This window comes from Mercurialis annua, linkage group LG3, assembly GCF_937616625.2.
Source record: "Mercurialis annua linkage group LG3, ddMerAnnu1.2, whole genome shotgun sequence".
Taxonomy (NCBI): Eukaryota; Viridiplantae; Streptophyta; class Magnoliopsida; order Malpighiales; family Euphorbiaceae; genus Mercurialis; species Mercurialis annua.
In genome coordinates, this window is record NC_065572.1 from 68,295,020 (window position 1) to 68,415,466 (window position 120,447).

The 120,447-nt window shown below is 33.0% G+C and overlaps 13 protein-coding genes and 1 pseudogene across 19 annotated transcripts; 1 reads left to right on the forward strand and 13 right to left on the reverse strand.

The window, feature by feature from the left end:
• Window positions 1-11,063: 11,063 nt before the first annotated feature.
• LOC126675268 (LRR receptor-like serine/threonine-protein kinase GSO1) lies at window positions 11,064-14,357 on the reverse strand. The gene has a single exon (XM_050369880.1). The coding sequence runs from the start codon at window positions 14,165-14,167 to the stop codon at window positions 11,216-11,218; it is 2,952 nt and encodes a 983-aa protein (XP_050225837.1). The 5' UTR covers window positions 14,168-14,357; the 3' UTR covers window positions 11,064-11,215.
• Window positions 14,358-17,710: 3,353 nt separating this feature from the next.
• Window positions 17,711-23,256, reverse strand: LOC126672114 (uncharacterized). Its single transcript, XM_050366044.2, has 5 exons — window positions 22,793-23,256; window positions 21,883-21,946; window positions 19,686-20,072; window positions 18,453-18,796; window positions 17,711-18,234 (listed from the first exon to the last, which is right to left on the reverse strand). The coding sequence occupies exons 1-5, from the start codon at window positions 22,883-22,885 to the stop codon at window positions 18,019-18,021; spliced, it is 1,104 nt and encodes a 367-aa protein (XP_050222001.1). The 5' UTR covers window positions 22,886-23,256; the 3' UTR covers window positions 17,711-18,018.
• Window positions 23,257-23,521: 265 nt separating this feature from the next.
• On the reverse strand, window positions 23,522-27,254 carry LOC126672115 (uncharacterized). Of its 2 annotated transcripts, XM_050366045.2 has the most exons (5): window positions 27,066-27,253; window positions 26,639-26,704; window positions 25,638-25,771; window positions 24,834-25,298; window positions 23,522-24,253 (listed from the first exon to the last, which is right to left on the reverse strand). In XM_050366045.2, exons 2-5 carry the CDS (start codon window positions 26,663-26,665, stop codon window positions 23,839-23,841), a joined length of 1,041 nt encoding a protein of 346 aa, XP_050222002.1. In that variant the 5' UTR covers window positions 26,666-26,704; window positions 27,066-27,253; the 3' UTR covers window positions 23,522-23,838. The 2 variants fall into 2 exon arrangements, with proteins under 2 accessions (XP_050222002.1, XP_050222003.1); XM_050366046.2 differs by lacking the exon at window positions 26,639-26,704 and having other exon boundaries at window positions 27,066-27,254.
• Window positions 27,255-32,396: 5,142 nt separating this feature from the next.
• Window positions 32,397-34,472, reverse strand: LOC126675455 (RING-H2 finger protein ATL43). Its single transcript, XM_050370095.2, has one exon. The coding sequence runs from the start codon at window positions 34,128-34,130 to the stop codon at window positions 32,553-32,555; it is 1,578 nt and encodes a 525-aa protein (XP_050226052.1). The 5' UTR covers window positions 34,131-34,472; the 3' UTR covers window positions 32,397-32,552.
• Window positions 34,473-35,580: 1,108 nt separating this feature from the next.
• Window positions 35,581-37,162, reverse strand: LOC126671324 (DNA-directed RNA polymerase I subunit RPA12-like). Its single transcript, XM_050365088.2, has 6 exons — window positions 37,057-37,162; window positions 36,727-36,864; window positions 36,577-36,617; window positions 36,067-36,129; window positions 35,907-35,963; window positions 35,581-35,808 (listed from the first exon to the last, which is right to left on the reverse strand). Exons 2-6 carry the CDS (start codon window positions 36,851-36,853, stop codon window positions 35,734-35,736), a joined length of 363 nt encoding a protein of 120 aa, XP_050221045.1. The 5' UTR covers window positions 36,854-36,864; window positions 37,057-37,162; the 3' UTR covers window positions 35,581-35,733.
• Window positions 37,163-38,352: 1,190 nt separating this feature from the next.
• LOC130015323 (protein MODIFIER OF SNC1 1) lies at window positions 38,353-47,389 on the reverse strand. 2 transcript variants are annotated; one of them, XM_056105167.1, is made up of 11 exons: window positions 47,123-47,389; window positions 45,701-45,777; window positions 45,200-45,280; window positions 45,080-45,124; window positions 44,560-44,923; window positions 43,696-43,798; window positions 43,146-43,220; window positions 41,756-43,061; window positions 41,413-41,674; window positions 38,721-41,340; window positions 38,353-38,634 (listed from the first exon to the last, which is right to left on the reverse strand). In XM_056105167.1, the coding sequence occupies exons 2-10, from the start codon at window positions 45,730-45,732 to the stop codon at window positions 38,797-38,799; spliced, it is 4,812 nt and encodes a 1,603-aa protein (XP_055961142.1). In that variant the 5' UTR covers window positions 45,733-45,777; window positions 47,123-47,389; the 3' UTR covers window positions 38,353-38,634; window positions 38,721-38,796. The 2 variants fall into 2 exon arrangements, with proteins under 2 accessions (XP_055961142.1, XP_055961143.1); XM_056105168.1 differs by having other exon boundaries at window positions 47,119-47,389.
• Window positions 47,390-48,731: 1,342 nt separating this feature from the next.
• Window positions 48,732-65,535, reverse strand: LOC126671227 (uncharacterized). 4 transcript variants are annotated; one of them, XM_056105299.1, is made up of 26 exons: window positions 65,304-65,534; window positions 63,569-63,623; window positions 63,058-63,138; window positions 62,936-62,980; window positions 62,423-62,786; window positions 61,736-61,838; window positions 61,161-61,211; window positions 59,857-61,045; window positions 59,551-59,775; window positions 59,211-59,291; window positions 59,087-59,131; window positions 58,563-58,926; window positions 57,637-57,739; window positions 57,077-57,151; window positions 56,080-56,961; window positions 55,746-55,968; window positions 55,443-55,664; window positions 55,103-55,183; window positions 54,980-55,024; window positions 54,439-54,817; window positions 53,800-53,902; window positions 53,228-53,302; window positions 51,897-53,112; window positions 51,573-51,816; window positions 49,116-51,497; window positions 48,732-49,030 (listed from the first exon to the last, which is right to left on the reverse strand). In XM_056105299.1, the coding sequence occupies exons 2-25, from the start codon at window positions 63,601-63,603 to the stop codon at window positions 49,218-49,220; spliced, it is 8,511 nt and encodes a 2,836-aa protein (XP_055961274.1). In that variant the 5' UTR covers window positions 63,604-63,623; window positions 65,304-65,534; the 3' UTR covers window positions 48,732-49,030; window positions 49,116-49,217. The 4 variants fall into 4 exon arrangements, with proteins under 4 accessions (XP_055961274.1, XP_055961273.1, XP_050220934.1 ...); XM_056105298.1 differs by having other exon boundaries at window positions 53,228-53,278; window positions 55,746-56,961; window positions 65,304-65,535; XM_050364977.2 differs by having other exon boundaries at window positions 54,454-54,817; window positions 55,746-56,961.
• A 1,451-nt stretch (window positions 65,536-66,986) lies between these two features.
• On the reverse strand, window positions 66,987-69,226 carry LOC126671366 (uncharacterized). The gene is made up of 2 exons (XM_050365137.2): window positions 68,986-69,226; window positions 66,987-67,551 (listed from the first exon to the last, which is right to left on the reverse strand). Exons 1-2 carry the CDS (start codon window positions 69,183-69,185, stop codon window positions 67,098-67,100), a joined length of 654 nt encoding a protein of 217 aa, XP_050221094.1. The 5' UTR covers window positions 69,186-69,226; the 3' UTR covers window positions 66,987-67,097.
• Window positions 69,227-72,560: 3,334 nt separating this feature from the next.
• On the reverse strand, window positions 72,561-73,423 carry LOC126672905 (uncharacterized). The gene is given in 2 exon segments (XM_050366856.2): window positions 72,561-73,249; window positions 73,362-73,423. Coding segments are annotated over 2 exon segments (504 nt in total). The 3' UTR covers window positions 72,561-72,807.
• A 1,746-nt stretch (window positions 73,424-75,169) lies between these two features.
• Window positions 75,170-78,254, reverse strand: LOC126675533 (CRAL-TRIO domain-containing protein C365.01). Its single transcript, XM_050370186.2, has 6 exons — window positions 77,975-78,254; window positions 77,644-77,796; window positions 77,397-77,543; window positions 76,639-76,791; window positions 76,143-76,265; window positions 75,170-75,546 (listed from the first exon to the last, which is right to left on the reverse strand). The coding sequence occupies exons 1-6, from the start codon at window positions 78,101-78,103 to the stop codon at window positions 75,469-75,471; spliced, it is 783 nt and encodes a 260-aa protein (XP_050226143.1). The 5' UTR covers window positions 78,104-78,254; the 3' UTR covers window positions 75,170-75,468.
• Window positions 78,255-87,947: 9,693 nt separating this feature from the next.
• LOC126674311 (uncharacterized) lies at window positions 87,948-91,306 on the forward strand. Its single transcript, XM_050368745.2, has 7 exons — window positions 87,948-88,535; window positions 88,671-88,757; window positions 88,860-89,075; window positions 89,232-89,396; window positions 89,490-89,543; window positions 89,630-89,776; window positions 90,679-91,306. Exons 1-7 carry the CDS (start codon window positions 88,299-88,301, stop codon window positions 91,054-91,056), a joined length of 1,284 nt encoding a protein of 427 aa, XP_050224702.1. The 5' UTR covers window positions 87,948-88,298; the 3' UTR covers window positions 91,057-91,306.
• Window positions 91,307-91,533: 227 nt separating this feature from the next.
• On the reverse strand, window positions 91,534-94,079 carry LOC126672906 (pre-mRNA-splicing factor cwf23-like; annotated as a pseudogene).
• A 6,459-nt stretch (window positions 94,080-100,538) lies between these two features.
• LOC126675265 (arginine-specific demethylase JMJ20) lies at window positions 100,539-103,822 on the reverse strand. 2 transcript variants are annotated; one of them, XM_050369876.2, is made up of 9 exons: window positions 103,519-103,822; window positions 103,275-103,430; window positions 102,559-102,721; window positions 102,292-102,409; window positions 102,049-102,118; window positions 101,883-101,963; window positions 101,483-101,539; window positions 101,244-101,355; window positions 100,539-101,059 (listed from the first exon to the last, which is right to left on the reverse strand). In XM_050369876.2, the coding sequence occupies exons 1-9, from the start codon at window positions 103,726-103,728 to the stop codon at window positions 100,626-100,628; spliced, it is 1,401 nt and encodes a 466-aa protein (XP_050225833.1). In that variant the 5' UTR covers window positions 103,729-103,822; the 3' UTR covers window positions 100,539-100,625. The 2 variants fall into 2 exon arrangements, with proteins under 2 accessions (XP_050225833.1, XP_050225834.1); XM_050369877.2 differs by lacking the exon at window positions 103,275-103,430.
• Window positions 103,823-104,852: 1,030 nt separating this feature from the next.
• On the reverse strand, window positions 104,853-108,797 carry LOC126673330 (leucine-rich repeat receptor-like serine/threonine-protein kinase RGI4). Its single transcript, XM_050367428.2, has 2 exons — window positions 105,654-108,797; window positions 104,853-105,509 (listed from the first exon to the last, which is right to left on the reverse strand). Exons 1-2 carry the CDS (start codon window positions 108,490-108,492, stop codon window positions 105,013-105,015), a joined length of 3,336 nt encoding a protein of 1,111 aa, XP_050223385.1. The 5' UTR covers window positions 108,493-108,797; the 3' UTR covers window positions 104,853-105,012.
• Window positions 108,798-120,447: the final 11,650 nt, after the last annotated feature.

The window sequence follows — 120,447 nt, forward strand, 5'->3', positions numbered from 1 at the left end:
TTGTATTTTTCATTATTTAGCCATGTTTTATGTGAAACTAGTCATAAGCCTGCGCATTTGCGTAGAATCAAATTAATATATAATTTCAAAAATTAATACATACAGAAAATATAATTTACAAACTGATATTTTCTTCTAATATTTTAGCAATAAATTATTTAAAATATTGATATTTGTGATATATTTTATAGTATATTTTTCGTGTTGGAATTTAGTTTTTTCGTCTCCCTTAACTTTTTTATATTTTCTCACAAATTTGTATGAAGTTTTTTATTTTAATTTAATGAAATATGAATCGAATGTCATAATATTTTATATCTCGAGGTATTCATAAAATACTTGTGTGAAATGATTATTTTGCAATTGTTAATAAATTTGATGTTCTTTTTCTATTATAAATGTGCGTAATAGTTCTATTTTCTATTGTACATATTTTTTAATTTTTGTTGTTCCAAATAAATTTTAAATTTCATTCCAGCCTATAATTTTATGTATTTTTTATTTAACTGTTACATAATTTAAATTTTTATTTGCAATTATAATTTGATGTTTTAAGTAAAATAAAATATTTTGTTTTTTATTTTTTATTTTCCTTTCTAGTTGTTTCTTTTATTCTTTTAATTTAGCTTTTTTCGTGTATAATATTTTATTCGACCATTATCAAGTCATATGAGATTATGAGTTATATATTCATAGTAATTCTTTTGTGGTGAAGAGGTGGATTGAACACTCAAAAATAAATCAAATAATATATATTTTGAGAATTTTAAAATTGATTAAGAATGGCTTGAAAATTATGCAGATGCAAGTTTTTCTATCATTAAAATCAAGAAAATAAATATAAATATCCATTGCTTACATTATATTAATAAAAAACGATATTTGATAAAATTTGATACAAAGTAGATAACTACTTCATAAAATGTAATTATATTGTAGTACATAATAATTTAACAATAAAAAATAATAAGTAATTATATAAAACGTATATTAAAAAGTTACAAATACCACTTTTTTTAAAAAAAATCAACTTTCTGTATGATATTGAAAAACTAAAAATGAAATGAGAATTTACCTGAAAAAGGCATACTTATAATGAGCAAAGAAAGTTCTTCCATAGGAAAGCTTCTCATCGTCGCAAACGAAACACAATATCTGGATTATTTGATTCTAACGGGATTTGGCGTGAAGAAGACTCTGACTTCGACACTATTTCCAGAGACTACTTCCAAAATCTCTTCGAATCCTCGCACCCCACTAATATCGAAGCAGCCTTGAAAGGTATTCGCACCTCTTTAACTGATGATTTGATTGAGCAATTGTCCAGGCGATACACCAGAGATGAAGTCCTTAAAGCTGTTAATAATATGCATCCTCACAAATCCCCGGGCCCAGACGGTATGTCTCCTCTCTTTTTTCAAAAATTTTGGCACATCATTGGCGGAGATATCTGCAATTTTGTTCTTAAACTTCTGAATGGGGATCCCTTCCCAGAACACTTGAACCACACGCATATAGTCTTAATCCCAAAGGTTAAAAATCCGGAAACCATGAAAGACTACCGCCCCATTAGCCTCTGCAATGTCCTGTACAAGATTGTTGCCAAGGTCATTGCTAATAGGCTAAAGAACATTCTACCGCGCATCATCTCTCCCACTCAAAGCGCTTTTGTCAAAGACCGACTCATAACAGACAATATCCTGGTCGCTTTTGAATGTTTCCACAAGATGCATCAAAAGAGAAAGGGTAAAAAAGGTTATATGGCAATGAAGCTTGACATGAGCAAGGCTTTCGACCGAGTAGAATGGAGTTTCATCGGGGCTGTTTTGGAGAAAATGAAATTCCCGGCTCAATTTCGCTCTCTGATTATGACTTGTATCTCGACGGTCTCTTTTGCTGTTATGATCAATGGTAACCCGCAGAGCAAATTTTTCCCCAGCCGTGGTCTCCGTCAAGGCGACCCCCTTTCGCCTTTTTTGTTCATTTTATGTTCTGAAGCATTTTCAGGTCTTCTCACCGCAGCCACTGAGGAAGGCAGAATTCATGGTCTCCAAGTCGCTAGAACAGCCCCAGTAATTTCCCATCTCTTTTTCGCTGACGATTCGATAATTTTCAGCCGTGCCTCTGAGAGTGAAGCTTCCGAGATTCATAAGATTATTCGCTGTTACGAACAAGCCTCAGGTCAGCTTATTAACTTCGACAAAACAGCCATCTCTTTCAGTCGTAATATCGGAGCTGCAAACAAGAGGAATATTACTAGTTTTCTAAAAGTTCGCACAGTGGTTCATCATGACAAATACCTTGGGCTCCCGACTTTTGTTGGTAGATCTAAGCGTGAGATTTTTAATATTCTTCTTGAAAGAGTTTGGAAAAAGCTTAATGGATGGAAAGAAAAGCTCTTATCGAAAGCCGCAAAAGAAATCCTTCTCAAATCCGTTATTCAAGCAATCCCCACATATGCTATGGGCGTATTCAGATTGCCTGTAAATTTCTGCCAACAATTTCAAAGTCTTATGGCTAACTTCTGGTGGAAAAATAACTCCAAAGACAAGGGTATGCACTGGATAGGATGGGAGAAGATGTGTCGAGCCAAATCAAGCGGAGGTCTCGGATTTCGGAATATTTCTGCATTCAACTCTGCCATGCTAGCTAAGCAAGGTTGGCGAATCATGCACGAGGAAAATTCATTGGTCTCGCAAGTCCTAAAAGCTAGATACTTTCCTAGACACTCTCTTCTTGAAGCTAAGTTATCTCCGGGGTCGAGTTTTACTTGGCGGAGTATCCATGGAGCTATCCCTCTGCTGTCGCGTGGTACAAGATGGAATGTGGGCAACGGTAGTTCAATTAGAATTTTCAAGGACCCGTGGCTTCCAAGAGAAGGCAGATTTCGTGTCTTCCCAGCCACAGGGGACGTTGATACTGATCTTACAGTGAACGAATTATTGAACCATCATCTTGGAGAGTGGGACGAGAACCGAATTGATAATCTGTGTAACCCAGAAGATGCTCAATTCATTAAAAGCATGCCTAGAAGACCATCTACTGCTCATGATAGAATTTGCTGGCACTACTCCAAAAACGGTTTTTTTTCGGTCAAATCTGCCTATCATCTGGAAATGGGAAGCAGGAACTATCCAGAACCTTCAAGTAATAACCATTCCAGTTTAAGCAAATCTTGGAAATCTCTTTGGAAGCTGTCGATTCCGCCAAAAATTAAACACTTTGCTTGGAGGGTGTTAACCAACAGTCTCTCTACGAAAGACGCCTTGAAACATCGTACCAATATCGGAGATGGTTTATGTACCAGATGCGGCGAAGTTGAAAACATTAACCATGTCTTCAAAGATTGTGAATGGGTTAGAGGAGTTTGGTTTGCTTGCAACCTTTGTCTCGACACCAGAAGATATCCGCAGGATGATTTTATCCATTGGGCAGATCTCCATTGGAAAGACTTTGATAATGAAGCTTTGGAACTTTTCTGGGTTGTTTGTTGGAGCATTTGGTACGCCCGTAATCAACTTTGTTTCAATAACAACACCATTCCATATTCGGTTATCCTCAACATTATTGATAAAACTCTGACTGAGTTTAAATCAATTCATAATGATGTGTCTAGAGTCACTGTTCAGAATGAGATTAAATGGCAACCACCGATGCATGGACGTATCAAAATTAATTCTGATGCAGGCATCACCACTGAAGGCAACTGGGGCATAGGTATCGCTGGGAGAAATGAGAATGGAGATATAATGGTGATAGGCAACGCTCAACGGAAATCAGGTCTGGACATTGTCATTGCGGAAGCTGAGGCTCTTTTATGGGGCTTGGAAATTGCAAAGGACTGCTCTTTTACCAAGGTCGAAATGGAGAGCGACAACGTCCAACTCATTTCTGCCCTCAAAGGTGATCATGAGTATCTTACAGACCTTGGTGCTATTTTAAGTGATATCAGATCCCTAGCAAATGAGTTTGTGCAGGTTATTTGGAACTGGGTGCCGAGGAAAGCCAATAGACTGGCCCATTCCATTGCAGCAGCAGCCACCGCAGGTGAAGCGAAAATCTGGATTGAAGATATTCCTCCTCAATGGTGTCAGCTGTGGGAAGATGATAATGCAGTTCACGTAGATGTAGTTGATAGCTGTAGCTAAGTTCTTGTTTTTTAGTTTCTTTTGTCTTGCTTTGCAAGTTTTGTTTTACCTCAAAAAAAAAAAAAATATAATGAGCAAAGAAAAGTTATATTTTCAACAGATTCAATTAGTTGTGCGATTTAAGAGCTACAAACCTGTTTTAATGAACAAAAAAGAATTTTACTTTCAACAAATTCAATTCTCTATTTGATTTGTTTCTATACCACATCTCCGAGCATGTATGTCCCATCTATAGTAAGAACAAATCAGTTTACTCAAAAAGGTGTTCTATTTCAATAGTTTGGTTATATTTCTAGTTATAAGTGAATAATGCATGTGATATATATTAATACCTCAAACATGGTGGAGCATAAAACAATTCATATGAGCTATGAATGGCAATTGTGAGCATCAAAACAATTCATATGACAATTGTTTTTAATAAAAATAATCACACTGATAATACACATAGTCAAAATTATGTATTATATAAGTAGAACTGTAGAAGCTTGGGTCATTGTTTTATGGCCAAATGTCGTAAAAAGGCCAAATCTTTCATACAAGTTTCACAAAAATTCTGACCTTTCAATTTTGTCGATTTTGGCCAAAAACAAATTATTTGGTTTCAATTGTGGCCAACTCTCCATTTTATTTCAATTTTGCCTATGTAGCACCTACGTGGCATACACATATATTAAAAGGTCAGGACTTTTGTGAAACTAAATAATCCATTTTTGGCCAAAATCGACAAAATTAAAAGGCCAGGACTTTTTTCAAACTTTTGTGAAAGGTTTGACCTTTTTACGACATTTGACCTTGTTTTATCGGTAGTTGATGTTGGTATAAAGTTATAACATAATAAAATTGTTAAATAATGATTAAGTAATTTATTAAAAACGGAATATTGTTAGTAAATATTAGGTTATTTGGGGAAAATTAATGAGAACGCTCTGTTGGTCCTCTCAATTATATAATATATAGATATAGATATAGATTCATACTCAAACAGTACTCAAAAAATAAAGGCCTAATACTTAAAAAACCCTGACCTTTTAGCCCCTTTTCAATTATATCTTGACGTTGAAAACTGGTCAATTTTACCCTATTTTGCATTTTCTCGTTTCAATTGTACCTTAATTTTTTAATTTTTTAATTTTTTTATTTAAATGATAAAATCATTTAATTAACTAAGTTAAAAGATAAAATTAAATTTATTTCCATTCAAAAAAGTACAAAAAAATCTTTTATTTTTAAAAATTAACTATAAACCATAATCAAATTAAAAATAATTTAACTTCTTAATTAATTTAACTAAATCTAAATAAATTTTCAACATACACAATTAATATATGCTAGACATGGAAAACGTTTTTTAATTTTTTTCCAAACAAAAAAACGTCATTTTAATATTTCAGGGTACAATTGAAACACAAAAATACAAAATAGGATAAAATTGACCAGTTTTCAACATCAAGGTGGGATTGAAAAGGGGCTAAAAGATCGGAAGTTTTTGAGGCATTAGGCCAAAAATAAATCATTGAAGTAAAAGCTAGATAAGCAATAAGGTTTGATTAAAGACTAGTTAAATAAATCTATATCTATACTATATACAAAAGCACGGATGGAGGGGACATGCAAATTTACTAAATAATCCTTTTCAGTTTACTATTAAATAAAGGTTTTATAATCATTAACTAATTAGTTATTTAATTAATTATTATTGGAATTAAAGTCCTAATTAGAATAGATAGTTAAACTATCTCCAATTTAGTTTTTAGTATGTAAAAAATAACTAAATTGTCTCCAAATTAGTAGGAATACCTATCTTTTAGTTTGATTTAACTACAAAATTAAAATATTGTGTTTGGTCAATATAATATTATTTAAATTTCTATCTTATTATTTTTAAAAATATTATTAATAAATTTAAGTTTATTATTTAATTATGGTTATTATAAAACCAATAAAAGAATAAATTCAATATGGAAAAAAATTTAATAACCGAATATATTATATTTACTTTTAAAAAAATTCTTAACTAATTTAATATTAATTATAAATAAAAAATTAATATAATTATAATAAATTTACTAATATGTTCATTGACGAGTTACGTTACGAGCCACGTGCATAGCACGTGATGCGAAACTAGTAGTTATAAACACATAAATTTCTAAGCAGAATTCATAATTTAATTACAAATATATTTAAATTTTTATAATGTCATATATATAAATTTTTATTTTTCGTAGTTTCACTCAACTAATTGCTACATAATATACTCCATCCGTTCCAAAACAATGTCCACTTTTCCCTTTTCACACAGTTTAAAAAATACAGTTAATGCTTTAACTTTTCACAAATTTATCTTCATTTTTCCTATCATACCTTATTAAATGTTACGACTATAGGCTAATAGCAATAAATGATACATTTTAAATAAAAATAATATGAAAAATAAACACTTTAAATTGTGATTTGTAAGGACAGTGGACTATTATTTGGGACAAAAAAATAAGAAAAGTGAACTATTGTTTGGGATGGAAGGAGTAGTATATATTTAGTGGGTGTTTGGTTCAGCTTTTTGGTGAAGCGTTTAACTTTTGTTTTTGAAAAAGCTCAAGTAAAGTGTTTGGTGATAATTTTCTAAAAGCTTTTTGGAGCTTTTTGATCATCCAACAGCTGCTTTTTGAAAAGCTCCATTTTGGAGCTTTTTGCCAACAGCTGATAGCTTTTTCAATATTTTTAATTATTTAGAAAAAACTACCCCTGTTAGGATATATTGTTTTTTAATATATATATATAGTTATTTAAATTATTTTTAAATACTCTAATTATTTTTAAATTATCTAATATTATTTATTTATATTAACAAAACTATAACTTAATTATTTTTTAAAATAAATCATAAATTTATCAAAAAAAATATTGAAATAAATTTAAACTAAACGTTCCTTTTTATAAAAAATAATTTTTAATATTTTTATTGAATATTATATAATATAATATATTTATAAATTAATAAATAAAGATAAAAAAATATGCCCTTTACGGTTATTTTATATATAAACAGTAACAGCTAATTAAATCTCAACAAACACGTATGGTCTATCAGCTATCAGATACCAGCCAACAGCTAACAGATATCAGCTATAAGAAACAGCTGAACCAAACAGGCCCTAGTCTCTTTCAATTAGAGACTAAATATCGATTCTTTTATTGGTAGTCCATCAATAATAATTAAATTTGTTTTTCGAACCTTATAATTTAATAAACAATTATATAAAGTTTAAATAAATAATTAAATTTATTTTAGCGGTCAATTAAATAAAAATGAAAAGTATAAGAATTTTTATTTAGTAATAGTATATGGGCAATGAAGCCTCTAAATTTCTTTAATGTCGACCCAAACATTTGTATAGATGATCACCAGCCGCCGCTGGCTGCTTGTAAACCCTAGCACAAGGTTTGCCCTACCTATAACCTTTCTCTATATAAATACTCTTATACCAATATATTTTCCACCATTGCCGCATCTTTAAATATTTTTTCTTGTTGTTGTATTTAGTTTAAATTTTATTTCTTTGATGCTCTTTTTTAGTTTGTTAATTGCTTGTTAAATTAGATTATGAAAGATTGAATGTGCAAATTACTTCCATCCGCATGTGCCAGTTTATACTGATGGACATGACGGCCATGTTTTGCACAGATTAACTGATAAAAAAGAAGCAATTCTTTAGCACTTTCTAAGAACAGTTGGTGTGCTTTTTTCTAGCATCAACCTTCATTAGATTTGCATACATTTTCTCAACTTTTAAATTTTGCCCTCATGTTTAGTGAGATCAATAATTGAGTTTGACTTTACCATTGCATCCAGTGGCGGATCGAGAATTTTTTTATAAAGTGGACAAAATTGTATCGAAAATTTATAAAATAATATAAGAAATTTAAGGTGATCAATTTTATAAATTTTAAGATCGAAAAACTATATTACTAATGTATATACTCATATTCTTTAAAAGATTCGTGGTCAATTGCCCACCCTAAACTTAAACTTTAACTCAGCCCCTAAATGCATCTAATTTTAAGTGATTCAGTTGAGTGAAAATAGTTTTTTAAACCGAGCTGAAGGTGATGGTGGAGTTTAGTCAATCCTAATTGGCTGGTGGGTTTTTTTTTTGGACACAATCACCTGGATAAATATTGTTGGAGTAAATAAACAAGTTCATGAACAGAGCTTAAGTTTGATAATTTGGACAAAAACAAAAAGTGCAAACCTTCTCCTGGGGATTATATTTTGAAAAGGTAAAAACCAATAAATACATGGCCACCGTGAAAATTCCTGGATTTAAAGAGAAATTACATTACAAACTTTTAAAAAATTGATTTTGAAACAAGTACTCAAAGAAGCAATCAACAAAGGTTTATTTTGGGCCCCATCAAAATAGGTGTTTTATCACTAATTTTATTCTTTCAACGTTCAGTAAATTATTTTTATCAATAACTAGAATATTATTAATAATCCAAAGTATTTACACACACCTGATGACCGGAAAAAATAATTGTGCTGCCTGATTTGTGCAACGCTTTACAACATAAAATGAAAATTACATAATTATTTTTTAAACTCAAACAATCCTCCATTAGAAGTCAACAAGATTTGGGTTTTTAATTTCCAAGATCACCTCTATGGAGAAATTCTTAGGTGGACTCAGTCCACCACGTCATCTGTGACTAATCATATAATGACACGTCATTAAAATGATGACAATCTTGTAATATTACTATTCAAAAGTGTAAATAAGTAATAAACGAATTTATAAGATTGTCATCATTTTAATAACGTGTCATTATATGATAGGCTTAATCCACAGATGACGTGGTGGACTGAGTCTACCTAAGAATCTCTCCACCTCTATGATATTTGATTCAATTGTCACTTTATTATATCCTTTAAACCAATTTAATGCTTCAGTAATGCCCATCACCACAATGCGAAAAAAACAGGTAATCAGCTCTATCAAATCTTGCGGCACAAACTGGACTCTGATCGTTGATTAAGACACTCCTTATTAAACTGTCTGAAGTTGGAAGATAGCCGGAACAAACCAAATAAAATTTCCAATATAAAGTAACACTAACAATACCCGAATCTGGTTCCACAAGACATTAGGCTGCACCTCAAGCTATCCGCAAATAGCTCTATAACAACTATATACCGAAAATTTTCCTTTCGAATCAAAAATCGATATTAAGAATATTTTCCGTATCACTATTAGAAAATACATCTTTCACCAAACCTACATCCCATTACCCTCCAGGGCCTCCACCTCAAATAAACTACTCACATTTGCATTGACTAAACTCTTTGGCCTAGGTGTGTTAAAAAAATTGTTGCTCCCGTTCAGCCATGGGCAACCCTATACTCCAGTGTTTTTACCATTTTCAATCCTCACACCAGCTCATTTTAACACAGTTTAGTTTCAAAATACTAGGCTAAACATAATTAGAATTCGAACCCAACTTTGCCTACAGAAAAAGATATTTTGGAAAATATTTTGGCTTAAATATCTTCGCCATCAAATTATTTTTCACACTAATAAATCTCCAAACATGTCTAGCATAGCTAAATTGAACTTTCAATCTTCTTAAAATCCTTTCCTCAAATTTTGTTTGAAATGCAAAGTTTCTCCCATCTTGTCCAATTGATATTTTTTTACCCGTATGATCTCCGCCCCACCAAAATGAATTGTGTATTCTCTCTAATTCTTCACAAAGTCTAAAAAAATAATCAAAAAAACGTTATAATTAGACATAGATTAAACTACCGTTTTGATTAAAATCTCGTTACCACCTTTAGATAAAAATTTGGAATTCTCTTTTAGTTTTGTTATGAACTTTTTCTTTGATAAACTAAAAATTAGGGGTGGGCAAAAAAACCGGTCAAACCGATAACCGAACCAAAACCGGAAAACCGAACCGAACAATATGGTTAACCGGTCCAACGGTTTAGATTTAGGTTTTGATTTTTAATTTTCATGGTTAATGGTTTAGGTTTAGGTTTTGGATTTTTAAAAACCATGGTTAACCGGTTAACCAGTTTATATAATATATATTCATATATTTTTAATAATTAATAAAATATATTTTATGATCTATAAAAATAATATGGATTTTATAATATACACACAATGAAATCTAAATATAAAAATATATGATAGATTTTTTATTTAGAAATATTTATATATTTTAGGAGAATTTATATATGAAAATATTTTAAAAAAATTGTTTTCCTTATTAAAATAATTATTTAACATAAATGGACGTGAACAACATCACAAACAATTCAAAAAATATAAACCTAGCTTTAATATTACTCATAAATTATTAGTAAATAATAATAGTTTTAAATATTTGCATTGACTTACCTATTCATAAGATAGTTTAGATTTATATTTTTTTAATATAATTTGAATTTCTATAGTTTTTTTTGTTTGCTAAGAAAATCAAATAGAATTAAAATTTTATCTTTTTTTGTCTTTAATTTTTTTAATGGTTATATGGTTAAAAACCGCAAAACCGAAAAACAAAACCGTTTTTTATGGTTAACCGATTTACCGGTTAACCGTTTAAAATTTTAGGTTTAGGTTTTTAATTTTAAAAACCGTATTACAATGGACCGGTTTACAAATTACCCTCATGGACCGGTTAACCGGTCCATGCCCACCCCTACTAAAAATTATGGTTCTTTTTAGGCCTGTCAAAAAAGGGAGCCCCAAATACTTGCCACACCCATCACCAACCATGGATTTTTTATTTATAAATAATTAAATATAGATTTGTATATTTTATGCCAAATTGAAGGGGAAAATGTACTTTTATTGAAAAATTAATGCATGGACCATGGAGAGGTGAAGGAAAAAAAAAAGCCACCTATTTACATGAAATTGTCTTTTAAATTTTTGAACAGTTAAGATTACAAAGTTAAGCCATATACTAGCAGAGCAATAAGGTATTTTTCTACATTATACAAACATAATTCCTCTAAAAATTGGAATAAAACAAACCAAAAAATATGTATCTTCTCATCAAGCCATTGTATTCCCTGCAGATTCTGTATCTTTGATATGAAAAATGCAAGTTCTTGAAATTTGCTTATCGTGTGGAGTCACTATAGCCATAGAGTTCACTTTCCAATATTCACCATTCCTCCTCTTCTTCTCTTCTCCACAACCCCATTTGATCTCTCCTTCACTTCTTTTCTGTTCAAATCCGAAACCGTAACCGTTATCCAAGCTCGATATCGACACTCTTCTTCGCCAGTTACTCCAGATTCTCACCATCAAATAGATCATCAGTAAGCAAATTAGTGTGGAAGTAAAGACAATGGCCACTATAATACCAACAACAGCAGTATTTGAAAGGCTATTTTTTTCTTGATCCCTTGATTCCAGGCAAGATACTAATGGTGGGCCACATAATTTGCTATTACCCATGAATGAACTCAGCGGGAATCCTGAAAAAGTTGGAGGAATCTTGCCCTGGAAGTTATTGTTCGACAGGTTTAGTCTGTGGAGGCTTGTCAGCTTTCCTAGTGAAAAGGGTATTTCTCCTTGGAAGTGATTGAAAGAGAGGTTTAATCTCTCTAGTTTCACTAAATTTCCGAGTGAAAATGGAATTTCGCCAGAGAGAGAGTTCTTGCTGAGATCCATGATTACTTGTAATTCCGTCAGCTTTCCGAGCTCCGACGGTATTGAACCTGTCAGGAAATTTTCTGAAAGCCTCAGTTCGAAGAGCTTTTTGCAGTCCTGAATTGTTGAAGGGATCGAGCCAGAAAAGCTGTTTCTATGAAGGTTCAGGACATTGAGAGAAGTGAGGTTTCCGATTTCGTCAGGAATCTTCCCTGAAAGATTGTTGCTATGAAGAGAAAGCTTGAGTAATCTCGAACAGTTTCCGAGTTCTGCAGGTATTTCTCCATGGAAGTTATTGGATGAAAAATCCAACTCTCCAAGTTGTTCTAAACTTCCTAACCAAGAAGGCATAGTTCCTGTAAGATGGTTATTACTTAGTAGAAAATGTTCAAGTTTTCGACAATTTGAAAGTTGAGGCACCACATCTCCACTCATATTGTTGAATGATAAATCCAGAAACCTTATCTGGTTGAGCTGGCCAAAATCTTCCGGAATGTTGCCTGTAAGGTGATTATGTGCTAGACGAAGACGCGTTAAATTTCTTGACAAAGCTAATCTATCAGGAATGGTGCCTGAGAAACTATTGTTGGTTAAGTCTAAGGCTGTCAAAGAATTAGAACCCAAGAGAGGCGAAATGCTTCCGCTAAATCTATTATGCGAAAAATTGATAATTTGCAGGTTTTTAAGATGGGAGAGAGACGAAGGAAGAGGGCCTTCAAAGGAGTTGTTGTAAAGAGTAATTTTGTACAATTCTGAAAGGAACCTAAATGTTGGTGGCAATGAACCAGAAAATTTGTTATCTGCCAATGCTACTACCTGAAGTTTTCTGCAGTAGCCTAGACTCGGAGGCAACGGACCTGACAAGTCATTCTGCCGCAGCTGAAGAACAATCAGATTCTTAAGTTTCCCGATAGTTGGAGGAATGGAGCCGTTGAAATGGTTTCCGAAAAAATCAAGTTGTGTTAAACTTGTGCAGTTCGTTAGCTCCCTTGGAATTTTCCCTGAAAACATGTTATCATAAAGATAAATAGAAGTTAATCTCTGTAACTTGCCAATTTCTGCTGGAAGTTTCCCTGTAAACATATTATCAAACAGGTAAAGATTCACCAGGTTACTCATGTTCCCAATTTGAGGAGGCAATTTGCTGTGAAAACTGTTATTGTTGAGCTTAAGATCTGTGAGATTTTCAAGTTCGTCGAGGCTGGATGGCAATTCTCCTTCGAAGTTGTTATCAGAGAGGTCTAGCTGCTGCAGAGATGAACAATTTAATAGCTCTAAAGGAAATTTTCCAGACAAAATGTTTCCATTCAGGAAAAGTTGCTGCAGACTGGAATTTTTGAAGCAGAAATTGCTTGGAATTCTACCGACGAACTTATTATTGGACAGAGCTAGCGTTTGAAGATTCGTTAGTCTGGAACTGAAAAAATGTACTGGTCCTGAGAGATTATTTACCGATAAATCGAGCTTTTCGAGCTGAATCAACTGGTTAAGCTCCAATGGAATCTGACCACTCATTCTGTTTCGAAGCAAATTTAAGTATTTCAAGTTTGAGAGATGACTTAATTCAGCAGGAATAAAACCTGAAAGACTGTTATTAGCCAAATTCAATATCTGAAGAGCTTTAAGCTTCCCAATTGAAGCAGGAATTTCCCCTTCAAGCCTGTTGTTTGCTGCTGCAAAATTCTGAAGCTTTATGCAGCCATGAATCTCCGCCGGTATAGGGCCACTAAGGCTGTTCTTCTGCAAGTCAAGAGACACCAGATTCTTCAGTTTACCAATTTCACCAGGAATGCTTCCATTAAATTGGCAAAAAGCAACAGCCAAAATTCTCAGCTCAGTCAAATTTCCAATACCTGGTGCAATTTCACCAAACAACATGTTATCTCCAACTCTCAGAACTTGCAGTTTCCTCAAAGAGTACAAATCTTCAGGAATTCCGCCGGAGATATAATTTGAATACAAAAGCAGCATCCTCAAATTCTGAAGCTTTTCAAGTCCAGTAGGGATTACACCAGTGAGAAAATTCAAAGACAAATCGAGAATTTCAAGCGATGAAAGATTCGAAAGCTCGTCCGAAACAGAACCTGAAAGTCCTGAGTTGGTTAGATTCAGCCCCACAACTTGAGTTTGATCAACTGAACATAAAATTCCAGTCCAGCTGCACACTTCAGTTTCTTCAGACCAGTTTTTCAGAACACCTAAAGGATCAACAAACCCTGATTTGATCCTCAGAAGCCAAAGTGAGTCAGTTGAGTTATTTTTTCCACTACTAGCAGCATCAGCAGCAGCAAGAAATGAGAAAACTAATGCTAAAAACAGCATCAAATAAGAAATTTGAATGCCACCCATTTGAAGTTACATCAAAAAGATTAGAACTTTATAGAAATATTTTGACAGATTTGCTTCTGCTATTAAGTTCCATACTGAAAAAAAAAAGATGAAGATGAAGATGAGCAGAATCAAATGAGACAAGAACAGAATAAAAGAAAAAAGTTGAGTGTTTGGATGAAAGATTGTACTAAAAAGGTTAAAATTGGTGAGATGATGAAAGATTTGAAGTTTATATATATAGTGCACTTGGAGATGGCATGTCTAATCAATCATTCTTTGTAGAAAGGTAATAATAATGCTTTTAACAGTAATTAATCTCTTGACTAAAGGTTGGAGATTTTTTTCTTTGTTTTATATTTTCAGATTTTCTAGCTTCTTTTCAATAAGATAATTATTTAACGTTTTACTATATTGGTTTTGGATGCCTCTAAATTTAGATGTATATCATTTTAATTGGTTAATTTCAAATTTTGTAGTTAAAAAAATTAAATTAGATAGTTTTTCGATAATAATGTTTATTCTATATTATTCTCGAATCGAGTCCAGCTTGAGTGATTCGAATATCGTTCGAACTCGACTAGGTAGGATGTTGTTTGGAACTCGAGTTTAGCTGGTAGAATTTAAACTATTCGGGCTTGATTTTGTATGAGACATTCAAAGTCGAGCTTAATTTTAGCATAACTTGGACTCGACTCGGCTCGTCTATACCCCTATTTCCACTTGCCTAAGAGAATGATGAAATGGTGAGTAGCACCATGAATAGTAATATCTTGTGAAATGGGGAAGTGAATAGAGATAAGGTAGAGTGACTCTGATAGGTATTGCTGTATGGACAACACCAAGGTTTGGGCACAACCCACTTGCGCCTACCAACAAAAAAATTACTCACTAAATTAAAATGGGTGTATATATCTCTCTAGTCATTTTATGTTTTTCATATCATTTTGCAAAAATACATAAAAAATATTCCAAAAGTTTTTTTTGGAATTTTGACTTTGCAGAAGATACAATCTACTATACATCAGCAATTGTCAACTTAAATTGGTATTTATCCATTATTTTAATGGAGTATTTTCGCTTTGATTTGCTTAGAGTGCAATAGATACATAATTGGCTTGAGAACGATTATTTTGTTTGAGTTCACCATAATTTTACTAAATAAATAAAGCAAAGTAGCATAGATGGTGACCAATTATCTATCTTTGAACTTTTAAATAATATTATTAATTTACAATTTAAATATGTGGTTTTATGCACCTTATAGTTTTTATTTTTTTATCTTAATTTTTTTATTTACACTTTTATAAAATTATTAATAAAAAATACATTACTTTATATTATTATATACTAAAACAATTATGGCTTTCGATAATATTCTCAACTTTTTACTTGTGCTAATTTTTTTTCTATGCACATGTATGTGTGTGGGTGGATAAATTGGTGCATATTGTATTCAAAGCATCCCAAAATTTGAGTGATAATGTATGTTATTGATTGAATTTTGGTTGTGTAAAAGAGTCAAAGTATCAAATATCATTTTCCTCCACCTAAAATCACCTAATACCCAATTAAATACAAGAAGAAAACATAAGAGCTAAACAACCCTAGTCGAGCTAATAATAGAAAACATATTATAAATGATATGATATCTAAACCAACACTAGAGCCAAAATCATGTGCTCTTGGTGTTACAAATTCAAAGGTCCAATTAATTAAACCTTATTAGATTCTTCTTATAAAAGGACTCAAATGCATAATGCCAAGAAATTGCATATTTCATCTATGTTAGGAAATAGGCTTTCAATTTTGCTTAGCTTCAGAAGCTCTAAAGCATAGACAAGCAAGTCCAAATGAAATTCCAACTTGCTTTGTCCCATCAAAAGTTTGTACTCTTTTTTTGTGGTACAGGGTACATGGGGTGTCCTGAACGGGTCTCAACTATGAGACGGCACCTTTAAGCCTTCCACATTCAGATTAATCCCCACTCGAGCCGGGTAGGTCCCTTTCGGGAGACAAAGCTCTGGCCCCAAATTTTAAACGGCTGCATACATGAGTACGGTTCGAACCCGCGACCTCACTTAAGCTAGAAGAGTGCCTTACCAACTCATCTACGCCTTGGGGTTTCAAAAGTTTGTACTCTAGGCATGGAAGCAAAGTACTTGTCCACATGGACCATTTTTGCAAACCAAGTGCTTACACATTCATCTTTTGCTTTTTGGGATAACCAAATAATGCCCTAAGTTTGATATTTTAATTGAAAAAATATCGATTTCGGTCCGCAAATATATATATAATAATTAAATTCAATTAATTTGATCATGCGAAATTAATTTGTAGACTGAAATGATCCTCTTCTCGTATTTAATTTCATTTTTTTACCTTCCTTCTCCTCTAGATATGCAATACATCAATCACAAAGTCAAAAACATTCTCATTTGGTTCATATCTATTTGGTCAAGCGGTTTGTACTTTGTACCATATACTATTAAAACCTTCTTTATATCTATTACCTAATAACAATAACAAAAAGTCATACAAAATGACATTTTATAAGACAAAGGAGATATAAATTAATGGCCAATTTTATAAACAAATAGATCATTCCAAGAGAATTTGCTAAACTCCTACCTAATCATAGCCTTTTTGAACTAATCTATAGCTAGAAAGAATAAGAAGGTTGTCAATGAAAAGTAGGGATACTTTTGTTTAAAATATTACTCTTTTTAGAGACAAAAGGCAACAAAACAGGAGGATATGGCTGAAAGAGAAGGTAGAATTATTGGAGAATGGAATGAAGAAGATTGATATTATAATAACATTTTAAAAAAACTAAAGAAAAGGTTGCATTTTTTTTAAGATTTTTAAGAACAGAAAACCAGACTATATTTAAGATCATTGGTCCATACTTGAACCATAAAGTTGTTGGTCCATACCAGACAAGACAGAGCTAGAAAAGTTCTACCGGGCCAAATCGCAATGTAAGTGACCAGGCCCGGGCGACTGGTCACGGCGAGACCAGCCGTTTATCTTTATGATTGGTGTCAAGTGGAAGTGTAATGATATATGCAGCTGAGACATCCTAACAGACCGATAGACTTTATGAAGAGGCAACTTATAAAAGTTGGAAGGCAAAATTGTAATGTAGTCTAATTTCTCATACTAATTTAAACAATTTTGGAAAGTTGAAGGGGCCAAGGCCATCCAATGCCCCCTTCCTGTCATTGGTCCATACCCGGTTCCTTCGATGAATTAAGTCAACAAGGGTGGTGCAAAAACCAAATCAATCCAATCTGATATCATAAGCTCATAAACCTAAGAAGAAACAACAAAAATATATACATCTTAAAGCTTGCATATGGTTAACCATGAGAGAAAAATACTTTATTTGTTAAAAAAAATCAGTAATTTTTTTATTTCAACACATCAGGAGCAGTATCTTCCAGCCTGGGTGAAATCAGTAACCATTTCAGAAATATAAGCAATCTAAAGAAGTGTACACATGTAAATACAGTGGATGACAAAAGGAAAGTGCTGTTTAGCGTCATGATTAAAGATCAGAAATTCTAAAGAAAGATGAGCAGAATTTGGATAAAAGCAGCTTCCAAAAATGGTGCTTCTTCCTAATAATATACATATATATTACTTGAGATATTTTAACCAGAAATAATTCAGTCAATACTTATCCTGAAGTTTTCGCAACTCGATCATGTCAATGAAATCGACAAAGATTTAATTTAACCTTTTTCGAACTCTATCTGTAATTCACTATAAGCTCGGAAAACAAAGAGAACAATGTGTAAATCAAAGGGAAAGAGAATTCTTCTAATCTACGATGATGAATGTCAACTTTATCTTTCAAACTTACTGCATCATTCTGCAGTTTGGGCAGCTGACGGGAAAAACTTCATGAGAAAGCTGGAGAGCGACCAAATGCAGATTACACCAAGGAATTGAAGGACGTTTAAAAGCGTACCCAACGAACTGCTTATCTCTAAGTTGTGTGAGGTCATTTCAGCTCCTTTCACTGTGAATGACAAAGCTGTCACCAGTTGTGCTGCTCTATTCAGTTGGTGCAATCTATATACCTGTTCATCACATTACAAAAAAATAAATCAACAGGGGAAATACATATAAAATGTTAGAGAAGCAAAAATATTTCGGAAAATATATTCTTTTCAAAGAAAAATCTGCCTGAATATATTTACATGAACTGCGCATGTTATAGGATTTCTGATCTGTATCTAGATAAATACTCTAAGAAAAGATTGTTAGAAATAAGTGAAAACAGAGCTTGAGCCCTTACTTGGAAGATTATCGGAATGACAGGCCATGAAGGTGACTTTCGATATCTTGCATACTGCTCAAATGCAAACTGTACGACAATACCAACTAGGTATGGAGCAAGCGTTGCAGAAGCTGCAGGGCCAGTCCACGGCCACACCAAGCCCATTGTTACCAAAGGGATCATGAGACTCAGTACCAAGGCAGCCACAGAAGAAATTCGCTGTCCTAATTGAGGAGCCAAAGTTGTGTCCACATTTGCAGCAGACTCTGCTTCTATGGGCTTTCTTAAGCGGTCTATTAGCGAAAGGAAAACCGCAACACCGCAGTAGAAAAGAGCTTCCGTGAAGAACAATATGAGAAAGTCTGCAAATAGAAACAAAGAACCATTTACTGAGGGATATATATTTCTCGTGAAATACAAGGCGAACAGAAGCAAAAAGTTCATCAAAATGAAAATTTTAGCAATATCACAGCCGACAATTCCTAAAATTCCCAGATGCTATACCATCTCCAGCCACTGTTACTCGGTCTGAGAAAAACATGTCCCAGTTTTTAGAACTCTAAACCAGTTGTCAATATTCATGACAGGTCTGATCAGTATGCTATGGCCTATGCCTGAGCTTGAAAAATTGGACATATTCTTAATTTCTTACACATATCACAGAGTAAACAAAAATGCATATAACTTATAAGTTTATGAATAGTATTCAACCATCATCAAAGTTCTTGTAATTAGTGTCCTCCACTTACAAAACATCTTTCAAATATTATAACCAACGCATAAATACTCGATTACATAATTATTTAAGGACATATTCTGGTTCCACATGAAGAATTGAATTTGAGCATCATCCTTTACTTGCACCTTTTGTTCATTTATCCTCCCTATTTTCCCAAATCAACTATCACTTATTTTTTGAAACAATCAATCAACTATCACTTAACTTTTGCAGTTAAGTCCAGGAAATTTTGTCCAAACTTTTATGTTTTATGATAGTCCTCATCTCAAGCAAAGTAAATTAGTAAAACACAAAGAAAACAACAGTGCCAGGAATCATTGAATGTCTTTCAATTTGATGAACTACAATGACTGAAAATAGTAACCCCCATCTCCCAATAAAAGAATTGCAATTTCACTCTTCATTTTTTTTCCCTTCACACTTGTTCAGAGTTTCTCAAACATAAGAGTCACAGCTCATTAAAATAAATCATTATCGAAAAAAAAAAGGAAAGCTAGCAAAAGGAAAATCACCTGTCAGCAAAGAGTCCTCGAAAACTGCAGAGAGTATTCTCCTCAAATAAAGTGAGGGGAAGATGAAAGAGGCTACAAGGACAGCAGGACCTATAAACCATAATAGGCTGCTTTGATTCTTTTGCACTTTGGGTTTGCTCACTTCCTCCTCTTTCTTATAAGGAGGACTGTAAAATGAAACTAAACCTGGTTTTCCATGATAATGATTAAAGGAACTGCTTGAAGGAGACACAGTTTCAGCCGCAAAATTATGATCTTCTGACTCCAATTCATCAGAAACTATTTCAGAGTCTTCTATCTGATCATGAGAGGTTGCATGGAGCACATATTGTCTTGTGGGATGTCTGTTTACTTTTAGCAGGCCGCCAATGAAGTGGCACGAATTCACTACTCATGTATGAGAAAGAGAAGTGAGACCCAACACTCAATGAGGTTCCTTTGCCAAGAATCATTGTAAAATAGATTCAAAATAAAAGATAGAAGTTTTGACCAAATACTTATAGTGAAGTATAAGCCAAAGGTAGAAAGTGAATGGTAAGTTGAGATTCAAAGTCTACAAAAATAAAATCCTTGATAAGTTCATTATGGTTTTTCGAAAAACCATTGAGAGAACATTGTCAACTTATAATTCAAATCTGATTCTAAAATGATGTTATGCCACTTATATATGGTTGCCAAAGAAACTCAAATTTAAAAGAAAAAGCTCTGAGTATTACAGTTAAGAGTAACTAAAGCGTAACAATCTTGTAACTTGGCTTAAAAATGATAGATAGGTCCAGAAAACTTTACAAGTTGTCCTTCCCGCATATTAAACATCTCATGTTGCTAGATTTGCAAAAAATCATATCTTGTGCTACAAAACTCTAATTCACTTGATTCTTGGAAAGATAAGGATGTACTCAACAACCTTTTAGTTTCATGTAAAATTTGAATCGGACCTCTTCGGTATCAACAAGATCGAAACGTTTTATTGCTCAAACTGAATTCAGATCACATCGACAAGACTCGAAATAATACTTAAACATTGTAGTGATTCTATAACAGGCTCCATATGGTTCAATGCTTTGTTCATCTTGTTGCTTCTTACTCATTGATGTAGAACCAAGCAGCACATAACAGGTTGCAAGGAGTTCAAGTAATCCATTGAGCATTATCAAGGGTCATTGATGTAGAATCAAGTAGCACACATTAGATTGCAAAGAGCTAATTGCTTGCGCATTGGCGGAGGTCCAATGATAATAGCAAGAACTACCGAAATCAATAAAGCATTGAACGGACTTGTGAAATATGTTATGGAACCACCACGAAGTCTAATTATTATTCCATCTCTTATAAATATGATCTGAATTCAATTGGAGCAATGAAATATTTTGATCATGTTGGTACTTGGTCATGAAGAAGTCTAATTCACACTCCGCATGAAACTAAAAAATTGTATCGAACGTCTTAATCTTTCCAAAATCGAGAATAAAGTGAATTGGAGTTCTATAGCACAAGTTATATTTTTTGCAAATCAAGCAACATGTACATACTTATTATGTAGAAAAAAATTCTAAGGTTATTTGGCCTATTTATTTGTTTTTAAACTCAATAACAATATTATCATATTATGATTATTTTGGATCGATTGTTACTTATTTTAAGAGCTTAATTAGACTTAAATTAGGATTTATTTTTTCAGCCATATATAAGTGGCATAAATATCATTATAGAAGAAGATTTGTGTTATATAATTTAAAAGAGTTCGGTTTGGTTTTTACAAAAAAATATACTATATTTAACTTTTTAAGGATTTTATTTTTGTAGTATTTGAATTTTAACTTATCATTCACCTTCTACCTCTTCTTGAGTGGGGCGTCTACCTATATTCTTATATATTCGGTTTCTTAGTTTATTACAAATACCGTTTTTATCTGCTATTTTGAATTTGAACGATCATTAGCAAAAACATTCCTTAAAGTTGGGTGTCGTTTCCTTTTGTGAGGTTCACATCAAGAGTATTATAAGAAAATTATTAAAAGTAGTAGTAGTGAGTCCAAACTTCACAACACAATCACAAACTTCGAGTTGATAGTCTTAGGTATATAAAGTAAAAACTAGAGCATTATCATAATACTTGATAAATCAATGTTATCAAATAAACTTAGATCAGGGTTTTAAAGATAAAATCACAATCCAACCAATCACATGAGCTTACCTTTAGCATTTCTTAGCTTCTGAGCATTAAAGTGCAGTTCAAAATATGGCCTTTCTGACAACAGCTGGAAAAAAAATGAAATGATAAAAGTTAAAGAATGTAAATAAATCTTATCGTATAGAGAATAATATTGGGCAACTCTAGAGTAGAAGGCCAAAAAAATTGAGAAAAATCACTGAAAAATGAATTCATGCATTAAGTTATCTTGTTTGTATTGAAGAAGATCGCATCACAGATGCAAATAATACTAGTGTGCTTCATATTTGCTAATGGCACGAAAATATAAGCAATTCCAAGATGTCGATGGTCAAAGATCTCTCAAGGATATCAACTCATAATCAATGCATTTCCCTTTAGTCACATTCAATGAATTAAGAACAGAAAACTTCCAAGGAAAAAATATAAAGTAGAAGAAGCTCCAAACAGAGCCAATTGAAGGACAATTATCCATACAAATTGGTATTTAAATGTGTTGAATTACATTGATACCAACTTGGAAGATGGAATACTTCTCAACAACTTCAAATAATCGGTACGAGGAAAGTCCAAATACAAATCCTGGTATCCCTTCACATTAAATAACCACACTATGATTCTTAAACAAAACTATTAATCTCCTCAATACACACTAAATTGCCTAAGCAAAGCACTGTTTTCACATAAGCTGAACGTTAAGAAGTCTTTATAAAAAACTTCAAAATCATTGAAGTAGGCAATTAACTCTAAAAATGTAAGACTATGATGAGAACAAAACAGTCAATCCAGTCAAATAGTTAGTCAACCAAATTAAGTAGATATCACTAGAACCAACAGTATACCGTTACACTGGCAATAACAAAATTCAATGCATAGAACACAAAAAAAAAATCACAAGCCAGCCAAAAAAAAAAAGAAAAATGTTTAAGAATACCTGGGAGCTGCTTCTTCTTGATTTAAAAGGTGAAGAACATGAAGTAGGCACACATGAAAATGAAGAGGAATTGACTTTAGTAGCCATATACATTTAAAATCTACCCAAAGGTTCTAGCTTTATAACATCACAGTCTACTAAGGATTTGGCCAGTGCAAACTGGCAGATTTTAAAGCAAACCCAGTTGGATTAAAGCCGATTTATAGATCCCCATATGGAAAATTTGCAGAACGACAGTGAAAAGGTGGGAAATTTGAGTAGTTCGAAGATTTTGAGGTATAGTGTAGGTTCTGGTTCAGGAGATGCTGACCAAGCGAGAGGTAGAACGGCTGTGTTTGTATTATTCGGCTGAAACCAAGTGGCAAACCCTATTATATGGGCCTCTTAAGAACCATATTGATATTGCATTGCAGATTTTATTTTTCAATTTAGTACTTATCATTCATTTTTGGCTATAGAGAGATTAAAAATTGAGCAAACTGAAGTAGAGTTTGAGTCGCAATCCACTAATAAAACCAACACAATATGTATCATTGCTGAAAATGCCTTTTGCATGTAAACCTCAAGTTCTTGTGCTACAAGTAATACTCGATTCCACCAAAACTTGTCGAGTTTCACATTTCAAAGTTTCGTTTAACACTCTTCAACAGTTCGTTTCCGTGTTGGCAAAAGTTGCAGTCTAGAGAAACACAAATAAAAAAACAGAAGATCTCTGCTGAAAAGAAAAACTTGTAGAACTAAACATACAATGCCCATTCATTAATAACTCAGTTAAGAGATGAAACACTTTTATGGCCTTAAGGAACCTCAAAGAACAATAATAATAATACAAAAAGAAAACAAGATGATAGAAATCTTGTGCAAGAATAGAATACCCTACAAATTAATAGAACCCAAAAAATCTGATTTCGTCGTTATCCTTGTTTTGCTTGAAGACATGAGTATATCCCAATTCTAAAAAGGGGTTTTCTTGAAACTTTTCTTTCCGAAGTAACATAACATCAATACTTTGCCTTCACCTAAAACCTCTAGTGTGATAACCAATTTTAAATCAGATTAGCCCTCTTTAAAAACCTGATCGTCCTGCAATAATGGGGCCATATGGACTCCACAAAATCAAGGTATTTATCCAAGAACCATACTTCGAATTCCTTCATCTTTTTCTTTGATAACTCTTTGTAGTCTAAGTTCTTAATGTCGATCATAGGTTGGAATACGCGAGCTTTTACATCTTCTTTGAGCCTCCCTTGTGCGATATAGCTAGAGGTTACTGAAAAGTACATCGGCAAGTTCTTGATTTGTTTAACTGTCTGCGTAAAGGTGAAGACGTAGAGAGCCCACAACAGACGGAGCATCTTGACATAGAATGCAGTGATCAGTGGTCCCAAAATCCACAAAGGTGTCAACTCCTTTGACACTTCAGCACCATACTTCGCATTGACTGCAAGGTATAACGGGATGCTGCAGGCACAGTAAAGCATAGCAATTAACAGCAGTGAAAATTTTGTACAACAAGAAAATAGAAGCTCAACAGAAGTTTGATGGCAACTACATCATGCAAAACATCTACAAGTGAAATGAGGAAGCAAAGATGATGTAATCTGTGGTAATGAGCCTGCTCTCAGCACTGCTCAGTTGATGATCAAAATGCAATGCCAGTTCAGCAAGTTATACAACAGCTTAGTAATAGATTCGGTCAAGTAATAACTTGCTGAACTGGCATTGCATTTTGATCATCAACTGAGCAGTGCTGAGAGCAGGCTCATTACCACAGATTACATCATCTTGCAAGGTATAACGAGATGCAGCAGTTTAATTAATTCAGATCAGACTCTAGCCTATCCTTCTTTCCAATTTTCTTCACACGAAGATTAAACATTGCAATTAAATTACAATATATACCATTGCCTTACAGATCAATGAGAATGGCCTGTTAACCATTGTAAGCTTGCCCAATTTTTGAAATTGACCTTCTAAATTTATCGCAGAAAATTCAGAGGGAGAATGAAAACAGAGGCATTGCAGAAATCAATCAACTTACAAAATTAACAAGGGTGTCTTTATTGTTGCATCCAGTCCTAGAAAGTTGCTCCAAATTGCCTTCAGAATATTGTCACTTTCCTTGGCCTCAGCAGTGTTTGGTGTAATCTGTGTTTGGTGTAGTACCTCGTTTGGAGGTGTTGCTTCATCCAAAAGTTCGTCTGCTACTTCATTTGAAGATTGTGTGCGCAACAAGTTCAACCACTTCTTGAATAGTTTGTGGATAGCAGGCGATCCTGAGATTCCTTCATTTGCTTCAGAGGTATAGGAAACTGGAACACTGTGTACCTTTGGTGACTCCACTGTGGTCTCCCCACTTTCTTTTGGTACATAAGAAATTTTAACAGAATTCTTAGTAAAGTTTGATCCATTTGCTCTGTTTCGTGATTCATCATTTTGAGCACTCCCTTTAAATGCTGAAATTCTTAAAAATTTAGCTCTGGGTCCATGAAAGCATGCCCCTACACTGTTGAAACGACTTAACTTAATTTTTGTGTTTAATATCCATAATATTAAAACAGAATTTGATTTTAAAAGACATGCATATGCCAACAGCAGTGTTGCACTCACGGAGACGCGTCAAGGAGATAAAACATCATAAACCAGAATGCTCCCACACACCATGTAAGAAATTGAGAAAAGCAGGATTTCTACCAAATATCCAAGATTTGAGACCAATCTCCTCTGTCCCTCAGTCATTTCCAATGACGGTAAAACTAAAATCCTAAACCTAGCCGTTTGGATAGGCAAAGAAACAAATAACTAATCATGAACCTAACCTAATGATTTACAAAGCATTTCATACCTTAAACGAAGATTACGCTTCACTTGGAAACGCCCATCTGTTCTTCCAAACATATGAAGCGTTGACGCATGTTGCTTCAGTTTAGACCCTCTAGTCCATGAGGAAACCCTTCCTGAAAATGTTGCATAAGAACCCTGAATAGACCAAAGCAACATCCCCGAAGTTCAGATGCACAAAGTTTGATATAAAAAATTAAATATGATCATCTGTAAATTGAGATTATATCATAATAGCAATATACTGTAGTGCCAAACAAAGAAGTCTGCGCATTAATGTTTACATTGCAACATAACCTCCAGAGTTATAAAAATCTGTTTAGTTGAACTAGTTACATGAAATTTAGGTTTATTACATCGCCGAGGTTTCGGAATGAATAATGATAAGCCTAAAATTGGCTACCTGGTGATGAAAATGCAGTAAAGAGACTTATTGACAGTATAGCTAAGAGCATGATTCCCTAAATTAAAATAAGTATAACTCCAACCCAAATCATGCCTAAGGCATTCTCATTGCCAAATTAGAAACTCAACAAGAATGACCATCAACGAGAATGCAGATAAATATCATTCTAAAAAAATTAAACTATCCTAAATCCAAAATGTACAAATATGCAGTCAGACAATACTAGACACTTCAGAGCTCAGCTTTCAACTCATTAGAAACTTTCAACTGCAACGTCTACGTCATTGCCTAAAGGCTCCTACACACAGACATGGATGACACAGGACAATGTTGCGCTCAAGGAATACGTAATCGAGGACAATGTTGCGCTCAAGGAATACGTAATCGAGGACAATGTTGCGCTCAAGGAATACGTAATCGAGGACAATGTTGCGCTCAAGGAATACGTAATCGAGGACAATGTTGCGCTCAAGGAATACGTAATCGAGGACAATTCTCCACAAGAAATACATTTTTCGAGCATAAAACCGCCATACAATTTGCATTCCTTAAGTGCCCATATGCATAAACAAACTGGCATGTAGTATCTCTTAATTTACCTGCATTGGATGTGTTACCAACGCCATTTCCTGCACTTTAAGCACCTATCATTTACTCAACAACACCTAAATTCCAAGAAAAGCTCACCATAAGAACACACTTTCAATCAAACCCTATAAACAAGACATACACCTAAAAACATAAACTTAACAAACCAATTTCACTAAAATTATTATTCATATAAAGATTGAAATTCTGAATATAGTATCAACACCTAAACATTAGGGCAAAAACATAAATTGTTCCGATGCTGTCAGTTTTTTCAATTCTTTTTCTACAAATTGAATAGGGAATCAAAGTTATAGATACCCAGAAAGTAAAAACCCTAACAAAAGCAATTCACAAGTAAAAGATACATACTTTGAAGCATAAATTGAAGAATTGTAGTTGCAAGTTAACAAATTTAGAAGAAAAAAATTGACTAACCTCCGCAGCTAAATTCATCAGCTAATTGAAAAGCAGAATCCCTTTGGATAAGATAACGTTAACAAGGAAAAAGTTGGAAGAGAAAAATTGTTTGGGTGTTCTATGAAATTAAATTCTGATATAGAATATGGATAGGAAGATAAAGAAGAAGAAGAAAAGAAAAGAGACAAGATTTTCTTTTGGATTCCGGAAAGGAAATTTTCTTCTTTTATTTATTTTAACGGCGGTTGATTCATTTTAAATTTCTTTTTAAATTGAGCCGACACAAAAAAAAAAATTACTTTACACTTGAATACGAAAAATTATTAACTGACACAAAAAAAATTATTAACTGACGAAAAAAACGTTTACACAAAAATAAATTGCTTCAAATTTTCTTGATATTTTAATTTATAACTTAAATAAATGTAATTGTTATTTATTTATTAATATTAGTAAATAATTATTTATTTTATCTATGAACAAATATCTTCCAATTTATCAAGCACCTCTTAAGAGTGAATTTCAAAACCTAGCGAGATTTTGAGTTCAAAATTCAATTTTAATATAAATAAAAAATAATAAAAAGCATTTCAAGAAGAAGGAAAGGTATATTTGAAAAACAAAATTAGATAAAGACTATAACTATCATAAGATCTCAATACAATCGTTCATTATCCTCATATTTTTGCTCTAATAATAATTGTTCAATTTTAATAAAGTTTAATCTATAGATTAATCTTTTTATATTATTTTTATTTAAAATTTACTATTTATAATATTTATTTTAAAGACTTAAATTAACTATAGTATTTAAAATAAATTTATAAAATTTATATTATAAATTATATTTTTAGAAATTATAAGAAAATGTTAAAGTGAAAAAATATACATACCTATGACCTATCACTGAAATAAAATAAAAAAATCAATCTCATGATTTCTTTTTGAAAATAAAAGGTTGGTGTGGTTTGGTAGGACATAGCCCTGCTTTGAAGAGACTGAGCCTTATCCAAAAGTATTTGGGCTTGAACAAACTAGCCCATTCAATTTCAGCATTTTTTCTTCTTGAGGAAGATATCTTATGAATTGGTATTTACTCATTTTCATGGAAATGGTATAAACCATTTTATTTAATTCACATTTCCTCAACAAAATATTAGTACTCTACGATATTTAGATGAATGTTTCTTTTTTTTCTTTTTCAAAATTAAATTAGATTGTCTACATTAATTAATAACATTATATTTCAAGATCGGATATGAAAATCGGATTGGTTAAATTTCCACAGGAAAAAAGACTAGACAATGAAAGAATGAAAATGCATAATGAAATATGCTAAAGTAGACAAATGTGATTTGCAATTTAATTTGTCAGTTCTATTAAAGCTACAAGATAATTTAATTAATTTGTTTTTAATATAAATCCATCGGTTTGTAATTGAACTGATATTTTATTCACTCGTACTTAATCACATAGGTTAAATTGCAATTGAGTGTGAATTTACGTGTGGCGTATGATATATGATAATTTTAATGATTCCCTTATCACCTTTTACTAAATTTTCTCTTTATTAATGAAAGATAAAAAAATCACCTTGATAGTTAAAAAATTTAAGAAAAACTACAAAACTATCTAAACTATCACCTATCCTTTAAAAATAAGAATTTAAAAGATAACTTTTTGTTTAAGTTTTCTTCTTTTTGATTTACCAACAAAAACTACATCATAAAAACATGTTATCATATTTTTTCATACATCTGATTCTAATTGACAAAGATTATGTACATTATTTAAAATTATGCGTTAAATATAATATATTTTTATTTTTATATTCTCTTGTCATATTAAATACTTTTTATTTTACTAAATAAAATTATTTGAAATTTTTGATAAAAGAGGATAAAATCAAGTCAGCACATAAAATAAATAAATATTATAAATTAACATGAGACATTCAAAAAAATACTAATTAAAAGGGAACTCCTCTAATACTTCAAAAAATTACTAATTTAAAGCTATTTTTTTTAGATTTTGAATAATTTTTATTTGAATATAAATATTTAAAAATCTTATTAAATTTTAGACTTATTTGTATAAATAACACACTAACAAAAGGTATAAAAGAAAAATCATTTAAATTATTTAGAAAGAGCAAATAAGTTTTTAAATTTATTTACTTTCGACTTGAGCCTTTAATATGTTTAGTTGGTGCAAATAAACCATTATATGTGAAAAAATAATTATTAAAATAACTAAAAACGTGAAAGGGTAAGTGTTAAAATAATTAAACTAAAAGAGCTACAATGTTCTTCCAAAAAAAATTGATTTTTTTTTTGTGATGTTTTAAAAAAATTTAGGGCTTAAGTAGCAAGTCCTTGAAAGATTTCTTTTCAAAAAATGAATAACACTTTTACACTCTTCTTCAAAATTTTGAATTTATTTTACATCTATAGCCTAATTTAAATTTATATAAGAAATTAAAGAATATATCTAATGTCAATACTAGACCTATTTTATGAGTCTGGATATTCGCCCGGCTCGCCCAAGTTCGTCCTCTTAGGACAAGATTAAAATACAAATTTAAAATCCGCAATGGATGGAATCAAACTTCTATTTTTACCAATTTTACATATACGTTCGAAAAAGTTCAGTCCGAACTCACAAAAATAGAGTATAAAGACCGAACTTGAGTAGTAATAATAAAGTCCGGCCCATAGACTTATTTAAAAATGAAAAACCTGGTAGGCCAGCCCGAGCCCGACCAAATCCAGCCCATAAACAAGTATAGTCAATATCCACCCTAATATCCACAAATTAGTTTAAAATTTAATAAAAAAATTCTCTTCTATTTATTTGTCATTTTCTTTAGTTAAAAAGAATTCATTTTTATGTTGTTGATACACACTATGCTGTTAAAAAATAAATAAATGTACTTTAATATGAATTAAGAAAGTAATTATTAATAGAGATTATTTATGAAATATCCTATTTTTGAAATTTATTTACACTATTTTTGTCCACTTTTTTTAGTTTTCGTCGCTATCTATTTTACTAATTTATTTATAGAGTACTCACTATATATAGAAGTCTTATATTATTTTAGATTAAATTTTTATAGCAATTTTGTTCTCTCTCTTCTCTCTCAAAATTATCTCCTTTTTTTCTTTTCGTTTGATTTTCAGTTTGTCTCTTCCGATTGTTTTTCCGTTCGCGCTTCCATTCATCTACTTCCGATAGATAGCTCGTCGTTTCCGGTCGTTTTTTCATTCGTCTCTTCCGTTCACTAGTCTGTTCGTCTCTTCCGTTCGCGCTATGAATTTTTCTACATCGTTTTTAGATTTGTGTAGTTTTTTAGATTTTTTTATGATGATTTAAATATTTTGTAAATAAATTATTGGAGATCTATGATTTTTTTGTTTGTAAAAATATTCTATTATTCATAGAATTATTTTATTTTTCTCTTATTTATAAATTTGTTTATTGCTACTGATTTCGTAAAAAACAAATTGATTTATGGTATATTTGTAGTGATTTTATAATATATTTACGCTATAGTATATTTTTGGTGTATTGATAGTGTATTTCTGGATATTTATGTTTTTTGGAGCATTTCTACCATTTTTTAGTATATCTATGGTGCATTTGCCGTGTTTATATTTGCACTGTTTTTATACATACACCATAAAAACACTACAAAAACACTAAAAAAATCTCATAAATGATATATACACTATTATTACATTATAAAAATACCATAAATACACTATATATACACCATAAAAACATCATAAGTATGCTAAAAACGCATAGATACACTATAATATACTATAGTTACACTAAAAACACGATAAAAAATTAAAAAATATACCAGAAAAAAATCTATTAAAAAAGAGAATAAATTATTAAAAAGTGAAAAAAAGTATTTGTGAAATTAAAAAAAAAGTATTTTTCGTAAATAAAAAAAGATAAAAAAAGAAAAGTTAAAAATTGGCCGGTAAAATTATAAAGAACAAAGGTTCAACGCGCCCCCTAAACTTGTGATACGGGGTCATTTAACCCAATTGATACTTTTTTGAGCAACTAACCCCAAAACTCTCCATTTTTGGGTCAAATAACCCAATAATTGTATTTTTAAAACGCGTAAAATACAAATCTTAGGTGAGGAATGTAAAAAAGTAATTAGATACTTTCCTAATTGTTATGATATAATTATCCTAAATTTATTTTTTGAAATAAAAATATAAATTATTGGTTATTTGGCTAAAAAATGAAGAGTTTTGGGGTTAGTTGCTCAAAAAAGTATAAATTGGATTAAATGACTCTATGTCACAAGTTCAGGAGGTGCATTGACCTTTTGTTCAAGTTATAAATAAGTTAGCGAATAGTGTATTATAAGAAATTGACATTTATTAATATTGTTATTTTATTTTATTTTTATTAATTATGGTCCTACAAATCAAGTTTAAAGTTAAGGTCAATTTTCTTTTTTAAAAAAAAAGGATACAAAAAATGAAAGTGAAAATATTAAGGAAAATTTAGTAATCCTTTAATCTATACTATATATAAAAGCACGGATGGGGGGGGGGGGGACAGGCAAATTTACTGAATAACTCTTTTCAGTTTACTACTAAATAAAGATTTTATAGTCATTAACTAATTAGTTATTTAATTAATCACTATTGTAATTAAAGTCCTAATTAGAATAGGTAGCTAAATTATCTCTAATTTAATTTTTAATATGTAAAAAATAACTAAATTGTCTCCAAATTAGTAGGAATAAATATCTTTTAGTTTGATTGAACTATAAAATTAAAATACTGTATTTGATCAATATATCATTATTTAAATTTTTATTTTATTATTTTTAAAAATATTATTAATAAAATTAAGTTAATTATTTAATTATGGTTATTATAAAACCAAAATAAGAATAAATTCAGTATGAAAAAAAATTTAATAACCGAATATATTATATTTACTTTTACAATTTTTTTAACTTATTATTTAATATTAATTATAAATAAAAATTGATATAATTATAATAAATTTACTAATATGTTCATTGACGAGTTACGTTACGAGCCACGTGCATAGCACGTAATGCGAAACTAGTCTATTAAGAAATTAGGATCCTAGTTGAAGCGGTGCTCTAAATTTAGTGAGAGTTCCTTCAGATATAATTAACCAAATAATTTTATCAAAAACACAAGAGTTGTATTCCAGCGCCTATTCCTCGATCTACGTGCTTTTTGTCGGTATCTATCCCTGTATATTTCTGACTCTACCTTTTCCTTCTACCCACCATAATTAATCATTTTTAATGATAAAACTCGAATTATTTTAGAAAAATAAAAAGAATATTAAATGGTGAAAATAAAAACTAATGCAAATACTACATTGTGTTCCTAAAAATTAATTCTATGGAGCTAAATAAAATTACTAATGTACTAAATGCAAAGTATAAATTAAGAAAACTAACTAATTAATTAATTAATTTTTTTATTACTAAACGGCAGCGTTGAGAGGAGTATTTGTACTAGTAGTAGTAGTACGGAGGGACCGTACAGCAGGGTGTGACTGAGAAGAAATCCAAGCCAACCATCTTGATACAACACCCGCCTGTCGTTCTCGATGCTGACGGCTGTTCACGCTATCACTCTCTGAAAACCTGTTCAACCCCGTGATTTCCGACACGCTTCTCGAATTTATTACACTTCTGCCATCACCACCTTCTTCACTGCAACTCCTATTATTATTGTCAACTTGCTGCTGCTGCTCTCTCCCCCGTCTAGATCCCAATGCTGTCCCTGATAATCTACGGCTGTCACTAATTATCATTTCTGACCGTAGATACAGAAGATCTGACGGCTGTACGTCGCTCCATCTTTGATGACTATGGAACCCACCACAACTACCACTCCCATTTCCTGAGACAATTATTCTGTGCTCAAATCTTGTCTTGTCCACACCTGCGCCCGCATTCCCTGTCGCTGATGCTCTCTTAGATCCGCTGCGATCATCATCAGCATGATGATCGTCGCCGTTGGTTGTGGTCAAGAGGAGAAGACCGTCTTTTCGTTGATTATTTGACTGAAATCTATCGAAGCATCCAACGGCCACCGATGCCGACTCATGACTACTCCTACTGATACTACTAATACTGTTACTATTCTTCTTTTTCAAACCGTTATTATAACTATCTAACGACCTTCTAGCAAACGACGACGTTGAGGTCGATGACACTGTCGTTTGAGGAACACGTTCGGACACAACACACGGTCGTTGAACTACAATCTGCTTCAGATCAAACCCATTGGTTGCCTTCTCTCCGGCAGAAGAATGTCTGCCGGAGATTCTCCGTGCTCTGTTACTTTTAACCGTTTCTTTAAGATCCTGTCGCGGTTGTTCATTCTGCTGTGGTGGCGATAAGATATTCCGGGCGATAATATTCTCCTGATCGATCAGGAGAATGTCTTCCGGGTCGACTCGGTAGCGACAGAGCGGACATGTTGAGTGCGCGTCAAGCCAAGTATCGACACACTCGACATGAAATGCATGTTTACATTTCGGTAATAATCTGAGAACTTCTTGCGGATCAAATTTGGTTAAACAGACAGCGCATTCGAGCCCGTGTTTTTGTCCACGAAGTGAGCTAAATCTGAAGATGGGCAACGACTCAATCACTGCTCTATCAATACCGGAGTTCTTCCTTCCTTCTGGGGCGGTGGCGGCTCCGCCGCCAGGTCTAGCAGCGTCGCCATTATGGTAAAAATTAGACCGCTTACAATGTTTAGCATAGAGGAGGAGAAGTAAGGTGATGGAAAACATGGTGGTTAAAACGCCGAATATTACAGCAATGCTGGGTTTGAAGGGGGTTGATGAGTTATTATTCGGCGGCGGAGGCGGAAATGGAGCTGTGGAATCGGAATAAGAGGAGGAGGAGGAGGTGGTGTTGGGGATAATCATTTGAGAATGAGAAGCATCTGGCGGAGGAGTTATTCTTGAATCAACGTCGGCAAATAGCGGCTGAAATAGAGAGAATGAGAAGAAGAAAAATATAAAGAGAGCGTTTTTGTTTTTCATGGTGTGTGTGAAGAAGTGTGAAGCTAAACACCAAGAAAAAAAAAGATGGATTCTTTAATGGAAGTGGAGAGAAAAGAAAAACACAAAAAGAAGAGCCAGACAAAATTTAAAAGTTTAAAAGTGAAAAAGTCTCTCAATAACTGAATTTCATTTTTTTAACCAACTAGAATAAAATTTTGAGTTAAAAAAACTTGGATTTGATTTGATGGTGAGAGAAGAAGAAGAGGAGAGGAGTTGATATGAGCCTCAGAAAAGGCGAATCAACGGTAAGTATGAAAGACAAGGACCAAACACGTGACGCATGTTTTAACACAACACAAACTATTTAATATTTATCTATCTAATTCTATCAAGAAGCAAAATAATAGTAATAAAAGCTGAGATTGATTTGGTTTGGTTTGGTCCCTCACCAGATTTTGTCAAATGCCGGCCTCGTGTCTTCTGCCTTTTCTTAACTAATTCTATTTCTTTAATTATCCTCTAATTAATCTCTCTCCGACCACTTATTCTTCATCCACCATTTATGCAGGCTCTTGTCTTCATTTATCTACTAACTACAAATCAACATTATGATTATAAACCAAAATTCTTGATTATAAAACAATTATAAAGAGAAGCAAGTGCAATTCAATTGGTGTCATATCAATTTCATAACCTTTTCATATCCTAACAGAATCCCACATATTCTTTCTTTTCAAAAGATACAAACTTTTCTTCTGAAAAAAAAAGAGATGTACAAACCCTCAAATAAGAGAGAAATACTTACTTGAACATAATTCGATAAGTAGGATTGTGAACCATACATGACAATAATAAATGTGATAACCGATTAACGAATGTTACATTAACTCTAGTTAATGCAATATTTATTGACTTATCTCATGTGTCACATGATAAGTGGATAGTTCACAATCTTACATGACGAATTAGGTTCACATAAGAATTAACAGTGCCTAGGTTTTGAAATTGAAATTTCTCAAACCAATATTTCAGGTTAAAGATTTTATTTTTTTCTCATCAGACAAATCAGACTAAATTTTTCGGGGAAGGGATAAATTAAAAACAGAGGCAATTGGGTGTATTGATTGAGCTCATTCATATATATATCTTGTATGGAAGAAAGCTACGTGTCATGAAAAAGTTCAGTTGGGGTGGCGTATGAAGTTTTGTGGCTTAAGGCAAGTTTGATGGCTACTGATGAGAGAATTTACTTTATTATGGATAAGAAGCAAAACTATAAAACAAGGATTTAACTATGTATTGTTGCATATCAAATGAAGCAAACAAAATATGTAACTTCCACTTCTTATGCACAGACAAACAAAATACAACTTATATATTAGGCAAATGTTGAGATTATAGATGCCTACTTCACACCAAAAATGATCTCTGATTAATTTTTATTAAATAAAAATTAAGGAGACTGGAACGATTTAGCTGCGTATTTGACTAAAATCAAGAAACATGTGATACTTTCATTTAAATGCTTCATGATTTGTACATAATTTAATAGACATTTTAGAGAAGAAATGCCATCAACCATCCAACAGTAACCTGTATTGTTGGTAGATTGCATACGCTCCAGCTCCGAAAATTTAGTAACTCAGTTCTCGCTAAACGTATGTAAGCATTTAGGACAGTGATAGAACGTAGTCTGCCCCTCATCTGCCGACCTCATCTGTAGATAGGAGATAAAAGGATACATTAGACTAGAGCAAATTATAAAGTTTTGTGACAGTAGCGAACCATGGAAATGAGAATGAAGCGGAAGAATACTTGTCTGGTAGAAAATTTAAGATTTGTGTTGCTGCACTTCTCACATTTTTTATTTATCTGTTGACACAATTTAGGATTCGAGGAATTAGCCAATGATTCTCATTCTCATCAGAAGAGTATGCCTCTTAACTCTATAATACACATTGCGCGAGTTGATTACCTCCATGTCCTTCACCTCTATCTTTCCCTCAAAACTTGATATGCCTAGATCCCTTCTCATATCCTGACAATAGCATGACAACTTGAGCATATAGCAATTATAAACCCAGAAAGGCGCTACTAAACAGGGCAATTAAACGGACACTTTCATGCAAAACTGCCGCAAACATATAATCTAAATATGATTTGTTATATGGAATCTCTTATTAACATCTAAATAGGCTTTATGTAAGCAACTCTAAGATAATGGATCAGCAAGGATATATATTCTTCAAAGTTGTGATCTTAGAACTAGAATAACAGACGGATAAAACCAATAATTTAAGTACAACATACTATACTAGAACATGATGTTCAATCAATTAGCATAATGTTCATAGCAAAAAAAAAACTCATGCCGAATAGAATTCACTTAATCTGGTAGATGCAATACATGGCACAACTGCTTTGGACCCAACTACTCATGAAGAAATATAAAATACTAACAACTAAATAAGTTCTACAATCTTACCTCAGCAGTAACTTTATAACATATTTCTCTTCCAGATAACTCTGAAACAGTACCAAAATATGTAAGGATTCCATAAAACACTCAACAAATGGAGCAGAATTTGGGTAATTCAAACAACAAACAGAGAAATAAACTGTCAACTAACGCTACCTGCCGCGTTTTTCTTGAATTTACAGCGAGGACATTGAGCATAATCAGTTAAAGTAAAAGATAGTGTGGTTCCACATAATTGACAGAACATAAATCCAGCAGCATCACCTCGACGAGAAACCGCCATGCGTAAATAACCTAATTGAATATGCAAATAACAAAGAATGTATGAATTAAATTAAATCATAGCTGAACTGCACAAATCATATCAATTCTCGCCTAAATGTCATAGTATTAATACACGGTTATCAAATAAATAAATAAATAAATAACAATTTCAGTGTCATTTGAAGTTAAAGATAAACATTGAAATAAAGTGTAGAGAATTACAGAGTTGAAGAGAAATGCAGAGCTGAACACTGCTGATAGAGAAGTTGAGGCAGAGAGCAGCAGGTATTGTCAAACGTTTGGCTTTAACAAGGGTTTAAAACTTTATTTACATTAAGGCTTAAGTGGTAATTTGTCCCTTAAACTTGTAAGCCATGTCAATTAACACATTATTTAACTTTATGGTTAATGTAGTCATAATTTTTTTTTTAAATCTTATTAATTGCTATAGAATTCTACTTATTAATTAATTATGTTGCAAATTTAAAACATTGACATATCAGAAGAGGAAAAGGAGAAAATTCAAATATAAAGTAAAAGTTTAAATGACTTATTTATCCAAAAAAAAAATTAAATGACTTTTCAAAAAATCAGATGGAAGAAGTATAACTAGTTTTTTGTTAGCAAAATGAACAATCATATAAACAATCCTTGAGCTCAGGTTTTTTCTTTTTAAAGTGAACTGAAAATGAGAAAATAGAGGGGGATAGCAAGTTTTATTGAATTTTATTACATAAGCTCTACCTAATTATCTTAAGAGTTTTTTTTAGTATGATTACAGTTGCATTGAGATAGAATTTTTTAAACCATACCATCAGTTTCGATAGCAAAACAATAAAATTATGCCTACTGAAATTCAAATTTAATACAGCACAAACCACTTGGAGGGAGTAATGTCACATTTGGTTCATCAAACCAAATCTTAACTGAAAATTGACCAGTTTTTGTAAAAATTTCATTGGATGAATTAAATTAAGTAAAATTATACTCCCTCAGTTCATTTTTAGTTGGCACTTTAGGCAAATATTTTTATCTGTCAATAGTTGTAACTTTAGAATTTTTATGTAACTTTTACAATAGTTCCAAATTTGACCTTTTTATTAAATCACTTCATTAAATAGTAGTTTAATTTAAAAACTTAGTCATCCAATAGTGGATTAATATTTCTATTTTCAATAGTGGAATTTATAAATAGAGTTATACTAGTTTTTATATTTGTAATTTAAGACAAAAGAAGCACTTTCATAATCTTAGTAATGTATCCTAAATCGACAACTAAAAATGACGGAAATTGGACCAAACTGAAATATTTTGATTTTAACCATGACCACCAGTAGATTACTGATTGAGTAGTAAGCATAAGATCCATCAGGCTACTTTTGTTTCTAAACATTATTCAAATGTTCTCAACAGTTTGGTTGTGCTTAATATATTTAAAAAATATAGTACATGTTTTTATATGTAATGTTCGATAAATTAATGACCAATAACAGAAGAGTAGTGAATGGAAAGCAGGAGTGGTAGATGGGAGAACCCATAAATCTATTTAATTCTTTGTAGTGTTGCATACACAAGATGATACGGAATAGAAAAAGATTGCTACAGCCTACATGCACTGCCCAAAAACAATATCATCATCAAATGTTCCACAGCAGGTCAATGTACTGTGACCAAATTAAACCTCCTCAACATACATTTTTCCTTCAAACAACACCAAATTCAAATATGGAAACAAATTAACTAACTCTCAATCTATCTTATCTTTTTGGCCTTTGCACCATCTCTAATATGCTCCAAGCCCTGCTCAATTCACATCATAATATCAGCTGACAGTGATCACATATACTGTTTGAAACTGAAAAAATGACCGACAGAAACGAGGATACCTCAAAGTGTAAGGGATCCAGCCACAATATCATCCATGAGCCTGCTACGAAAATACACCTCCTTAAATTTCACCCCCTACTCATAACCGGCATCTACTTGAACACTGCCAGTTTGCCGTCCATAAAAGTTGCTCCCACCACGCCTTGCATGTCCCCTTTCTCTATACCTTCCACTTGAATTATGAAAACCCTCTTTTGAAGATTCAAAGTTATTCATTTTGTTATTGTTTTGCAGCCCAACCGGCTGGTATTCATAGTGAGAGTTCTGCCTTTGTTTTTCCCTGATTGCTGGTACATTATGTTGCTGCTTAGCATCTTTTCCAGATCCACTCCAATCCCCACGAGCATCATGCTCTCTACCAAACCGACTATTCGGATTCCCACCTTTACGAAACCCTGGGGACATGGATTGTTCTGGTTGAACATCCATATTTGAATGAGATGTATATTCAATGGGGCTACTGGGACGTCCTCTGGGTCCACCCATTCTTTTCTCTCTCCTAAGCTCTTGATGTCCAACAGATGGAGCTTCTTCCATATTGCTCTTTTTGGATAGAGACTGGTCATGATGAGAGTGAGGCCTAGAAAGCTCCTTGTCCGGTTGAGGTAGCAACCCCCTACCCTGAGAGGACTCCTTTTTATTAGTCCTACTGCCTTCAGAGCCAACATTCATACTGTTACTAGGCCGGCTTCCTCGTTGATTAGTGGCTGAAAATGATTGAGATTTAGGCTGCCAATGAGATGTTGATCGTTCGCCAGCAGCATGATTTTCTTTTGAAGCTAATAATGCGTCCATTTGGTGCATTTCAGAAGCTGTAGATTCAACAAACACCTTTTCAGTGTCCTGCCCACCAGTTGGCTTCTCTTCAGGATTATGATTGTATACTGAGGTTTTGTGACCTCTATGTGGATGCCGCTTTCCCCTCGCCGTCACACTCTCATCTTTTAAAGAAGGAACATTAACAGCTGTATCAGGAATTTCGGGCATGCTCCAGCCATCAGAAGCATCCCATTCATAGCTTGGCTGCGCTTTCATGGAAGATGCATCAAACTTCTGGTGGTGAATGTCCTCAACTACATTTCGAGAACTCCTATGGTTTGCAGTTGACTCGGCCACACTCCGTTGGCGCCATGATCCATGCACTTTTTCAGGTCTATTCTGCCTGACATCCCCAGTCTTGGATTCTGCAAACGGCACCATCTTCCTTATTACTGTACCAGAAGTTTGGGAGCTTTCAGCACCTTTAGAACCCGGCCTTTCAACAACCTCATCTGAAGCAGTCGGATTGCCTATAGAAACAACTGCCTGCTGAGACAGTTCCTTGGGTACAGGCTTTGGAATGTTTCTCTCCATTTCCGCCCTCTTATTTCTTGGATGACTCTGCACCTGCTGATCACTCTTTGATGACAAAACCACAGCCTCAACTACAGTACTCTGATTGGCATCATCCAAAACCTCAGTTTTATTTTGTGAACGCACAGGAGCCCAGACAACAGCATCCCCACCGTGAATTTTTTCAGCTGGTTTATTACCTTGTGGGTTTTTCATTGTCCTGCGAGGATGATTAGATTTCCACTGGCTATTAGTTCTAACGGGAATTTCTTCATTTGTCAATGATGAGCACGAGTCTGAGGACTGATTTGCATCCTTTGAGTCGGTTTGGTGCCAAGCTGAGTTAACATCCAGAATTGTTTCAGAAGACCTTGGTTTAAGACTTTCAACCGGAGCATCTAACACAGTAGTCTCTTTTGACAAAATTGATGAAGATGTTGCAGATAATGCCTCCTCCACTTTGTGCTTGTTCTTACCACTTCTGTTCTTCCTTCGATGAGGTGCTGAAGACTCTGCCATTACACCCTGGTTAACAGGCCTGTTTGACTCACAGTTTGGTATGGACTCGCAGGAAACACCCTTAGAAGATATAGCAGCATCAGTTGCAATATCAGAATGAACTTTTGATGCCTCAGTTGCAGAGGAAGACGATGACTTCTCATTTAGATTCTTCTCCAAGGTATTAAGCTTTTGTCTATAGCTTGTACGCTCCTGCTTAGAAGCACTACTGTCATGGACCCGCAGAGTACTACTGCCATGAACAGCATCAGGATTATTAGAATCCTGCTGCGAAGACATCAATTGCTCATGGACCACAACAGAATCTTTGTGTGCAGTCTTTGGTGTCTCCACAGGTATATTGCTTGCACATTTCTCAACTTCATCCACAATTGTCTCAATGATAGGAGCAACAATCCTTGGGCTGGATTCCAGGGCTAAAGTTGATGCCTTAGGTTTTCCAGTAACCGCAGTTGGTGGAGCAGCAGTTGCGGATTCCTCGTGCCTAATCTGTGAGGTTTTATTTTGCTTGGAACCTAAAGATGGACTTGCGGTTCCAGCCTTGCTTGCAGCAATTGGTTGGACAAGATTTAAAGGTTCATCTTTCTTATTCTGAATAGTGCTAGTCGAAACGTTTTCCAACTTCTGAGTTGTACCTTCCCCCATTTGTGTTCGCCTGTTCAATTCCTCCAATTTAGCTAGAGCCTTGGCTCTTTGCTCTCTTGTCCGTTCTTCTTCTTCCTTCTCTCTCTCTTTAAGTCGCTTGGCTAGCTCTCTCACCTTGACACGCTGATTAAAGCAGCAGAATCATCAGAAAAATACAGACATACAATAACACAAATCGTAAAAAAGAATAATAACCTGGCTGTCGCTTGGGTCAGACACAGGTTGAACAGACTCTACATCATCCTTTCCAGAAGTCTGTAACATAGAATTCTGGCTGATCTCTGCAGACATATGGCGTTGTCCATGAGAAACAGAAGATGTTTCGCCATGTACAGTTAATGCTACATTTTTGGGGTCTACGACTTGAGGCTTTTTCCTCCAGCCATCACCCTCTAGTGTATTAAATCTTGCTTTACCACGAAGATCAGCTCTACCATGCGTGCCATGAGTTGGTCGCCTGTGATTATGCACATTAGTTTTTACTCAACAGTAGAATAACAAGTACAAGTACAATGAAGCATCCAAAGTATAAACCCACCTGGAAATAGCTGTTCCACTGACTACTGCAGAATCAAGACTCTTATCCCCAGCAGAGAAGTGGCCTTCATGGACAGAAGAGTTGATAACTCTAATGTCACAAGGCTTCTCATGAGATATAGAGTCAATACCAGCTTCATTTGTTGAACGACTGCCCATTGCATTACCAACTTGAAATTTGTTCTTAGGATCATCTGTGCTGGAAAAAGATCCAGGATATTGGCGGCCATCTGAAGCACGAGCTTTAGCATTTAAGCCTTCTATTTTCTGAATCAGACTAGAATCTTTTGGAGCTGCCAAAACTTCTATAGAAATAGAATCTGCATGTTCAAACTTTTTACCTGAACTGTCACCATATACACTCACGATCTGTACATTTTCAGGAGGCTTCACTTTCATAGGGGCAGCTTGATTGTCTACAGCCTCTGGTGAAGCTCCTTCACCGGCCACCATTCTTCTTGTATCTATCTCAATATCCTTCTTGTTGTCAGCTCTCCATCCATTTTCTCGTGATAGATTTCTTGGATGTTCGCCCTTCAAAGGATAAGGAGCATTAGTATCCCAGTTCGGCTCTTCATCTTTTCCCTCCCAATTATCATGATGTTTCAGAAGAACTTTGTGTGGTCCTCGAGTGTCTTGAGAATGAGCACCTTCCACTTGTTCAGATGCTATTGGCTTACCGCTAGGACCGAATCCACTGGTTCTTCCATGGGAGTTACCAGGATCAGGACTAGGATATCTGTTGTAGGCTGTAGGGCCCATTGCCATACCCATATATGGAGCATCTCTTTCATTAGAATTGCAGTATCCCACAGGAGGGCCATAATATCCATCGTAAGGTACTGTGGGATAAAATCCAGGTCTAAGTGGCATTCCTGGACGAATATAAGCATCATGCATATAAGGCCTGTACATATCTCCATTTTTTGGGTGGGAGCCTCTAGGGCCAGCCCCAGGTGGAGGAACAGGCTGTTGATTGGCCAGAGCAGGAGGGGGCATCTGCGGACGATAATACGTAAAAGGCTCCATGGGAAAGCCTCCGGGCGCAGCCAGGGGCCCAAATGGTGGACCTCCAGGAGGACCTCCTGGAGGTCCCCTATACCAAACACCGCCTGGATGATTATTTACAAGCGGACCATGCCAACCATCATGATGCTGAGGGGGAATATTAGGATTAGGGTATGTACGGGGATCAGCATGCCACTTCTCCACATTGGATCTGGCACCATCTTCTCCGTACAAAGAATTCTCTTGTCTCCAGGAACCTGCAGCTCCAATCTTTGCATTCACATTTACGGAAACGTCACCTTAATAACCAAAAAACCATATCAATAATTTAGTCACCACATCATGGATGCACAGTCATCACAGAAACTACAGTGCACACAAACCTTCAGAATCCCTGTTCCCTCCTCTCCCTGAAGCCACTCCAGCAGATGAACCTGGACGACCAGGAGAACCATAATCTGCAATAAGTTGTAAACAGATTGGAGAAAAGGAGAGGCATGAGTAGCATGTTAATTGGGTATTCTTAACAGATTCAGGCCTTTAGCACTAAACACTTATAGAACCAACATAAATGACTCTCATTATAAATTAACCTCCACCAAATAAGCACCGTTGACACAAAGATTGCTATCAGAAATTAATGAAAGCTTCCAAAAGGCGAACAACTATAAAATAGACGTAACTATAAACACCTGAGAAAAAAATATATAGCATTCAGAGAACAACTCTAACTTTCGTAATGGGATTATGACAATCAATAAAAACTCTAGAATCCGTAAATCAATTGAGGTAAGAGTAAAATGGCAAGTTATGTCGATGATGGGACAAGTACAGACTAACAGCTATGTCAAAGAGCTTTCCAATAATCTCCCAATAAAAGAGAAGAAAAAAACTCAATATCAAAGCAGTTTTAGAGAAAGTTGCGCACAATACCTTGAGAGTCTACGTTCTTTCCAGAATTGTCCTTTTCAGAACCAAGTGTTGGAAAATCTCCAGAAGTCAGAGAAAAACCGTCATTCTTAGAGGAAGACATTCCCTGCACGTAATAAAAGGCAAAGCTAAAAGGAGCAGTAAAAGAAGAAACAGAACATCCCCAAAACAACCAGTGATAGTTATATAAACAGTCTAAGAAGACCAGCTCATAATGATGGTGGTGTGGGAGAGTTGACTGAAAGAGGTTTTGTGATTGAAAATGAGAAATCTATCACAAATGCATAAGGAGAAAAAGAAGAAGTAAATAGTTGGATATTCTAATGCACTTCACAACTAATGCATCTACTCTTTGCAGAGATAAAATCAGAAAATGTGTGCTTATTATGATGTCATAATGAATACCTATTATTGACTATCTCCCGCTTTCCTTCCGGTTTCTCCCATTCATAATGTATCCATCGAGGTTTCTAAATCAGTGGAGAGTGAATACTATAAATTCCATTCACACGCTTAACATAGTACCAAAAAAGCAAACAAATCATTCTTCATATTGGCATTCAACAGTTTCTGGGACAATATACCAGTATTAGATTTAAATTCTTTTTGAATGCTATTCCAGGTATTCCTAACCAATCAAATCAAACATTTTAATAATCAGCATCTTGCACCTCCAGGCATGTAACTAAATTGGGTTCTTCAATTTTTTCACAAGCTACTACAGGACTAAAAATCCCTCTTACACAAAAAACTTATGTCATTATACCACAGGCTCTATCCATCACACATCAGCTAGCAAACCCTCAATTACAAGTATGTAAGGAAAACCTCATTTCAAAACTAGATCAAAACTGTGATGTAACTTACCATCCGTTCTGTTGTTCCACTTCCTCCCCATGCCCCTGAGGTATCAGATAGAGATTCAGCAAAGCGGGATAATTGTGAGCTTCCAGGTCTTGTTTCTGCACTCCGAGGACGGGATGCTGTGTGTGAGGTCTGATTTGATGGTAATGCTCCTGAAGATGATGACGGTCTAGAATTTGGACCCCAGGCATTAGAAATAGGGTCATGGCCTCTATCACTACCAGCAGTCGACGGTCGAGTTCCAGTTCCACCAGATGAAGGGCGGCCACTAAGATGGGTTGGCGAACCATTGCCCCCATCAGTATTAGGAGAACCCCATGCATTTGGTGAAGAAGCAGACGATCTACTGCCCCAACTATGAGTACCCCTATTGTGCAGAAAGCACGTAGAAAATACAAATCGCTAATTTAACAGCAAGGAAGGCATTTTACGATAATGAAAATACTGATAATAGAACAGTTTAGAGTAAAAAAAAAACCAAAGTGACATTAGAAAAACCTTGACCAGTAAATAAGCAACTCACTTGGGAACAATTTCAACATTTGGATCCAGACCGTGATTTTCTAACCTTGACACAACAGCAAGAAAACATTAGGATTGCATGCGGTGGATAAACAAAATGAAACTCAGAAAATTAAAATACCTTTGGCTGGGTAAGTTTATAGGTTTTGGAACAGAAACTTTCCCCAACACTGTCATACCACCTCTTCTGGCAGGAGCCCATCTGCAATCAAATTAGTATTAGATACCAAAACCTCTATCTACAATTACACAAACATCTCATTTTTTTTATCTTCCTTAAATTTAAATAGAACAACATTTCAAAGTTGTTTTATAGTCCTAATTAACAAAATCCAGGATCTCAGCAACCAACTTTCCCAGGTTTCCCAAAGCTTTAAATAGATTTTAATAGTGAGTTTGATAAATTTGCAATCATAATAAGTAGAAAAATAAAAAAGAGAACACCAACTCTAAATTACCATCCCCCAACACAGCCCATGTCCCCAACCCTTATTACAGACACACACATACATGCAACTGGAAATGCTTCAGGTTCACTTTGCAATGCACATTTTACCTAAACAAACACTACAACTGAAGATAGTACAAAAGAACAACAAAATTAAACACAGAAATTTTATACCTTTTGTCTCCAGTTAACATACTTGATGTCATGATTCACTTTTGATAGCAGGGTCATTCAAAAGAATTTGACAGAACCTGGAAAGATGAGGACACATTAATAATTCATCAACAAGGAAAAGAACAATAAGAAGCATGTGCAAAATGGTAACATCTGATGCAGCAGTGTTCCTTCTAATATTTCAACAATTAACAGTAGCGTATATGAACAGTTAAATTGATACAATCTAACACAAAAATCACACAGATGAGACTCAGAAGAGGCAGGCTGGAAGCAAAGACATAATCACACATTCCCATTATAAGAACGGAAAACACAGTCCAAAAGCCATAGCTTATTTTGCAGCATTGGGGAGATAGAATAAGAAAACGAATTACTATTGGTATTGACGAACGAGTAACGAGTTATAGCAAAAAAACTAATTTGGGTGTGCATGTACTCTCTGTGAGTGTCTCTACTGGTGTGTTGCATGCACATATCCGGTCCATACAATGTCAAACAAATGAATGGAAAATAAAAAAATACACTACCTAAGATTTCAGGCATAAAAGGGCACGTTTATTCACCAAAAATACTATACTTAAAGAGAGCAAATAAAATTCAATCTGGTAACTTAATTAAATCATAAAGGAAAATTAATAGCTTGAATTTGTAGCATTTTTACAGCCACAATCAGTTGCTATCTGAATTGAGGAAAGTACTGGCAATAAATCACCTAAGATACCAAGTCCCAATTTAAAACTCTAATATGCGATTATGTCATATTAGTTCAAAAAACTCAGGGACTACATAATGCTTTATATAAAGGCTTTTTGTTTGGTTTTGCTAAGCATCTATATTATTCTGTTTAAAACAGCAGTTCAAACTCATTACCAAACAGGTAACAAATAACCACTTGAACTTCTTGATTATCACTTATCACTGGTAGCAATACTCTATAACACTACCCCTGTAAACAAATTATACAGGTACATAAACAAAATTCAGTCAAAGCTCGGTTTCCAAAAAAACCCTGTCCTAACACCTCTCTATCTGCTCAATCCAACTGACGAAAGAACTACCCGTATAAACCAAGTACTCAATCCAGTCAGTGCACTCGCCTTTCCCTGCCAAAATAGGCTCAACCCGGGTAAAGGCAGCTCATATGATTACATTTCATCAAATCAAACTTCGTAGCTATTATCTTCTCTTTATATAATAATTTTCTAAGCATCTCAACATCCTAATCAAATAGCAAAAATAACATGAAACACAACAAAACAGGACAGTTCCTATCCAACCCAATAAATAAACCGAAAAGGAAATAAAATCATGTCCTGTTCCCAAATAGATCAAAAATTTGTAAATAAAATATTTAAGTCCAAGAAAACAGGATACAAATATGCAATCGCGTGAGCAGATACAATAAAAAAGCTTGCTTACTGCAATTTCTTCCTTTTTTTTTGTAATTCCGAAACCCTAATGAGACAGAGAAGCAGTTATTTTGGTATTAAAAAGGAATTAGAAAAAGAAACTTGGAGGGGTTTAAAGAGATGGCGTGCGAAAGAAGGAGAGATCCGTGGAGCGATTAAAAGTGAAAAATAATATGTAATGGGTTCTTGAGATCGATAGCTATGAACAAATAAAAATAGGGAGAAATAAAGAGGGAAGGAGATAGACGAATCCAGTTTTTTTTGTGCACCCTAATATTTTTTTAATTATGACTAATATTTGTTATACTCCCTTAACTTACTTTACTCTCCCACGTCATCCTTTCACTTTATTTTTTAATAGCTATTATCCCCAATTTTTTTTTAAACTTCTTTTAGAGGAATCCCCATTTTTATTATGTAACAAAAAAATCTACGTACTTCACTCTATTGCAATTAAAAATTGACAAATTAACTAAAATTAAATTATTTTATAGCTTTAATAGAAATGTTAAATTAAATGAATAACTAAAATTAAGTTAATCAAAACCTTATAAATATATATAAAAAATTGAATTAATTCGTGAATTCGGTTGAGCTGATGAAAGTTAAAAAAAATTAATATATAAAACTAAAAATTATTTGGCTAAATCAATTGAATTAATTAAAACATTGAGCTGTAATTAAAATAATTTTTTATTAATTAAATCGATTGAATTAATTAAAATAATTAATCAAATTTAATTTAAATAGATCGGTTAATTTTGTGCAAAGTAATGCTCTTACTTCAACTGATCACCGGTCAACAATCATTCAAATTTTTATGTTAATTTATTTTTTTGAAATCAAACTTATATTGGTCCAAATTATACATGTTCATGAGCCGGGTTCGAGAAGTCTTGGATTGGGCTTGCGAGCATAATAAAATTTTATGTGAGCCCGAATCTGATCCGAACTTTATATTTTCTATCCAAACCCGACTCTTATGCGGGTCGAACCACATTTTTACGGGCTTACATGAGAAATATAAAATTACGCAAGTCCGGACATGCCATAAAATAGCAGATTTTTTTTCGAATTTAAACCGGGCTTGATAAATAAAATTAGTGTCAAAGCTCAGCCTTAGAGGGGCGGGCTTAAAGAATGGACTGGGTACTCAAATTCATGAACAAATCTAGTTGAACTCATTGAAATAATAGAAGAGAGTGAATATTTAAATGAAATTTATTAAATAAAATAATGTTTAAGTGGAAGTGAATTTTATTTTAAAAAGAGGGATGGAGGAAGTATTATTATAACTATTTTTCACAATAAAATTAAAAATTCACATTAACAATTTTTGAACTCATGTTTTTTCTTTTCGAAGTGAACTGAAAAATGAGGAAATATTTTATTATATAAGCTCTGCCTAATTATCTTAGGAGTTCTTTTTATAGTATAATTACTGTTGCCTTGAGATTGAACTCTAAAAGTTTTAACCACAGCATCAATCTCTTTGAAATTTAGTGAAAGGAGCATCATAGTTTGATCTTAGGCTCCTTTTATTTGTAAACTTTATTCAATTAGGGAATGATTTCAACAACTTCTTTGTATTTAATGTATTCAATAAATTAATTACTAAATTTCCTAAAAATATTTTCTTCAATAACTTCCAAACCAGGAGTGGTAGATGGGAGAACCTATAAGCTCCTCTCAATCTATTTAATTCTCTCTAGTGTTCAATACATACTATGACAAGGAATGCAGTGCCCAAAAACAATATCACCATCAAATGTTCCACAGCAAATCAATATACTGTGGCTAAATTAAACCTCACGTACATTTTTCCTTGAAACCACACCAAAATCAAGTATGGAAACAAATTAATTAACTCCCAATCTATCTTCTTGGCCTTTAGACCATCTCTAATACGCTTCAAGCCCTGCTCAATTCACATGATATTATCAGCTGATAGTGATCACATATACCATTGAAATTGAAAAAATAACGGACAGAAACGAGGATACCTCAAAGTAGTGTAAGGGATCGAGCCACGATATCATCATCAATGAGCCTACTTTCTGAATCAATACTACAAAAAGAATATCCATGTCTTCAAATTTCATCCCCTACTCATAACCAGCATCTACTTGAACACCACGCCCATAAAAGTTGCTCCCACCTCGCCTTGCCTGGCCCTTTACTCTATACCTTCCACTTGAATTATGAAAACCCTCTTTTGGAGATTCAAAGTTATTCAATTTGCTATTGTTTTGCGGCCAAACCCCTTTTCTCTGCCTTTGTCTATCCCTGGTTGCTGGTAAAGTATGTTGCTGCTTAGTGTCTTTTACAGATCCACTCCATTCCCCACGAGCATCATGCTCTCTACCAAATCGGCTATTCAAATTCCCACTTTTAGGAAACCCCGGGGACATGGAGTGCTCAGGTTGAACATCCACATTAGAATGAGATGTATATTCAATGGGACGTCCTCTGGGTCCACCCATTCTTTTCTCTCTCCCAGGCTCTTGATGTCCAACAGCTCGAGCTCCTTCCAAATTGTTCTTTTCGCGATGTGAGTGAGGCCCAAAAACATCCTTCTCTGGTTGAGGAAGCAACCCCCTACCCTGAGAAGAGGGAGACTCCTTTTTATTAGTCCTACCACCTTCAGAGCCACCTCCTACATTCACACTGTTACTAGGCCGGCTTCCTCGTTGATTAGTGGCTTGATATTTAGGCTGCCAATGAGACGTTGATTGTTCCCCAGCAGCGTGATTTTCTTTTGAAGCTAATAATGGGTCAATTTCAGAAGCTGTGGATTCAACATACACCTTTTCGTTGTCCTGCCCACCACTCCTCATATCTTCAGGATTATTAGGATTGTAAAATACTGGGGTTTTGTGACCTCTATGTGGATGCCGCTTTCCCCTGGCAGTCGCACTCTCATCTTTTAAACAAGGAACAATATTAACAGCTGTATCAGGAATTTCAGGCATGTTCCAGCCATCGGAAGCATCCCATTCAAAACTTGGTTGCACTGTCATGGAAGATAAATCGAACTTCTCAGCTACGTTTCGACAACTCCTATGATTTGCAGTTGACTCGGCCACAGTCCATTGCCGCCATGATCCATGCACTTTTTCAGGCCTATTCTGCCTGCCATCCCCAGTCCTGGATTCTGCAAATGGTACCGTCTTCCTTATTACTGTACCAGAAGTTTGGGAGCTCTCGGCACCTTTACAACTCGGCCTTTCAACAACCTCATCTGAAGTAGTCGGAACAATTGCTAGCTGAGACAGTTCCTTGGCTACAGGCTTTGGGAAGTACCTCTCCATTTCCGCCCTTTTATTTCTTGGATGACTCTGCACCTGCTGATCACTCTTTGAAGGAATAACCACAGCCTCAACTACAGTACTCTGATTGGCATCATCGCAAACCTCAGTTTTATTTTGTGATCGGACAGGAGCCCAGACAAGAGCATCCCCGCCGTGATTTTTTTCAGCTGGTTTATTACCTTGTGGGTTTTTAATTGTCCTGCGAGGATGATTAGATTTCCACTGGCTATTTGTTGTTCTAACGAGAGTTTCTTCATTTGTCAATGATGAGCATGAGTCTGAGGACTGATTTGCATCCTTTGAGTCGGCTTGGGACCGAGCTGAGCTAAGATCCAAAATTGTTTCAGACGACCTTGGCTCAACCGGAGCGTCTAAAATAGTTGTCCCTTTTAATAATATTGAAGAAGAAGATGCAAATAATGCCTCCTCTACTTCAGTGAATGACCCAAATAATAAACTAAAGCGTACAGGCTTTTGACTATAGCCTGTAGACTTCTGCATAGAAGCACTACTGTCAGGGACCCGCAGAGTACTACTGCCAGGACCAGCATCAGAATTATTACCATCCTGCTGCAAAGAGATCAATTGCTCATGGACCACAACAGAATCTTTTCGTGCGGTCTTTGGTGCCTCCACAGGCGGGTCGCTACTTGTACTTGTAGATTTCTCAACTTTATCCACGATTGTTTCAGTGCTAGGAGCAACCATCCTTGGGCTGGATTTCAAGGCTGAAGTTGGTGTCCTTGATTTTCCAGCAACCACAGTTGGTGGATCAGCAGTTGTGGATTCCTCGTGTGAGGTTTTAATTTGCTCGGAACCTAAAGATGGACTTGGGGTTCCAGACTTGCTTGCAGGAATTGGTTGGAGAAGATTCAGAGGTTCGTCTTTTCTGTTCTGAATAGTGCTGGTAGAAACATCTTCCAACTTCTTCTGAGTTGTACCTTCCCCCGTTTGTGTTCGCCTGTTCAATTCCTCCAATTTAGCTAGAGCCTTGGCTCTCTGCTCTCTTGTCCGTTCTTCTTCTTCCTTCTCTCTCTCTTTGAGTCGCTTGGCTAGCTCTCTCAGCTTGACACGCTGATTAAAGCAGCAGAATCATCAGAAAAATACAGACGTACAATAACACATCGTAGAAAAACAACGAAGATTAACCTGGCTGTCGCTTGGGTCAGACACCGGTTGGACAGACTCTATATCATCCTTCCCTGACATGGAATTCTGGCTGATCTCTGCAGAAATATTGCGTTGCCCATGAGGAACAGAAGATGTTTCACTATATACAGTCGATGCTACATTTTTGGGGTCTACAACTTGAGGCTTTTTCCTCCAGCCATCACCCTCTAGTGAATTAAATCTTGCTTCACCACGAAAATCAGCTCTACCATGCGTGGGTCGCCTGTGATATTCAGATTAGTTTTTATTCAATAGTAGAGTAACAATTACGAGTACAATGAAGCACCCAAAGTACAAACCCACCTGGAAATAGCTGTTCCACTGACTACTGCTGTGGAATCGAGACCCTTATCTCCAGCAGAGAAGTGGCCTTCATGGGGTACATTGTTGATAACTCTGCTGTCACAAGAAGATATAGAGTCGATACCCGCTTCATTTGTGGAACGATTGCCCATTGCATAACCAACTAGAATTTTATTCTTAGGCTCCTCTGTACTGGAAACACGTTCAGGATATTGACGGCCATCTAAAGCATGCACTTGAGCATTTAAGCCCTCAATTTTCTGAATCAGACTAGAATCTTTTGGAGCTGCCAAAACTTCCATAGAAATAGTATCTGCATGTTCAAACTTTTTACCTGAACTGTCAACATATACTCCACTCAAGTTTGATACATGCTCAGGAGACTTCACTTTCATAGGGACAGCTTGATTGTCTACATCCTCAGGTGAAGCTCCTTCACCAGCCATCATTCTTTTTGTATCTATCTCAATATCATTCTTGTTGTCAGCTCTCCATCCATTATCTCGTGACAGATTTCTTGGATGCTCACCCTTCACAGTATAAGGAGCATTAGTTTTTATGCAATCTTCCCAGTTCAGCTCTTCATCTTTTCCCTCCCAACTATCATGAAGTTTTGGAAGTACTTTGTTCAGTCCTTGAGAGTCTTGAGCTTCCACTTGTTCTGATGCGATTGGTTTACCAATAGGACCAAATCCACTGGTTCTTCCATGGAAGTTACCAGGATCAGGACCAGGATATCTGTTATAGGCTATATGGCCCATTCCCATTCCCATAAATGGAGCATCTCTTTCATTAGAATTGCAGTATCCAACGAGAGGGCCAAAATATCCGTCGTAAGGAACTGTGGGATAAAATCCAGGTCTAAGTGGCATTCCTGGGCGAATATAAGCATCAATATCTCCATTTTTTGGGTGGGAGCCTCTAGGACCAGCCCCAGGTGAGGGAACAGGCTGTGGATTGGAAAGAGCAGGAGGGGGCATCTGCGGATGATAATAAGTAAAAGGTTCCATGGGAAAGCCTAATGGATGATTATTTACAAGCGGACCATGCCAACCATCATGATGCTGATGGGGAATATTAGTATTAGGGAATGTAAGGGGATCAGCATGCCACTTCTCCACAGTGGATCTGGCTCCATCTTCTCTGTACAAAGAATTTTCTTTTCTCCAGGAACCTGCAGCTCCAATCTTTGCATTCACATTTATGGAAACATCACCTTCATAACCAAAAAACCATATAACTTATTTAGTCAACACTTTACAAAATGGATGCACAGTCATCATAGAAACTAGCATCCGTCATCAGGAAACCAAAATAAAGTGCACACAAACCTTCAGATACCCTATTCCCTCCTCTTCTTGAAGCCACTCCAGCAGATGAACCTGGACGACCAGGAGACCCATAATCTGCAATAAGTTGTAAGCAAATTGGAGAAAAAGAGAGGCATGAATAGCATGTTATCATTGGGTATTCTCAACAGAATCAGGCTATTAGCACTAAAAACTAATAGAACCAACATAAATGACTCTCATTCTGAATGGACCCTCCATCAAATAAGCATTGTTGACATAAAGATTGCTATCAGAAACTAATGAAAGCTTCCAATGGTGAAAAACTATAAAATAAATGTAACCATTCCCGAAAAAAAAAATTATAACATCCAGAGAACCCATACTTTTGTAATGATGGTATTATGCCAATCAATAAAAAACATACATGCATATATCAAAATAACTAGGTGAGCTATGCAATATTGAGGTAAGAGTATACTGGTTAGTTATTAAGATGACATGACAAGTACAGACTAATAGCTATTTCAAAGCGCTTTCAAATAATCTACCAGAAAAAAAGCGATAAAAAAGCTCAATATCAAAGCAGTTTTAAGGAAAGTTAGGCACACTACCTTGAGAGTCTACGTTCTTTCCAGAATTGTCTTTTTCAGAACCAAATAATGGAAAATCTCCAGAAGTCAGAGAAAACCCGTCATTCTTCGAGGAAGACATTCCCTGCATGTAATAAAAGGCCAAGCTAAAAGGAGCAGTACAAAAAGAAACAGAACAGTCCCAAAACGTCCAGTAAGAACAATATAAACAGTCCAAAAAGACCAGCTCATACTGAGTGTGTCCGGGAGAACTGACAAAAGGAGCTGGCAAATGCCATTTAGATTTTAAATCAGTAGAGTGAATGCTATCAATTCCATTTACACACTTAACAGAGTACCAAAAATGCAAATACACCATTCGTCATATTTGCATTCAACAATTTCTTGGTCAATATACCAGTATTAAATTTAAATTCTTTTTGAATGCTATTCCAGGTACCTGACCAATCAAATCAACCATTTTAATAATCAGCATCTAGCACCTCCAGGCATTTAACTAAATTGGGTTCTTCAATTTTTTGACAAGCTACTACTGGGTTACAAATCTCTCCACATAAAAAACTTATGTCATTATGACACAGTCTCTGCCAATCACCAGTCAGCTAGAAAACCCTCGATTACAAATATTGAGGAAAACTTCACTTCAAAACTAGATCATACCGTGATGTAGCTTACCATCTTTTCTGTTGTTCCGGATCCTCCACATGCCCCCGAGGTATCAGACAGAGATTCAGCAAAGCGGGATAATTGTGAGCTTCCAGGTCTTGTTTCTGCACTCCGAGGACGGGATGTTGTGTGTGAGGTCTGATTTGATGACAATGCTCCAGAAGATGATGATGGTCTAGAATTCGAACCCCAAGCATTAGAAATTGGGTCATGGCCACTATCACTACCAGCAGTCGTCGGTCGAGTGCCAGTTGCACCAGATGCAGGGAGGCCACTAAGATGGCTTGGCGAACCATTGCCCCCATCAGTATTAGGAGAACCCCATGAATTTGGCGAGGAAGCAGACGTTCTACGGACCCAATTGTGAGTACCCCTATTGTGCACAAAGTACATAGAAAACAATACAAATCGCTAATTTAACAGCATGAAAGGCATTTTACCGATAATGAAATTAATTATAATAGAACAGTTTCGTGTAAAAAATAAAAACCAAAGTGACATTAGAAAAACCTTGACTGGTATATAAGCCACTCACTTGGGAACAATTTCAACAGTTGGGTCCAAACCGTGCTTCTCTAACCTTGATACAACAACAAGAAAGCATTAGGAGCACATGCGGTGGACCAACAAAATGAGACAATTCAGAAAAATAATATACCTTTGACTGGGTAAGTTTATAGGTTTTGGAACAGCAACTTTCCCCAACACTGTCATGCCACCTCTTCTCGCAGGAGCCCATCTGCAATCAAAGAAGTATTAGATACCAAAACCTCTATCTTTAATTACACTGAGATCTCATTATTTTATCTTTCTTAGATTTAAATATAAAAACATTTCAAAGTAGTTTTATAGTCATAATTAATAAAGGCCAGGATCTCAGCAACCAACTTCCCCAGGTCTCCCAAAACTTTATATAGATTTTAATAGTGAATCGAATAGATTTCCAATCATCATGAATTAGAAAAATAAAAACGAGACAACAAACAATAAACTACAACCCTTTGCTATAATCATCCTTTCCGGAAGGCCGTGACATGGAATTCTGGCTGATCTCTAGAGAAATATGACGTTGCCCATGAGAAACAGAAGATGTTTCACTATGTACAGTTGATGCTACATTTTTGGGATCTACAGCTTGAGGCTTTTTCCTCCAGCCATCACCCTCTAGTGTATTAAATCTAGCTTCACCACGAAGATCAGCTTTACTATGCGTGGGTCGCCTGTGATAATTCACATTAGTCTTTACTCAATAGCAGAGTAGTAATTACGAGTACAATGAAGTATCCAAAGTACAAACCCACCTGGAAATAGCTGTTCCACTGACTACTGCTGTAGAATCGAGACTCTTATCCACAGCAGAGAGGTGGCCTTCATGGAGTACATTGTTGATAACTCTGTTGTCACGAGAAGATATATAATCTATACCAGCTTCAATTGTGGAACGACTGCCCATTGCATTACCAACTAGAATTTTATTTTTAGGTTCCTCTGTGCTGGAAACACGTCCAGGATATTGAAGGCCATCTGAAGAATGAGCTTTAGCATTAAAGCCTTCTATTTTCTGAATCAGACTAAAATCTTTTGGAGCTGCCAAAACTTCAGTAGAGATAGAATCTGCATGTTCAAACTTTTTACCTGAACTGTCACCATATACTACACTCACGTTTGATACATGCTCAGGAGGCTTCACTTCCATAGGGACAGCTTGATTGTCTACAGCCTCAGGTGAAGCTCCTTCACCAGCCACCCTTCTTCTTGTATCTATCTCAGTATCATTCTTGTTGTCAGCTCTGCATCCATTTTCTCGTGATAGATTTCTTGGATGCTCCCCCTTCAGAGGATAAGGAGCAGTACTTTTTATGCAATCTTCCCAGTTCAGCTCTTCATCATTTCCCTCCCAACTATCATACTCTTTAGGAAGAACTTTGTATGGTCCTCGAGAATCTTGAGGTTCCAGTTGTTCTGATGCAATTGGCTCACCAATAGAACCAAATCCACTGGTTTTTCCATTGGAGTTACCAGAATCAGGACCAGGAAATCTGTTATAAGCTGTAGGGCCCATTGCCATTCCCATAAATGGAGCATCTCTTTCATTAGGATTGCAGTATCCCACGAGAGGGCCATAGTATCCATCGTAAGGAACTGTGGGATAAAATCCAGGTCTAAGTGGCATTCCTGGGCGAATATAAGCATCAATATCTCCATTTTTTGGGTGGGAGCCTCTAGGACCAGCCGCAGGTGGGGGAACAGGCTGTGGATTGGCAAGTGCAGGAGGGGGCATCTGCGGACGATAATACGGAAAAGGTTCCATAGGAAAGCCAGCTGGATGATTATTTACAAGTGGACCATGCCAACCATCATGATGCTGAGGGGTAATATTACGATTAGGGTATGTACGGGGATCACCATGCCACTTCTCCACAGTGGATCTGGCTCCATCTTCTCCGTACAAAGAATTCTCTTTTCTCCACGAACCTGCAGCTCCAATCTTTGCATTCACGTATATAGAAACATCACCTTCATAACCAAAAAACCATATTACTAATTTAGTCACAACTTTGCATCGTGGATGAACAGTCACCGCAGAAACAAACATCCGTCATCAAAAAACCATAATCAAGTGCACACAAACCTTCAGAATCCCTGTTACCTCCTCTTCCTGAAGCCAATCCAGCAGATGAACCTGGACGACCAGGACAGCTATAATCTGCAATAAGTTGTAAATAAATTGGAGAAAAAGAGAGGCATTAGTAGCACGTTATAATTGGGTATTCTTAACAGAGTCAGGCTTTTAGCACTAAACACTAATAGAACCAACATAAATGACCTCCATCAAATAAGCATTGTTGACATAAATATTGTTATCAGAAACTAATGAAAGCTTCCAATAGCGAACTATAAAATAAATGTAACAATTAACACCAGAGAAAAAAAATCTACAACATCCAGAGAACAACCCTTACTTTTGTAATGATTGTATCATGCCAGTCAATAAAAAATATACATGCATAAATCAAAATAACTAGGTGAACTATGCAATATTGAGGTAAGAGTAATATGGTAAGTTACGCAGATAACGTGACAAGTACAGACTAATGGCTATTTCAAAGTACTTCCCAATAATTTCCCAGAAAACAAGGAGATGAAAAGGCTTAATAGAAAAGCAATTTTAAGGAAAGTTGGGAACAATACCTTGAGAGTCTACGTTCTTTCCAGAATTATCTTTTTCAGAGTCAAATGTTGGAAAATCTCCAGAAGTCGGAGAAAACCCGTCATTCTTAGAGGAAGACATTCTCTGCATGTAATAAAGGCAAAGCTCTAATAGGGGCAGTAAAAAAAGAAACAGAAAATTCCAAAATCAACCAGTAAGAACTATTTAAACAGTCTAGAAAGACCAGCTCATACAGATTGTGGTGCATGAGAGTTGACAGAAGGAGCTGGCAAATACCATTTATGTTTTTGTGATTGAAAAAGAGAAATCTATCAGTTTGAAAACATCAATGCAATTCAAAAAAGGGCTTAAAAGGTAAAAAAAACATGAGGAAAAAGAAGAACCAAATAGCTGATATTCTAATGCAGTTGACAACTAATGCATCTACGCTTTGCAGAGATAAAAATCTGAAAATGTGGGCTTATGGTGATATCATATTGAATACCTATTCTTTACTACCTCCTGCTTTCCTTCCCAGTTTCTCCCATTCATAATGTATCCATCAAGGATTCTAAATCAGTGGAGAGTGAATGCTATAAATTCAATTTACATGCTTAACAGAGTACCAAAATGCAAATACATCATTCATCATATTTGCATTCAACAATTTCTTGGTCAATATACCAGTATTAAATTTAAATTCTTTTTGAATGCTTTTCCAGGTATTCTTGACCAATCAAATCAACCATTTTAATAATCAGCATCTAGCACCTCCAGGCATTTGACTAAATTGGGTTCTTCAATTTTTTGACAAGCTACTGCTGGGCTACAAATCCCTCCCGCACAAAAAACTTATGTCATTATACCACAGGCTCTGCCAATCACCAGTTAGCTAGCAAACTCTCGATTACAAATATTTAAGGAAAACTTCATTTCAAAACTAAATAAAAACCATGATGTAGCTTACCATCTTTTCTGTTGTTTCGTTTCCTCCCCATGCCCCAGCGGTGTCCGATAGTGATTCAGCAAAGCAGGATAATTGTGAGCATCCAGGTCTTGTTTCTGCACTCCGAGGACGGGATGTTGTGTTTGAGGTCTGATTCGATGACAATGCACCAGAAGATGATGATGGTCTAGAATTCGAACCCCAAGCATTAGAAATAGGATCATGAACTCTATCACTACCAGCAGTTGCCGGTCGGTTGCCAGTTCCACCAGATGAAGGGCGGCCACTAAGATGGGTTGGCGAACTATTGTCCCCTTCAGTATTAGAAGAACCCCACGCATTTGGTGAGGAAGCAGGCGATCTACTGCCCCAACTGTGAGTAACCCTGTTGTGCACAAAGCACGTACAGAACAATACAAATCGCTAATTTAACAGCATGAAAGGCATTTTACTGATAATGAAAATAGTCATAATAGACCAGTTTCTTGTAAAACATAGAATAAAGTGACATTAAAAAAACCTTGACTAGTAAATAAGCCACTCACTTGGGAACAATTTCAACTTTTGGGTCCAGACAGAGATTTTCTAACCTTGACACAACAGCAAGAAAGCATTAGGACAGCATGCGGTGGATCAACAAAATGGAACAAACTCAGAAAATGAAAATACCTTTGACTGGGTAAGTTTATAGGTTTTGGAACAGCAACTTTCCCCAATACTGTCATACCACCTCTTCTTGCAGGAGCCCATCTGCAATAGAAATAGTATTAGATACCAAAACCTTTATCCATAAATTACGCTGAGATCTCATTTTTTAATCTTCCTTAGATTTAAATATAAAATAATTTCAAAGTAGTTATTTAGTCATAATTTAAAAAGCCCAGGATCTCAGCAACAACTAATCCAGGTCTCCTAAATCTTTAAATAGATTTTAATAGTGAATTGAATAAATTTGCAATCATCATAAAGTAGAAAAATAAAAAAGAGACAACCAACTCTAAACTACCACCCTTTGCAATAATCATCCTTTCCTGAAGGCCGTGACATGGAATTCTGGATGATCTCCCCAGATATATGGCGTTGCCCATGAGAAATAGAAATAGATGTTTCACCATGTCCAGTTGCTGCTACATTTTTGGGGTCTACAACTTGAGGCTTGTTCCTCCAGCCATGACCCTCTAGTGTATTAAATCTTGCTTCACTACGAAGATCAGCTCTACCATGCGTGGGTCGCCTGTGATTATGCACATTAGTTTTTACTCCATAGTAGAGTAACAATTACGAGTACAATGAAGCATCCAAAATACAAACCCACCTGGAAATAGCTGTTCCACTGACTACTGCTGTAGAATCGAGACTCTTATCCCCAACAGAGAAGCGGCCTTCATGGGGTACAGTGTTGATAACTCTGCTATCCCGAGCAGATATAGAGTCAATACCGGCTTCATTTGTTGAACGACTGCCCATTGCATAACCAACTTGAATTTTATTCTCAGGCTCCTCTGTGCTGGAAACACATCCAGGATATTGACGGCCATCTGAATCATGAGCTTTAGCATTAAAGCCTTCTATTTTCTTAATCAGACTAGAATCTTTAGGAGCTGCCATAACTTCCATATAAATAGAATCTGCATGTTCAAACTTTTTACCTAAACTGTCACCATATACTACACTCACGTTTGATACAGGCTCAGGAGACTTCACTTTCATAGGGACAGCCTTACTGTCTGCAGCCTCAGGTGAAGCTCCTTCATCAGCCACCGTTCTTCTTCTATCTATCTCAATATCCTTCTTGTTCTCAGCTCTCCATCCATTTTCTCGTGATAGATTTCTTTGATTCTCCCTCTTAGGGACATTAGTTTTTATGCAATCTTCCCAATTCAGTTCTTCATCTTTTCCCTCCCAACTATCATGCTGTTTCGAAAGAACTTTGTATGGTCCGCGAGAGTCTTGAGCTTCCATTTGTTCTGATGTGACTGGCTTACCACTAGGACCAAATCCACTGGTTCTTCCATGGGAGTTACCAGGATGAGGACCAGGATCTCTGTTATAGGCTGTAGGTCCCATTGGCATTCCCTTAAATGGAGCATCTCTTTCATTAGACTTGCAGTATCCCCCTAGAGGGCCATAATATCCGTCATAAGGAACTGTGGAATTAAATGCAGGTCTAAGTGGCATTCCTGGACGAATATAGGCATCAATATCTCCATTTTTTGTTTGGGAGCCTCTACGACCAGCCTCAGGTGGAGGAACAGGCTGTGGATTGGCAAGAGCAGGAGGGGGGATCTGCGGACGATAATACGTATTAGGTTCCATGCGAAAGCCTCTTGGATGATTATTTACAAGCGGACCATGCAAACAATCATGATGCTTAGGGGGAATATTAGGATCAGCATGCCACTTCTCCACATTGGATCTGGCACCATTGTCTCCATACAAAGAATTCTCTTTTCTCCAGGAGCCTGCAGCTCCAATCTTTGCATTCACATTTATGGAAACATCACCTTAATTACCAAAAAACAATATTACTAATCCAGTCACAACTTTGCATCATGGATGCACAGTCATCACATAAACTAGCATCCATCATCATAAATACAAAATAAAGTGCACACAAACCTTCAGAATCCCTGTTCCCTCCTCTTCCTGAAGCCACTCCAGCAGATGAACCTGGACGACCAGATGATTCATAATATGCAATAAGTTTTAAACATATTGGAGAAAAAGAGAGGCATGAGAAGCATGTTATAATTGGGTATTCTTAACAGATTCAGGCTTTTAGCACTAACAACTAATAGAACCGACATAAATGACTCTCATTATGAATGGACCTCCATCAAATAAGCATTGTTGACATAAAGATTGCTATCAGAAACTAATAAAAGCTTCCAATGGCAAACAACTATAAAATAAACGTAACTTAACACCCGAGAAAAAAAATCTATAACTTCTAGAGAACAACCCTTGCTTTTGTAATGATGGTATCATTCCAATCAATAAAAAAATATACATGCATAAATCAAACTGGCTGAGCTATGCCATATTGAGGTAAGAGTAATATGGTAAGTTCTGAAGATGATGTGACAAGTACAGAGTAATAGCTATTTCAAAGTGCTTCCCAATAATCTCCCAGAAAACAAGGAGATGAAAAATGCTCAACATCAAAGCTGTTTTAAGGAAGTTCGGCACAATACCTTGAGAGTCTACGTTCTTTCCAGAATTGCCTTTTTCAGAACCAAATAATGGAAAATCTCCAGAAGTCAGAGAAAACCCGTCATTCTTAGAGGAAGACATTCCCTGCATGTAATAAAAGGCCAAGATAAAAGCGGCAGTACAAAAAGAAACAGGACATTCCCAAAACAACCAGTAAGAACTATATAAACAGTCTAAAAAGACCAGCTCATAATGAGTGTGGTGTAGGAGAACTATATAAACAGTCTAAAAAGACGAGTTGGCAAATACCATTTAGATTTTTGTGATTGTAAAAGAAACATCTATCAGTTTGAAAACATTAATGCAATTCAAAAAAAAGGGTTTGAAAGGTAAAAAACATGAGGAAAAAGAAGCAAATAGTTGGATATTGTGATGCACTTGACAAGTAATGCATCTACTCTTTGCAGAGATAAAAATCGGAAAATGTGTGCTTATGATGCCATAATAAACGATTTTAATAATCAGCATCTAGCACCTCCAGGCATTTAACTAAATTGGCTTCTTCTTTTTTCACGAGCTACTACTTTACAACAAATCCCTTCCACATAGAAAACTTATGTCATTATACCACAGGCTCTGCCAATCACCAGTCAGCTAGCAAACCCTCGATTACAAATATTAAGAAAAACTTCATTTCAAAACTAGATCAAAACCGTGAAGTAGCTTACCATCTTTTCGGTTGTTCCGGACCTTCCCCATGCCCCTGAGGTATCAGACAGAGATTCAGAAAAGCGGGATAAATGTGAGCTTCCACGTCTAGTTTCTGCACTCCACGGACGGGATGCTGTTTGCGAGGTCTGATTTGATGACAATGCTCCGGAAGATGATGACAGTCTAGAATTCAAACCCCAAGCATTAGAAATAGGGTCATGGCCTCTATCACTACCACCGGTCGTCGGTCGAGTGCCAGTTCTACCAGATGAAGGGAGGCCACTAAGATGGCTTGGCAAACCATTGCCCCCTTCAGTAATAGGAGAACCCCATGCATTTGGTGAGGAAGCAGACGATCTACGGACCCAACTGTGAGTACCCCTGTTGTGCACAAAGCACGTACAGAATAAATCGCTAATTAAACACCATGAAAGGCATTTTACTGATAATGAAATTAGTGATAATAGAACAGTTCTGTGTAAAAAAAAAGTGACATTAGAAAAACCTTGACTAGTAAATAAGCCACTCACTTGGGAACAATTTCAACCTTTGGGTCCAGACCGTGATTTTCTAACCTTGACACAACAGCAAGAAAGCATTAGGACAGCATGCGGTGGATCAACAAATAAACAAACCCAGATAATGAAAATACCTTTGACTGGGTAAGTTTATAGGTTTTGGAACAGCAACTTTCCCCAACACTGTCATACCACCTCTTCTTGCAGGAGCCCATCTGCAATTAAAATAGTATTAGATACCAAAACCTCTATACATTAATTACACTGAGATCTCATTTTTTTAATCTTCCTTAGATTTAAATATAAAAACATTTCACAGTAGTTATATATTCATAATTAACAAAGGCCCAAGATGTCAGCCACCAACTTTGAACTTTCCCAGGTCTCCCAAAACATTAAATAGATTAAAATAGTGAAGTGAATAAATTTGCAATCTTCATAAAGTAGAAAAATAAAAAAGAGACGACCAACTCTAAACTACCACCCTCCAACACAACCCATGTCCCCACCTCTTATTACAGACACAGATACACATACATACATTACATGCAACTGGAAATGCTTCAGGTTCACTTTGCAATGCACATTTTACAACTGAAGATAGTACACAAGGACAACAAAATTTAACACACAAAAACTCCATACCTTTTGTCTCCAGTTAACATACTTGATGTCATCATTCAAAAGAATTTGATAGAACCTGGAAAGATGGGGAAACACTAATAATTCATCAATGAGGAAAAAAACAGTAAGAAGCATGTGTAAGATGGTAACATGTGATCAGCAGTTTTCCTTCTAAAATTTCAACATTGAACAGTAGCAGATATGGACATTTAAAATTGAAAAAATTTAACACCAAAATCACACAGATGAGACTTGAAAGTGGCAGCAAAGACCTGTTTACACATTCCCAATTATACAACAGAAAACATAGTCAAAAAGCATTAGCTTATTTTGCAGCGCTAGGGAGATAGAATATAAAAAGCTGAATTCCTATTGATCTTGAAGAACAAGTAACGAGTTATAGCAAAAAGCTTATTTGGTTCGCATGTACTCTCGATGAGTGTCTCTACTGGTGTGTTGCATGCACATATCCAGTCCATACAATGTCAAACAAACTAATGGAAAAAATAAAACATACTACCTAAGAATTCAGGTATAAAAAGGCATATATCAATGTATTCACCAAAAATACTCTACTTAAAGAGAGAAACTAAAATCCAGTCTGGTAACCTAATTTAATGGCTAAATTAAATTCATCTTGAGGCCCTTGTAAATTATAATTTCATCTTTTTGATTATCCGGTCCTTCTCCCAAGTTTTGTTTTCAGTAAGTCTCTGTACTTCACAAATTTTATTTAATAGATCATTTTTTGGACAAAATCACCACGTGTGTGTTCAGTTGACGTTACCATTAACACGTGGAAAAATAATTAAGTGAATTTGAGTTAAGAGGTTAATTTTTTTGAATTCAATAGGTCCACGTACTTTCAAATTTTTAATGGTCCGATCCTTGTTGTACTTTTAAATTTTTTTGTTATCTAGTCCCTTTTCAAGTTCGTCCTCACCGGCGTTTCACAGGGAGTATAGTGCACGCTCCTTTACATCCGAAAAAGGACTTGAAAATTCAAAATAAATTAAGTGTAGGACTAGATAAAGACATAACATTGGAAAAGAACAAGATAAACAAAAAGATAAAAGTACAGAACCTCGAGATGGGTGTTAATTTAATCACAAAGGAAAATCCATAGCTTGAATTTGTAGCATTTTGACAGCGACGATCAGTTGCTATATGAATTGGGGAAAATACTAGCAATAAAACACCTAAGATCCCAAGTCCCAATTTAAAACTCTAAAATGCAATTATATCATATTAGTTCAAAAAACTCCATGACTACATAATGCTTTATCTAAAAACCTTATGTTTGGTTTTGCTAAGCATCTAAAGCAGTTCAAACTCGTCGCCAAACAGGTAACAAATAACCACTTAGTTATCACTTATCACTGATACCAATACTCAATTCAGCCAAAGCTCGGCTTCTAAAAAACCCTTTTCCAAACACTCTCTCTGCTCAATTCAATTCACAAGCACTTAATCTAGTCAGTGCATTCGCCTTTCCCCGACCAAACGAGGCTCAAAACGGGTAAAGGCAGCTCAATTATGATTACATTTCATCAAATCAAACTCGGAAGTTATTACATTCTCTTTAGTAATTAATTTCTAATCATCTCAACATCCTATCAAACTTGCTCACTAATTAGACAGCAGCAGCCGCAATTAGAACTAATCAAATAACAAAAATGCCAAAAAAACACAACAAAACAGAAATAAAATCAATAATATACAATAAAGCTAAATTAAACATAATGACTTGACTTGCCTGCAAATTTTCTTTTCTTTTTTTGGTAATTCCGAAACCCTAGCGAGAGGGAGATATGGTTTCTGGATACCAAAAAAGAATTAAAAAAAGAAAAGAAAATTGAAAAAGATCGCATGAGAAAGAGATCCGTGAAGAGGTAATCGGAGCGATTAAAAATGATGAACTGAGCTGAGATCGCTCTCAAATTAGAGAGAAATGAAGAGGGAAGGAGATAGACGAATCCAGTTTTTTTTGTGCACCCTAAATATTTTTTTGCACCCTCATATTATGACTAATATTTGTGATGCTCCCTTAACTTACTTCACTCTCCTATATCATCCTTTAACTTTTATTTGTTAATAAATATATCCTATTTTGATTTTATAAAACAAAAATCTACGTGGTGATTATGTTTTAGTTTTCATCAAATAATATTTCTGTGGTGAATCTTTAGATAGCTTGAAAAAATGTATATAATTTATACGTATTACTGAAGAAGGTAATAAGACGTCATATCAGCAACACATTATCATCATGATGATTGTCATAAAACTGTAATAACAATTGCTTATTTGTTATTATTTTAAATAATATACATGTTAATTTAGTTTGATATTTTAAACTGTTTCTTTTATGCAATTTCAAATATAAAAAAATTTATTTAACAAAACTTTGAGTAAACTAGACAATTTATCATCCATACGATAATTATAGTTTATTATTTGTGAATAATTATAAGTTCGGTATCCAAATAAAGGATAGTGGAATAGGGTTAATATTCTATTTTTGATTCGGTACACTAAATTTTTTAAATTGAAATTGTAACGTTAGATAATTTTGTTATTATTATTATTATTATTATTATTATTATTATTGTAGTGAAAATCATATGTAACTATTTATGCTTATTGTCCGAAGTGGGAAGCAAAAACATTATGATAAGAACCTTCCTCTGTAATGTTATCATGATTGCATGGCTTGATAATACGCCATATCAATTATAGAAGAGTAATAAAATTAATAATAGTATAAAAGAAAGATTAAATTCTTTTGAATCAGAATCTCGTTTTTATTTGAATTGCAATTCCTCATGCTACCAAATCTGTTTTTAGCAGTGAGTTCTTAGAGGTGAACCTGAGACATTTGTTTGAATGGAATCCTCATACCTTTCTGAACTAGAAATCATTCGCTTATTATGAAACTTATTAGTTTAAGAAGAGAATTTTTTACTTGCGTTTTTATTCAAAATGTTAATCAAAACATAAATAAAGAATTAATTAATTATTAAAACGTCAAGGTTTAGTTCTTGAGATTTTAACTATATTTTGAAGTACTAGACTATGAAATTTCAGTTACACTATGAAAATTGAGTTTACAAATTTAATTTCCATTGACATTTCCCAGGAAATTAAACATAAAGTACAATGTTGTTGAAGTTTTTCCAGAAAACAAATGAATGTTGCAATGTCTTGTGGGGTGAATTGAGTCAAATACAATTTAACAATGAGAGGAAATGATTCCATTTTTTTCTCAAGTAAGGGGAAAAAAAACGATTCGGGGCTACTCAACCAAACAAGACCTTCAAGTTTGTGAATTTTTCAATTCACCCCATCAAATAATGTTAAATTTGATGTGGTGAACTGAAAGAGGAAGCTTAGTTTGATTTTTGCAAACAGCTATACTGAACATACATGGCCATATATATACATACAGACAGGAAACTTTATTAACTGCAAATTTACCTTCACCAGACCTGTAAATACACACTACAGCAATCAAAGAACTAAACTGGGAAACTGGTGATTCAACTATACTTCAGTAAGTTGCTATTTTGCTATTTTCACAACCATCTACACCATTTGCACCAACATCAGCCCAAACTTCATTGACGCGCCCAATAAAACGGAACGGAGCATCATACTGAGCAATGGAGTAGCCATATTTACTTTCTGCAGCACTCGTGTTTCCCCACGAAGACCTGCTCAAGCTGACCGCAAGCTCTTTAGCTTGTTTGATAATGTTATCATCCTTTGCAAATCCTGAGAATGTCCTCACAGCAACACAATGACTGCCCCACGTATAAGGTTTCAGGTGCAATACGGGGAGAGGGATGGGCGGATCGGCTTGGAATTTCACCGGTAAATAGAATGAAACATAGTAGGACGACGACTTAAAGGGACCGGCTCCTGGGACTATGCTAGTCACAACAGGCGCAGTCATTGGAATCCTCGTCCAATTTAGATTGGCACCTTGAATGAACTGGAACAATCTGAGAGGACAACGAAGAGCAAACTTGAATTTCTGAACGAAAAATCGGATTGTGAATAAAAGGAAATTGAACCTACTGAGATTGTAAATCCCTCTATTGACATAAGCATTAATCAACATGCTATTGCAGCTACAGAAGTAGAAATTTCCGGAAAATAGTATATAGTTTTTGCTTGAATCATTTTTTTGTAAGAAAAACCTAAGCAAGTTCTACTTCTCTACTTAGATGGATGTAAAAGACAACAATATATCTAGTCTGATCAACAGATGGATGTGCAAAAACAGAATTGAACCGACAAATTTGGTTTTGTTTGGTCAGACATTATAAAAAAAAAAGTATTATTCTGTTAAGTTAAAATGTTTCAGTACAAACTGAACCGAAAATTAACTGAATCAATTTTTTGGTTTAGTTTGGTTACATCGAGTTGGTTTAGAGAAAAATCACAATTTCGGTTGAATTCCAAATGAATGCACACCCTAATGACAAAGACAGCACAGACTGGTCACTAACCAAATTCAATAAGCTTAAGAGCCTGTTTGGATCAATTCTAGTATAGAATTCACTTCAATTCATTTCATTTCTAAATGAATTCTACATGAAAATCATTTGAAAAATGAATTTTTATATTTGATTTTCCGAATTTTAAATATGAAATAATATTCAATTAAGTGAAATAAATTGAATATTGCATTTCGAGTATAAATATAAATTTAAATTATGAAAATTCATTTGAACCAAAAACATATCTTGTAGAAATTCAATTGAATTCCATAAAAATTGTGAAATTCATTTGAACCAAACAGACTCGTTTAAGTCTTGGATAGAAACAAAATTAAGACCTTATTAGACACAGAACAGACAAGAACATTTACATGAGAAAGTATGGATATATATGATAGTAATTACTAATTAAGCAGGATTATCATGAACCACTACAATGCCAAAGTGCAAAATTTCTATTAAACATTCAAAAGCATTAAAATTCACACTTTCGTCTGTTTGAAAATCAAAAGATACATTCTTTTATTTTATTTCATCAACAATTTAGCCATTATGTCCATTTGATGTTAGTCAATCAAGTCAAAAAAATTAAATTAAAAAACAAAAAAATTAAAGAAAAATGATATGGTCCTCACTTTTATTTGTGTCAATGATGTTTGAAAACTAATTTACCCACTACTACAAAAAGACGGAATGACTAAATTGTTGACGGAAACAAGATAGACCAACATCACTGTGAATTATGACATATATATGGAGGCTTCAGAGTCATTTGCTCAAAAATCATTTAGGAACCTCATAATCCCAAGCACAAATAATAAATAACTCATCATCATTCATGATAAAAGACTCTAAGAAAACCCATAATCAAAAACATTAGCGAGCTCATATCGACAAGGATCGCAAATAAGTTTACTAAATTAATTGTCTTACCTGTGAAAGCCGTCCAAGGTAGCTTTTTCAAATGAAATTTCAGAAACAGGGCCAGTCATCCATGTGGATTCATGGTATAATCTCACTTCAAAATCCGATTCTTTGTGTATTACCTCGTACTGGGGTTTCTCAATCGCTTTGATTTGCAGCAGCAAATTTAGCAAACTCATCACAGTAATCAACAACCTACCTTTCTCCATTTTTAATTCCTCTGCGTCCTTCTCTTGCAAGAATCAATCTTTTGTTTTTATAAGGCTTAATTCCTTAAAAAACCCCCACCTTGCACTTTTTCTTCGTTTATACCCTGACCTTGTAAAAACACCGTTTGTACCCAATTTTGGGTTTTTATGTTTCATCTCTACCCAAAAGCATTAAATTGTACTTTTTTCATTTGGAAAAGAGGTTAAAACATACTTTTTTCTATTTTAAAATATACAAATAAATCCTTAAACTTAAAAAATAATCAAATACATCCAAATAATTAATTAATTTTTTTAATTTGATAAATAATAAAAAATTAAAAAAAATTATTATTATTTTTAATTTTTTTTGTCGGAAATATTTTTAAAAAAGTTGAAAAAATTAAAAAAAATTCGAAATATTTTTAAAAAAAACTGAAAAAAAAATTATTATTATTTTTAATTTTTTTTGTCGGAAATATTTTTAAAAAAGTTGAAAAAATTAAAAAAAATTCGAAATATTTTTTAAAAAAACTAAAAAAAATTATTATTATTTTTAATTTTTTGAAAAAGATGGTATTTTTGTACTATTAATAACATTAATATCTAATTCGTATATAAGTTAAAAATGAAGGATTGTTTTAAACTTTTTTTCAAATGAAAAGAGTACAATTTAATGCTTTTGGGTAGAGATGAAACATAAAAACTCAAAATTGGGTACAAATGGTGTTTTTACAAGGTCAGGGTATAAACGAAAAAAAATGCAAGGTGAGGGTTTTTTAAGAAATTAAGCCTTTTTATAATTAAAATTTCCTTCTCGATTTCACAGTCTCGCCTTAGTATAATAACAACTTAATTGTCAGTATAAATAGAGACATTTTGTGCATTAGTGGGAAATAATTACACAAAAAGTTAGAGCATTTCCGATCAAATGCTATTTTTATATTAAATCTAGCATAAAAATATAATAAAATGCTATATTTAATATTTTATTATTTTTTAATATAAAAAATTATTTATGATAATTATTCCTTAATTTTATTAACTATTTTTATTTGATAAATTTTTAATCATATATTTCAAATGAAAATTAATGCAATATTGTTTATATATAAAATTGAGCTTTAAAAAAATTAAGAGAATCGAAAACTTTATAAAAATAAATTATGTATAATTTAAATTATATTAGTATATGTTCTACCATTAAAAAAATCAAGCCATCGAAATTGTAAAATTATAAAAAAGCACAAAATTCAGAATAAAGCTAAATAAAAAAAATATTAAAATAATAAATATCAAAAAACCATGGTAAAATTATAATTAATAAGTATTAGAGCATCCATAATGCAATGCTATAATTTAACATTGAGATATAAAATTCAACTTCATTGCAATGCTATACTACATGCTAAATTTAGCATATGCTATATTGCATATTAAATTTAGACTCATTATAGCATATGCTAAAGTTGAACAACCAATCAAAATTCATTTTTAAGTATGATTCTATTATTATTTTCTTTGCGTTGTTTTTTTTAATTTTAAATTTTATGCTCTCTTTTTTATTTTTACGATATCGATTGATTAAATTTTTTAATTATAGACCTCATGCCAACATATTAAAATATTTTATTTTTAATTTATTGATTCACATAATAATTTTATTTAAAATAATTCATTATTATATCAAATAAAAAATAATTATTATTTGTTCCATATTGCCAAGCCGAAGAGCATCACTTCTGTATGTGGTCGTAGTATATTGTAAAGAATTATAAAGCATATGATTAAATTTTTATAATATAATAAAAATAATAATAAATAATTACCATATTAAGCAATTATAGCATTTATTTTAAATTTTTTAATTGGAGTTAAAATTAAAAAATTATGCTAAATTTAGCATTTTGTCATTTTTTTATGCTAAATTTAGCATAAAAAGTAGCACTATATTGCGGATGCTCTTACTATTTGATGTTATAGTTTAGCATATGTTATGGCCAGTGTTAGATTTAGCACACGAGTATATGTTAATTTTAACACAAATTATATCACTGCATCGGAATTGCATTTTAAGATTTAAGACTAAATTATGACATTAACACTTTAATTTAGCATTGCATTGGAGATGCTCTTAATATGCAGAAAATAGATATGCAATTTACTTAGTTACTTACTAACTTATGAAAAAACTGTATCTTATTTTTAATTAAGAAAAATTAAAAGATGGTATTATCTTTAATAACTAAATTAGATAAATTAAATCTATGAATATAATTATATTTTATACTAATTTAACTAGAAAATTAAACTCACCTAAACTTTTTTAGATTTTTAGTTTTTCTTTTTATCAAAAATAACAATATATAAACGATGGGAAATAATGATCATTTTGTGTAGATAATAAGTTATTCTTCAGAAAAAGAAACATATATGAATTGAGCGGCTACTATATGAGCCATTCAAGTATACATTCGTTTAATAAAATAAAAAGAACACAATGTGAGCAATTTTGTAGTTAACAAACGAAATTGGAGGGAAAAAAATTCAAGCAAAGAGACGGACGATAAAGCGAGAATGTCGTCGTCACCGTTACCATCAACATGACTTCCGTCGCCAACGTTGTCGTCTCCGGTTGACATCCCGAATAATGGTTTATCAATGAAGAATAGCGGTTTTTTGCAGAAAAGAAATAACCGTCGAAACCAAATCAGGTAAATTTCTTCGTGATCGGAGATCGGAAAAGCAAAAATAGGTAAATTTCAGAAAGATGGTAACAACTGATTTTCATTTTTAAAGTACTACCGTTTTGAGATTCCAGTTACACTATGAAAATTGAATTTACAAATTTAAATTTCAATGATATTTTCCAGGAGATAAACATGCAGTGCAATGTTGTGGAAGTTTTACCAGAAAACAAATCAATGTTGCAATGTCAATTGAGGGGTAAATTGAGTAAAATACAAATTAACATTGAGGATAAATGATTCAGTTTTTTCTTAAGAAAAAAAAAAGGAGGATTGAGTGCTACTCAACCAAACAAACAAGACCTTCAAGTTTGTGAATCTTTCAATTCAACCCATTAACTTTCAAGCTTTTGATTTTCCATAACATGGTAGTGTCAATATAGCTCGGTTTAACCCACCCTAAGCCAAATTATGCCACACTATCCTTGTGCAAAGAGATTATTACAACAGTTGCCCAACTAGGATGTGCAAAACCGTACCAAAATCAATTACTGAACCAACAATTTAGGTCTGATTCGATTTGAAATTAGAATAAATTTTCATTTTGTATGATGGTAAACAAATTTCAATTCAATTTTGGTTTAAATCAAACTGAAATGAGAAATCAACCGATTCCGACCAGTTCAAATCGATTTGAAATAATTAAAAGTTCTTATAAAATCGATTCGTTTTGATTTAAAAGAATCCGTTTAGTTCAGATTCAACTGAATACATAGAATTTGCATACAACGAAAGAGAGAAACGACAAACCAACTGAATTACTCGGTTTCGTATCCCAAACTGAACCAAACCGAAAACCAAATTTTGTTTATCATATCAAAACAAATACTACAGCAATCAAAGTATCAAACTACTAAACTGTCAAACTGGTGATTCAACTATACTTCAGGAAGTTGCTATATGCTATTTTTACAACCATCCTCAGGAAACGCATCAATATCAGCCCAAACTTCATGTACACGTCCAATAGAGCGGAACGGAGGATCATACTGAGCAATGGCGTAGCCCCATCTACCTATTGAAGCACTTATGTTGCCCCACGACGACCTGCTCAAGCTGACGGAAAGCTTATCAGCTTCTTCAAAAATGTTATCATCCTTAGCAAATCCTGAGAATGTCCTCACAGCAAGGCAAAGACTGCCCCGCATATAAGGTTTCAGGTTCAATTCGGGGAGGGGGATGGGCGGATGGGCTCAGAATTTCTCTGGCAAATAGAGTGAAACATAGTAACCCCAACCATTAAAGAGACCGTCCTGTGGGAATATGATAGTCACAACAGGAGCAGTCATCGGAATCCTCGTCCTGTTTAGATTTGCACCTTCAATGAATTGGAACAATCTCTACTATATACTAATTTTATAAAAAAAAATCTAGGTCTCATAAGTCATATCCAAGCACATTTATGATAAGAGATTTAAGAAAAACCAAAGAATCATAAATAAATTGTTACCCGTGAGAGCCCTTCAAGGTAGCATTTTGGAAGGAATTAATTTCAGAAAAAGGACCGGTCATCCAGGTATAATCTCACTTCAAAATCTGACCCTTTGTGCATTACCTCGTACTGGGGTTTCTCACAACAAATTTACCAAACTCATCACTATCATTAACATTAACAACCTACCTTTCTATGTTACACGAATCACTCTTGTTTTTATAATTACAATTTCCTTCTCGAATTTACAGTTTCACCCCCGGTATAATAAGCACATTTTGTGGTAATTTAATCCAAGAATATGAAGAAGTTTAGTTCAATACGCACACTAATATCATCCAAAAAATGTGGTACATGCAATCGTCTACTTCTACAAGATTATTATGTGTTTAATCCAATGGCCTAATTACTTAAAAAAACTTCACCTTGTACTTGTAACATTTTTTTTATATCCCGATCTAGAAAAAAATCATTTGTACCCTTTTTTTGATTTTTTGTTTTCAACTGTACCCCAAAATTTAATTTTTTGACAATTTAATTAATTAAAAGATGCGAATATTAAAACCAATTAAATAGAAGGGTTATATTATACTTTTTTCTTTTGGTAAAAATACAAATAAATCCTTAAACTTTAAAACTATTCAAATTAATCCTAAAAATGAATCGTTTTAAAATTTTTTATTTAAAAAACTTCCGACCCGCCATTGCACTCCTTCGAATTACGAATCCGCTACCAAAACCCGATAAACATTTTTTACGAAAATTAAATAATTTTTTTAATTTTTTAATTTTTTTTCGGAAGAGCCCCTCATCCACGTGGAGGAGGAGCAGCAGGCTTCTCCTCCATGAAGGAGGAAGAACAGATCTGCTCCTCCTCCACGTGGAGGAGGAGCAGGAGGAGCAGATCTGCTCCTCCTCCAGAGCAACGGGCTCCTCCTCCATGAAGGAGGAGCAGGTCACTCCGTCCGGAGAAGGAGCAGCGGGCTCCTCTTTCGGAGAGTCGGAATTTTTTTATTTAAAATTATTTATTTTTACGGTTTTATATTTAATAAATTATTGATAATCAATATAAATTAAATAGTAATTAAAAGTTTAATATATGAAGAAGGAGGTATTTTTGTACCATTAATAATATTAAAGTCTAATTAGAATATAAGTTAAAAAATGAAGGACATTTTAAATTTTGTTCTAAATAAAAAAAGTTCAATTTAATGCTTTAGGGTATAGTTGAAAATAAAAAATCAAAAAAAGAATACAAATGAATTTTTTCCTAGGTTGGAGTATAAACGAAAAAATATTACAAGGTGGGAGTTTTTAAGTAATTAAGCCTTAAACAATTGATTTCTTATACATTTTTGGTTGTAAGAAAAAAAATCATAATCAGTTTATTGTCACTATATCACTCCAAACGGAAACTATCTTAATTTATCAGGTTAATTACAAATTAAATCACGAACTTTACCTAATTTGCAATTATAACACGAAATTTGAAATTTGGCAATGTCAGTAAACAACTTTCATTTTTTGACAAATTGATACACCGACCAATCATGCAACGACACATGATGGTATATTACAATGTCCGCGTCAGTGTTTTTTTAGATCAGAGTATTGATTTGCCAAAATTGCAAAGTTCGTTGATGACATTGGAAGTTTGAAAGTTTATGTTGTAATTGCAAATTAAGCCAAAGTTGGTAAATTTGTTTGCTATTAACCCTAATTTATCCTGCACGTAAACTTGCCAAATTTTGCATTTCAATTCCGAAACTGATTTTATAACACCAAAACTATATATTTATACCATACTCTTATACAAAATAGCAGCATTTCTTTAAAGTTTTCCATTTTGAGTAATATATATTGTTTCTACAAGTACGTAGTAATATCATACAATTTCACACTTCTGCTAGAAGCTAGACAGTGTGGAACTATTTTTACTCCAATGCCTACTCCAGAATAGATAAGTGTTCTGCCAAAAGAAAAATGTTGAGCAGCTACTGCTCAAAGCTGCACTTGATTTTTTAGTTACATTTGCTGTATTTACCATATAATGAGAACCGTGACACTATTTTATAACACTATTATGCAAGTCACATCGATGATTTAACTAAAGATCAGCGCGCTCTTATTCTCTAAAGATTGGCGGTACAGTCTCTTCCGTAAAATATTCCTTCCTGACAGCATCCGCGGAGCAAAATCTCACCTTCAGAAACAAAAATAGTTGAAATGAAGTATAAGAATATGCAGTAGACAAGAAGGAACAATGGCGACAGAATCAAAACACTGTAAAATTATTAATTTTAAATAAGTTTCATATCAAAGTTCTACCCGTCATTCTAATGGGCAAGGTGATAAATCGAAATGGAAATAGAAAAGATAACAGACAGCACTAAATGTTGATAAATGGACTGACTGGCATTATGAGATTGTTTACATGTATCGTTATTCGTTATATACAATATTAGAAGATCAACTTATAAGGCAGAATACCGTCACCCATTTTTACTAAGAAACTGAAAGAAACCTCAGAAACGGAAGAAAGGGAGGAAGAAACAGATGTAGAAATAGAAACATTGCAAAAGCTCATGGGGGCGTATTTGTATTTGGCGGAGTAGGCGAACGCACTTGTGAAGGGCCGAATGCTTTGTACCGGCTAAGTAGAAAGACATAATATAAAAGGTGATCAACCATGAGAACTGTGTTGGCTGTAATGACTTAATGGGAGAGGCTAGCTATTTATCATAATAACGTAATAATAAATTTAGAGAGACATAAAAATGCAATATCAGCGAATCGTACCATAGATGCATATGATTTTAACAACGGCTTGGCTAACTGCCAAATTGGCTTAAATATGAAGGGAGCATCCACAAAGAGGACTTCGCCCAGCCGCTTCGGATAGTAGTAATAAAATACATCAAACTGCCAAAAAGAGGGAGAGATAGAAATCAACCTAAACTTTCCTTGATAGAACTGCCAGGAAAATATACTGCACACCAATGTTTAGTTAAGTTAATGGAATAAGAAAAATCAAGTTAGTATAGTTTAGGTAACATTAAATGAAAAGAAATCAAGTAGCCTTGATTGATTGAAAAGTCTGTAAACCATCAAGTCACCATAAATTTGTTTCAACTGTAGAATAAGCAACGGTCCAATGGCCACAGCACCAAGAAAAAGTTCATTTGCATTCCACAAGTATATAAAAATTCAGCAGTGGATTTTTGGAATTTACCATTAGGGTCAAGAGGTTGGGATCAAGTATATGAAAAATCGGCAGTGGATTTTTGGAACTTACCACAAAGGTCAAGAAGTTGAGATCAGCATTTTCAGTACCAAAACCCCTGAGATCAAATACTCCAAGTATTTCTGTTTGTCCAGCTGGGAGCTTTGCCAATGCCTTCTCTACTAGAAAGACACAAAGCCGCTCGTTCTCAACACGATCATGCATCTGAAATCATTTTTTTTAATGTTATCATAAGAACACGTACCAGCAAAAAATAAATAATGACAGCTTAGAGAGAAGAATTTACACAAGAAAAGGGGTTGCAATATTATAGTATTCATCAGACACCAATTCTGCAGTCCTCAAAGAATGTGTTTAGGAGCAGGACTCCCGAATTGTAAGAGTATGTAAACAAATGAATATAAGCCAGTTGCTTCATACAAGAAAATGGAAGTATATTTTACCAAAATTCATCTAACTTTATAGCACCTTAATCCTGATATTCGAGCTTTACCAGTGAACTCCAGCTGGTTTTGAATAGAGACCTACTTGAGTTCAGCTGAACTAATTGTCAGATATTCCTTATTAAATTCACAAACCTGTATCTCGTTCATTGAAGTCAATATTCTGTATTATGGTTTCAAATGCTTACGCATCGAATTCAGCTATGTTCATCTGAATTTAGCACCACAAGTAAGCAGAGTAAATTTTGTTTTTATGACCAAAGAACATGATAATTGACTACGTTGTGCATTTATGTTAATCAAATGTCAGTTCCTTATGCAGCCAAGGTTTTTGTAAATTGAGAGCAATTCACCTGCAGAACTTACATCAGGAACATGCTTGGATGCCACCACAACAAGAACAGGCCTTCCACGAACATCAAGAGATTCATGCACAAAAGATTTTCCCGTATCTGCTACACTTTTCACCAACTCTTCAGTCAATTCCGACACTCTAAATTCACGACGCCATTTCTAATAAACATATAACCAAAATCCAAACATAATCCAATAAGTTAACAAAAAAAATCCCTAATTACTCCTGAAAACAAGAATAAGCTGGTAAAAAAATTACAATGGCTTTAGCCAATTTTGCAGAAGCTTCTTCAACAGAAAACTTCCTGTCCTTTAAAAACCAAAGAATCATTTCTTCATCATCTCTTCCATTTTTGCCTACTGGAAGACTGTAGTGCTCTTTTTCAAGCTTATCCTTCACTTCTAGCACTAACTGATACATAAAAAACAGCAAATTAAACAATCTTCCACTGTAATTTGAAAAATCTCACTTGCATTATAAGAATTCAAACCCTAATTCCATGCTAGAATATAAAATTCGAATATCTGATTTTTCTTTGGGTTTCTTAGCCGAAATTAAAAACCGAGTTAAAACAGTGTATGTGAATTACCTTTTGAGAATGATTAGAGTCTAAACTATAGTTGTGAATTGAGAATTTGCAGTTTCGCGATGGAGATTTTGCCCCGCTGATTGGGGTAATTAATGGACGGCCTAGACTGTGGCAAGAGCGTAACGCCATTTGCTCAATGAGTCCTCGAGTTTCTCTCTTTTTTTTCTTTTTTTGAATTTGAAGTGGAGAATGGGAGAAGGTAGTGTTCACGGCCAACTGTTTGTTTCCCGGGAAAATGTACGGCAAGAGAAAACAGTTTTAACGGTGGGTAGAGAGCAGTAGAGGTAATGTGTCGTCGTTTTATTGTCAGGCCTCGAGTCGGGCTAACTTGCTGGATTGGGTTTATGGCCTGCATTGGATTTCAACTGGGTTCGAGTTCTTTTTTTTTTTTTTTTGAAATACGGTTCTAGCTTTATTGAGTTACCAAAGAATTGTTGGACTGAATTTCTAATTCTTTACTCAATCTACTAATTAAATTAATAACTAAAAAAATTGAACTCACGACCCTAGCACGTCTGTTAAATTAGTGTATTGTTAAAATTATTCAAACTAGTAAATTACATATTTTGGTTGATCAAATATAAAATACCGAAAACGCGTGGGAATCATTTCCAAGCCGATGTTTATATATATATATATATATATATATATATATATATATATATATATATATATATATATATATACCTGAGATTTTTTTGTTTTTTATATTCATAAATAAGGATTATACAAAATAAATACAAATGTTTAAGAAAAAAATCGTATGATAGTATGATTTACTAGTGATTTGTACTCTAAACTAAAACATAACATTTTGCATTAGAATTATACATCTTGATGTGATGCTCAATGCACATAAGTAAAATTTGCCGAGATTGAAAAGACATGAACGTATCAATTACTATCACATGATTATTTTAGATGAGATTTGAAGTTTAAGTCTTGCCTTAATTGAACAATTTATAATTAGGCGTCCGATCACTCATTGCGGATTAAAAGAAATCAAAAATACTTTCAAAAGTGAGCAAGAGGATCAAATTCTTATTCTTGATAGCTTCATATCATTCTGAAATTCTGTTTCTGCTCCTTTCTATACTATCTCTTCCCATACCTTCACCGAATTAATGGACTGTCATGCACAGTATTATGAATTTATTTTTCTGCAAATCGGGTTTATGAATTCAAAAAACATTGACCATGCCATCAATGGAAACATCTTGTCAAGCAGGAGAGCAACTCATATGCATTAACTCTTTATATATACTAGTACTAGCATACACAATTTCTTATATAAACCAATCTATTTTGTACATAAATGAAAACACAAAAACGTAGAAACGCAAAAACTTTATACCCGAAAAAAATAAAGTTGCAGAGGTTTAGAACCGTTTTCTAAGAAGATCTTGATATATTTCCGTGCAACATAGAAACCAATTATATCCATTATACATTTTGAAGTGAGAAGTGGTATCCCATTGCCAATTTGTATTTCTATATTGATATATATTTACAAATTTTGATCCAAATACAAAAAACAGTTGAGAATATTGTCAATGGTGAACAAGCTAACAGTGCAGTCCAGCAGAGTATGTTGCAATACATGCTTTTTGAGCTGCAGAAATCCAACATTGCAAGAACAAATAAAAGTGTACAAATAAATAATACAAATGATAATTTACAATATCTACTTTATGGATTGGGTTGTATGCATAATAATACAAATAAATAGCCATATGATGATCCATGTAACAATGTTATGTCCACCATATCTGGAGCTTCAAATGTCTTCTAGTGTAGCTTTTAGAAAGCTAAAAATTCATAAATTCAGCTTTTGTTCCATAAAGAAAAATAAAAGTGAAATGTAGTTTATTATAACATCACATGGTATCCATATTCAAAACAGATGGTAATGATGATGACCTATCTCAATCTGCAACCAATAACATATTAAAAAATATGAATAAAAGAATATATTAATTTTTTTTATAATTTTATAAAAATTTAACGATAAAATTATTTCAAATTTCAAATTTATCAGGTAAATAATTTTTTTACCATACCATACGCTCTGTTTAGATCCAACCATATGTATAGTCACTAGCAAAGATTGTGGTGATCTTGATTGATCAATTAAGTTGCCCAATAGGAGAAGCAATCTTTTAATTGGTACAATTTTAATATCTTTGTGCTACCAAATTGATCTTATTGTCTTGCATGTGCCTTCTGATTGTACCATTAATATTGTTTTTTAGTATATGATCAGAAAGTTGCTCCCATGTGTTATTTGTGTTCATAAGGTCTAAATTCCAAAATAATCGTGCCCTATTCCGTTCTTCAATTTTGTTAATTACGTAGGCAAAATGAAATATAAATTCAAAATCATGATAAAGTTGATAAATATAGTATTAATACAAAATTATGCTAGTTCGATCAATTAATTTTTCATTTTATGTCCATTACATTCAAGTTGCAAACTAAAAAAATAAAAGTCATTAATAAAAATAAAATACAATTTAATATCATTAGTTATTTTTATAATATACATTAGTTCATATTTTGGATTAAAGAAGTTATAAATTGGATAGATTATTTGTTAATTTTGGTATGGTTTTGTATGATATTTTCTCCAATTATGAGCTAATTTGTCATAAAATCAGTTAAAATATTAGAATATATTTTATTTTTATTAGGACTAATGGCAAAATAAATCTAAATTTTTGCGAGTTCTTGTTATTTTATTCAATTTTTTTTATTTTTTTATAATAATATCCCGATTTTATTATTTCGTTGCAATTCCAGCCAATTTTTTTCAAATCAATTTAATTGTTCCACTTTTTAAGTGGACTACTAAATACCGCCACTAGATTATTAGATTATAGATATCGCCCCTTTTTTTTTACCTAAATATCCTTTTACCTTTTCCTAATTCTAAAACGTACATTAAAATCCTCTTAACTCACATTCAAACACGAAAAACGGATAACAAAAATATCGGATAAAAATGTCGAAATCTAATCGGAGAATAGGACGAGATAGCACGATATGTTTTTAGTTTAATGTAAAAAAATCGAAAAATACTTTTTTTTTCAAAAAAATATTATGGAATGTTTTCAGATTACATCTCATCATAGAAGAAGTCATTTTTTACATTTTCTGTAAACATCTTCCCAAGGAGGAAACATTTCCATGAAAAGTCTCTTCCTCTGGGAAAACGTTTACCGAGAAAGTCCAGTTATTTTTTTTAGTTTTTAATTAAAAGGGCAAGTAGGTAAAAAAGAGAGTGGTACCTAGTAATCTAGAGGCAGTATTTAGTAAAATCTCTTTTTAATTGAATTTATGAATTAATTTTATTATTAGCAAAATTTATTTTTCAAAATTTCAAAATTTAACATCTAATATTAGAAAAAATAACAAGTTGATGATCTGTTCAACTTTTTTCTTCCAGTTAGTAACTAATTGTTTGTTTTATTTATTTTGAATTTAATTTTTTCTTTCAGCTAAATTATAAGGAATTTGAAATTGAATTTTGACATAGTTTTTAATTTTTCTTATTATTAGAAATTATATTTTGCAATTTTAAAAAATAATTTTTACTAGTTAAAGAGAGAGTATAGAAATTTAAATGAAAATTGAGACAATTAAACTATTTGGAAATAAGTTAGATGATATTACAAAAAATTATGGAATTATTATATCAAACTATCATACTTTGTTGCTTGGTTATGAACTTATAATTAATTAGAGATTTTTTTACGCAAATTCAGTCTATCACGTTATTCGTGAATTATTCTATCACATTATGACATGTCATTAAAATAGTGGCACTATCGTAATTTTATTTACTACTTATTTACACTTTTAAATAGTAATATTACGATAGTGCTATTATTTTAATGACGTGTCATAATATGATATATTTAGTCCACAGATGACGTGGTGGACCGAGTCTACCTAATAATTTTTCTATAATTGATATATCTATCAGTTCTGGATAATGTATTATATGAATTCTATTCACATTGGTTAGCTACGTAAGTTTGTTTAGATAGTCATCCGCAACCCTAATCACTAGCCAATTATGTATTCATTATTGCCTTCTTGTTCTATCTATATGATAATAAAACCTATTTTAATAAATGTGACTACAAATTATTATTTGTGCTACTGCTAGCTTCTACTCCATTATACTCACATCTTAATGCATAATTAAAGCCACTGGAATTCTTTAAAATTGTTGGTTTTGTCATCTAAATGTATCTTTAACTTTGAACCTTTGAACGTTATTATTCTTTCTCCTTTCGAAAAGCATGGCAATGGCAGCCTTTTATTACTAAAACCCATAACTAATTAACAATCCAATTTCATAGAATCTAACACTAATTTGAAAATTAAAAGATTTGGGTGTGCATGCATTCCACCGTTTTAAAAATTGGACTGGTGGCCGAACCGGTAATAGCCACTACCAGCATAACTACATAAGGATTAACTAATTTAACCGTTGAAAAAAAAACAATATATATTTTAATCATCTACAATGTAAAAAAAATATTCAAATTTATTTATGCATTATATAGCAAGACTCTGTTAGAACAATAAAAAATACAATTCTATTTTATATATGAATTTTTTCATCAATTATATAGATAATTATTTATATCTTCTTCAACTATAGACTAATTTATCGCAAAAATAATTTAAAAGATTAAGAAATGTATTATTTTTATTGATTACATCCCTCATCTTTATTATTTTCTGCTTGAATGTAACTGCTAGGATTTATAACAATGAGGGACCAAATTGTTAGTTACTTTTTAGGGGTATTTTTGTTATTTAGTTAGTCATAGATATATGAATTAATTTTGTCAATATGTATTATAATCAAAATTATAAAAATTATGCTGCTTTTTACGGTTCACCGCTTCGTACATGTTTTTTTGTTCATATTCAAGTCGGTTGAACAATATTTTCAATTGTGGTTCATAGTCGAATTGGTTGAACCGACCGGTCCGGTTCTTAGAATACTGTGTGTGTACTGTATGCATTCTACAATTCAAGGATTTGAATTGAAAATGTTGAGCATAGCTTTGTAAAGAGTGGGGTTGGAATCTATTCTCTATGGACTTAACTTTAAAGGAAAGGAGGAAGCATGCTCCCACTCACATACCTTAATAATCTCAATAGCCAGTTGTGTTTGGGTGAGAGTGACTATAATAAAAAATGAGTGGACCATTTATATATTCTTCATAAAATTTTCTTTTAATAGTTTGCAGAAGGTGGGTGAGTGGGTATTTCTGAAAAGAAGAGAGCCAAAAATTTAATTTAAAGAAAAGCATTGTACCCCAGGCACCTCAAAAACTCAACCTAACTTAAGGCCCCATACCTTACTCTATTCTCTTCAATATTGTCAAGCACAATCACACCAACCTTTAATTCTACATAAATCAACCAATTTTATTTCACTTTTTATCTTTGGATGCATCATCACTACAGTTAGGGGCAGAAATGTCCAAAAAAATAGAACCGAATTGATAATTTTGATTCGGTCCGGTTCAATTTTGAATATAAACAAACTTTAATGAAATTTTAGTGCAAACCGAACTAAAATATTTATAATAAAATCAAATTAACTGACTCGCTTGGTTCGTTTTTTTTAATTTTCCGATAATTTAATTTAATTCGGTTTAAAAAAATACAGTCGTTAGTTCAATTTTTTTTTAAATCAGTTCGGTTTAGTAAAATAAATTCAATTCGTTTTAGTTAAATTTGAACTCAATGCACATCCCTTTACTATGATATTATTAATCAAGACTAAAACGACTGGTTGAACAAGAAACAAGCCATTTGTCCGATCCAACTTATTCTAAAATTGGAAATTTGGTTAGATCTAGCCTATAAACTCAAAGTAATTCAGTGGTTGAATTAGAAATTGACCCGATTAAACCGATGGTGAACCGGAGATTAAACATCCGGTTAAATCTGTTATATTTATAATATTTAATTAGTTGAATCGATTATTGAACATGTTGAATCGAAAATTAGAGGCCTCATCCGCTCGGTCACCAATTCAGCTTTCAAAATACTGTTTTTAAATAATAATAATTTATCAATATAGTCTATGTCATTTCTTGATTTTATCTAATCTTTGCTTACTAGGCACCACTGGATAGTTTTAGATTAAACCCAGATTTTTATTTTCAAACCAGAAATTTTAGTTCACTGTCAAATAAGTTACTCATGTCCCTTAAAGTCCTACACCTAATTGACTATGACATCACATGCTGTAAATGGTGAGATCATTTGGCATAAAATTTAAAAGATCAGACTGGGGCTGGTGATTAAAGGGGATAGGACCCAAATGCATTAAAAGTTTTGGTTGAGCACTTAAATTGAATTTCAGTCTTTGGGAAATGAAAACATTGGCCTTAGAGATAGAGCTGTTGTTGATGGCTAAGGACACAATTTGACACAGAAATTTGGTGAAGGGACCTGCAGGTATATAGTATAAATTTGGTAACTGTGGTACTATAAGTACCTTAATATGGTTTTTCCATTTTAATTAAAGTGATTAAATTGTTTTTTTCTTCATTTTAAGTATTATCATATTCTTATAAATACATCACTAGTATATTACTTACCCTTCTTACAAGTCATTTCTCTCGTCAATTACTTAAGTAGCAAAAAAAAAAACGAAAAATGAAAACAATTACTTAAGTAGCAAGAAAACAAAAATGAAAAATCAAAATAATATGAAACGGACATTAGAAAATGAGATTTTAAAAGAGCAAAGGACTTAGGTGGAAAAAATATGAAAATATTAAAAACATAAAAAATATTTATATATATTTATATCTATACTATATATAAAAGCACGGATTGGGGGGGGTTAGGCAAATTTACTGAATAATCCTTTTCAGTTTACTACTAAATAAAGGTTTTATAGTCATTAACTAATTAGTTATTTAATTAATCACTATTGTAATTAAAGTCCTAATTAAATTAGGTAGCTAAATTATCTCCAATTTAGTTTTTAGTATGTAAAAAATAACTAAATTGTCTCCAAATTAATAAGAATACCTATCTTTTAATTTGATTAAACTATAAAATTAAAATAATATATTTGGTCAATATATTATTATTTAAATAATTAATTTTTAGTAATAATATCTTTAAAAATAATAAGATAGAAATTTAAATAATAAATATATAATTTAACTGGATAGCTAGGTAACAAATTTCCTAAATAACAATATCCAGTGGAGCTTCTTGCCGAGACAGGGCAATCAGTTGGCTGACTGCTTAGCTGCTGGAAGAAATTCCTGGGGAAGTGATGAATGTGTGGATTGGTTAGTTTTGCTGTGTTTGTTTTGTTTCATCAAAAGAAAAATAAAAATAATAGAATTCAGTAAATAAAAAACAATTATAGGTATTTCATAATTTATTGATTTTAATAACATATAAATGTGCCTTATAGTATAGATATTGTGTTGGATTTTAATTGGCTGCCAAGTCTTTTAGCGTGAAACCGAACAAGTAATTGATTTCTATTTCATTGTAATTCAAGTCTTATAAGGCACACTATTTCATAGTAATTGATTTCTATTTTATTTAAAATATGTTTATTATTATTCTTTACCAGCTTATTTTTAAATATTATTGATGTCAATCAATTTTAAAAATTAATAAATTAAAATATATAATATTCAATTAAAATAAATTGTTTATAAAATAAATTATCATAATTATATTAAATTTATTTAATATATAAATTAACGAGTCATACTACGAGCCACGTGCGTAGCACGTAATGCGAAACTAGTATATTAAAAATTATAAAATATTAGAAATATTAAATTTTATTTATACATGTATTACAGTTAATAAAATAAATCAATTATAACTAGTTAATTTTTTATTTTTTATTTATCAAGACGGTATGAAACATTTAGAATGAGTTTCAGAGGGTTTTTGATTTCCATAACATTTCGAAAATAAAAAACAAAATTTTCTCAAAGTTTTCGTGTTTCATAGTCAATAGCAAATGTGTACAATGGACTAAGGGTGCATATTCCGTTCAAACCAAATTTAACTATTTTCTAAAAAATAAACATAATCGATCTAAAAAAATTATATACATTAGATTCAATCAAGCCGAATTAGTAAGTTTGATATTATAGTTCAGTTTATACTGAAAATAAGTTAATTTTTTTTTTATTTTTAAAACTTGACTAAATCGAAAATTTATTTATTTTATTTTATTTTAAAATGAATTAAATGTGTTTGTTATTGAATTTAGTTCAATTTTTACACACTTTAACACTGGACCACTACCAAATTGGCTGTATGATCAATTATCGTTGAGTCCACACCTAATAAACAAATAATGAAATGAGAACATGAGATTTTTAACAGAAAATGCAAGAACCACATGGTCTGTTATCAGTCAACCAGAAAATCATGATTAAGAACTTAATTAATACCAATAAACTGAAGCTAATTTAATTTTGAACAGTAAATTGAAGCAAAGTACACTCGACCCTCTGATAATTGATACACATGGTGGATCAAAAATTTATTAATTATTAGAATTATTAATTTATTGAATTTATATAAAAAAAATTATAAAAGATATTTTAAAGCATCTACATTAATAGACCTAATATTAATATTATATTATAAAAAAACTAACTAAATACACTTTACAATCACTCAAAAGAATAAAAAAATTATAATTTGATGGTATTTTAACTTCCACTTTATGAATTAAGGTTAGTATTACCTCAAATAAATCATCAATCGTTATATATTTCTTTAAAAAAATCTCTCTAATAATTAATATTCATGTAGAATATATTTTAAATTTTATTAATTATAAAATAATAGAATTATTAATTATCCGACGTGAAACGAAGTTGGTTCTCTCAATTTTCTATTAATTATTAGAATTATTAAGTTATAGAATATTAACTATTAGAGGGTCGACTGTAAGTCAAAAGGAATTTTGCACTCACCAGAAAAGCATACAATTGACGATCATGAGATGAGATTTGTATAACAGCATCATTAGATTTGGACCTACCAAATTGCCAAATGTGGTCTACAAAATTTCCCACTTCTTCATAGTGGTAACACCATAATTAGTTACCACTTGCTAGTACAAAGAATTTGAACAGAATAGAAAATACCAAAAGGGTAAATGAAATAACAGAAATTAAGACCATAGTTTGGTTCATTGCCTTAATAAAACTGGAAATTCTTGATAAACTCTTATGAAATTAAGGGTTATTTGTAAAAATAACAAATTCCAACTTTTTATATTTTTAACGATTTAAACATGACTTTTAGAAATTACTAAAAAAAAGATCTAACTTTTCATATTTCATAGCAAATTTGACGGGTTTGCAATGTTGAATGGCATCAAATTACTACGAAGAGTGGAAAGTTATACTACTTTTTTGCAATTTTTAATCGTTATTTTTTTCTTCAAAAAGACCATAATATAAAAGAATAAAATACAAATTAAGTCAAGTATTTTAGCACGTGTTGCAATTACAACATAAATTTTAAATTTTGGCATATTAACAAGAATTATCATATTTCTACAATTCAGAACACCTAACAATTTTCAAGAAATAATTACCGATGATATGGATGCTAAACAATTTATATCTAACATTATCAAAATTTTAAATATACTATAATTGCAAAAGACGCTAAAATTTATGATTAACTTAATAATTAACCCATAATTAGAAGAATAAAAGATTGATATTTGGTTCCCTTTATTTCCTCAAAAACAAAACCAGAGAATAAATGACATATGACTCATATGACAGAATGTAAATTCATTTCAATAATCAACTCAAGCTCTGAAACCAATCAAAGGTTAAATAATAAATTTCCTTATTTTGACCATAACTTGAAAATTTACAATGTCTCAAGACTTGAAAAAGTACAACTCTGCCCATCAGGCTCTATTTTAAAATGCTCATGCCTGTCTGAAGCTTCTTTAGTGTCAGAACACAAAACCAAGACAATAGAATCTGAAAAACATAGAGAGAGAAAGCTAGTTAGAGAGAGAAAGTTAAGAGTTTATTTATAATTTGGAAAAAAACATTGAGCTAGTAAACAAAATTAGTTGTTGGTATTTTATTTTTCTTTTCTTCCTATGTTTTGTATGGATATGAAGAAGAAGTTAGATTCATTTCCATGGACAAAACTTAAGAATGAACCATTTTGTATGCTACATAGAACAAGACAACACTAATATATACAAAAACAAGAAACAACTCAGAAACAACAACAGTTCTATTATTATTCCACACAAATGGCTGCTTATAACTCTCATTGTCATAATCTCACTCACTCAATGATTCCTTTTTTTGTTGTTTTCCTTCTTGTTTTTGCTTCTCCTGTCCTTACACATGATCAACTGATCAACTCCGATTCCGGCCACCGCTTTCCGGCTAATCAGACGTTCCGGCCGGATAAAGAAATTTTGAAGCTCAAAAGAATCAATGCTTATCTTAAGAAGATCAACAAGCCTGCTGTCAAGACAATTCAGGTACTTCTGTCTTAATTGTTTATATGTTTTTATTTATATGTAGTTATAGCTCAAATAGTATAAGCGGTCTGGCAGCAATCTGCTGGGCCGTGAGGTCAATTCTTCAAAAAAAATTAACTTGAGTTGTTGTTGCAGAGCCCTGATGGTGATATAATAGACTGTGTTTTATCTCATCATCAACCGGCATTTGATCATCCAAAGCTTAAGGGATTAAAACCATTGGTAATTATTATTTTCTGTTTGTTTCTATGGAAAATATTTTCCTAGAATGTTTATTTTCATTTGTAGCTGCCATTTGAATGCTAAATTTGGATGATTTTATAGGATCCACCAGAGAGGCCAAAAGGTAACGAGACTACAGAGACAGCAGCAACAGAGAGCTATCAGCTATGGAGAGATTCAGGTCAATTATGCCCGGAAGGAACTGTGCCGATAAGAAGAACAGTTGCAAAAGATATTTTAAGAGCAAATTCTGTTAAAAGATTCGGCAGAAAATTAAGAAGACATGTAAGAAGAGATTCCTCAGGCACTGGTCATGAGGTTAGCAATGAAAAAATTATTCGATCCTTTTAAAAAAAATTATTCAGTACTCATCGATTTCGCACATTTTAGAGCCGGGTGAGACGGCCACCCCACCTCGCGCCATCCTTGTTTGAGCTTTTGGGTATTGATATGAAGTCTTTAATTATGTTGCAGCATGCAGTTGTATTTGTTAATGGAGATCAATATTACGGAGCAAAGGCGAACGTAAACGTTTGGGCGCCACGCGTCGCCGATCAATACGAGTTCAGCTTGTCACAAATTTGGGTCATCTCTGGTTCATTTGGCAATGATCTAAATACCATTGAAGCTGGTTGGCAGGTAGGTTTATACATGTTCAAAATGATTTGTTTTTTATTCATGGAACTAGATTTTTTACTGTGCATAGAATGTTATTTATTTATCTCTTAACAGGTTAGTCCTGAGCTATATGGAGACAACTATCCAAGATTCTTCACTTATTGGACAGTAAGTCTGATATTATATAGTTCATTAAATTTTAATGATTACTTAATTAAGTAAAGATTAATTAAGACATTGGTATTTAATTGCAGACTGATGCATACCAAGCAACCGGATGCTACAATTTATTATGTTCTGGGTTTGTTCAGACCAACAATAAGATTGCAATTGGAGCTGCAATTTCTCCAAGATCCTCCTACAATGGCAGACAATTTGATATTGGCCTAATGGTTTGGAAGGTAAATTTTTTCTTTTATAATTTTGGATTGTTTTTCCTGTTCATCAAAAGCTTTTAATAATTCATGATTTTGACTAAAACACATATTTTCTTGTTTTTTTTTGTCTAATAATCATTTTAAAATCAAATATTCTCTTTATTTTTCTTGTCAAAGGGGTTTCTTGATGCTGTCAACTTATTCAAAATGTTTTCTTTATTAAAGATAGGTTCTTTATTTGATTGACTCCAACTGGCTTTTGGGTCCTAACACACATTTTCTTGTTTTCTCTTCTCTTATTTATTTGTACTTTTCTAAGATAATTGATTTTCATGGTACCTATATTATTGCTTTATTGCAATTTGATGACCAACTTTGATTCGTCTAGAATTTAGTTTTTAAATTTTAATTTCATTTCAAAGGTAGATTTTTCAGCAAAAAATGTATATGCGCTAGTCAGTTTTTGGTATTTCCTGCCAGAAAACACATACACGTAAATTTCCTTAAAAACTTCCCGCTAAAATACGCTTATACACACGTGACAAACTTTTAGACAAGAATAAGTTAAAATTGATTGCCATGTGGCAAAATAAGCCAAAATCAGTTAGTCATGTATGCAATTCAAGTTAAAACAAATCAAAATTTAATCACTAAATTACAAAACGGTGATACTTTGAGTACTCCCAAAAGTTAATTACCCTATCTTTCTACATACATTGATACCTAAAGCCATCACTAGGGGTGTGCAAAACCCGAATTAATTGAACCAACAAATTCAGTTCGATTTATTTTGATAGAAAACAAATTTCAACTCACTTTTCGTACAAACAGATTAAATAACCGAGCCGAATGCACACACATAAGTAACTTCTTTGCCCTACTACTACTACTAGTACTAAAATAACAAGGTAGTACATTCTATTTAGGATCCAAAGCATGGAAACTGGTGGCTGGAATTCGGGTCAGGACTATTAGTAGGATACTGGCCAGCATTTTTGTTCAGTCATTTAAGAAGCCATGCAAGCATGGTTCAATTTGGAGGAGAAATTGTGAATTCAAGATCCTCAGGCTACCACACATCTACTCAAATGGGCAGTGGCCATTTTGCAACAGAAGGATTTGGAAAAGCTTCTTATTTTAGAAATTTACAAGTTGTTGATTGGGACAATAATTTATTGCCATTATCAAATCTTCATCTCTTGGCTGATCATTCAAATTGCTATGATATAAGGCAAGGCAGGAATAATGTTTGGGGAACTTATTTTTACTATGGAGGTCCTGGTAGAAATGTAAATTGTCCATGAAGATATATATATAAATTGGCATAGCATATAGAGTAAGATTAATTCTTTGCGCAATTTTTTTTTGTTTTTGACTACTATAGGGCTTAGCATGATTTGGGTATTTTGATTTTTTTATATATATATGACATGCCCAGTCTTTTTTTTTTGTTTTTTTCCCACATAAGATGTCAATTTTTTCCATTTTTGGGATTATGTAAATTTGGGAAACACAGGTTTGTTAATAACACTGGATTGTGTGTGAGTTTGTCCATGTTTGTGCTTCATGAACTTGTGAATTGAGATCAATTAATTCATAGTTATAATTTTAATTAAGTATGGATACTATTTTTATTTTGGTTCAATCAACTCTTAAATTGTACAAAATGAACTCGTTCATTGACCGCAATAACTTAAATTGGAATAAATTGACCAATTTAGAGTATTGCCTTAAATTAACTAAAATGGTCAAGTGTGAGTTAATTGACACCGACTTATAAATTAAGGGACCACATTAACTCTTTGTTCGTTTCTCTTCCGTGCAGCCGCTAGAGAAGAGAGATCTAAATGACAAAAACACCCTTAATAACTAGTTAGTAGTAAGGAGAGCTAACACAGTAATCTTGCCATTAATCTATGAAAACAGCTTAAAAATAATTTCTACATCCCCAATTATAACATTTGAATTTAAAATTGAAGAACCACACTGACATTGCATGTGGGCAGCATCAAGAAAGATAATTATTTATTAGCATACTTACCAAAATGAACCTTCTTTTGATATAAAAGTAAGCCATCCCAAGTTGCAGGCCAGTTAGCTGAAAATAAAAAATAAGAAAAATACAGCAATGTATCTCAGTGGCCACATTTAATAATTTTGTAACATACAAAAATAATCAAAACCAAGCTTAGCTTTTCCAATAAAGTTCTGTCCTTTTCCAACATCTCTTAATTTAAAATTAAACAACAATTAACGCTTTATTGTGTATCGCATCAAAAGCAAATAACAAGGCTCATACTTTAAAAGCAAAACCTCAGATGTCCTCCTTGCAAGACATGAAATAGGAGCAATTGCAATTAGTGATTAATGAACCGGAATGGACCGCTCAGTTGTCCAGTCCAACTAACCAAAAAACATCCGGTCCAAATAATTAAAAGAACCGAAAATCTAGTCCAACTGGATTGGAGCGGAAAAATTGGACTAATCAACAGTTGAATTGATTGAACCGGCAGCTTGGCTATGAACCCTACAAGGTACGCCCAGTTTATTTTATAATTTTACTCAACTGGTTCAACCGGCAATTCAACCACCATATCAGAATGCACTCTATATGATTAAGCATACGATTAACAAACTGTATGTGAATGCATTGCTTCCATTGCTTTGCTTACAAGATTTGTGCTATTAAACCTCAGGTTTACATACACACATAATATTTAGTTATATACGACAATTGGAAAGCTGTAAATTCCCTCGTACATGCAAAACAAAGCTAAAGGATAAAGAAAATTCAGCTCTCAACTCCATAAATTGGTAAATGATAGGGAAAAATACATACCTAAGTTGTTGGTTTGACTCAATTTGTCATATAAAAAATAGCCAAATTACTCTAATTACAATGACTTCATAAGTCATAACATTACAGAAGTAGCCAAATTTGCACTCTCAAGGGAGCAGAGCAGCTAAAATAATTTCCTCAAGTGTTACCGAGTTTTGCTATAATAAAGTCTACAAAAACAACATATCAATAAGTAAGTAAATGAACAATTTGTACAGTTTACATGGTCAATATATCATCTCACACAACAATCTCTCATGAGTCATGACTATCTATTCGCAGCTTAGCCCAAACCAATATTTATTCATCTTTTATATAAATAGGAATATACAGTTACAAAGTTCAGAATCTAAGAAATCAGGAGAATTTGTTGCACTAATCACTGAACTGCAAACCATATTTTAAGTTTACATGTATTAGCTGCAAGATTGCATTGACAGACACCTTCAAAATCCTCGCATATGTCATCACATATATCCTCAAACCTCTTGCTCCTATACAGTGGCGGACCTAGAAATTTTTATAAGATGGATAAAATTGCATTGAAAGTTTATAAATGAACAAAATGGACAAAATATAAATTTTAAGGTGGGCAGTGCTACAAATATTAAGACAAAAAAATTAGGGTTAATTTTTAAAAAAATCACGAACTTTACACGAAATTTCATTTTAATCATGACCTTTAAAAGTTGTCATTTAAAGGCACGGACTTTCATTTTATTTCAAATATATCACCAAAGTAAAATTCGGTGTATTTTATCTGATTAAAAATTCCTAATCCTAGATACTCTAACTGAAAGATAATAAGATTTGATGTTGATTAATAACTTGGGTCTTTCGTTAATGGTTTAGTGAAGAATTTAGTCAATAAAAATATACTGAAATGATGAATTACTACATTCAGTCCTTTACATTACAACCAGGAGAGATTACAATACTCGACGTTCTGCAGCAGCCTTTTTTAATTTCTCTAAGATGGAATCTTCATATAACTTATAACCAATTCCAACCAATTTGTTTCGACGAGCAAACTCTGCAGACTGTCGGACGCTTGGATGGTCTGCTCGCATAGTTGGTTTAACTGGTACTTTATTTACATGCATTGCACGAATTCTTTCTAATTCTTCTTTAAGCTTCCTGGCTATTGTTTCTTCTTCTTCACAGGCCTTAGAAACCGGGTGAGATGCGAATGCTGCTCGCTCTCTTGCTTCAAGATCGGACACCATCTTTTGTCGTTTGGAATCCCTCTGAACATATCGCTCACGCTTAACTCGGAGGAGATCATCAAATAATTTTCGAGCTTTATCATCTTTTAGAATCTCATATGAAGACTTCAACTTTTGAAAGTTATGATGAGCATTTGGATCATCAGGCCTCTTATCAGGGTGCAATATTAACGCCTTTTTCTTGTAGGCTTTTGATATTTCATTTGCTGTAAGCTTAGTAACGTAACCCTAAAGCTTCATAATGGTTAGTATCAGCATCCATGATCTTCCCACACCACAAGACTCATCTGATACTGTTCGCGTGGAAATATTTCCAAACTCGAATCTTTGAATTTATAGATGGGTACTGTGTGGATCGATGCTTTAACCGGTTCGGTTCGAAAAGTTGAACAGGGTTTGATTTATTTAAATTAAAACATTAATATGGAGGTTAAGAAACCCAGGCGAGATTATTGTTTGAACTACTCCTACTCCTAAATTAACCAACCGCGGGGGTTGGGGATAGAAAAGCGCAGGGCTTTGAAGTTTGTGTTTGATTGATAATTTGAGTTGTCGAAAATACAAACCTAAAGCTAGCTATTTATAGGGGACAACCCTAAAATAGAAAATCTAGTTTAATGAGATACAATCTCTTATTTAGATAAATACTAAGCTAATTAAAAAGATAATGACTGAAAATAAGATAATAACTGAACAAGATAAATAAATGGCTTTTGGGCTCAAAAACCCGAATTAGCCCATATGAGCTCTTTTTGGGTCAGTGTAAACAATGCCCCCTACGTCTTTTTAGCTGGATGTCAAGTAAGGTGAAGAGACGTATTTTCGTAACGTTCCTTGAAAGCAACGATTAAATTTAATTTATATTTTAATCGACAATCGGTCATTTAGACCGAATAATTTTAGCCGATCCAATTTTTAGAACAATAAATCGGCGATCTATATTTTACTTGGTCACAACACAGTTTTAGTGGCCGATCTATGCAATTTTTCATCACAAATACCATGATCGGCCAAATTGATCGCCATGTATGGTTATGTGTTGGCCCACTTTAGTACTTGAATTTTTTCTTTTGTAATTGGAGAGGCGAGCAACATGGGTAGCTTTCTAATCGGCCCAATAAGTCCACTATATGGTATAATCAGTTTACATCTTTCATGTATTTTGACCAAGAAGATAAGTAAATGATGATTCCCACTTTCACAACCATTTTCTCGCCCATGTCATTCAATCTATACCATCAATGAAGTCCATATGCCACCTTATAAATGTTGATTGGTTAACAATTTAGCCAACACATCTATTAGTTCTTTTCACTCTGCCAAATGCCAATACATATTTTCCATGCTTATGTGTCTAGCCGATCATCATATATTCCAACCATTATGTCAATTTTGACAATGCATTAATCGGCCATGTTTGTCATGAAATGCGTGTTGTCATTTTTATACGTTCAAAATACTCTTTAATCGGCCACATCTCTTGACATTGATATCTTTAATTATCAATGATTGGCCGATCAAATCATTGTCATTTAAACCAAAATTCAATCTCACTTATAATCAATCATAAACCAAAAATTTAATGTCATAGGCGATTCATTATGGCCGAGCAAAGAGTTTGGTTGTTACCCAAGTAAATCTCTTCATCCATGCTTCATTGTACTCGCCCTTTGATTGCTAAAGAAGACAAGTTCGCATATGTAACCTCCATTCAGACATTCAATTTATGTGACCTCGACATTTGGACTCGTCTAACTTCGGTCGGTCACTTTCACACCGTCTTGGTTTAACTACTCGGCTAGGGATTGCTCGTGCCCCCAATATTTTGGTTCACCCTTAAAGATCGCCCATCACCTACTTAATAACCAATATGGAATCGCCATAGCAAAGGACACAATAAAATATACCCAAGGAATCAACAACATGAATCTCAAGGCCTTATGTCTCGCCACAACATACACCCCAGCATCTTAATCGCATACAAGTAATCTTGACATTTTGCAACCCAAATAGCATGACAACCCATACAACTTTCAATCGGCCGTTGGTACCGAAAGGCTATCTCATCAAAATCACCCTCATGGATGGGCACTTGGTTGTACACCAAACGTTACCATGGTGTTGGGCGACCGATGTTGCCATTACTTTTTGATCTTAGAAAGCTCAGCGTATGGGGCGATTACATCGCCATCATGAATCGCCCTTTGACATGTCTTGTTGCAAAAGGAATTGGATAAGATCAAAACCTTAGTGTCATGACTCGCCCTTTGTTGGTGCTCATAATGCTCACCCTCTACTGATACTGTTGATACTTGCCTTCTGGGGGTTGATAATACTCGCCCTCTTGAAATTAAAGTATACTCAAAAAATGAGGGCTCAGAAGGCTGAGGACGTGGTACTCACCCTTTGTTGGGGTACCAAGGGCTTGGTGTTCGCCCTCTATCGAGATTGATAATACTCTCCCTCTAAAGTTTGAAGAAGACAAGTCCCTCAATGTAACCTCCTTTAAAGAGATGCTCAACCACCTCGCCATACAAAGTAATCACCCACTAGATCGCCCAAATTTCAAAGAATCAATTTAGAAGGACTCACCAAGCGAATGACAATTGGCTATGCCCCTCGGCATTTTGACTTGTTTTGGACGCCGAACTTGTTTGGATGTTGCCCTCATTTAGCCGATACCCCTTGGACTCCGAGTCTATTTGGTGTTTGGGGCAACTCGGCCCTTCTATTGGCAATCTTGACAACATGTTACCCTAACAAGACTTTCGTCATGCCCTCAGCTCTTGACTCGCCTAAAGGTATATGGATTACCTGACAACGTGCAACCCACTTCGCCAAAAGGTATATGGATCACCCTCTATCGACTTCATTTTGAATGATCACCGACGTGGTCAACTTGAAAGGACCCATCAAGGTGGATAGTGACTGATCGTGCCCTCAACATTTAGATTCGCCCAACGCCGAATAATTAGTGTAGTACTCAGCATCTAAAGATTTGAAGGCCAAGGACTCGACACCTGGAGACTTGGGGGTTGAGAACTTGGTACTCTCCCTCTTGTACCTATTATACTCGCCCCTCTATGAAGAATCGGTATAAGGGCGAATGCAAATATTCACTAACCAATTTTGGATGTCAAACTTGTTGGGTTGTTGCCCTTGCTCAACCAACACCCCATGGACTCTTGAGTCCATTCGATGTTTGAGGCAACTCGGCCCTTGTACTGGCATCCTTGATGATACGTTGCCCTGACAAGACTTTCACCAACGATTGAGATACTAGTACTCGCCATTATCTCCATTTGAATGATCGTGTAATCACCCATCATTATTTTGGTGGTCTCACCCACTTGATTCATCACTCATCAAGTACCCGCCGATTTTTTGGGCTATCACACTTATGAAATCGGCACGTGACCTTGAGCATCGAGTGGTAGGTAGGTCGCGGACATAGTCATTTGTCTCCTCATGTACTTGTTTTGGATGCTCGACTACGAGGTCGACGGTCTTTGTCCCAGCGGGGGGTGCGTAAGTCCCCATGCGGCTGTAACTCGACAATCATTGTTCTAGCGGGGGGTGCATAGGTCCCCATGCAGCTGTAACCCTGACTTGTCACCTTTTGTCATGATCTCCTCCAAGCCTGAGTTTGAATCGCCCGACGATGCGCAACCTTCTTCAGATTAGAACCTCTAGTACCCAACATACTCACCCCTATATGAAGACTCGGCATATGGGTGATTCAAAATACTCATTGACCCATTTGGATGCCGAACATGTTCGGTTGATGCCCTTGTTTGGCCAATACCCCTTGAACACCAAATCTATTCGATGTTTGGGGCAACTCGGCCACTCTATTGGCAGTCTCGACGATATATCGCCCTGAAAAAACTTCCACCAATGATTTTATGAACACTTGTTAAGCTACCAAGATCCTCCTTTATCTCCCTTTGAATGAGCGTGTGACCATTCATCATTGTTTTGATGGCCTCACCCATCTGATTAATCGCCCATCAAGTACCCGCCGATTTTTTGGGCTATCTCATCACTAATGAAACCGGCACGTGACTTTGAGGGACGAGTGGGAGGTAGGTCGCGGACATTATCATTTGTCTCCTCCTCATGTACTTGGTCTGGATACTTGGCTACGAGGTTGACTGTCTTTGTCCTAGCGGGGGGTGCGTATGTCCCCATGCGGCTGTAACTCGACGGTCATTGTTTCAGCGGGGGGTGCGTATGTCCCCAGGCAGCTGTAACCCTGACTTGTCACCCTTGGTCATGATCGCCTCCAAGCCTGAGTTTGAATCGCCTGACGACGTGCGACCTACTTCGGATTGGACTCGGCTATGTTAACAAGTGCACCTGTAACTTTCCTTCGCCGTTCCGGTTTTTGTGCTCACCATAAACGCGTCCCCAGTGGAGTCGCCAAAAGATGTTCGCGTGGAAATATTTCCAAACTCGAATCTTTGAATTTATAGGGGGTACTGTGTGGATCGATGCTTTAACCGGTTCGGTTTGAAAAGTTGAACAGGGTTTGATTTATTTAAATTAAAACATTAATCTTGAGGTTAAGAAACCCAGGCGAGATTATTGTTTGAACTACTCCTACTCCTAAATTAACCAACCGCGGGGGTTGGAGATAGAAAAGCGCAGGGCTTTGAAGTTTGTGTTTGATTGATAATTTGAGTTGTCGAAAATACAAAACTAAAGCTAGCTATTTATAGGGGACAAACCCTAAAATAGAAAATCTAGTTTAATGAGATACAATCTCTTATTTAGATAAATACTAAGCTAATTAAAAAGATAATAACTGAAAATAAGATAATAACTGAACAAGATAAATAAATGGCTTTTGGGCTCAAAAACCCGAATTAGCCCATATGAGCTCTTTTTGGGCCAGTGTAAACAGATACAAAAAGATTAATTCTTGGAGCTGCTGAATAGTTAGCACGGACACAGGCTAAGGAGATACTCGGACACAGTAAAACGGTGTTATTTTAAAGTTTTCTATGTAAAAATTGAAATTTTATGTTTGAATCGTTTCTGAAACAGAACAGATTTATAGTTAAAGTTTATAGTTTCCTGATTGAAATTGGAAAATACTGTTTTGCACTGTCTGTTGGAAATATGGATTAAGAATGCGGGTGTGTTTACCACGCCACGTGGCATACACACGCTGATGAGCTTCCTAATGAGACTTTTGGTTTTAGAAAAACTTCCAATTTGGCCCTATAGTTTCGTTACTTTACCAAATTTTTCATCATAAGTTTCTTAAGAGATTATTGGTTCAACGATTAACAGTCTATTTTTCCAAAATAGATTTTAAATTCCAAGCCAAATTATACCATATTCAATTAATATAAATATTAAAAAAAATATTATTGACGGACAAAAATTTAATTATTGCAATTTTTTTATGCCAAATAACCAAAAAAGGCCAAATCTTTCATGAAAATTTCACGAAAGTTCAAACCTTTCAATTTTATTCAATATATCCTGAAACACATGATTACCTTTCAATAATGTCCAACTATATAATTTTGCTCATGTGGCGCCTACATGGCGCTAGTGTGGCAATGCCACACATCAGCGCCGCATAAGCAAATTTGTGTAGTTGAATATAATTGAAATGAAATTTTGCGTTTCATGACAAATTGGATAAATTTGAACTTTTGTGAAACTTTATGAAAAATTTGACCTTTTGTTTTCATTTGGCCTTTTTTAAAGGAGTATTGTGTATTTATTAAATTCACGCATTTGTAGCACATACTAGCTATTTTCTTTAAATTTTAATTATTATTGTTGACTATGATTCTTCGCAATAATAAATTTAAAAAATTAGTCTACTTGAAGGAATTTTTTAATATGAAAATAAAGATAACAAAACAAGTTGTAATAAATATATTTTAATAATTATTTTATGTAATTTATTTATCATATTTTAAAAAAAAATTCTCATCCAAAATTAATATAGGTGTTTCTTTCTTTTATTGAAAGTCTCTATAAATCAGTAAAGTTGACGAAGATAAATTGTCATTATCTAGAATTTCTTATAAATTTTACTTATGCAAGTGGGGCTTCTCAAGCGGTCTCTCTAACTCGCATTCTTCCTCTACAATTTGATTGTACTGCATTTTATTAATGCTTTCTATTAAATGATTAGGTACGTTATATTAGCGTGGTTTGTTCAATGATTTTGGCACTTCAATTCTGTTTTTGCAAAAGGTACGTGTCGTTGGATGATTGGTCGGTGTACTAATTTACCAAAAAATAAAAGTGAGTTACTGACATTGCCAAGTTTTAAAGTTTGTGTTGTAATTGAAAATTAGAATAAAGTTCGTGATTTAATTTGCAATTAACCCTTTTATAGTTACATGAACTTTAAAACTTGACAAATAAATAACTAGCTTTTATATTTTGGCTAATTGGAACGTCGAGTTATATTTCGTTGAAAAACTGCTGATGTAGATACCAGAATATATATTGTTCCAGCAGCAACATCAACATTTTTTTTCAACAAAAAAAATTGATAAGTGATTTTATCAAATTTAAAATTCATGTTATAATTATAACCATATTAAAGTTCATAATTCTTTTTGCAAGACATACCGTCTCTTACTCCAAGGGTAAGAATAGGAAAAGCCATCCCCAAGGGCTAAGAATAGGAAGGGCCATAATTACCAATTATAGGACTGCAGAATCAACCGTTGATAATGCCATAAAAAAATCACAACCTCTAATTTTTCTTTCTTTCATTCAAAAAAGATGGACAAAATACTCTACAATGACTTCATCAGCTAAAATCAACTCTTCAAAAGTTACCAAATTTTGCTAAAATAAAGTCTACAAATTTAACAAAGTCATCAAGTGTACAAACTGAAGAGCTGCAGCACTCCATAAAATCAGCTGCCAAAACTTCCTCTGCGTCTCTATTCCTACTCTCTTGTTGTTGTTGTTCATGTATCATACTATATATCCTTCCCATGTCACTGCACTGTTTAACAAACTTTGGATCATTCAAAATTTTCTTCATATCCAAGAACCTATCGTTTCCCTGAACACCTTCGATAGACCTCATTCTGTGTACAATTTCCTGTATAGATGCTAAATTAACAGCTAATTGCTGAGTCATTTTGGATGATTTGCAGTTTGCAATTTCATTGTTCCCGTGTTGACCGTAGAGTTGGACCACGTTCGCCAAGAAGAAGCGTGCAAGGAAGATCAAGAAATCGGTGAAGTTCATGCCTGTAAACACATTAATAAATGAATAATCTATAGATATTACAAGGTTTACTCGCAGCTTCGCACAAACCAATATTTATTCACCTTCTTAAAAAGAGGAATGTGCAATCTACTGAGTTCAGAATTTAAGAAACCAGAAGAAGTTTCGAACTAATCACAGAATTCCAAATGATATGTTTCAGGATACCTGTATTAGCTGCAAGATTGCGTTGACAGACGCCTTCAAAATCATCGCATATATCCTTGATGTCCTCTATGTACTCCTTCGCCTCCCTGTAGTCTCTCAAAAGCAGATCCCACTGAAGGATTACAAAATCAAGAAAGGTTATTCGAGTGTATCTTTCTCTCATAAACTACTTTTACGTACCACCCAAGATAGGTTATTCAATTGTATCTTTCTCTAACGAACTACACAAATTGGCTTACCACCCAAGAAAGGTTATATGCATTGAACCAATTGTGGTTTATTGATATTGTATCTTCCTGAAAAGATCATAAACGCATGTTACAGAAACATTAATATGAATTAATATAACCATAATTCCTTAGCTAATGTGAGTAAACAGAAATCAAATTTTTCATCCCATATGCCTTAGCATGCAACATATAATGAGAAAAGCACATGCAAATGAACCTTCATATGGCATATTTCATATATCCTATCAGACATTAGGTTTTAAAGTAAAAGGCTTAAAGCGAAGAGATTCTTCCTCTAAGTATTAATAACTTCCATACTCCATAGTTAGAGGGAAAAAAGCATTGCAGCCAGAGTCATATGTGTATGTGTTTATGAACAAAAATGAATACAATAAAGGAAGTAAGATACCAGATTATGAACTTGGTGATACCATCCGCTAGGCACAAAGATAATTTCATTTTGATTCTGAATACACTCCAACCAGATAGCCTAAGCCCATGATAGGAGACAGACGTTTAAACACAATAGTAAGAGTTGAGAAAGTACAATACAAAGATACAGAACAGCCTCTTACTTTCTTAAATCCCGGAAATTGTGTTTCACTAACATCATCAAAAATGTTATAAACTGTATTCTTCATGTTCCTGGATCAGTGGAGACGCAGGCATAAGGAAAATTTATTCTCTTTTTTATCAATGGCAAAAAAAAACACACTAAAAGCCTTAGGCAATGTATTGCATAGCATGTCTTATGCCTGCTGACTGGGTAGAAATAAAGAACTGAACTTTACCCATATAAAACAAGTAGACATGCATACCTGTCATATACAAGATGACATTGAGAAGGAGACAGAAAAACCCATTTCTTTTTTCCACATATATTTGCTGACCAACTGTATGACCTAAAAACATCTGCATGAAGAGGAGTCCAAGATCCTGCACAGATAAGTGAAAAAGCACATGTGTTATTCATGTTCAATGTTCAATTAAACCAAATTCAAAAGTAGATGTCCATAAAGGAAGTGCAGATTCGGCGATGTAACTATCAAGAAATGTAAGAGAGTCCATCACATATATCCTCAGACCTTTTGCTCCCATATAAACAAAACGATAGTCAGAGCAACAAATTTCATTGCTCTCTTGATATACATCAGGATTCTTATGCATCCGATGATGGTCAAGATATAGGTTGAGCCAATCATCAGAAAAAAATAGTGGGGTTCTGTATGCTACATATTCTGGGTATTCCTGAGAATCAAGACGAAAGAAAATAAGAGGAAATGCGTGAACATTGAATCGTCAATTATCTAACACATGCACTTTGAACAACATCTGATGAATGGAAAAATTACTAGCTCCTCGCAAATATCTATTTTATTGTACAAGGGTGATCATCAAATTCTTCTAAGGTTTACTTGAATCTGGCAACAAAGTATCTTCTAAAAGGTTCTCGATATTCCTATTAACTAAAACAAGCACCACAAAAATGCATTACTAAATCATATTGCCCATTTTTGCCGTGAACGTAACGGTATAAACTTGCCTTCCTGGCCACAAATAGGCTGCTATGCAACTTTGCACTTCAGCCACGAGAATACCACATCAAGATAGGGGCCGAGTCCGGCTAAAGAAGAATGTAAGTAATGCAAATTCATAGAAGATAAATAAAAACAAAATGCCTACATAAAAATCTCTCACATCCTCTTCTTAATCGAACTAAATTCCATCTCCACAAAACAAACTAACCCTAAAAAAACTAAGATGGCAAAAACAAGAATAAACTGAACATAAAATTCAGTACCTTTACAAAATGCCAGTCCTTCAAATACAGCAAAGAATTCTCATTACCCTCGACACTTGATGCATTATTAAACTCAATCCAATGCTCAATAAACTCAGAAACAGTCATTTCAACTCTCTTCTGATCACTAAATTCTCTAGTCCCACAATTCGCAACCTATAAAAATCCCAACTTTAAAAATAAAAAAAAAAACAATTTCATTCCAATTAAAATAAAGAAGAAACTGAAAAACCCGGGTCCTAACCTGAACTTTGGATTTACCGAAATGGGTGGAGAAGAAATGAAGATTTGGAGCGTCATCATCAATGACCCAATCTTTGCAAGCTCTCCAGTTATCCATGAGACCCGTTAGCACAACTGGTTGGTTCTTTGCTAAATATCTATCGACAAACTCGTTGTAACTCAGTTCTTTACCATTCACTTTCTCGATTTCTCCTTTAATCTCAACACCCATATTTCCCTGTTTTATTATTAATCTCAATAAACCAAAGCTCCAAGCTCTTCTAATTTTTCTGTTCTTGATCAATTCGATTTAATTTACAGAACAAGTAATTGTTTTAAATTTTTAATTGTATTCGAAGGGTAATTTACTCTAAAAGTACCTTAAGTTCTTTATCTCCCAAAATAGTCCCCTTTCTTTAATTTATAACAATAGTAAAATCCTTTTCTTTTCTTTTTTGAGAAAAAGTAAAATCGCTTTCTATGGAATATTTAAAAAATCATCACTTTTCTTTTTGATAATTGGGGAGATAAAATGTTAGCGCTTATATAATTTGAGTTATAATTTGTATGTAAGAAATAAAAATTCAATTTTAATTGTATCAAACTAAAATATTTTGTATTAATTTATTTTATATGACATGACACGAACTTCTTGATTTTACATGAATGAAAAATTATTTTTACTGAATATTTGCTAAAATAAAAACCACTATAACTTAACAAATATTGAAACTGAACCTATGTCATTATTTGTGTTAATTTTAAAAGTCTTAATAATTTAAAGATATTTTATCTTTTTGATTTTTTGTATTTTTAAAATTGTTAATTTGATTTATAGTTCAATTTTCAGTTTCAAATGTAGCCAAATTATAGTGAAAAAATCTAAATATTTGAATTCTTTTCCATTTTAATTTAAATAAATGACGGTAATTAAAATTAAAAATTAAACAACAGACTAAAATTGACAATTTCAAAAATTTGAGCCATATGAGATATTTTTCCAATGATTAAGTAAATATAAAATGATTTATGAGCGGAAATGCAGTTTATGTACCCACCACGTGAGGAAGAGAAAGACAGCAAAAATAGATGGAATTATGGGCCAACTGCTAATCGGACAAGCTACTAAAATGTTGTTTTCAATCTCAATCAACGGTTCTATTACCTGTCTGCCTCCCCCACTTATATCAAGTCTTCATTTACATTACTCTTTTCTTCTGTTCATACAAAAATCTAATTAAAATTGATATGTTTCGTATCAATAATTTTAGGTGAATGTTTCGTTTTCGTGCTGCATAGTCTAATAATAGTCTCCAATTAGAGCTTTTTTGTGCTGATTAATTTCATCTTTTTCCGAAAGACAAAAGTATACAATAACCACATTATTCACTGCATATGCTTGATTCTAATTCCAAAAATCCAACTTGCTGACATTTTTGTGAAGTAATTAAACAATTTATATATGTGGGGATCATCAATCATGTAATTCTCTATTCTAAGACAACAGGTGAAGGTTTTATTGGTTTTTCGGATCGTAACTAGCCGATGATGACGAATAAGCAAGTGAACAACGCGAAGATCCTCCTTGAAGCATTAGCAATTGCGCAGGGGTCACAGAGGATGACGTATGCATCGGAGTTTCTGTTGTTTTGGTGGTCGGCTGCTTATGGGCTTCACTTCCTGTGGAAGCTTCATTTCGAATTTCTCTCAACAATGCAGCCACGTCTTTCATTGTCGGGCGATCCTCCGGCTTATTGCTGGTACAAAGTAGAGAAATACCAAGTGTTTGTAACATTTCTTGTATTTGTGTATCAGGATGACCTTGTAGTTTCGGATCAAGTATTTCCACCGGATCTTTTTTGCTCTTTAGCTGCTCTCTTACCCATTCTATTACATGTTGCCCGTCGCCAATTGATGCATCCACGGGCTGTTTTCCCGTTAGTATCTCTAAAACAACAACTCCGTAGCTATAAACATCGCTCTTCTCTGTAATCTTGAGCATACTAGCATATTCTGCAATCACAGTAAAATCAAATTAACATAAAAATATATATTGCATTGGAACTAAAACATTAAAATGTGAAACTTAACATAGTATTCGATAAGTTTCCGTGCATTATAGATGAATCATAACTCGATAGCATTGAAAAAACTCACCAGGCGCAATGTACCCATACGATCCTGCGAACTGCGGATTAGCTGAGAACGAGCCAGGCTCATCTTCCACCAGTCTAGCCAACCCGAAATCCGCCAAACACGCCTCATATCGATCACCGAGCAAAATATTATGTGCCTTGACATCCCGGTGCAAAATCGCGGGTACACAATCATGATGCAAATAAGCTAATCCTTCTGCAACACGCAATGCAATTTTAAACCTCGTTTCCCACTCTATTAATCCAACATTTCCTCCATGTAGCAGTCCACCTAATGTTCCATTACTCATGTAATCATAAAATAGTAATTTAGTTTTCCGGTTCGCTCCCCATCCTAATAACCGAACGATATTCCGGTGCCGGATTCTAGCCAGAGTCGCAATCTCCGACGAAAATGCTGCTGCTGAATATTTGTCCCCTGCCTTAAATCTTTTAACTGCTACTGTTAAACCAGAATAAAGAGTGACTTTATAAACGATGCCGGTTCTTCCGCGGCCAATTATGTTATTAGCTGTTAGTGACCGTTCCACGTCATCAATTGACAAGTCGAGTTTCTGATATAAAGTAACCTCCCACGGTGGTCCCATCTCAACGTCTGTGTCACAGCCGTCGTTATCGTAATCACCGTGGGACCCGTGGCCACGTTGTTTTTTGCTTGCGATTACGATGTAGAGCGCCGCCAGGAGAAGTACACACGCTGTGGAGAGTAACACCACCATCGCCACACGCGCCGCAGCCGCGTGTTCAATGCGGCTCTGACTGTCGTTGCTTCCGCCGGCGCAATTGCTGCCGGAGAAGCAGAGGTCTGGATTCCCGCTGAGAACACTGAGAGGAAGCTTCGAAAAGAATGGCGTTTCAGGCACGCGACCGGAGAAATTGTTGTGCGAGATATTGAGGACGACGAGATTTTGCAAGCTCGCGATATAGGTGAGATCTCCGGTGAGCTGGTTGTGTGATAGATCAAGTATTCCTAGTTTCCCCAACGCCGTGAACTCTGACGGAATTTTATCAGTGAGTTGATTACAGCTCAGATTTAAAGCAATTGCCAGCGACGGGAACTTCCCGAAACTTGACGGAATATTCCCCGAAAACTGATTGCTACTCAGGTCTAATAACTGAAGCTTTGAGCAGGAACCGAGTTGAACCGGAATAGCTCCTGAGAATCGGTTCTTAGAAAGAACGAGTTTAGTGAGTGAACTCAACTCACCAAGACTTGGACTTAAACCGCCTTCGATTAAATTATCAGATAAATCCAGTAACTGAAGAGAAACAAGCTGGTCTAATCTTGATGGCAAGTTACCAGAGATTGAATTCGAATGCAAATCGAGGAAAGTGAGATTCCGGCAATCGGAGATAGCCTCCGGTATAACACCGGTGAGACGGTTAGATCCAAGATCTAAGAAGTTCAGGTTGCTTAAATTCCCAATCTGCCATGGAATTGAACCGGTGAGCTTGTTGTCGTTGGCGCGAAACCGAACCAGAGACGAGCAGTTACCAATGTCGGGCGGAATTTGGCCTGATAGATTGTTGGAGAGGAGTAAAAGTTTGTTGAGTAGCTTCAGCTGAAAGATTCCTCCTGGAATGGGTCCCAGTAAGCTGTTCTGAGACAAATCAATAGCTTCTAAATTATGACAGTTAGAAATAGAGGCGGGTATATTTCCTTCAATCTTGTTCTGCCAGAGAAAAAGTAGCGTCAGGTTTGATAAGTTGCCCAATTCTGAAGGAATCGCGCCGCTTATTTGGTTGTTATCGAGCTCGATGTGAGTCATTTTCCGGCAGTTACCTAACTGTATTGGAATTTCCCCTGTTATTTGATTAACGCTTAGTTGAAGTTCTTGAAGCTCTGTTAGATTGCCGAATGAGGGGGGAATTGAACCGGTCAGCGAGTTCATCGATGCGTCGATGACTAGCATCTGATTGCAGTTTCCGAGCTCCGGAGGAATAACACCGATCAAATTATTCTGCCAGAGTAGTAGGTTCTTGAGGTTTCGAAGATTGCCTAATGTTTTTGGGATGGATCCGGTGAGTGAATTTTCGTAAAGGTAGATGTTTTCGAGCTCGGTGCAGTCACCGAGCTCGGGTGGGATTTGGCCTGATAAAAGGGAAGTGTAAATGGCAATAGTTTGTAGTTTCTTTAACTGACCAAGACTTGAAGGAATAAAACCAGATATGCTTGTTTCAGCTAGGCCTAATAAGACTAAATCGCTACAGTTGCCAATTTCTGTAGGTAATGGACCTTCAAGATTCTTGTTTCCACCGGCTCTAATCACTTGAAGATTCTTCAACTTGCCGATTGTATACGGCAAGCTCCCACCGAGTTGATTATCATACAATACTAGCCATTTCAAACTGGTAAGATTCCCAATTTCAATCGGAATCGACCCTGTAAGTTGATTCGAATTGAGATAAAGCTCTTGCAGCCTCAAAAGACCGCAAATCTCACTCGGAATTTCGCCTGTTATGACATTATCACTCAAGTCAAGATAAGTCAATTGAGGAAGTTCCTCCGCAATCTGTTTCGGAATGGAACCGGTAAGGTTGGTTCCGGACAAGACCAGCTTATTCAACGAAGACAGCGACGAAAAATTAGTCGGAACTTGACCAAACAAATCGACGAATCTCAACTCCAACGACACAACCTCATTGTTAAAATTACAAGCGACTCCATACCAACTGCAAGGAGTTTCATCAGAAGCCACCCAATTATTCAAAACCTGAGGCATTCCATGAAAGCTATAATTCCAAGAAAGAAGAGTCTGCCCCTGTGGGTTTACAGACAAAGCTGGAACAGAAAAATGGAATAGAAGAAGAAAAAAGAGGGTCCATGGATTTACAGGCATTAGGGCTAGAAAACTACGAAACCCAATGAGAGAAGTGTAGCAGAGAAGAAGGGTTTGAGCCTAGGGAGAAACGAAATCATGTCTTGTGGGCTAACTGTTTTAAATTAAACTCGAGTGAGAGGATAAAGAAATAGAAAAAAAATAGCAGAATCTGCGGATCCAAGAAACAGCTAGGCCATGATGTTTGTGCAGAGAGTAATGGAATTTGGGTTAAGTAATTGTTTATGGGGGAGGAGAAGGGAAGATAACTGTATTTTAATTTTGAATGGGTTCAGTTTGTGACTTGTCTCTACTTTTTGATGTCAGCTTTTTATCTTTTTCTGTTGCCTTATTGCCTTTTTTTCTTTCTCTTTACATTTTTGTTTTCTTTCTCTCTTTTCATTTTTATTTTCCTAACATAATCTAGAATCAAGTTATAAGATTATTACAGATCAGTTCAGCTCGCCATCCGTGACTTTAAAATACATTATTAAATGATACTGTTAATATAATTTTATTTGCTAAATTTTTAAAATATTTCACAATGTATTTAAAATAAGAGAAATTCTTAAATAGACTCAGTCCACCACGTTATCCGTAGACTAAACCAATCATATCATAGCACCTCATTAAAATGAGGGTATTCTTGTAATATCATTATTCAAAAGTGTATGCAAATAACATTGAAATTACAAGAATACCCTCATTTTAATGAGGTGTTATGATATTATTAGCTTAGTCTACGGATGACGTGGTAGACTGAGTTTACATAAGAATTTCTCTTAAAATAATTGGTTTAATCTATAAATAAGACTTAATTTTTCTAAAAACAATTCCAGCATGATATACATAAAGAGTAATTTTTGCGTTTTTTTATCGAAAATTCACCTCGTTCACACACACAGATATATATATATATATATATATATATATATATATATATATATAGCTGTAGTTTTTCTTCTTGTTCTGTTTCAAACAATTTATCCGTTAGGTTTTTTGGTTGCATATGTTGATCTTTGATTTGATTAAGGAATCTAAATTTATTTTGAAGTCGCATATTTAAAAACTCTTAATACATCAAAAATTATGAATTTTTAAAATATAAATTTAGAAAATAGAATATTCTCAAAAGAAATAAAGTTTAAAGGCTGTAAATTATATTATGAAAATTTGGAATATATGCATTATTTCAGTGTAAATTGCATCGTCAAAATGTTGTCTTTATTTCATGTTATTTTAAATGTTAGGATTTAACTTTCAATTTTTAATATTTAGTCAATGTACTTGTTCCATCTTTGATAAAATTTAATTTTGAAAACAAAATATACAGTCGACCCTCTGATAATTAATATATATGGTGGACTAAAAATTTATTAATTATTAGAAATATTAATTTATTGAATACTTTATAAGACGTAATATTCAAATTGGTTCCCTAAAATTTTATTAATTATTAGAATTATTAATTTATTGAGTATTAATTATCAGAGGGTTTACTGTACTTATAATGCATTTGGATCCAAAATCAAACCGGTCTACTCAATTTAAAATCGATCAAAATTAGAACCAGGTTAACCAATCCAAAACCATAAAAATGTTGGTTTCGGCTAGTTCCTGATCTTGTGAATCATAACAGCTATAAGTTTAAAAAATCTTATATGTCCTACCATATAAACAAAAAATTTACCAAATTTTGTTCTTATATTTATATTTTAATCATCTATTTGTCTTTTCTTTTATAGTATATAATGTTATCCTACCATATGTACAAATTAATTACTAAAATTAATTTATATATATTTACCATAAATTTACATTTCCTCTTATATTGGTGTATTTCTATGTCCTGCTATATATATAGCATTAATTACTATAATTAGTCATTATTTTTAAATATATACCATAACTTTATTTTCCTTTTTATATTAAAATATGATTATGTCTTATTATATTCATATATAAAAGACTAATTATCAAAATTTAGAATAATTATATTTTCATAAGATCTGTTGACATTCAATTTGATTTTTCTTTACTTTTATTAATGGTATATTTAAAAAAAATCTTTTTTTCTTACTTCTTTTAATTTTTAAAACAAAAAATAATTTAAAATATTTAAAATATTAATAAATATAAACAAAATAAATTGAATTAACCAATCCATTAAATTTTATAAAAATATAATTGTATCTATACTTATGTTAAAGATAGGTTAATGACTAAATTGAATTTTAATTTTATTAATTAAGTCTTTTAATTTTATTTACTGACAGCAGAAATGAACGAAAATATTAAAATACTAACAGAAACGAAAATGAAGAATGCTTTTGTATATTCTTTGGGATAAACGAATATGATTATATGTGAGCGATTTGATTGTAATTTATTCGCTTAAATCCTTGGGACGATGACAAAAGTACCTAAAATTTTAAAAATATTTACAAAAGTACCTGTAAACTTTTTTTATTTACAAAAATACGACTGATTTAAAATTAATTACAAAAGTATCAAAAAATGAAAATTAATTACAAAAGTACGATTTGTATAATGTCGGTATAATTATGGTATAATTTTGAAATATTAAAACTATAAATCAGATAATTTAAAAATAATATTTGGTTTATTATTGGTATAATTTCAGTATATTTTTGGTATATTGATTATAAATTTTTATATATATTTTCTAGTTGATAACATGTATTTTTTTTATGTGTATTTTTCACTATAGTTGGTAATGAACTAGAAAATTTGTATACTCTTGGTATACTGATGGTATAATTTTGGTATATTATTAATTTAATTTTCAGTATACGATTTGATGTAATTTTGGTAAATTTTTATTTAATATTAATAAAATCTCAGTATGTATAATGTTGGTATAATTTTGGTACAATGTTGATATAATGTTAGTTTATTAGTATACTAACATTATACCCACAGTATACACCGTATGTTTGATATTATTTTTTATTTTTTTGTACTTTTGTAAATATTATTAATATTTTTGTAAATAAAAAAAGTCAACATATACTTTTGTAATTATTTTCATTTTTTTTTGATAAATGGTGTAATTTCCTCTAAATCCTTAGTGTACAATTTGCTAAAGGAGTAACTAAAAACAAATCATGAATTTGTCGTGTTTTACAATTATAGCTCGAATGTTCAACTTTGACAAAGTAAAATATATACAGTCGCCCCTCTAATAATTAATGTATATGGTAAATTAAAAATTTATTAATTATTAAAATTAATAATTTATTGAATATTATATAAGACATAATATTAAAGTTGGTTACCTAAATTTGATTAATTATTATAATTATTAGCTAATTGAATATTAATTATTAGAGGGTCTACTATACTATCAAATTTTTAAATAATTTAAAATATCAATTAATTTTTTGTAACCCAAAACACCGATAATTTTTTAATAAATAATGATATTGTGAATGCCGGAAATCGATTTTTTTACTGAAAAACATCGGTATTTCGAATTATAAACAACTAGTAGTTTATATTTATTAAATTTAAAAGATCATGTTAAATTTATAAAATATTTTAAAATTTGTGATTTATTTATAATTAATAATAGGATAAAAGCTGCATGCAATAGTGGCTGCTGCAGTACTATTTGCAGGATTAAAAATTGACTTTAGATCTTAAGCATATATATTAATATGGATATAAATTGAGATCAGAAAATGAGATTTAGATCTAATCAATAGTTAGAAAATATGAAACCAACAAATAGGCAGCAGCGCAGACTCGCAGTGATCAATAATTACACAGATGAGACTATATGATGTGATCCATATATTGTACTATATTATTGTTTGATTTAATGTCATGCCTATACATAATTAAATTAAAATTACAACTTCAAATTCTAAAACAATATAGCCATGTATCCATAGAAACTTAAGATTAACACGTATAATCGAGTGTCTACTTAGGTTTGAGTTAAAAAATAAAATTTTATCCATTGATACTAAATCAATCTCATATTAAAAACATAAAACTATGTCCATTGCCAATATAAAATTAATTAATCATATAAAATTAATTTGATAGTAAATTCTCATAATTATATAATAATTAAATAACTTAATTATAAGGTCTGAAACCTACAAACTAAATCAGATACTTGTTTCTTAAGAAAAATTATACATAATGAAGATGATTAGGGCATCACGTGATGAGTGACAAGAAAGGCACAACATCATTTGGTATATGGTAATTTAGTTGACAAACAAAAATATATATTATCTAATACACAAATATAATACATAGTATATAGTATAAATAAATACAATACATAATAATCCATTAGGAATCTAAGCACGAGATGAGGTAGGAAGGAAGCACATGATGGATACATATAACCTTATACTAAAATATATATTACTTTATTTTCTGTGTCTATGGTAAAGATGGGACAAACACACCCCATCAATAAAGGAGACAAGCTAGCTTAATTCCTTACTTCTTCTTCTACCATCATTATAGTGTTTAATATTATTGACAACCCAACCTTTTGATCCAATTCTCTCAATTCATAGACTATATCATGATGCTACACTTTCATAGTTTGATGTGAAATTTACCAAATTTTATTGATCACAACCTTACAAAAATAGAAATAATTTTATCATAACTTGTACATTCTTTATCAAAATTAAAAGTTAAAATAAAAACAATGCAATTTTATGTACATATATATATATATATATATATATATATATATATATATATATATATATATATATATAATTAATATTGTATGTCGCCCAGAGTGTCGATCAAATGTTTGTATGTTATTTATAGTTTTTCAAGACTTGCTACGAGTTTCGAAATAAACGCTTTTATTTTTTAGCGTCGGTTGCGATGCTGTAAAATCGGATCGTGACAACGATTCCATGTGATATCCGCTATTATTTGTCTTATGATTCCAACTGTTCACTACCGGTCGATTTTTAAGAAATTGCTCACAATAAATAAACAAAATTTGTGCAAGGAGTCTAAGTACTTGTTGCCCTAACTGGAACATTCTTTTTTCACAAGATGAAAAAAAAAAGTTAAAACTTTAAGTTAAACACAAATGTATAACAAATAAAAATATATTTTCCATTTAAATGAGATAGGAGAATTTAACATGTCATGTAGGAAAAGATAAAGCTGCTTTTGATAACAAAACAAAAATTAACCACCGCCTATCATTAAAATAATTTGTGATGACTAATTTAGATTTTTATTGAAAAAAAAAAGACTGGATAAGGCCATCTCCAACCCTCTCTCTACAATTGGAATTCTATATTTTAGAGATAGAGTAAATTTTTCTCAAACCACAAACTCTATCCCTATCTCTAAACAAATTTTTCTCCAACCACAAACTCTATCTCTAACTCTAAAACAATATTTTAAAACTACATTATTTTATTATTTTAACAACTTAACTCAAATTAAAACTTTTTTACATATTCATCCTAAAAATAAAAACATATACTTTCTATTAATACTAAAATAATAAAATATAAATAAATTTTTTTATCATATAATAATATATATTTTATTAAATAAAATTAAATAAAATATTAATATTTTTAATAATATATCTTAGACGCTGTTAAAGATCCTAAAATTCGTGCTCATATTGAAAGTGAACAAGCACGAATTTTAGAAAAAAAAGTCCAACAATCTCCACAAAAAATTTTCCGTTTCCCATTCTTTTGGTGAATATGTTACCGGGGGTGGAAGTGGCTCACATGAAAATTTAATTATTATTATTATTGTTGTTGTTATTTTTATAATTGTTTGTATTATTTATTAAAATATATTTTTGTTAATTTTATATATTATTAATTTATAATATATGCAGTTTTTTAATATTTATAATTTTATTAAAAGTCATATAAACAATATAATAATAAAGATATAAATTTTTAATATTTTAATATAGTAGGACATAATTGTATAAATTAAAGTTAATGAGTTAAACTATTAATTGATAAATATGAAAAAGTATAAAATAGTCCTTATAGAGATGTGAATAGTGAAACTCTACATGTAGAGTTTACTATTCAAAAACTCTAAAAAAAGTGGATTTTTAGAATTGGGTTGGAGTTGCCCAACTCTAAATGGTGGGACCCAACTCTTTTTTAGAGTTGGGTTGGAGATGTCCTAAAAAGATATATCATCTACTTTTGATATAGGAGCATATATATATATATATATATATATATATATATATATATATATATATATATATATTAGAAAATATTATAACCTAGACCCGGTTCATGAAAAAATCATAAACCTACCCAATTTCTCTACATATTAGTAAGAGAGAGAGAATATGTATATGTATTAAATGAACAATTTAAATTTTCATGTTTAGTTCGGTTTTTAACTTGAACTTCAATAAAATTTTTGTTTAAAATAAATCTCACGTGTGTTAGGTCCCTCGCTAATTTAGCGAGAGATCTCATGGTCTCTTGTTAATTTAACAAATCTTTCTTAAAATATCTTTTAATGTTTGATTGATTAATTCTAAATAAAATTTACAAAGAAATAAAAGACATTGATTTTGATCTTATATCTAATTACATGATGAGATTAAGTGATATGTCTCCATTTTATATGAATTAGCCTATGGAGATTACTTGCACCAAACTATATAGGGATAATAGATTTGACACATAACTTTCCGAGTAGTTGATGAGAAGTTTTATCACCAAAGCTTCATTTTGCTCCTGCAATTGGCATAAAAAATTGATTAAAGTCAAATTTATAGCTCAAAAAAATAATTATAAATTTGATATTTGAGCTCATTTCACCTCCTCATCCGAGATAGTAAAAATTGATTGGAGCATTTTATACAAATTGAAACTAATACGACGGATAATTATTAGACAATTTAAAATTAAAAGGATAAAACGATCTAAAATGCTAAATTCAAAGTGTTTTTTTTAAGTAATGAACTTGGCTTTGATTAATTCGTTGTACAAAATTCAAGGATGAACCTTTGTTGAAAAAATATAAATAGCTGCGAACACTTTTATGGAAGGATTTTAGATGATCACAATTCATAACTTTTACATAAAATTTGTTATTTGATAAGAACTTTACAAAGAAAATCCATAAATCTTGATCATTTATTATTCATTAAAATTTATCATTTAAAATCTCATTCTTTACATGTCATCCTAGTGGATTAGGGTCATCAGAGATGTGGAAAGAAAATACATTTATATGAAGGTTAAATTTGAAAAAGTATTTGTTAAAATTATTTAAAAAAATTAGAAAAACAAATATTTATAAATAAAGATTTATTTAAATGGATAGATAAAGGAAAAATAACAGATAAAGAAACGGTCAAAATCCGAAAGGACATGCGATTAGGTGTACAAATTTTAAGGAATATTGTTTAATTTGATAAAATCATAATTAATTCCGTGGTATTAAAAAATCATATTTAAAAGTTATTAATAAACATATGTAGATGGAATGCCTCCACATTTCGATAAGTTCCAAAATCATGGACTATAGTGAGAAGATCGGACCACTATTTAAAATTTAAGGGCTATATTTATATTTACACATAATGACCATCACAATTAGTGCATGATCACTTTTAAAATTCTATGATATCCTAAGATTTAATTAAAAAAAAAGGAGATGTTTTAGTTTAACAATAATATCCAAATTGCTTGCCATTCGTGTGGTGTAGTTAATACAATCTTGTGCTTGATAAGCTTTATAATTATTGATCCATATATTGAATAATGCAAGACAACAATTTATTAAATTTGTTACTAATGATCATTTATTCAACATGCATCTCTAATTAAAAAATAAAACTTTCTCTCTCAACAAAATTTGCTCTCCCTTCTCTCTAAACAAAGTTCATCTTCTTCATCTTGTTCTTGGTGAGGGTGGGAGAAGATGATTTTTCCGGTCACCGGAAAATCATCTTCTCTCCGCCCATAGTTTTATTTAGTATAGATCTACTCTTTGTTGATTGAATAAGACTTTTTTTTAAGATGTTTTTTATGGTTTGAAATTTTATCTTATGAAATAAATTGTTATGGTTTGTTTTCTTACCTCTTTGATCCGATGTTGTAGATCGTTCAAGACTATTTAGTGTTTGTTCGAACTTTAGATCCAAGTTCTTGTAAATCTAAACATTGGGGAGGTTTTTAAATCTATCTCTTTAGAATATTCTTGAAGATGAATCAAAAATGCTAAGCTTCGTCGGATAGAGCAGATTTCTTGTCAAATCGGAAAAAGGATGATCTAAGTACCCCGTCCAACGGGAACATAGTTCTTTGTTGTGTTAAATTTATCGGGATTCATGTCATAGATTTATCTTTATTTTCGATTATTTTTTGTTTATCTTGGATTGTTGTTTAGTAGTTGGTTGTTCAAATTTGAAAGATCATATTGAGATTCTTGTGATATGACTTTCATTGTTTGTATTTACATCTTCATTAATATATTCTAACTTTGGAAAAAAAAAAAAACATGCATCTCTAATTAGAGATCAAGCTCTCTTGCTTTATTCTTTGCTTTTCTGAATGATCTAAAGCTCATTACTTGATTGTTAATATAAATAATTCGAATATCTATGGATCTACACTCATATATTATTTCATAAATTTAATAATAATGATTTTTTCTAATTATAATTTATAAAAATTTGATTTTCTTTCTATAAATTATGAACAGTGCATTATACATATAAATGTTTGATAATTGGAGAGGGGGAGCGTTTGTGAAGAAATCGAACCCACGACCTATCAAATAGCTGCACAACGCTTATACCATTTGAGATATAGTTCGTATTTCTTTGAATTTATTGAAAATAAAATTAAGAAGTCGTACTATATAATTATTTTGATCTATTTATAAAAAAAGTCCAATTTTTTGTGTGAGTTTGCAATTTAAACTAAAAAAATTAAAAAAAATAATTTTTACATACTATCCAATTTGACAATTTCGTTGTAATTTTTTCAATTTTTCAATCAATTTAATTTTTTCAATCATTTACCCCAACACAATACCTACTCGTTTTATTTAATTTTTCTGATTATTTTTAACGTTTGTTATATTATTTTACTTCAGCCACCAAAATTAGTGAATTTGGATCAAATTTCAGCGTTATTTTTTTTAGATTAAAAATGAAATTTTACTAATTGCGAAGTTAGTTTATAAATTCAACTGAATTTTTTAATTAATAATTCAACTGAAATTTAAAACAATTAAATTGATTAAAAAAATAGATCGAACAGCAACAATAAAAAATCAAAATAACATTATAAAATTAAAAATATAGTTTAAATTACAAATACGCATAAAAATATGAATTTTTTATAATTAGATAATTTTTGAACAAAAAAAAAAGAAGTACTATATTTAATTTATTTATTTTACCAAAGTTTAATTTGTTGCACTTTGAAAAGAAAACAAAATAAGTTCCTTGCCTTGCCAAATGGTTTTGTCACCCCTTTTTGGTTTTAAATGTATACTTTTCTAAGGTCGGAAATTTTAGCTTATTAAATTAATAATTTTATCTTCTCGTTGGATGTTTTCCCCTTCTTTTGAGGCTAATGGCCTAATTAAACTTTCTTCTTTCCGCTCTAAAATTAGAATGTCCAATTAATTTTATGCAACACCATATATATCTAGGCTACATTAATGTATAATTTGCTTACTTTTTCTTTCCTCTTTTTAAATATTTTTTTCCCAATAAAATTTAACTCAAATGGCATAATCATAGAATATACTAATATTTTTTTAATTATGATTCATGAAACTGGATTTCTTACTGTAAACATTTTTTGTGATTAATTATTTTAAAAATTCTTTCTCTTATTTGAATAAACACACACATACACTATAGTTGATGGCTCGATGCTATATTTAAATTATTAATCTTAATTTTAAAAATAATAATTTTTTACTGTTAAACTAAGAAATAAATAAATTATCAATTTAATTTTAGAAAGATAAGCAGTGATTACAAACTAAAAAACATGTCACATATTGTACGTAGTCAATACTGGTCACATCATATTTAAAAAAAAACATGTTTATTTATTCATAATTTTAATATGATTTCTAAGCATATTTATATTTAAAATCTTGTAGCCTTCATCTTTTCAACCTCAACTATATTCACAATTTGTTGGAACTGATACGACGCCATGTTATGTATGTCATATAAGATTACTTGTATATTAGACTAGTAGCATTCCGCTATATCAGTGCTAAACGAATCGCAAATACATTTGACAAAAGTTGAAAAGATGACGAATGTATATGATAAGATTGAAATATCACAATATTTATATAATAAATATACCAAAATTGTGGATAGGTAAATATGTTTTCCTTCTGTTTTTTACATTACAAAATGTAATGATATCATTTGCAATAATATTGTCAAATTTTAATATTAGATAAATTCTTTATTATAGCCAATTTTGTTGTCATACTCTCTAAAATTCAATTGAAAAATGTATTATGTTAGAATTTAAATGAAATATAAAGTTTGAACAGAACTTAAACGAATAAAATTTCAAAATAATCTTTAAATTAGTTCAACAACAAATATTTATTTAGAATAAAATCTTTAATACTTTTTATAGGTATAATTTTAAAATGGCAATGACTAGTGAGTGAGATGTAGAGTTATATATAGAGTGAGAAATTTCTTCTTCTTTTTAGACAAGGCCATGTGACATTTCACACATCTCTGGGCTGATTTGGCCTGTCTCTGGTGATTCGTAAGAGCTACAGTTAATGGGCTACTAGGCCATATTTCCTCCGAATATAAAAAGTAACTAAAATTAATTGTTTTAAAATTATTATTTAAACTATATAAAATATACTGTCATGATTAATACTTTTTATTTTTTTAGAAAAATATATTATTTTATGTGAGATCTTAGTTTTATTTAAATGATTTTTTTTCAAAACTATAAAATAAATTAAATTAAGATGAAAATAATTTTAATTCAATTCAGGAAAATTATACTAACTTTCTCTTAAAAAACATAAAATTGAGAATGTAATTAGAAGTTAGTTTACATACACAACACCAATCTTATATAATCTCTATCTTAAAATAAAATAAAATTATATTCACGTGATGAAAGAAAAATTGCAATTTTTTTGATTGCCAATGTTTGTATTTGAGCCGCGATTATAATGATCCATAATTTATATTATAATGAATGAGCTATTAGACCAATGATTTATAATTCAATTGGCAAAGAATGAGAACTTTTTAGATTTTAGGTTCAAGTTTAAGTTTAACCATCAGTGAAGGAGTATGGAATTATTAATATGACAAAAGGTATAAAAAAATCCTCATAGTTTTTATAAAAAATATAGATCACCCCTTTTAATTTTTTAGGATATAAATTAAGCTCTTTTTATTTTCAAATATTACAAATAACCCCTTTCGTCCAACACGATTAGAAATACTCGTTAATGGCTGACATATCTCTCATAATCATCTAGGAAAAAAGTTTAAAAATAGTTTTAATGTCTAAAATATTTATCAAAAATTTGAGGGAGTAAGTGTCCCAAAAATAAATTAAAAAGGTTTATTGGTCCGATTTTAAAATAACAAGGGTTTAATTGTTTAATTTTAAAAACACAGGGGCTTAATTGTGACCAGAAAAATAAAAGGGCTGATTTGTATTTTTTAAAAAAAATTGAGGGTTTTTATGCCTTCTGCCTATTAATATATATTAAGAAGATTGAAGGCAAAAGAAGATTGAAGGCAGAAGATTGTGAGGAAGTGAGGTCCGTTAAGAAAACCATAATTAAGACCCATTCAGAAAACTATATATGGCTCACCGGTTTTTTTTACCGGTGCAGCATCCGGTTCACCGGTTTAACTCCCGGGTTTTTACCAATTTTTATCTGTTCGTTCAAGCCCAATCCAATTTTTAATATTTCGACCGA

Excerpts from the sequence above, each read along its gene's own strand:
- LOC126675265 (XM_050369876.2), bottom strand. The coding sequence starts at position 103,728 with ATGGGTGTTGAGATTAAAGGAGAAATCGAGAAAGTGAATGGTAAAGAA. Across the intron at positions 101,964-102,048 it reads AATTTCCGGGATTTAAGAAA|GCTATCTGGTTGGAGTGTAT; the intron begins GTAAGAGGCTGT and ends TCATGGGCTTAG. Across the intron at positions 101,356-101,482 it reads CATATAACCTTTCTTGGGTG|TGGGATCTGCTTTTGAGAGA; the intron begins GTAAGCCAATTT and ends GTAATCCTTCAG.
- LOC126672114 (XM_050366044.2), bottom strand. The coding sequence starts at position 22,885 with ATGTATATGGCTACTAAAGTCAATTCCTCTTCATTTTCATGTGTGCCT. Across the intron at positions 20,073-21,882 it reads GAAGCTAAGAAATGCTAAAG|TGAATTCGTGCCACTTCATT; the intron begins GTAAGCTCATGT and ends ATACATGAGTAG. Across the intron at positions 18,235-18,452 it reads TCATTCCGATAATCTTCCAA|GTATATAGATTGCACCAACT; the intron begins GTAAGGGCTCAA and ends TGTGATGAACAG.
- LOC126675268 (XM_050369880.1), bottom strand. The coding sequence starts at position 14,167 with ATGGGTGGCATTCAAATTTCTTATTTGATGCTGTTTTTAGCATTAGTT.
- LOC126671227 (XM_056105297.1), bottom strand. The coding sequence starts at position 63,603 with ATGATGACATCAAGTATGTTAACTGGAGACAAAAG. Across the intron at positions 62,981-63,057 it reads ATAAACTTACCCAGTCAAAG|GTTAGAAAATCACGGTCTGG; the intron begins GTATTTTCATTA and ends TGTTGTGTCAAG. Across the intron at positions 59,132-59,210 it reads ATAAACTTACCCAGTCAAAG|GTTAGAAAATCTCTGTCTGG; the intron begins GTATTTTCATTT and ends TGTTGTGTCAAG.
- LOC130015323 (XM_056105167.1), bottom strand. The coding sequence starts at position 45,732 with ATGACATCAAGTATGTTAACTGGAGACAAAAG. Across the intron at positions 45,281-45,700 it reads ATGTTAACTGGAGACAAAAG|ATGGGCTCCTGCCAGAAGAG; the intron begins GTATAAAATTTC and ends ATTTGATTGCAG. Across the intron at positions 43,799-44,559 it reads GTGGAACAACAGAACGGATG|GGAATGTCTTCCTCTAAGAA; the intron begins GTAAGTTACATC and ends TATTACGTGCAG.
- LOC126671324 (XM_050365088.2), bottom strand. The coding sequence starts at position 36,853 with ATGGCGGTTTCTCGTCGAGGTGATGCTGCTGGATTTATGTTCTGTCAA. Across the intron at positions 35,964-36,066 it reads TAGAGGTGAAGGACATGGAG|ATAAATAAAAAATGTGAGAA; the intron begins GTAATCAACTCG and ends TTGTGTCAACAG. Across the intron at positions 35,809-35,906 it reads TTAAATTTTCTACCAGACAA|ATGAGGTCGGCAGATGAGGG; the intron begins GTATTCTTCCGC and ends TCCTATCTACAG.
- LOC126674311 (XM_050368745.2), top strand. The coding sequence starts at position 88,299 with ATGGCTGCTTATAACTCTCATTGTCATAATCTCACTCACTCAATGATT. Across the intron at positions 89,544-89,629 it reads GATTCTTCACTTATTGGACA|ACTGATGCATACCAAGCAAC; the intron begins GTAAGTCTGATA and ends ATTTAATTGCAG. Across the intron at positions 89,777-90,678 it reads TTGGCCTAATGGTTTGGAAG|GATCCAAAGCATGGAAACTG; the intron begins GTAAATTTTTTC and ends CATTCTATTTAG.
- LOC126673330 (XM_050367428.2), bottom strand. The coding sequence starts at position 108,492 with ATGCCTGTAAATCCATGGACCCTCTTTTTTCTTCTTCTATTCCATTTT. Across the intron at positions 105,510-105,653 it reads GTATGGGTACATTGCGCCTG|AATATGCTAGTATGCTCAAG; the intron begins GTGAGTTTTTTC and ends CTGTGATTGCAG.
- LOC126671366 (XM_050365137.2), bottom strand. The coding sequence starts at position 69,185 with ATGGAGAAAGGTAGGTTGTTGATTACTGTGATGAGTTTGCTAAATTTG. Across the intron at positions 67,552-68,985 it reads ACCTTGGACGGCTTTCACAG|ATTGTTCCAGTTCATTCAAG; the intron begins GTAAGACAATTA and ends TTGTCCTCTCAG.
- LOC126675533 (XM_050370186.2), bottom strand. The coding sequence starts at position 78,103 with ATGGCGTTACGCTCTTGCCACAGTCTAGGCCGTCCATTAATTACCCCA. Across the intron at positions 76,266-76,638 it reads TCAACTTCTTGACCTTTGTG|TTTGATGTATTTTATTACTA; the intron begins GTAAGTTCCAAA and ends TCTTTTTGGCAG. Across the intron at positions 75,547-76,142 it reads TAAAATCATATGCATCTATG|GTGAGATTTTGCTCCGCGGA; the intron begins GTACGATTCGCT and ends TTGTTTCTGAAG.
- LOC126672115 (XM_050366045.2), bottom strand. The coding sequence starts at position 26,665 with ATGGCGTTGGTAACACATCCAATGCAG. Across the intron at positions 25,772-26,638 it reads TGGTAACACATCCAATGCAG|GGTTCTTATGCAACATTTTC; the intron begins GTAAATTAAGAG and ends TGGTCTATTCAG. Across the intron at positions 25,299-25,637 it reads AAGCGTAATCTTCGTTTAAG|TGTAGGGGCATGCTTTCATG; the intron begins GTATGAAATGCT and ends TCGTTTCAACAG.
- LOC126675455 (XM_050370095.2), bottom strand. The coding sequence starts at position 34,130 with ATGAAAAACAAAAACGCTCTCTTTATATTTTTCTTCTTCTCATTCTCT.